General features: G+C 45.9%; 2 protein-coding genes across 2 annotated transcripts in view; both read right to left on the bottom strand.

Annotated features, from left to right (window-relative positions):
* Positions 1-5231: 5231 nt before the first annotated feature.
* DGAT2 (diacylglycerol O-acyltransferase 2) lies at positions 5232-62359 on the bottom strand. The gene is made up of 8 exons (XM_081860627.1): positions 62150-62359; positions 28846-28965; positions 20737-20844; positions 18387-18457; positions 13223-13427; positions 8989-9163; positions 5930-6132; positions 5232-5618 (listed from the first exon to the last, which is right to left on the bottom strand). The coding sequence occupies exons 1-8, from the start codon at positions 62187-62189 to the stop codon at positions 5464-5466; spliced, it is 1077 nt and encodes a 358-aa protein (XP_081716753.1). The 5' UTR covers positions 62190-62359; the 3' UTR covers positions 5232-5463.
* A 26944-nt stretch (positions 62360-89303) lies between these two features.
* Positions 89304-109283, bottom strand: part of MOGAT2 (monoacylglycerol O-acyltransferase 2) — a 34253-nt gene continuing 14273 nt past the window's right edge. The window contains exons 3-6 of the mRNA XM_081860664.1: positions 97848-98052; positions 95332-95506; positions 94478-94677; positions 89304-89540 (exon numbers count right to left, since the gene is read on the bottom strand). Coding sequence (XP_081716790.1) covers positions 89386-89540; positions 94478-94677; positions 95332-95506; positions 97848-98052 — 735 coding nt within the window. The 3' untranslated portion in view covers positions 89304-89385. The remainder of the gene's footprint in view (positions 89541-94477; positions 94678-95331; positions 95507-97847; positions 98053-109283) is intronic.

The following is a 109283-nucleotide window of genomic DNA, read 5'->3' as shown; positions in this document are numbered from 1 at the left end:
TATGAAATTGTTCTATGCCAGTTAATAATAATACAGTGGTACCTCGGGTTAAGTACTTAATTCGTTCCGGAGGTCTGTAGTTAACCTGAAACTGTTCTTAACCTGAAGCACCACTTTAGCTAATGGGGCCTCCTGCTGCCGCCACCGGAGCACGATTTCTGTTCTCACCCTGAAGCAAAGTTCTTAACCTGAAGCACTATTTCTGGGTTAGCAGAGTCTGTAACCTGAAGCTGTATTGTTTTTAATACTTGATTGGGAGCCGCCCAGAGTGGCTGGGGAAACTCAGCCAGATGGGCAGGGTATAAATAATAAATTATTATTATTATTATTATTATTATTATTATTATTATTATTATTTACAGTTGTCTGTTAAACATTAAAAGCTTCCCTAAACAGGGCTGCCTTCAGATGTCTTCTAAAAGTCTGGTAGTTGTTCTTCTCTTTGACACCTGGTGGAAGGGTGTTCCACAGGGCGGGTGCCACTACCGAGAAGGCCCTCTGTCTGGTTCCCTGTAACTTGGCTTCTCGCAGCGAGGGAACCACCAGAAGGCCCTCGGAGCTAGACCTCAGCGTCCAGGCAGAACGATGGGGGTGGAGATGCTCCTTCAAGTATACTGGGCCGAGACGTTTAGGGCTTTAAAGGTCATCACCAACACTTTGAATTGTGCTCGGAAACGCACTGGGAGACAATGTAGATCTTTCAAGACCAGAGTTATGTGGTTTCGGCGGCCACTCCCAGTCACCAGGTTTTCAATGTCGGTGGGTTTATTGTTCAATTGCTTTGAGGTGCTTCACAGGAAATGTTTTTTTATATATATATAAATAATGGCACAATTTTTACGTGTAGCACCAAACACATCTGGAACAAGGCACAGTGAACACGCAAAAAGCCAGCGTTTTTTTTTCTTGGTTACATTTATTTCTATAAATTTGTACAAAAATCTTTTGTTTTTTAATAATGTACAGTATTTCCACAAAATGCCCAAAGAATTGAGCATATTTGTCCTCTATACATGTTCAGGATCACAGGGGAACAAGAACTCAGGAACCGAAGCCCCCGTTTTCCACGTTACCCAAAGGCACATTTTAAGAGCTTCGATCGTTCTCAATGATTAAAACAATTGAAGGCGGCAGGTTACACATGCAATAGTGCAATACGCTTTAATATATATATATATGTGTGTGTGTGTGTGTGTGTGTATAATATGTATGCAGACATTGGGCTCTGAATATATTTCTCTACGAAGCATCAGTCAACATCCATGTAAACATTTAAAAACAGTCAATACTTTGTGCATAAGAGCTACTTTATATACATTCATCACTGAATTGAATAATAATCATCACGTTCTTCAAAAGCCAGAGAAATCCTCAGAGTTTACAGGTGCGACGTTTTGCCAAAAAGTGTTTCATCTTCGAGGGTTCCTGCTGGATTTAAACTCTTCCCTTTGCCGTTTCTGGGTCACCAACAGAATTCCTATGCTTTCAATGGGTGCGCGGCTAGGAAGAAACTGCTTAAGTTATATACACACAGGCCTAACAATGTGAAAGGACCTTTGCAAAGGAACACGAGCAAAAGGAACATGTTTTCTGCCCCAGAGAATTTTCCAAGTCCGCACATGGCTACCCTCAAAGAAACCTGGGAACTAGAGTTTGCTCAGCGTGCTGGAAATTGAGAAGGCTGTTGGGTTTGCTACTGTTTCCAGGATTCCTTTGGGGGGGGGGGTTAGAGCCGTAACTGTTAAAAGCGGCATAAATGTGCTTTAAATTGATATCTGGAAGAAGGTAAAAAACAAAAACCACAAGTAGTTAATTTGGGGGTTTGAGAACTTTCTGCTGTATATCTAGTTTTTGAATCTTACTCGTTTGATGACTGGCCCAACATTGGAAGTCATCTTTTGTAAATATGCATTTATCTCTATCAAAAATCACTTTTCTATCTTGGGGCAGTGGAGGAGACCCTAGGAAAAGAGGGAGGAGAAAGAGTGGGAAGCAAGGTGGGATGAGCAAATATATCTTTTTGTTTCAGCTGCGGAGGACTCTCCAAATCATGGGTAGGCAAACTAAGGCCCAGGGGCCGGATCTGGCCCAATCGCCTTCTAAATCTGGCCCATGGACGGTCCGGGAATCAGCATGTTTTTACACGAGTAGAATGTGTCCTTTTATTTAAAATGCATCTCTGGGTTATTTGTAGGGCCTAGTACATTTTTTTTCCTTTCCAAAATATAGTCCGGCCCCCCACAAGGTCTAAGGGACAGTGGACCGGCCCCCTGCTGAAAAAGTTTGCTGACCCCTGCTCCAAATGCTGCTGGACTGCAGTGGACTGGTTTTTGACAATGTTGGCTGGGGCCGATGAGAGATGAAGTCCAGCATTCAGGTCTCCCATCCCTGGTCTAAAGGATTCACAGAATAGGTGTGTTCTTGAGAGGGATTTTGAATGGGGTAGCCGGAGAGGAAGGATGGAATAATTTAAGAAAGCAGAGAATCTTTGGGGAGTTGAGTTCTTGGAGGGGAAAGGAAAGCCTTTGGGTGATGAAATAAGGGTAGAAAGGACAGGGCGAGCTTGAAATCAGGGACTGGGGAACCTGTTTCACGGCCTGTGGAACTGGAGGGAGCTGCTCCCGTATTATGCCAGCGGTGGCCAGGGCCAGAGGCAACTGCAGACACAGCAACAAATCTGAATTTTACCTTTGCAGAGTAGGCTTGTTTCTAGACACACACACACACACACACACTTCTCCATCCAGACAAGCAAGCGGTATTATCAGAGGTCAAGGATCCGCACTCCAGCCAGGCAACTGGAGGAGGATGAAAGTAAGAGGTTGCAGAGGAGCTACAGCCTGGGGGGAGTCTTAGGGGCCAAACAGAGGAGCCTTAAGGGCCGCATGCACTTGGCCCCTGGGATGGGGAACGGGCAAAGAGGTAGAAGGCGGATTTCCCCTTTTAGGCGCTCCAATAACAGGGAAAAGCTAAGCCTCGTTATTTTCTCCCACTCTTGTACCTGTTAAAACCACAGGAAGAAGAGGTGTTTGGATTTGATATCCCGCTTTATCACGACCCGAAGGAGTCTCAAAGCGGCTAACATCCTCCTTTCCCTTCCTCCCCCACAACAAACACTCTGTGAGGTGAGTGGGGCTGAGAGACTTCAGAGAAGCGTGACTAGCCCAAGGTCACCCAGCAGCTGCATGTGGAGGAGCGGAGACGCGAACTCGGTTCCCCAGATTACGAGTCCACCGCTCTTAACCACTACACCATGCTGGCTCCCTGTAGCTTCACTGTAGAAAAGAAGTGCACAACCCAGTTATTCTATCATACACACATGGGCGCGCGCGCACACACACAAAGCGCAGCGTAATTGTTGCTCGTTACAAGCACAAAGGGACGCGGGTGGTGCTGTGGTCTAAATCACTGAGCCTCTTGGGCTTGCCAATCAGAAAGTCGGTGGTTCGAATCCCCGCGATGGGGTGAGCTCCCGTTGCTCGGCCCCTACTCCTGCCAACCTAGCAGTTTGAAAGCACGTCAAAAAGTGCAAGTAGATAAATAGGTACCACTTCGGTGGGAAGGTAAACGGCGTTTCCGTGCGCTGCTCTGGTTTCGCCAGAAGCGGCTTAGTCATGCTGGCCACATGACCCGGAAAAACTGTTTGTGGACAAACGTCGGCTCCCTCGGCCAGTAAAGCGAAATGAGCGCTGCAACCCCCGAGTCGTTCGCGACTGGATTTAACTGTCAGGGGTCCCTTTACCTTTTTTACAAGCACAAAAGCTGCGCCTGCCAATTGCCGGTTCTTGATTTTGCTTGAAAATATCGCTGGTTTTTCCAGCATTCCTTTGGGAGGCACACAAAGGAGTGTGCCGTCTTTACAAAGGGCCAGATCTCCACAGAAAGACACCAGGAAAGTCAACACGAGAAGAGCCAAAGAGATGAGATTTGTGGGGACCAGCAAGGTCAGAGAAGGTTTTTGGTTCCCAGCCTCATTTACACAACAAGGTATAAATGGAGTTGGGGGTGAAATGGGACGAAAGACTCAGAATTTGCATTGTTTGTGCTTTCAGGAGATGCATTTCTCAACCAGAAACCCCCTTGTGCTACAAAACATATGTTGAAAAAAAAGCAGTAATGTAGCAATAGGAGTTGCTGCAACGCCCGTGGCAAAGGGTACAAAAACCCAGTGTGGACAAAGAAATGAGTGTGAATTGCAGAACAAACAAATGTGGGCTCTGGGGTTTGCAAAACCAGGAATCAGAGGGAGCTGCCTATGCAATGTCTGTCTTTTCTATGGAATAATGAGGACTAGGCAACCTGCTTTCTCCAGCTGAAATAGCAAACCTTGCAATGGGCGACTGGCCCGTACGGGCAGGGGTACCTTTACCTTTACCTTAGGTCCAATGTCAACAATTTCTACAGATTGTCGTTGGTTCTGATTCAGAGGCAAAGAAGGGTTTTCCAGGGGAAAGCCACGGGGCGAATGGAAAACGACTTGGGCCCACTTGCTTTCAACAGTGGAGCAGTTTGGACAAGCCCGTCATCGGCTTGAACAAAATCACACACAGGGTGGGGGTTAAACGGGGGGACAGAGTTCTCGGCCTAGAGGGCCAGTCTAGCTCCACAGACAACTCACATGGCCGCCGAAGGCAGCAATATTCTTTCAGCGTGCCAATGAGGCAGCGGTCAGTTCACACTTGCTACATTAGATGCGTAGCTCCGCTGGCAGCGCATGAGTCTCTTAATCTCAAGGTCACGGGTTTGAGACCCCCATTGGGCAAAATACTCTCGTGGTCCCAGCTCTACAGTTCTCTGATTCTTCTAATCCCCTGGGACCCTATTCCTGCATTGTGCGGTGCCACCAGTAGGAGGCAGCGTTAGAATTCAGGGCCGGGGAAAACATCCACCCCAAAAAAAGTGCTTTGCACCCGCCCTGTCTTTTGGTTTTGCAAGCAGCGAAACTTTGGAGGCAGCCAGGCTCTACAGCAGAGCACACACGCCTTGCTAACTCCTAACTTAAATCTCTGGTGATATCCAATTAATAAGGAATTCTCTGCCTTCAGAGACATGTCAGCAAAGAGCAGTCGGGGCTGAGCTACATGGGCCCATAGCTTGAGTGGACTTGGGGCAGCTTCCAATGTCCAAGTCTAACAAAAGGCAAAACAAGCGTCTTCCCTCGGGGGGAACTTAAAAACCGAGTCCCATTGCTGGAGCTGGGCGGATCTGTCCCAAAGAGAAAAATACAATGGTTTCTAGCAAGGTCTAAAGCTTCGATAGTTAGACAATTTTTTTTTTCCTTTTATCCTTTTTAAAGCTCACGCGTGCATTCGCACTCGCCTCCCCGATTCGCAGACCAGAACACACACAGAAAACAACTTGGGCTCCGGCAGAGAATTGTCTTTTGAGGCCGCGTTTGCCAAGCGACTCGCTGCCAGAAAAAGCGCGCAGGAGCGAAAGCACCCGGTTCCCTCCCCGTGGCGGTCAGTTGACTTCCAAGATCTCTGTCTCTGGCAGGCCGAATTTCGTCTTGTACTTGTCAAAGAGTCTGATCAGAGAGCTGACGTAGAGGCTGTGATAAAAGTCTACTTCCTTCTGGCTCGGGTTATCGACTTTGGGGACGGTGATGGGCTCCCCGACTGAAATGGAAAAAGGGGAAACAAGATAAAGGTTAAGAAGCATTGCAAGGGGTTGGAGTAGATTAGACTAATTTAGCCAGCGAGCACTGGTGATCATCTAATGTTTATTGGGTGGATTTCCCCCCTAAATTGATTTTTGAATTCTGAATTTATTGTTATTATACTGTATTTTATGCTGTTTTTTGTTGCATCAGTTAAGAGTTTTAAATTTGTTGTTAGTCACCCCGAGTCCGGTTTTCTGAACCAGGAAGGGCGGGGTATAAATAAAAATTGCGTTGTGTACGTTTCCTTCCGTCGACTGTGATCCTTACCGACAGTGGTGATGGGCTTGGGATATGGCAGCAGCCCCCAGCTGTTCGGGGAGAAAAGTCCTTGTCCATGGAAAACACAAGGAGCTACGCCAATGTACTTCTGGAATTTCTTCTGCACCCAGCGCCCCCACGACCCCTCCTCAAAGATCACCTGCTTGTAGACTTCGTTCTCGCCAAAGGAGTACACGGGAACCAAATCCGCTCTGGAAGAGAGGTGTGAAAGAAAATCAGGGTGGACTTGATTTAAATCAAACCGATTTAAATCACTAGTCAGTAAGACTTGATTTAATTTAATTTAATTTTTTACAGAAAGACTCATTCCTCGCTGGTATAACCTTAATATTTACAAACCAGATGAAGGTTTCGTTTTTGGAATAAAAAAATTTTCAGAGCAGTTTTCACAGTTATATCAAAAATTACTGATTTGGTTACACTGTTAGAAATACACAGAGACAGAGAATTATGAAATTATGGTGAGGTTTAGTAAGTTAACTGTTTATTTTTGGACAACTTTTCTGCTGTTCTTTATTGGAAGGAGAAAAACAATCATTTCCTCAGTAACAATTTAAACAATTTACTTAACTAAAACAATAACATTATAGCATATGTATCCACGTTTGTTAACTGATGTGGTTAAACGATTAAAAAAAAATTAGACTGACTTTCAGCACACATGAAAAACTTAAAACAAATCCTTATTTCCTGATGGATTGCCTTTGGAATATAATGTAACTTAAATAGAAAACTATCTTTAGAAAGATTTCCCCTCCAATAGCATTTTATTTTAAAAATCCAATTTAAATTTAAAAAATCCGATTTAAATTTTAAAACATCATTTTTTTAAAAAAATCATTGATTTTTATCCACCCTGGTGAAAATGGTATCCCTTTTTTGTTTTGTTTTTGCATGCTCTGTCAGCGGAATAAGCATTTTACGTCATTTCATCTCACTTTTAGCTTGCATACCTCCTTTCTATATTGCTATACTTGGGGTAAGCCGAAGAAACAGCAGAGATCGCACACCTTTTTAATAATCTGATCCAATACAAAAATGCCATCATAGGAACATAACTTTAAAACAAAGTACTGTTATAAGTTATCTAAGAGACCACTGTAAGCAGATGGAAACATTGGCAGGATTTTGATTTCACATGTTGTCGTTCAGTCGTTTAGTCATGTCCGACTCTTCGTGACCCCCTGGACCAGAGCACGCCAGGCATTTCTGTCTTCCACTGCCTCCCGCAGTCTGGTCAAACTCATGCTGGTAGCTTCGAAAACACTATCCAACCATCTCGTCCTCTGTCGCCCCCTTCTCCTTGTGCCCTCCATCTTTCCCAACATCAGGGTCTTTTCCAGGGAGTCTTCTCTTCTCATGAGGTGGCCAAAGTCTTGGAGCCTCAGCTTCAGGATCTGTCCTTCCAGTGAGCACTCAGGGCTGATTTCCTTCAGAATGGAGAGGTTTGATCTTCTTGCAGTCCATGGGACTCTCATGAGTCTCCTCCAGCACCAGAATTCAAAAGCATCAATTATTTGGTGATCAGCCTTCTTTAGGGTCCAGCTCTCACTTCCATACATCACTACTGGGAAAACCATGGCTTTAACTATACGGACCTTTGTTGGCAAGGTGATGTCTCTGCTTGATTTCACATGTAGCATAACAATTACCATGGATAATATGGACTGATATAAAAGTTAGAGTTTGGAAGAAGATGCAGTTTTAAATGCTTAAAATGGGACCCTATGGAGGGGGTGGGGGAAAGTCCTGATATTTGGAGAAATCTCTGTACGTATATGGATATATATTTGGATTTTTATAACTTTGTATTGGTAAGAGCAAATAAAAATGTTTTTTTAAAAATAAAGTAATATTCAATAATCCATTCGGATATAATAGTACGCTTAAAACTTTAAGCCCTTTATTTATTTTTATTTAAGTGTCTATACACTTATCGCATTTAAAAATTTTAAATTTATTGTCGTACATTGTTTTAAATGTTTTCCTTCTGGGATTGTACCCCCAAGTGTGTTTTATAAGCTGGTCTCCGACCGTAATAAATTATCTCTATCTATAAGAGTATGCAATCAAATTAAATATCGGCAAATAATAATTAAATCCACTCTTCTAACAATTACAGTAAATGATTTCTAATCGATAAAAATAACAGGGCATAAAATAACACAATACGAATCGAGAAGCAATTGCGTATCTACTGATCACAGTGAAAGATGAGGAAATGAAATCAGTAATGATACATTGGGCAAAAGACAGGCTGCAAAATTTATCCTTTCATTCCACAACCTTTCCCATTCTTTGAGCTGTATATTATATAGCCTGTAATGCTTTGAAAGAGAATATGATGAAAATGATGTATAGATGGTATATTACACCAGAGAAATTAGCTAAAACATATAAGACAAATAATAAATGTTGGAAGTGTAAAGAAAAAGAAGGAACTTTTTATCATATGTGGTGGGAATGTAAAAAAGTAAAGAACTTCTGGGAAATGATATATAATGAGATGAAAAAGATGTTGAAATATACATTTTTTAAAAAAAAACCAGAAGCATTTTTACTTGGTATTATAGGTCAGGACATTAATAGGCAAGATGTTAAATTGTTTTTATATGCAACAACTGCAGCAAGAGTTTTGTTATCCCAGAAATGGAAACAAGAAGAAAGAAAGAAGAATGGCAGACGAAATTAATGGACTATGCAGAATTGGACAAAATGACAGGAAGGATTCAAAACCTGCGGGACCAGAGATTTACAGAAGATTGGAAGAAGTATATGAATTATTTGAAGAGCAACTGGAATCAACAAATTACGCTAATTTTGTAAGGAGAAATATACGAAGTGTTAAAAAGTAGAAAAAGAGAGAGATATTGGTTATGAGTTTGAAATGTAATAGGGAAGATAAGAAATGCATACTGAGAGATTAGACTGGAAAATTTTCAGACAGGATTGATGGAAGTCAAAAATTTGAATAAGATGTAAAAGTATGTTTAATTACTGTTGAAAATTATATATGAAAGATTAAGGTCGTTCTCTCTCCTGCTTACCCGTGGCGCAACGCCAGCTTCACAAAGCCCTTCCGATGCCTCAAGGTCACAGAGTTTTTGCCGGGGGCACAGTTCAGGGACTCGGCAGCGCCCCCCACCACAATCACAATGGCGTTGCCGCTCCCATTCTTGGAAAGGATGTAGTCTATGGTGTCCCGATTCACAGGGCAAATACCTGGACGTTCGGAGAGAGAAAAAAAATTCAGACAAATGGGAAAATCATAGAATTGTAGAAGGGACCGTAGGGGTGGCACTGTGGGTTAAACCACAGCCTAGGACTTGCCGATCAGAAGGTCGGCAGTTCAAAACCCCGCGACAGGGTGAGCTCCCGTTGCTCAGTCCCTGCTCCTGCCAACCTGGCAGTTCGAAAGCACATCAAAGTGCAAGTAGATAAATAGGTACCGCTCCAGCGGGAAGGTAAACGGCGTTTTTATCTTACACTTCGCTCTGGAGGTCCGTTCTTAACCTGAAACTGTTCTTAACCTGAAGCACCACTTTAGCTAATGGGGCTTCCCGCAGCCACCACGCCGCCGGAACACGATTTCTGTTCTCATCCTGAAGCAAAGTTCTTAATCTGAAGTACTATTTCTGGGTTAGCAGAGTCTGTAACCTGAAGCGTCTGTAACCCGAGGTACCACTGTACCTTAACACTCCTCCTTCCACAAGGTTTATTTAACTTTCAACATTTTAATTGCCCCAAATGGTTCAGACCTACTCAAATAATTCAATATCTTCTCAAACCAATCCTCCTCTCTCTCACTGACCAGACGGAGAAGCTCCTAAGGAGGTCTGTTTCTTGCCTGCTGGCTTTGTGGGCTGCCTAGGGCAGTTGGCCGCTTGCTTAGGCCCTCAGCCTCTCCTCAAGCCACCAGATGGGGACCTTGGAGGACCCCTGGCCAGGATTAAGGAGCCTCTCGCCCACCCCCATTGCATGTTTCTTGCTTCCTCTCCCTCACCTTCGCTGGGGAGGCCAGTGGTGTGGAAAGATCTGGAGAATTGCCCCGTCTGTTTGCCCTTGGCTATTTGTATTAGCCAGGAAGGAAACTGACATTTTTTGGGGGGGTGTTAGCATTAGAAAGCGTAGCAGCCTGCAGGACCTTTTGTGTTTCAGATTCTGAAAGGAGAAACAGCCTAAATATGCTGTCCAGATTAGCCACCCTCTCCTAAAAACTGCTTCCTGTTCCCCCAAGCCGATGAAGTGACTTGGCTCGGTGAAAACCATTACAGTGGTACCTCTGGATGTGAACGGGATCCATTCCGGAGCCCTGTTCGCATCCTGAAACAAACGCAACCAACGTCTGCGCGTGCACGGGTCTCAATTTGCCGCTTCCGCGCATGCACATGACATCATTCTGAGCGTCTGCGCATGCGCGAGCTGCGAAACCCAGAAGTAATGCTCAACCCAAAGCTACTTTAACCAAGGTATGACTGTATTTACGGTTTTTAAGTTTACCTGCTGCCTTTCTTTGGTTATTTTCTGTGGCGTTTTTGAACTGTTTCTCTTGCATGTTGCACATCTCCTTTGGACACGTGTGTGTGTGTGTAAGACAGTGGATAAATAGCGACAACGACCAACAATCTTGTTCCTGTTTCCTGCAACATCTGGATAGCTCAGTTGGTTAGAGCGTGGTGCCGATCAGTGCCAGATTTACGTAGAAGCTAAACAAGCTATAGCTTAGGACCCCACTCTCTTGGGGGCCCCCAAAAAGCTATAGCTTAGGACCCCACTCTCTTGGGGGCCCCCAAAACATTTTAAGGGGGATAAAACATACAGCAACATAAAACATACAGCAATAGTGTTTTGTGTTGTGTAGGCTCCTACGATGTAAGTCATGGACCCCCATCTGCTAGCCTGCTCCCTCAAATATCACTGGTTTGCTCCTTCCTACATACAGGGTGCCCATATTCTGCATGGACGGGTTGCATGGCAACATGTGCAAATGGCTTTAGCTACCTATTAGGTCTATAAATTACCATGTAGCATATATTCAGTGCAAAAAACAGCGACAATTTGTTGTTGACAAAGGACAGCTGGACAAATAAAGGGCCCCATGACCTTCAGTAGCTTAGGGCAGGCATAGGCAAACTCGGTCCTCCAACAGTTTTTGGCCTACAACTCCCGTGATCCCTAGCTAACAGGACCAGTGGTCAGGGATGATGGGAATTGTAGTCCCAAAAATATCTGGAGAGCCGAGTTTGGCCATGCCTGGCTTAGGCCCTTATCAAACCTAAATCTAGCCTTGGCCAGACTGTACAGCCTATTGAATTTGTACAGCCAGTATTTATGTGTAGGAGAGCATGAAAAAGCCTCTATGCGCACCCTATGGAGGGGCTGGCATGTGGAAGCAGATCTGTCCCTTGCCCTCGGCTCTGTCATGTTCCTTTCTTCTGGGCTTCCAGTTTGGACACAGTGGTGTCCAAACTTTTTTCCAAGAGGGCCAGATTTGATGAAGTGAGGGCCGACCAAAGGGCCAGCCAGAGTTGTTTTTTGGGATTGAAGTAGTTGACCTTTCTTAGGATTTTACCCCAAAGTTGTTGAGCTTAATTTTTAGGGTTGAAATTCTTGTGCTTTTTTTAGGGTTGAAGTTGTTGAGGGTGGGTTTTTTCAGGATTTTACCCCAGGAAATGAACTTCCACAGGCCGGATTAGACCCCCCCAGAACAGACTTTGGACATGCCTGACCTATTAGGTCCATAAATGACCATATAGCATATATTCAACACAAAAAAACAGCGACCATTTGTTGTTGACAAAGGACAGCTGGACATATAAAGGGCCCCATTACCTTCAGTAGCTTATAAAGGTAAAGGGACCCCTGACCATTAGGTCCAGTCGTGGCTGACTCTGGGGTTGCGGCGCTCATCTCGCTTTATTGGCCGAGGGAGCCGGAGTACAGCTTCCGGGTCATGTGGCCAGCATGACTAAGCCGCTTCTGGCGAAACCAGAGCAGTGCACAGAAACGCCATTTACCTTCCCGCCGGAGTGGTACCTATTTATCTACTTGCATTTTGACGTGCTTTCGAACTGCTAGGTTGGCAGGAGCAGGGACCGAGCAACGGGAGCTCACCCCGTCACGGGGATTCGAACCGCCGACCTTCTGATTGGCAGGTCCTAGGCTCTGTGGTTTAACCCTCAGTGCCACCTGCATCCCATATAGAAGTGTACATATGCTTAATTTGAATATGTTATTATTGAATATTGTTGAATATATATATTATTGAATATTGTATACCCAATGTATCAGCCTCCTGGGGGGGGGGTTTCCACTGTTTGTGTTTTGGTGGTTGGTAAAAAATAAAATTTAAAAAAATGGGGGGGGGGGAGAGAAGCTTCCCTGTCTTACAGACACACACACACATCCAGCCCTCTTCTAAACCAGAAGGAGAAATACAAAACAACAACAACAGTGGCTTCAGTGCTCTTTTTCTGCCTTGGATTATTTTTCCTTCTTTGGCCACATAGAAACGTTCTTATAAATAAATGTGTACACGTGAGCAGACCAATGTTTTATATATTGCTTTACGCCACCCAGAGTGGCTGGAGAAACCCAGTCAGATAGACAGGGTATAAATGATAAAGTGGTTGTTGTTGCTGCTGCTTCTATTAACCCAGATAATGAGCATTTTCATTTAAATGTGTCAAGCAACAGGGATAAGAAGCTTGGGGTTCATCTACATCAATACTGTCTGCACTGACCGACAGCAGCTCTCCAGGGTTTCTGAGAGGGTATCCTCCCCAGCCCTATTGAACCCGGGACTCTTTGCATGCCAAGCAAATTACTCTCCCACTGAGTCACATTCCATTGGTAAAAGGTAAAGGACCCCTCAATGGTTAAGTCCAGTCAAAGGTGACTATGGGGTTGCGGCGCTCATCTCGCTTTCTGGCCAAGGGAGCCGGCGTTTGTCCGCAGACAGCTTTCTGGGTCATGTGGCCAGTAGGACTAAACCCCTTCCAGCGCAACAGAACACAGTGACGGAAACCAGAGCGCATGGAAACGCTGTTTACCTTCCCGCCACAGTGGTACCTATTTATCTACTTGCACTGGTGTGCTTTCGAACTGCTAGGTTGGCAGGAGCTGGGACAGAGCAACAGAAGCTCACTCCGTCATGGGGATTCGAACCGCCGACCTTCCGATAGGCAAGCCCAAGAGGCTCAGGGGTTTAGACCACAGTGCCACCTGTGACTTATTGCCATGTTGAAAATGCACCGTGTCGGCAGGTTTTCGAATCCTTACCCCCAGACATCAAGTAGTCCCTCAAAATGGGCATCCTGAAATTCCCGGCTAACGTCGCGAGGTACGGCCGAATCCCAGGAAACTTCTGGCTCACGCCCGTGGCTTCTGTGCTGAAGTTACAGAAGGCGCCCAGCCCCATGATGCCGTGCGGGTGGTAACCAAAGATGTAATTCCTGTGCGTTGCCAAGTTGTGGGTTTTTACGAGCTGAGGAGGGAGGAGGAGAGACAGAGAGATAAAATGAATGTAAGATACTTCACCGGAACAGAAGAAATGCAAGCTACTTCCACTAAAATGGAGAGAAAAGTTGCTCCCTTGAGATGGAGGAGAGAGAGAGAGATCTTGGCAGTTTGTCTAGCTCTGGAATGGCAACTTTATCTTGACCACAGCAGCTCAGTTTACGTGCCCTAAGAATTCATAAGCCCCACGTTGCTGTTCCGTCTCCAGATAGCTAGGTAAGAACAAAAACAGGAAAAAACCCGTCCGGTTGAACAGCCTTCTTTCCTTTGCTGTTGCATAAGAAAAACAAAAGGCTCTCCGTCACAAGAAAAATACAATAAAGGTCTTCTCTCACATTACAGGCTCAGAGACACACTCAAGATTGTTTCTTAAAAGGCGCAGCTGTTTGAAACCATGCACACTTGGGCAGAGTTAGGGTCAGCTGTAGTTACCCGACAAGCAAAAACTGGGCAGCAGATTCATGTAATGCATGGGTAGGCAAACTAAGGCCTGAGGGGCCGGATCCGGCCCAATCGCCTTCTAAATCTGGCCCATGGACGGTCCAGGAATCAGCGTGTTTTTACATGAATGTGCCCTTTTATAATTATAATTACCTTCCCGCCGCAGTGGTACCTATTTATCTACTTGCACTGGTGTGCTTTCGAACTGCTAGGTTGGCAGAAGCTGGGACAGAGCAACAGAAGCTCACTCCGTCATGGGGATTCGAACCGCTGACCTTCCGATCGGCAAGCCCAAGAGGCTCAGGGGTTTAGACCACTATTATAATTATTTATACCCCGCCCTCCCCAGCCAAGGCCGGGCTCAGGGCGGCTAACAAGCAATAATAAAAACAAGTTGAATGAATACAACTTAAAAACAAGATTAAAATACAACATTAAAAGATTGAAACATTAAAATGCAGCCTCATCACAGGAGGAAAAAGGGAAAAGAAAGAGGGGGAGGGAATCAAATTGGCTCCAAGCCAAAGGCCAGGTGGAACAACTCTGTCTTGCAGGCCCTGCAGAAAGAAATCAAATCCTGCAGGGCCCTGGTCTCATGAGACAGAGCATTCCACCAAGTCGGGGCCAGTACTGAAAAGGCCCTGGCCCTAGTTGAGACCAATCTAACCACCTTGCAACTTGGGACTTCCAAAGTGTTGTCATTTGTGGACCTTAAGGTCCTCCGCGGGGCATACCAGGAGAGGCGGTCCCGTAGGTACGAGGGTCCTAGGCCATGTAGGGCTTTAAAGGTCAAAACCAGCACCTTAAACCTGACCCTGTACTCCACCGGGAGCCAGTGCAGTTGGTAAAGCACTGGATGAATGTGATCCCACGGCAAGGAAATGTTATCAGAGCCGCATTTATTGTGCATTTACAGGCAGAGAATGGGGGTCAGGTGTTTTTACCGTGTCTGAAGAAAGCAAAAAAACCCCAGCCTGTCTTGTTCTGGGCCTTTTAACAGCCTTTTCTATCGAAATTGGCAAGTTAAGCGTAACACAACATAACTTGATGGATGCTCTGGTAACCTCGAGGTTAGATTATTGCAACACGTTAGGGCTGCCTCTAAAGGCTGTTTAGAAAATTCAGCTGGTGCAGAATTCTGAAGCCAAGCTGGGCAAGAAGGTTTGAGCATATTATAACCAATCCTGGCCCCACTGTACTGGCTGCCAATTAGTTTCCGGGTCCAATTCCAAATCAAATTACAGGAATTTGTGGAGACGACTCAATTGACTAGCAAACTCAGAGGAAACTCAAAGCAAAAATTTGCAGGAAAAATGGGATGGTTATAGAAGATATGTTCAAAAATACAATCATAATTTTGACTCTGTGCTAGCATTCTAGTGATAAAGGAATTAAAAGGAGGTGGACAACAATTAGGAATTTATTATGTTTTCAGAACGTATTGGAAAATATATATAGAAAGGTTTATTGTTTGGTGTACATTCGATTGTAAGATAAAATATACGCAAAGGGACTTGATAGGAAGTCAAAGCTGAAGAAAAGACTTTGTAAAATAAAGGGGGGGGGAATATTTACTTTCATTGTTATCATTTTGTGTGTGTGTGTGTCTGTACATATGTGTGTTTTTCTATGGAATGTTTGGGAGGAAATAAGACGGTAAATAACAAATAAACTAAATATTGATGTATGTAATTTTTATCTATCAATTATATTTAGTGGTAGTATGGTTGTAATGTTTTTGTGTAACATAAAATCATTCAATAAAAGTTATTTTTTGAAAAAAGAAAGAAAAAGTTTCCGGGTGCAATTCAATGTGCTGGTTCTGACCTATAAAATGGCTCAGGACCACAATACCTTAAGGATCACCTCTCTCTATATGAACCTACCCGGACCCTGAGATTGTCATCTAAGGCCCTTCTTGGTGCCTCCACCGCAAGAGGTTACACAAGAACAGGGGCTTCTCTGTGGTGGCTCCTCGTTTTTTTTAATGCTCTCCCCCAGGCACCTTAGTTTCATATCTTCAGGCGACAGACAAAAATTCTTCTCCTAGGCCTTTGGCTAGTTAAACAATCTATGGCCTTTTATTTATTTATTTTTCATGGTAAATCTTTATCGGTTTAAAATACAGACGTAAATGATAATTTACAATGAAGGTTAGTATAGAAATATTCAGTACAGAAGCAAAAATATCACGGCATAAGAATAAGAAAAAAGTTAAAAAGACAAAAAAGAAAAGAAAGAAAAGACAAAGGAAAAAGAAAAAAGAACCCAAAAATATATACAAAATCATGTCCATCAAATAAAAATTTCTGCTTAAAATTTCCAATCATTCTCATTATACTATTTCTATTACCATGGTTTTGTCGCACAGCTTTGCGTTATATCCTTTTTCATATATTCCACTAAGGTATTCCACAATCGATGGCCTTTTAAACCAGGAGGGAATAATGTTTTCATTTGTTATTATGCTATGTGTTTTGGGGGTTTTTTAAAAAAATTGTAAACTGCCTTGTGATCCTCGGATGAAGGGTGCTCTAGAAATATTGTTGTTGTTATTAATAAGATCTTTATTTCTTGCTTTTTGCAACATCAATGTCTAACTGGTTTTTAGTTGTCTTTATCGGAAGCTCTTTCGGATGCTTTGCCCCGAAAATATTTTGAAATAAATTACATCACTTGGTACTTAGTTACTCATTTATAAGACATCTTGCCCTGTTCTTCACCTAAGCTGGAAGGGCAACTTACGGCAATATAATCACACAAGTAAAACCATTCCAAACAAGACTCCAAGGTTGCTGACTCAAGTTTACGAGAATATGGGAAATGGACCCATTTTTCAGACACCAGAAACAGCCCAATTTCTAGGGTAAAGTTTCAGGTTAACATTAGCAGCTGTCTGTCTTCTCTGTCGTTCATTTCCACCCTCCAGGGTAAATTGATTCTACTTTTGTAAGCCATATCTCATTTTAGAAAGCAAAAGGCGTAGAGAACACAACCATTGGCTATTCCTCAGTGGCCCTTGTCAAAGCTACAGAACTCCAACTACGAAAGGCTGGCAACCAGGAGGAATCAAACTCTCTCATTGCCTAATCCTCTTTTGAGATATTTTATCTGCACAACTTTTCCCCTCTTTGCGAGAAGCAAAGCTACAGGGAACCAGGCAGAGGGCCTTCTTGGTGGTGGCACCCGCCCTGTGGAACGCCCTCCCATCAGATGTCAAAGAGATAAACAACTACCTGACATTCAGAAGACATCTTAAGGCAGCCCTGTTCAGGGAAGTTTTTAATGTATGACATATTAGTGTATTTTTGGTCTTTGTGGAAGCCGCCCAGAGTGGGCGGGGTACAAATAAAAAAATATTATTATTATTATTGTTATTTTTTGGCTTTCCATCCAGCTCTTGCTGCAACTATGATACAAGGAGTTGCTGAACCCACACCTTTTAATTTCCTCAAAGCCACCCTGGGTGCATTTCACAAGATTATAACGTTCTGCATTATTCAGCCCAGACCCTGAGGTCCAGCTCCGAGGGCCTTCTGGCAGTTCCCTCCCTGCGAGAAGTGAGGTTACAGGGAACCAGGCAGAGGGCCTTCTTGGTGGTGGTGCCTGCCCTGTGGAACGCCCTCCCAGCAGATGTCAAGGAAATAAACAACTATTCTACTTTTAAAAGACAACTGAAGGTGGCCCTGTTTAGGGAAGTTTTTAATGTCTGGTTCTGTATTGTTTTTAATATTCAGTTGGAAGCCGCCCAGAGTGGCTGGGGAAACCCAGCCAGATGGGCGGGGTATAAATAATAATAATAATAATTTATTATTATTATTATTATTATTATTATTATTACTCTCATTATATTTTATTTTATTTAAGTTATTTTTTTATTTGACTATTTTTTATTTTATTTAAGTTATTAAGTTATTATTATTTTTTTATTTAAGAAGTGAGGGCAGAGGGCCTTCTTGGTGGTGGCGCCCGCCCTGTGGAACGCCCTCCCATCAGATGTCAAGGAAATAAACAACTATCTGACTTTTAGAAGACATCTGAAGGCAGCCCTGTTCAGGGAAGTTTTTAAAGGTTGATGTTTTTCTGTGGCTTTATATGTGCTATAAGTCTTCCAGAGTGGCTGAGGAAACCCAGGGTATAAACTATTATTATTATTATTATTAAGCACAGAGACGGAGGACCTCTGAGGCCTGAGATGTTATGGAACATCAGCCCCCTTCAGCCCCAGGGGAGAGGGGTTGTAGTCCTCCACAGCTAGAAGGCGCCAGTTTTCTATCCCGGCCTTAAGAGATGAAGGCCAACAATGGCAAAACCACCACCCATCCACTAACGAACCCATAAAACAGGCTTTTCTGCAAGCCCAGCATGGCCAGAACGATAAGACAAGAAGCAACGCGGACTGGCCTTTTCAAGGAAGGCTTCTCCCAATTAATTTATTTTTTTTAAAAAAGGAAGCCAGAGAAAAACAGGTCGCAGCAGTACTTACTCGGATCGGGAAGTAGTCCCGGAAATATCTCCAGACAGCCCAGTTTCTGACCCACTGCGATCTTCTACCACCTTTTGGGATTAAAAATAATAATAATTAATGGAGCAGCTGTCAGTGGTTGATCAGAAAGAACAGATGAAAGAGACCAGGCATGGAATGTGCAGTTGTCAAAGTCTGGGTGGATAAAACGGAAAGCTGGTGGGAAGAAGGCGCAGACCCTGGGAAGTGGGTTCTTTTAAAAAGAGACAAAAACCCAAGGAAGGCCCTGGATCACCTCCAAGTGTGCCAACTTAAATATTGGGGGAGCAGGTTAAGCCCCACCCCACAAAATCAGTCACAAGACATGGCACACACAGACCATTGGAATGGCATTGCCCATCAACTGTGGGGGAGCCCAGATCCCTGAAATATTTTATGGGATCTTGGACCCTATGATCGCCTCCATTTAAAGCAGGCATAGGCAAACTCGGCCCTCCAGATGTTCTGGGACTACAATTCCCATCATCCCTGACCACTGGACCCATTAGCTAGGGATGATGGGAGTTGTAGTCCCAAGACATCTGGACTACATCTGGAGTTTGCCTATGCCTGGTTTAAAGATTTGCTGTAACCCTCCCTCCTTTTGAAGAAGCGTGGGTGATAAATAGAATATGTAACTAACAATAACAATTCCCGCTGGTATCAACAGAGTATCAGCACAGCAAAGGAATGGGGTGAACTGGGGTTCAAATGGGTCCGTGCTCACTGTACTAAGCTCCTACTTGGAAAATGGGTGTGAATTCACCCACAGGGTTTCAACTTTGTTGTTGTTTAGTCGTGTCCGACTCTTCGTGACCCCCTGGACCAGAGCACGCCAGGCACTTCTGTCTTCCACTGCCTCCCGCAGTTTGGTCAAACTCATGCTGGTAGCTTCGAGAACACTGTCCTACCATCTCGCCCTCTGTCATCCCCTTCTCCTTGTGTCCTCCATCTTTCCCAACATCAGGGTCTTTTCCAGGGAGTCTTCTCTTCTCATGAGGTGGCCAAAGTATTGGAGCCTCAGCTTCAGGATCTGTCCTTCCAGTGAGCACTCAGGGCTGATTTCCTTCAGAATGAATAGATTTGATTTTTTTGCAGTCCATGGGACTCTCAAGAGTCTCCTCCAGCACCAGAATTCAAAAGCATCCATTCTTCGGCGATCAGCCTTCTTTGTGGTCCAGCTCTCACTTCCATACATCACAACTGGGAAAACCATAGCTTTAACTATACAGACCTTTGTTGGCAAGGTGATGTCTCTGCTTTTTAAGATGCTTTAATGGCCCTCAAGCAGCTCATCACTGAACCCAGACCCTGGTCCATGCCCGATTCAGATGTTATGCAGAGCTAGAGCTGTGTGTCTTCAGCATACTGGAGACATTTTGCTTCAAATCCTCTAGTGCTGGCATGGCCAAACTTGGCCCTTCAGATGTTTTGGGACTGCGACTCACATCATCCCTGACCACTGGTCCTGTTAGTTAGAGATGATGGGAGTTGTAGTCCCAAAACATCTGGAGGGCAGAGTTTGCCTATGCCTGGTTCAAAGGCTTGGAAGGTATGAAGATTTTCCCCTCTTAAAAAACTCTGCATGGATTTGGGATGAAGCAGGGATACGGACCACATTGAGGCTGTTGCCTCCACCTCAATGCATAAAATCATAGAGTTGTACAGTGGTAACTCTGGTTAAGAACTTAATTCGTTCTGGAGGTCCGTTCTTAACCTGAAACTGTTCTTATCCTGAGGTACCACTTTAGCTAATGGGGCCTCCTGCTGCTGCAGCGCCACTGGAGCACGATTTCTGTTCTCATCCTGAAACAAAGTTCTTAACCCGAGGTAGTATTTATGGGTTAGCAGAGTCAGTAACCTGAAGCGTATGTAACCCAAGGTACCACTGTACATGGGTAGGCAAACTAAGGCCCAATTTCCTTCTCAATCCAGCCCATGGACAGTCCAGGAATCACTTTAGCTAATGGGGCCTCCTACTGCTGCTGCGCTGCTGCTACACAATTTCTGTTCTCATCCTGAAGCAAAGTTCTTAACCCGAGGTAGTATTTCTGGGTTAGCGGAGTCTGTAACCTGAAGCATCTGTAACCTGAAGCGTATGCAACCCGAGGTACCACTGTATTGTTGGAAGGGACCCTGAGGGCATAGCTGTCAACTTTCCCCTTTTCTTGCGAGGAATCCTATTCGGAATAAGGGGGTTTCCCTTAAAAAAAAGGGAAACGTTGACAGCTATGCCTGAGGGTCATCTAGTCCAACCCTCTGCAAGGCAGGAATCTTTTTGCCCAACGTGGGACTCGAACCCCCAGCCTTGCCGACTGAGCTATTCACCTACCTTTCTTCGGAGTATTCCAGTCAAACACAAGCCAGGCCAGGTACGCAGCTGCAATCAGCCAGCAGTCCGTACAGAGGATGTACATGAGGATAACAGTACAGGCCACACCTGGGGCAGAGATGAAGAGCAGGGAGAAGCAGAATTAACTCATTTTGCTAAGAAGGGATTAGTCCTGGCATACAAACACATACCCTCGCCTCTTGAACCCTTCTGCATCGCTCTTTGCAACCCTCCCCTGCCCGGCCAAGCTAAATCGGATTGTGTTGTTTAAGGCTTAAGTGACATCACAGCCGACCGGCTAAGCCCTCTGCACAGATTCATCCAAAAAAAGCTTTCTCCAAAGCCACCTCAGGTTACTCCGAAGAGATATTACCAGCCGGCTTCAGAGTCTACCTGGGTCACATGCTCCCAGATGTTTTCAACTTTAGGATGTGCCAATATCGAATTCTTATGTTTCAAGGCTTACATTTGTGCCAAGAATGTGCCAATGTCAGATTCTCATTTTTCAAAGCTTCAGTTTAATAATAATAATACAGTGGTACCTCAGGTTAAGTACTTAATTCGTTCCGGAGGTCCGTACTTAACCTGAAACTGTTCTTAACATGAAGCACCACTTTAGCTAATGGGGCCTCCTGCTGCCGTGCCGCCGGAGCACGATTTCTGTTCTCAACCTGAAGCAAAGTTCTTAATCCGAGGTAATATTTCTGGGTTAGCGGAGTCTGTAACCTGAAGCGTATGTAACCTGAAGCATACGTAACCTGAGGTACCACTGTAATAATAATAATAAATTATTATTATTATTATTATTATTATTATTATTATTATTATTTATATCCCGCCCATCTGGCTGAGTTTCCCCAGCCACTCTGGGTGGCTTCCAACTAAATATTAAAAACAATACAGTCATACCTCGGGTTGAATGTGCTTTGGGTTGAGCACGTACGAGTTGCGCTCCGCAGCAACCCAGAAGTAACAGAGCGCGTTACCTCCGGGTTTTGCCGCTTGCACATGCGCAGACGCTCAAAATGACGTCACATGCATGCGCAGAAGTGTCGAAAAGCGACACCCTCGTGCGCAGACGTGCCATCACTAGTTACGTTTGCTTCTAGATATGAACAGGGCTCCGGAACAGATCCCATTCGTATCCAGAGGTACCGCTGTACAGCATCAGACATTAAAAACTTCCCTAAACAGGGAACAAAGCTTCCGCAGCAGTTTGTTGGTGGGCGGGAAATTAAGCCCTCGTTGAAAAATTCACCCACATTCCAATGCTAATTTCTCCCCAAAGACGCATTTCCCCTTGCAATTCAATGCCTTTTAATATGTTATTTTCACCCACATGTGCATTTATGTACACACTTTGCCCACCTGGTACATGCAGTTTGTGACGTGTTACTTGGTGGGAGAACTGCCTGGCCAAATTCAGAGTAGTGCAAATTTCAAAAGGCTAGGTGTATTTTCGTTTGCTTCTTGTTTCGGAAAGTGGGACTTAGGTAGGCTTGCATTTGAATAAGAACCAATTCGAATTTCTCCGTCACCCCAAACTGCAACTCCCAATCAGCCACAGGAAGTGCAGCTCAGGCTAACAGGCTGGTGTGGAAACTATGTGCAGCCAACATACCAATTTCTCCAAGATCGCTGCTTCAAAAAATTCATTTGAGGTAGACGCAAAGTGAATCCATATTCACAGTGTTAGAAACTCAGATATATAAGCTAATCGCCAAATGGCACCTTAAACCCAGGTTATGGTCACCGCAATGGAATGACTAAGCGCCTTTTTTTCCTTTTCTTTTTTTTTTTTTAGCAATGAGGTTTTTTATTCAGGACAATACCTCAAGGACCGCCTCTTTCCATATGAACCTACTCGGTCCCTGAGATTATCTTCTGAGGCCCTTCTATGTGTGCCTCCTCCTCGAGAGGTCCGGAGGGTGGCAACATGAGAACGGGGCCTTCTCTGCAGTGGCTCCCCGTCTGTGGAATGCTCTGCCCAGGGAACTGATTTCCATCCTATGCCCTTTTAAAATGTGTGATTTTTTGGAGGAAGAGGGGGCTATTGGGGTGTTGTTTTTATTTCTATCATGTATTTTGTGGTTCTATATCTTGGTTTTGTACTGTGAACCGCCCTGAGACCCCTGGGTACAAGGCAGTATATAAATTAAATTAAAATAAATAAGTATTAATTTCACTTTGATGCTGCTTTTAAAGGGGGGGAAACCTCAAAGTGGTTTACAACGCATTGAAACATCGAATAAAACAATCCTGAATAAAACAAACTCAAGTTTCAAGGGAAATATTTCAGATCCTTCTCTAAGGGACATTTTGCTTTCCCCATATTTATTTACCAGCTTAATTTATAGAGCTGCTCCATAGCAGAAGGTCTCTAGGAAACCAGGGTGGTGTAGTGGTTAGAGTATCAGTCTCCAGCCTGGCAACCAGAGCTCTCCACGTGGTTGCAATCGGACCCATGCCAGTTGCAAAACGTGCCTGGCTAATTTCTAACACAGACCAAGTCTGAGGGCTCATCCAGATTTCCTGTTGCACCATCTTTAAAGCTCCGTGTCCCAGGAAAACCCGCTCTTTAACGCTGTATCGGAACAAACAGCGGTTCGGATTTCCCACAGATTGCTGTTTGTTCCGACTCAGCGCTAAAGAGCGGGGTTTTACGGGGATAGCGCCAGGGCAAAAAGAAAACATAATGTTCAGACATGAAGCTTTAAACTGTGCCTAGAAACACAGGACAAAAGGCAGTCTGGATGAGCCCTGTTCTCTTGCACTTTGCACACCAATAAGAAAACAACAACATGTTTATATGCGAGAGGAGCAAGAGGGAGGGACCGGTGCCTGAGAGGAACGTTCAGCTCCTGCTATGCTCAAAACGCAAGTAAACTGGGTACAGGTTGTTTTGCCCCACAGGGCAAAGTTCAGACGAACATAAGCACTCTGCTGGATCAAGCCAAAGCACCATTTACCGTATTTTTTACTCCACAGGGCGAACCGGACTATAGGGCGCACCTAGTTTTTAGGGGGGGGGATAAAGAAAAAAAAATAGTATTCCCCCCCCCTCAGCCTCAAAGAGCAAAGAAGCCAAGATAGCGAGCGGGGATCTGGGGCGGGGGAAGCCCGAGCTTCCCCCGACCCTAGCCCCCCAAACAGGTCCAGGAGCGGCAGTAAAATTGTGTGCAACCTCGCCGCCGCTCCCGGAGCTTGCAGGGCTGGGGGCGGGGTAAACCCAAGCTTCCCCTGACCCCAGCCCCCAGAACAGACTGCTATCTGCACTGCGCTCCCCGGGTTTCAGGCTGCAATCTGCAAGCCTTCGGAGCGCTCCGAAGGCTTGTGGATAGCTGCCTGAAGCCTGAAGAGCAAGAGGGGTCGGTGCGCACCGACCCCTCTCGCTCTCCAGGCTTCAGAGAAAGCCTGCATTCGCCCCATAGGACGCACACACATTTCCCCTTCATTTTTGGAGTGGAAAAGGTGCGTCCTATAGAGCGAAAAATACGGTAGTTCAATATCCTAAAAAAGCCAATGCAATTCTGGGCTGCATCAATAGGAGTATAGCATCTAGATCAAGGGAATTAATAGTGCCACTATATTCTGCTCTGGTCAGACCTCACCTGGAGTACTGTGTCCAGTTCTGGGCACCACAGTTCAAGAAGGACACTGACAAACTGGAACGTGTCCAGAGGAGGGCAACCAAAATGGTCAAAGGCCTGGAAACGATGCCTTATGAGGAACGGCTAAGGGAGCTGGGCATGTTTAGCCTGGAGAAGAGGAGGTTAAGGGGTGATATGATAGCCATGTTCAAATATATAAAAGGATGTCACATAGAGGAGGGAGAAAGGTTGTTTTCTGCTGCTCCAGAGAAGCGGACACGGAGCAATGGTTCCAAACTACAAGAAAGAAGATTCCACCTAAACATTAGGAAGAACTTCCTGACAGTGAGAGCTGTTTGACAGTGGAATTTGCTGCCAAGGAGTGTGGTGGAGTCTCCTTCTTTGGAGGTCTTTATGCAGAGGCTTGACAACCATATGTCAGGAGTGCTCTGATGGTGTTTCCTGCTTGGCAGGGGGTTGGACTCGATGGCCCTTGTGGTCTCTTCCAACTCTATGATTCTATGATTCTATGTTTCCAGCCTTTGTGTCACGTTTTCAGGCATCTTTTTAACACAGAGTTGGTCTAGCCCAGTGGTTTTCAACCCTGGGGTGCCTTGAATGGTGTTCAGGGGTGAACTCTTTCCTGCCCTCCCTGATGCCCTCTCATGTCTCTGCCTCCCAAACACAGCAGAGGTTATATTTTCTGAGACTCCTCCGGAAAAACAATCTCTCAAAGGACCTGTTGATGGCATTTTACCATTGCACTGTGGAGAGTGTACTAACTTATGGTCTGTGTGTGTGGTTTGGGAGCTGCACGGCTAGGGAAAAAACAATGCTATCCAGGGTTGTAAAGACTGCGGAGAGAATAATTGGGTGCACTCTTCCCACCTTAGAGCAAATCTATGCTGCCAGGTGCCATAAAAAGCGGCAGAGATAGCGCAGGATAGTGCGCACCCCGGAAATGATCTCTTTCAGCTCCTGCCTTCTGGAAGAAGGTTCAGGGTCATAAAGACTAGGACTAGCCGCCTGAGAAATAGTTTCTACGCAAATGCAATTCTGGTTCTAAATGCAGCATAAGGAGTCTCTATAGTATATTGTATTTTAAAATGGGGTTTCAGAGTTTTTAGGGGTTTTTGAATGTTTTATGTAGATTTTCAATTTCATTGTTCTGTATGGGACAATGCCAATGAAGATATTGTATCGTATATCATATATATTGTATATGCATTTTAAATAAAAGGACACATTCTACTCAGGTAAAAACACCAGGCAGGCCCCACAAATAACCTAGCGATGCATTTTAAATAAAAGGACACATTCTGCTCATATAAAAACATGCTCATTCCCAGACCATCCGGGGGCCGGATTGAGAAGGTGAATTGGGGCGCATCCGGCCCCTGGGCCTTAGTTTGCCTACCCCTGATCTAGGCAAATAAGAAGCACCATCAGAGTTGAGGGACACAGTCCAACCAAGAAAAAACATTTGGGGCACAATGAGGGTCTGGCTTGAGAAGGGGGTGCATGGCTTGGGGAGATATCAGAGGGTCAGGTGAAGCTTGTGGGGGCTGCATTGTCCCCCCATACCTGAAATACCCACACCCACATTGCGTGCCTTCTAGGTGTTAGTGCAAATCTGTTTAGCTTCCATGTGCGCCATGTTAGAGAGAGCCAGTTCTCCACAACGACAAACCCCTCCTGGCTCAGAAAAGATGTCCACCTTTCTGTTTTTCGATAGCAATGACCCAAAGTTGCAGGCCACCCCCTGTTCCCAATTTAACCATGGTGGACCCTCCCTCCATTCATTTATCTGCACTCGGGACCCTTTAAGGTACGCAGGTGGTGCTGTGGGTTAAACCACAGAGCCTAGGACTTGCTGATCGGAAGGTTGACTGTTCAAATCCCCGCGACGGGGTGAGCTCCCGTTGCTCGGTCCCTGCTCCTGCCAACCTAGCAGTTCGAAAGCATGTCAAAGTGCAAGTAGATAAATAGGTATCGCTCTGGCGGGAAGGTAAACGGTGTTTCCGTGCGCTGCTCTAGTTCGCCAGAAGTGGCTTAGTCCTGCTGGCCACATGACCCAGAAGCTGTATGCCGGCTCCCTCGGCCAATAAAGCGAGATGAGCGCTGCAACCCCAGAGTCGGCCATGACTGGACCTAATGGTTGGGGTCCCTTTACCTTTACCTTTAGGGACCCTTTGGGGGAAGCCATAATCTTCTGTGAATCCCGAGTCTACCACGAATCAGGTCTGCTGGGGCTGCCTCACATTCTAAGAATATATGAAACGCCCATATTTGTCCTCTGATGTTTGAGGAACATCCTGTTATTTACTCAGCACTATCCGTTTAAGGCATGTTAGAACGCTTCCGAAAAACAGAGGAACATGAGCTTCCCTGGGCACGCTCCGCCTCATGCCGCCCCGGCCCAAGAACACGGCACTCCAAAGCTTGCCAGCAGGGAGACGGAGAACGAAACGTAACAAGAGGACTGCCAACAAATGTGGGCCACTTTTGGACATCATCTTGGCACTGGGTGTGTTTTCTTCACATGCAATATTCAGCATTCCCAAGGTCCGGGGAATGAGGATGCCATCGTACCTCCATTTAACGCAGGGGTCGGCAAGGCTTACCAGGCACGGCACGGTGCGGGGACTCTCTTCTGCGGCTCCGGAAATGGCTTCTGTGCAGCGCAACGCAGGAAATCGCATCTGCGCATGTCTGTGGCTCCGGAAATCACTTCTGCGCATTCCCAGATGCTGAAAACCGCGCAGACGCAATTCCCGGCGTCTGGGCATGCACAGAAGCGATTTCCAGAGCCGTGGAGGAGAGTCCCCACGCCACTCTGTGCTGGTTTAGGGGCAGCTCATGGGCCGGTTAAGCAACCCTCACAGGCCGATTCCGGCCCATGGGCCTTAGGTTGCTGACCTCTGATTTATCGCTTGCCACTTGAAGGAGGCTATGTTTTGAAGTGAGGCCTGCAGCAATATGTCCCCGTCACCCACATTCAGTTAGATTTTTTTTTTATCCACCGAGCACTGGGCTGTTTTGGGGTTTGTGAAGGTCTCCCTAGCTTGTCAGCACTTCCAGAGTTCCAGCAAAACCTGCTCCCTCTCATGCAAAGATGGTGTTGTTTTGGCAGTCAGGGAGCTGAAGAAAACTGGAAATATGAAACGGGGATGGTACTTAGATCTTGTTGCTGTTGAGGGTGAAAATTTGGCGACGGAGGTGTCTGGGTTCCCAGGAGTCTACCAGGAATTGGCTGCTTGGTTCAAACCAATGCAGAACTCACCCCTAGCTCCAACAAAATAAAAAAATTCCTTCCAGTAGCACCTTAGAGACCAACTATGTTTGTTATTGGTATGAGCTTTCATGTGCATGCATAATGATAATGATAATTTATTATTTATACCCCGCCCCAGCCACTTCTATCTGGCTAGAATGTGTCCTTCAACTCTTCTAAGGCTTCTCGGTTGGTCAGATGGAGCAGTGAGAAGGGTGATTTGAATGTGTCTAGAAACTAGCCTTCTGCACACAGGTAGAATCATGGAATGGTAGAGTCAGAAGGAACCCCAAGGTTCATCTAGTCCAGCCCCCTCAGGGTCCCTTTCCAATTCTTCAGTCCTATGAGTCTACGATCCCCTTGGCTGGAGATGCACAGACTGTTAGAATTCCTGCTCCATGGTTGCAGTCATGGGATTTTTGTCTTTCACATGACGGTGTATGTTTTGACTCCACAGAGTGGGAAGTGACGGAGACAGGATGTTTATGTTACTGTGTTCCATGAAGTGGGACTATTGTCCTTTGTTTTTTCTCTCTTTGCTGTCTGATGCTAGAGAGAGAGGGAGCCATGTTGCAGTGCTCCCTGGGTAAAGGTAAAGGTAAAGGGACCCCTGACCATTAGGTCCAGTCGTGACCAACTCTGGGGATGCGGCGCTCATCTCGCTTTATTGGCTGAGGGAGCCGGCGTACAGCTTCCGGGTCATGTGGCCAGCATGACTAAGCCGCTTCTGGCGAACCAGAGCAGCACACGGAAACACCGTTTACCTTCCCGCCGGAGCGGTACCTATTTATCTGCTTGCACTTTGACGTGCTTTCGAACTGCTAGGTTGGCAGGAGCAGGGACCGAGCAACGGGAGCTCACCCCGCCGCGGGGATTCCAACCGCCGACCTTCTGATCGGCAAGTCCTAGGCTCTGTGGTTTAACTCACAGCTCCACCCATGTCCCGCTCCCTGTGTGTTTATATGTAAATAAAGTAGATTAGCCAAAATGCTGAGGTCTGTCACGCATGATGCACAAACTGCGGATCCCTAAGTGTGCCAGTGTCGGTTGGCATCAGTCGCTGGGGTGTTTGGGCAGAAGAAAGCTTTTGAAGCTCCTGAACGATCGACCAGGAGGAAGGAATCATGCCAGTCTGGCATGTGTCTCTGCCAGGGTCCTACTCGAGTGTAGGCCGAGCTCCTGACACAGACACGGTTTAAAAACAGACCTGCCAACCAATCGCCGACAAAAAGCAGAAAGGCTTACCCATGATGAGGAAACTCAGCACCCATTGTAGTACTGAGATGATCTGCAGTTGTTTCTCCACTTTAGACTTAGACAGCCAGGACAGATCCTGAAATGCGGACAGGATACCGGACCCCGTGCCTGGAGAAAGAGGGGGAGAAAAGCAGAAAGACTTAGTCAGCAGGTCCTTAGCAGAAACAAAAAAACAGAAAATTATGCAACAGAGTCTCAAAATTCCAGTCGCTTTCTGGTTGTAGGAATTAACACACGTAAACCATGGTCCTATTTACTCGTTGGTCCTCTGCGTGAAAGGGGAACTGGGCTACACATCCTGGCATTAATAATAATAATAATGTATTATTTATACCCCGCCCATCTGGCTGGGTCCCCCCAGGCACTCTGGGCGGCTTCCAACAAAACACTAAAATACAATAACCTATTAAACATTAAAAGCTTCCCTAAACAAGGCTGCCTTCAGATGTCTTCTAAAACTCTGGTAGTTGTTTTTCTCTTTGACATCTGGTGGGAGGGCATTCCACAGGGCAGGCGCCACCACCGAGAAGGCCCTCTGCCTGGTTCCCTGTAATGTGGCTTCTCGCAGGGAGGGAACCACCAGAAGGCCCTCAGAGCTGGACCTCAGTGTCCGGGCAGAACAGTGGGGATCCAAATGGTCCTCTTCTTCCAGGCGTGCTCATAAGCCCCACCCACCACCCCATAACCTCCAGAGAAGACTCGGCCAGGGGTAGCCAATGAGGTGCACGGCAGAAGTTGTTGGACTACAACTCCCATCAGCCTTAATCAGCATGGACATTGACCAGGAATGATAGGAATTGTAGTCCAACAACAACTGGAGGGTACCACTTTGACTACCTACCCCTAGTCAAAGGATTAGGTCTAGACCAGGGTTTCCCAAATTTGGGTTTCTGGCTGTTTTTTGGACTACAGCTCCCATCATCCCTAGCTAGCAGGACCAGTAGTCAGGGATAATAATAATAATAAATTTTATTTATGCTCCGCCCTCAGGGCGGCTAACAACTAATAATAAAAACAAGTTGATTGAAATACAACTTAAAAACAAGATTGAAATACAACATTAAAACATTAAAATGCAGCCTCATCACAGGAGGAGAAAGGGAAAAAGAAAGAGAGGGGGGAAATCAAACTGACTCCAAGCCAAAGGCCAGGCAGAACAACTCTGTCTTACAGGCCCTGCAGAAAGAAATCAGATCCTGCAGGGCCCTTGTCTCATGAGACAAGAGCGTTCCACCAGGCCGGAGCCACTGTAGAGAAGGCCCTGGCTCTGGTTGAGGCTAATCTGACTTCCTTAGGGCCCGGGACCTCTAGGGTGTTGCTATTTATGGACCTTAAGGCCCTCCATGGGGCATACCGGGAGAGGCGGTCCCGTAGGTACGAGGGTCCTAGGCCGTGAAGGGCTTTAAAGGTCAAAACCAGCACCTTAAAACTGACCCTGTACTCCACTGGGAGCCAATGCAGCTGGAAAAGCACTGGGTAAATATGCTCCCATGGCAGAGACCCCGTGAGGAGCCTCGCTGCAGCATTCTGCACCCGCTGGAGTTTCTGGGACAGCTTCAAGGGCAGCCCCGCGTAGAGTGAATTACAGTAGTCAAGCCTGGCAGTGACTGTCGCATGGATCACTGTGGCCAGGTCGGGGCGGGAAAGGTAAGGGACCAACTGCTTGATGCGGCAAAGGTGGAAAAGTGTCGCCTTGGCTGTTGCTGTAACCTGCGTCTCCATGGAAAGGGAGGCGTCAAGGATTACACCCAAACTCTTAACGGAAGGCAATTGCACTAACTGGGCCCCCGCAAGAGAAGGGAGTTGGTCCCTCATCCCCATGCCATCCCAACCCAGCCATAGAACCTCTGTCTTCAAAGGATTGAGTTTCAATCAGCTCCCACGAAACCATCGAAAAACAGCTGGAGACCCAAGTTTGGGCAACCCTGCTCTAGACCTTGCTGCCAGGCATTTAATGGTATGCAGTGTAACAATGAAACTCATAATCTGTTTTTTGTTAACATTTGGCGATTTCTTAATGGCGGCGATTTCGTTATTTTCATAAGGCGGTGTTGCTTTAATACTATGTAGGTAACAGTTTGTTTTTGTTTTTTTAAATAATTTTTATTAATTTTCACAAACAAAAACACACACACAAAAAAACATACACAAACAACACATGACTTCCCCATACCTCCCCTTCACTGCACCCTTGTTTCCAATTTTTTAGCAATCCTTCATTCCATTTTTATATTTAACTTCCCTCAGGTTTTCTTAACTTAAACATTTACAGCTGTAATTCTCTGTTTCTTATCCCTTGACATTTTATCAGTCTGAAATTTTACAACAGTTCTTAAGATATATTTTGAATTTTTCCCAGTCCTCTTCCACTGTCTCTTTCCTCTGATCACGGATTCTGCCAGTCATCTCTGCCAGTCCCATAAATTCAGTCACCTTCGTCTGCCATTCTTCCAGAGTAGGTAATTCTTGCATCTTCCAATACTTTGCCAAAAGGATTCTTGCTGCTGTAGTTGCATACATAAAAAATGTCCTATCTTTCTTTGGTACCAATTGGCCGACCATGCCCAAGAGAAAAGCCTCCGGTTTCTTTGCAAATGTCCACTTAAGGATTTTCTTAATTTCATTATAGATCATTTCCCAGTAGGCCTTAATCTTTGGGCAGGTCCACCAAAGGTGGTAGAAGGTTCCTTCACATTCGTTACATTTCCAGCATTTATTATTGGGCAAATGGTATATCTTTGCAAGCTTGACTGGGGTCATGTACCACCTATAGATCATTTTCATTATGTTTTCTTTCAAGGCACTACATGCCGTAAATTTAAGGCCTGTGGTCCATAACTGTTCCCAGTCAGCGAACATACTACTATGTTCGCTGACTGTAGGTAACAGTTTGTTGCTGTGTTAAAAAAAAAACTTTATGTATTTGTAGTCATGTTTATTCGGCGTCCTTTTTTTCTTTTCAAAAGGCATGCAAGAAATATTTATTTGTTTGTATGCTTGCTGCTCTTGGGAGCCATTGGCAGAAGGGGAGCATAAAAGCCACTTGAAAAATAAATATATGCAGAACTTGTGCCTAATTTTTGCAATAAAGCAGATCCAACAAGTCATAACCACCCCAGCTGGATCATGCCAAAGATCCAACATTCTGTCTCACAAAGGCAGATCAGATGCTTCTGAGATGTTCACAAAGAGAACAATAAGGCAAAGTCTTGCAACTGGTATTCAGCTGGTATAGACAGCAATAGACCACATTGTGTGCGATAATCTGGCCAGTCTCTTTATAAAGAAGCATAAACCAGTTCTGTTCACAGCTGAAATCTACTGACAACGCCTGTGAGCACGGTCTCAACACCCTCGTTTTCAGCATTCTCTTTAAAAAGGCTCACAGAAAATGTTACAAGCCCAATACAGTGGTACCTGGGGTCTACGAACAGCCCTGCTAATGAACTATTCGGTATACGAACTCCGCAAAACCGGAAGAAGGTGTTCCAGAGTTAGAGAACTTTACCTCGGTCTACGAATGTAATCCAAACAGTGGAAGGGCACCAGCGGCAGGAGGCCTCATTAGGGAAAGCGCACCTTGGTTTAAGAACGGCTTTGGTTTAAGAACGGACTTCCAGAACGGATTAAGTTCGTAAACCAAGATACCACTGTACACAGCCTTCCTTCAACCTCACCCCAAGTCCAAGCAGTGTTAGAAACTCAGGTGTATAAGCTACGTGAACCAGGGTTAAAGGTAAAGGTAAAGGGACCCCTGACCATTAGGTCCAGTCATGACCGACTCTGGGGTTGCGGCGCTCATCTCGCTTTATTGGCCAAGGGAGCAGCTTCCGGGTCATGTGGCCAGCACGACTAAGCCCCTTCTGGCGAACCAGAGCAGCACACGGAAACGCCGTTTACCTTCCTGCCGGAGTGGTACTTATTTATCTACTTGCACTTTGACATGCTTTCGAACTGCTAGGTTAGCAGGAGCAGGGACCAAGCAACGGGAGCTCACCCCATCGGGGGGATTCAAACCGCCGACCTTCTGGTCAGCAGGTCCTAGGCTCTATGGTTTAACCCGCAGCGCCACCCGTGTTACAGTTGCCTTAACGGAATGTCTTCTTGCAATTTTGGGAACAGACAGATCGAAAGTCGTCTTTTTCAATACAACTTTGGGGTTCTTGTAATTCATTCCGATTGTGCAGATAAAAGATCACTGGTAGAATTCTACTGGATGCGTTTTTAGCGTGTGAAAACAGCCCCGATCCAAGGATCCCCAGGCATGCACCTCCAGATGGGGGAGACGTCAGGCGCCATCCTGCCACCCAGGCATCTTCACTTGGTCACAAGTTGCCGATAGCCAGGTGCAAAATGTGTCTGGCGCCAGGCAAATTTCGAATGCCGCTTCCACGTTCCTTACATTACATGAGTTTGCTGTTGGGTATGCGCTTGTCAGGGAACCACAGCCGATCCTAACTCTGCCCAAGAGCGCATGTTTTCAAGCAGCTGGATGCCACGCGCCTGGCAAGTTGGATGCCAGCCCATCACCCTTCATAGTGGTCAATCTTGGGCTTCCCATGGGGCACATCCAAACTCAAAATGTGCGGGACGTGATACATAAATAGCAGTCAAATACAACATTCCTTGTTTTCCTAGAGTGGACATGCAAGGGGATGTTTCGTCCAGCCAGTCAGAACTTCCTGTTTCCTCCTGGGCTGGGACATACTTCCTTTTGCATGGGACTAGAGGTGGGCATGGGACATGGGTGGCGCTGTGGTCTAAACCACGGAGCCTCTTGGGCTTCCGATCAAAAGGTCGGCAGTTCGAATCCCCACGGCAGGGAGAGCTGCTGTTGCTCCCACTGCTTGCTTGCCAAAAAGTGCAAGTAGATAAATAGGTACCACTCTGGCGTTTCCGTATGCTGCTCTGGTTTCGCCCGAAGCGGCTTACTCCTGCTGGCCACATGACACGGAAAAGCTGTCTGCGGAGCAGACGAACGCCGGCTCCCTCAGCCAGCAAAGTGAGATGAGCGCCGCAACCCCAGAGTCGTCTGAGATCCCTCGTCAGAGATCCCTTTACCTTTTAGAAGTGGGCATGACCTTACCTGTGCAGGTAACAAAAGCACAAAGGCACACAGCCCTCCTCCCTCCTTTTTCCATCTTCCTTTCATTGTGTGAACTGCAGTGACTGCAAGTGTGCCGTCAATGGGATCAAACTCCCCATATGGGGTAGTTCCACATGTACATATTTGTAACTACCGTATTTTTCACTCTATAAGACGCACCAGACCACAAGACGCACCTAGTTTTTGGAGGAGGAAAACAATAAAAAAATATTCTGAATCTCAGAAGCCAGAACAGCAAGAGGGATCACTGCACAGTGAAAGCAGCAATCCCTCTTGCTGTTCTGGCTTCTGGGATAGCTGCGCAGCCTGCATTCGGTCCATAAGACACACACACATTTCCCCTTACTTTTTAGGAGGGGAAAAGTGAGTCTTATAGAGCAAAAAATACGGCAAGTCTGCCTTCTGGGATCCAACTGTGAACTGATGATGTGAGCAAACTTCTTTTATACACATGTCACAGTCTTGTTTAAAGAGGGATATAGGGGAACTTAAAAGGTAAAAGGACCCCTGACTGTTAGGTCCAGTCGCAGATGACTCTGGGGTTGCACGCTCATCTTGCTCTATAGGCCGAGGGAGCCGGCGTTTATTAGCATAAGCAGACATGTCAAGGCAAGACCCAGGTATTAGTACAGTGGTGCCCCGCAAGACGAATGCCTCGCAAGACGAAAAACCCGCTAGACGAAAGGGTTTTCCGTTTTTCGATGCGCTTCGCAAGACGATTTCCCCTATGGGCTTGCTTCGCAAGACAGAAACGTCTTGTGATTTTTTTCACTCCCCCCCCCTTTTTCTAAGCTGCTAAGCCGCTAATAGCCTCTTAGCCGCTAAGCCTTTAATAGCCGCTAAGCCGCTAATAGGGTTGCTTCGCAAGACAAAAAAACCGCTAGATGAAGAGACTCGCGGAACGGATTATTTTCGTCTTGCGAGGCACCACTGTATAGGCAAACACCTCTGAAGTCCCACCACCCAAAGTACAAGAGAACTTCCTTTGCATGTCTGGACCCTTTGGCAAGTCCGATGATGGGATTAGGCTTTCCTTGGCCAACAATCAGCTCAGCAATTGTCACCTCTGGGCACTTCCTGGGGTAGACGGTGTGCATACATGGAGGAAACTGGCAAAGGAGTTGATTTTATATGATGGTTCAAGCCAGGTAACTTCCCTGAGCTGCCAAGTCGAAAGGATACATTTATGCATAATACCTGTAACATTTAACAACTTTAAAGATGTGGCCCCTCCCGTAATTTCCGTAACAAGCTTTACACAAGAACAAGCGGCCATGTCTAAGCTTGGTCCCATGTGAGAAAGTCATACATATGGCAGACCGGGGGGGGGGGGGGATGCAGGAATCCCAGCAAGTACCGTATTTTTTGCTCTATAAGACTCACTTTTTCCCTCCTAAAAAGTAATGGGAAATGTATGTGCGTCTTATGGAGCGAATGCAGGCTGCGCAGCTATCCCAGAAGCCAGAACAGCAAGAGGGATTGCTGCTTTCGCTGCGCAGCAATCCCTCTTGCTGTTCTGGCTTCTGAGATTCAGAATATTTTTTTTTTCTTGTTTTCCTCCTCCAAAAACTAGGTGCATCTTATGGTCTGGTGCGTCTTATAGAGCGAAAAATACGGTAAGTAATTTGCAGAGGAGCCACAAGGACGCAATTCCATCGCTGTGGCATTCCTTGCCCATGTGGACAGGAGGCCTGCCAGTTATGGGGAGAAAACAGCAACGCCAAAAGTCAACAACCTTTCAAATAGCCTTGGTCCCAAAGATCAGCAAAACAGAAGGCCTGAGATTGAGCCACGAGACCCCTGCCAGCTTTTTGTTTCCTTACGTTGCAAAATCCCACAGGCGCTTGAACTTTTCGGCAGATGGACTATGGAAAGGGGAGGATTCGGCTAACACGCCCCCCTCCAAACCAAAGCAAAACAACCCACGCTCCTTGTTTGCAAGCAGCTTCCGCCCATCCGCAAATGGGCACAGAGAAAGTTACACATTGATGGATCCCCGAGAGACAGGAAATCCCAAGATGGCTCTTGGAGACCAGAATTTGCTTTTCGGTTTAACTTTTCACAAAGCCAGGAACAAGGCAATTGTGACTGTTTTCATCACCAGCTTTGGGGGGGGGGGGGAGAGAGACTTGATTTACACAAACGTAACACAGCCATGTAAATTTAAAAATGTGTTTCAATGTTTTATTTCACAATATGCATTTTTTAAAAACAAGTTAACCTCACGTTTTTCAAAACGTAAACAAAAGCAGGGGGGGGTTTAAATTGGAAATTTTATTTACAACATAAACACACACACCCAATAAAGTGGTACCTTGGGTTAAGTACTTAATTCGTTCTGGAGGCCCGTTCTTAACCTGAAACTGTTCTTACCCTGAAGCACCACTTTAGCTAATGGGGCCTCCTGCTGCCACCGTGCCGCCGGAGCACGATTTCTGTTCTCATCCTGAAGCAAAGTTCTTAACCTGAAGCACTATTTCTGTAGCGGAGTCTGTAACCTGAAGCGTATGTAACCTGAAGCACATGTAACCCGAGGTACCACTGTACAGAAATCCACCCTCATTAAACGTGAACATAACATATAATAAGCATAACATACAACAATACAAAACAACCAAATAAAAGACTTCCTTAATCCTGTATCTGGCCTCCTTATTTACTTCTTATAAGCCGTTTCTTTTATGAATAATTATTGAGATTTTTCTAATTACAACTTAAATATCCACAAAGTCTCCTGCAGACATTAATCAAAACAAGTCCAGGTATGTGTTTTGGGGTACTGTTTTGTGAAGTATTCTCTGCATTTCCCCCATGCAGTTTTTTTAAACATCTAACTTCATCGGTAATTTTAATGTGCATTTTACAGTGTTACTCAGAGGTTATAATTAAGTGATATAAAAACCCTGTTAAATAAATAAATGCACCAGGTTTCAAATGACAGGAGGTTCCCCTCTCTCTTGGCTTGCACCTGGAGATTTATTTTGGGGAGAATTTTGAGTCGGCAAGAACCCCTGGGCAAGAGGGACGATAATGTTCCCCATCTCCCTCTTCCCTCAATAGTAGTAAATTCTCCAAAGGCTGCTTTTACTGGGGTTTGTCTCCTTAAGTCAGCGTAACTGGACGCTTAAATGGCTTTTTCATTCATTTTTAATCGGTTTGTTTAGCGATATTGTGAGTCAAGCAGGAGGAGAGGGAACAAGGAAGCAGGCGCACAGACGGGCTTTTGATCTTCGGATGAAGGGTGGTATTATACAAAATTAATAATAATGTGCCACAAACATTATTATCCAAGAACGTAATTGCCCCCTCCATCTGTGCAAAAGACTTCAGCACCCTTCAATGGCTACATTCCAGAGCTGTGGTGTTTGTCTTGCTACTTAGATACCTTGATACCTAGAGCAGGTATCTAGATATCAATGTCCTGTCCTGGTTAAAGTGTCAGAATAAGGGCAGGGAGACTCAGGTTCGTAATACACTCATCCCTAAATCTTACTGGATTACCTTGAGTTAGTCACCATCTCTCAGCTTTACACGGGGTCACAGGAAAGCAGGGTGGATAAAAATCAATGGTGTTTTTTTAAAAAATAAATAAATCAGTTTTTTTATATTTAAATTGGATTTTTAAAATAAGATCCTTTTGGAGGAAAAAATATTTCTAAAGATTTTCTCTTTAACCACAGCTAATTCTCCCCTGGTCTCCTCGCTGGCCCAAATAGGACAAATTTAGCCAGCTAGCCCTGGTGATCATCTAAAGGCAATTGGATGGATTTCCCCCTTAAATTGATTTTTGAATTCTGAATTTATTGTTATCCACATTTTATACTGTATTTTATGCTGTTTTTTGTTGCATCAATTGTTTTAAATTTGTTGTTAGCCGCCCTGAGCCCAGTTTTCTGAACCGGAAAGGGCGGGTATAAATAAAATTTTATTATTATTATTATCATCATCATCATCCCATGGAAGGAACATTGGCAATACAGAAGCCAGGAGGTAGATCTTCCTCGAGTGCCATAAAAATAGCGTTGTGCGCCAGTGTGGTGTAGTGGTTCAGAACGGTGGACTCGTAATCTGGTGAACCGGGTCCGCGTCTCCGCTCCTCCACATGCAGCTGCTGGGTGACCTTGGGCTAGTCACACTTCTCTGAAGTCTCTCAGCCCCACTCACCTCACAGAGTGTTTGTTGTGGGGGAGGAAGGGAAAGGAGAATGTTTGAGACTCCTTAAAGGGAGTGAAAGGCGGGATATCAAATCTAAACTCTTCTTCTTCTTCTTAGCTGCATTGCATTGGTGACAGCAGCCATGAAATTAAAAGGCGCCTGCTTCTTGGGAGAAAAGCAATGACAAACCTAGACAGCATCTTAAAAAGCAGAGATATCACCTTGCCAACAAAGGTCCGTATAGTGAAAGCTATGGTTTTCCCAGTAGTGATGTATGGAAGTGAGAGCTGGACCATAAAGAAGGCTGATCGCCGAAGAATTTATGCTTTTGAATTGTGCTGCTGAAGGAGACTCGTGAGAGTCCCATGGACTGCAAGAAGATCAAACCTCTCCATTCTGAAATAGTCCAATCCAGAAGTCACCTTAAAGATGTTGGGAGCTCCTCTCACCCCAGGAACGAGAGCCAAAGCAGTCGTGCATCTTCCACGCTCGGGCTGCTCCTGCGAATTGCCGCACTTAAAATAGGCAGCTGAATCCAATGGAAGAGACTTGGTGTCTCCTCAAGGGCACAGCAGGGCAATTAGGCTCATCTCATGCAAAGGATGCAGGACTACTGTCAATGCCCATAGTTTTTGTGTGTCAAAGACGAAATCTCAGCAAAGATAGCTTCCTGGCCCTACACTTGCCAAAATCCTTGCCTTGACAACATTATTTAAAAGACGCAGAATACCTCTGTACCGAGTGCTACTGTGAGCTTAAGTAAGAATATCGGGACCTTACGGTATTTCTCAAACTTGGGTCTGCAGCCGTTTTCGGACTACAGTTCCCATCGTCCCTGGTCTTGCTAGCTAGGGAAGATCGGAGTTGTAGTCCCAAAACAGCTGAGGACCCAAGTTTGGGAAACACTGGCAAGGTGAGGGCGCACGTGAAAAGGTATGTCTGTTTATCCGCTTTTTTTTGGAAACATTTTTTCACCTCCTGTTCTATGAGACCTCCAGCAGAAGCAGCAGATTGGCGACCTCTGGCCAAGAGCGCAAGGCACGAAAATGTGATGCGTCCACCAGTTGGCAGGTGGCATGGAGTCTCGACCTCAGATGGAGACCAAAGCCCATAAAAAGGTCACACCACAGCCATCACAACTGCCCAATGGCCCACAAGATGGGTGGAAGTCATTTGGGCAGAGCTGGCATTGCATTGCAGAGGGCTGATGTTGCTAGAAGTTCCTTCCAATTCTATGATTGTATCTGTCAAAAGTAGGCCACCCATCAACCCACAAGCAATTGGGGCAAGGAAGGGCAGCCTTAAAAACGATGGCATTCATGGAAAACGAGCGAGGTCCCAACCAAAGAAGAACGGCAAATTAAAAGGTCCGTCTAGTTAAAGCTATGGTTTTCCTAGTTGTGATGTATGGAAGTGAGAGCTGGACCATAAAGAAGGCTGATCGCCGAAGAATGGATGCTTTTGAATTATGGTGCTGGAGGAGACTCTTGAGAGTCCCATGGACTGCAAGAAGATCAAACCTCTCCATTCTGAAGGAAATCAGCCCTGAGTGCTCACTGGAAGGACAGATCCTGAAGCTGAGGCTCCAAGACTTTGGCCACCTCATGAGAAGAGAAGACTCCCTGGAAAAGACCCTGATGCTGGGAAAGATGGAGGGCACAAGGAGAAGGGGACGAGATAGTTGGACAGTGTTCTCGAAGCTACCAGCATGAGTTTGACCAAACTGCGGGAGGCAGTGGAAAACAGGAGTGCCTGGCGTGCTCTGGTCCATGGGGTCACGGAGAGTCAGACACGACTAAACGACTAAACAACAACAAATATATGTTAAAAAAAAGATGGCATTCAATCAGCTGGCACGCACGTTAAAATACAACAGAGCAATCCAGAGTCGCACAAGTAGGTCACTAGCGCTTTAATAAACAGACCCGAGTGCGATGGCCAAAAGGCCATCAAGCACGTCACAGAACTTCTTCAAATCTCTTGGCAAGACTCGCCTTTCATTTTCACAGCTGCACGACCCACAGATTTGCCTTAACGTGAACATTCGCGTTGCGCAATTCCATCTCGTGGCTTTCAACGTCTTTCCCACCATCGCGACCCCATTCGTCCCTGCGTCAACCTTTCTGCACAGTCTGTTCCAAGGCAGAACAAAAGCCACTAGATAGATGTTGCAAGGCAGCCACAAGGAAACCCATTCTCCAATTTCTGGGGTTTCTCAAGACGGTGACAAATTCCTTGCCGCAGGAACGTCAAGGAGGAAGAGAAGGAAGGAAAACATACTGGTAACAATAGAAAAGAACTTCACCTACAACGCAGCCAGATTACTTAAGAGTATTAAAAGTTGAGTACTCTTATCGCTGTACCAGGACAAACTTCTTAATGGCTAACTATTGCTGTTTGGTTTTACTTTGAGTTACTTCAAGCAGGCAAATGTAAGGGAGATCACAGTGGGCTGCCAAAAACTGCATGTGCCATTACAGTGGTACCTCGGGTTACATACGCTTCAGGTTACACACTCCGCTAACCCAGAAATAGTGCTTCAGGTTAAGAACTTTGCTTCAGGATGAGAACAGAAATCGTGCTCCAGCGGTGCGGCGGCAGCAGGAGGCCCCATTAGCTAAAGTGGTGCTTCAGGTTAAGAACAGTTTCAGGTTAAGTACGGACCTCCAGAACAAATTAAGTACTTAACCCGAGGTACCACTGTATTTCTCCCGCAGCCACACACCATCTTCGTAGGCCATAAAATGATTTTTAAAATGATTTTTAATTTTATACATTTCAATAATTTTACAGTCATCTTAACACCTGGAAACTCAACTTCCTTCCCCCTCTTTCTGCAGTTCCTTAAATTCATTTCTTTATATTTTCTGCATATTCCAAATTAACTTACTCATTTATTCATCTACTTTAAATATATACTCTTATAAAACTGCAGGTTATTACAATAACCCTGCCAATGTTCTTATCTGTTTACAGTTTATTTGCAAATATTCAATAAACCACTTCTATTCTTTTATTAAAAGTTTGTTGTCTTGATTCCTTATTTTTCCAGTAAGTTTCGCCATTTCTGCATATTTTTGGATCCATTCTTCTTTCACTGGGACTTCTTTCCATTTTGGGGGCAAGTAACATTCTTGCCGCTGTAGCCGCATATGTGAATAAATTTCTATACAGCTCGGGTAGTTCTGCCCCTATAATTCCCAAAAGAAAACTGAATTTTGAGACAAGAGTCCCAGGATGAAAACTAAGTGGCCTACTCGACTCTTCTAATCCACCTTTGCTTTTAGAAAAAGACTTATCTGAGAAAATGTCAGCTCAAGACACCAACCCATGGTTATGGCACCATACCATAGTTTAAACCAACTGCCCGCCAACATGGTGCCCTTCAGATCTTTTGGCCCACAACCTCCCACCACGGCTGGAGCTTAAAGGAGTTGTAGACCCAAACATGTTGAGGGCACCACGTTGGGGAAGGCTTACCTTAAGCAATGCCCAAGTTGACCAAACCTAAATTCAGGAAATAGTGTTTGTTCTAATGCATGTCGGCACATTGTCTAGACCAGCCTTTCCCAACCTGTGGGTCCCCAGATGTTGTTAAACTACCACACCCATCACCCCTAGCTAGCAAGGCCAGAGCTTAGGGATGATGGGAGTTGTAGTCCAACAACATCTGGGGACCCACAGGTTGAGAACTGCTGGTCTAGACTGACCCACCTGGTCAGTTGGTATGATGAGGCTCATCATCTCAGGGTTGTGAGTTTGAGCACCACATTGGGAAAAAGGTTCCTACATTGGCTTCATGGTCTCTTCCAGCTCTACAATTCTATGATTCTATGACCCAAAGAGAGATACACACTAACCTTTCATATGTGGTGGACTTGTAAAAGGGTACTGGGGAATGATCCATAATGAATTGAAAAAAATGTTTTAAAGTACAGTCAAACCTCATTTTACGTTTACTTCAGGTTGAGTGTTTTCAGGTTGCGTCCCACGGCGACCCAAAAGTACCGGAAAGGGTTACTTCCGGGTTTCACCGCTCGCACATGCGCAGACGCTCAAAATGACGTCATGCTCATGTGCAGAAGTGGTGAATCGCGACCCACGCAGACACGGGTTGCGTTCTGCTCATGTTGCGAACGGGGCTCCCGAACGGATCCCGTTCACAACCAGAGGTACCACTGTACTTTCCCAAAAAACCCCAAAGTACTTTCTGTTGGGGATAACTCAGACTGAAATTCCCAGAGGTCCAAAAAGGTTATTTATGTATTCCACTACTGTGGCCCATGTTTCATTAGCCCAAAAATGGAAAACGAGCAAAGTCCCACAAAACGAAGAATAGCAACTGAAACTGATGGGATATGCGCAGCTTGCAGACCTAACATATAGAATAAGAGAACAGAAAGAACATATGTTTAGAGAAGATTGGAAAACGTTAATTGAATATATGGGGGGTGTACACTTGAAAACGTTGGCAGCATTAAGATAAATTCAACAGTGTAAATAAGTTTTGATGGGTGTAATAATGGAATACTGAATGCTTTAGCTCATGGGTAGGCAAAATAAGGCCCGGGGGCTGGATCCGGCCCAATCACCTTCTAAATCCGGCCCATGGACGGTCCGGGAATCAGTGTGTTTTTACATGAGTAGAATGTGTCCTTTTATTTAAAATGCACCTCTGGGTTATTTGTGGGGCCTGCCTGGTGTTTTTACATGAGTAGAATGTGTGCTTTTATTTAAAATGCATCTCTGAGTTACTTGTGGGGCATAGGAATTCATTCATTCCCCCCCCCCATATAGTCCAGGCCCCCCACAAGGTCTGAGGGACAGTGGACCGGCCTCCTGCTGAAAAAGTTTGCTGACCCCTGGTTTAGCTTATCTAAAATATGCAGGGATTTAATGTATGCAAATGAACCATGGAAAGTGAAGAAAGGAAGTCATTGATATTTTAAGGATGTTTAAATGAGTATTTAAAGGGTAAAAGAGAAAATTTAATAAAAATTATATACAGTGGTGCCTTGCAAGACGAAATTAATCCGTTCCGCGAGTCTCTTTGTCTAGCGGATTTTTCATCTTGCGAAGCAAGCCCATTGACGGCTTAGCGGATTAGCGCTATTAGCGCTATTAGCGGCTTTTAGCGGCTTATCGGATAAGCAGATAAGTGGCTTAGCGGCTTAGAAAAAGGGGGGGAAGGAAAAAAAACCCGCAGGAACTCGCAAGACATTTTCGTCTTGTGAAGCAAGCCCATAGGAAATTCGTTTTGCGAAGCACCTCCAAAACGGAAAGCCCTTTCGTCTAGCGGGTTTTCCGTCTTGCGAGGCATTCGTCTTGCAGGGCACCACTGTACGCACTAACCCTGCTGATAGGCAGCACTCCTGTTGGACACAAAGGCCAGTTATGTTACTCAGTCGTTGCCTATAAAATACCAGATATGCTGGCACCACAATGTGTTTTTTTCTGCCCTACAGATTAGGCCCGACCTATTAGGAGCACTCCATTAAGCAGGCAGCACGCTTTGTTTCCAAGCCAACACTTCCAGCCCTGCGTTATCAACTTCCGAAGTGCGAAACGGCAAACGAAGCACTGAATTTGTGCTGGGACGGAGAGGGCAGGCGGAAAGCCATGAGATCTGCGGCATTTAAAACAACTTTCCAGTTTATCCAAAAAGTTAAAGAACAAACCAAGGAAAGATTTCATTTCAAAATGGGAAGTATTTAAAATATATTTGAAAATTAGTAATACTGACCTAAAATTCGTAGCGGCATTTGACTAACTCCAGCAATATCGTTCACTTGTTATACAATTTAACATATTTTGAACGTGATGTGAGATGACAGTAACAACAGATATGGGCAGTAAAGAATGGTAATTTGATTTATGGAGTAGATGGGAAGTGGGGTTTATAAAGAAGAGACCATTACAGTTTATTGATTATGAAACTTATATTAACTCTCTATGTAAGGCGAGACTGATGGTACCTTCACTATGGTTCATTTTGTCCTTTTTTGTTGTGTGTTGAGCAAATAGAAACAAAACAAAACAACTTTCCAGTTCTATATACTGGGGAGAATACCCAGATACCCTGATGGGATGGGGTTCCTTGACAGCTTAATAAGAGTTACCTGCAAAAGGAGGTTCAGCCCAGACATGGAGGTCCAGCGCCGAGGGCCTTCAGGCGGTTCCCTCCCTGCGAGAAGTGAGGTTACAGGGAACCAGGCAGAGGGCCTTCTCGGTGGTGGCGCCTGCCCTGTGGAACGCCCTCCCAGCAGTTGTCAAGGCAGTGAACAACTATTCTACTTTTAAAAGACAACCGAAGGCGCCCCTGTTTAGGGAGGTTTTTAATGTCTGATGCTGTATTGTTTTTAATATTTTGTTGGAAGCCGCCCAAAGTGGCTGGGGAAACCCAGCCAGATGGGCGGGGTATAAATAATAAATTATTATTATTACTTGGCTTGCTCCCTTAATGAGTCTTCACATTCACACTCCTTCTAGACAGTTTGCTGAGTGAGGCTCTGGACTCCTGCCCTGCCCTGGGGCCAAGACCACTGACTCTCCAGCACTCCTAATGATCCCATTGCAACCCCATTATTTACACACACAAATCTCTTCACCTCGGGCCATTTACGTCCTGTAAACACTCTTGTTCTGGAGAGCCAATATTTACTTTCTGCGGGAAGTTTTATTACTTCCCCATCCTTCCATGCCTCGTTGCAGACAGGTCAGACGGCAGCATCTGGAAAGGATCGGCCATCGTGCCCTGGGATGGCCTCCAACCCTGACCCAAAGGCTTCCTCCCGCCTCAAACGATTGCAAGACACTTGCATCACGTTAAACTCCAAGGTAGCTCTAAGCCCTGTGTCTGGGCTGGTACCACTCCAGATCTCTTGTGGTTGGAGGGGGGGGGTGGAATCTCCCTTGCATGCACAAAGCTAATATGTCTGGGAGCCAGGTAATAATAATAATAATAATAATAATAATAATAATAATAATAATAATAATAATTTATTTATACCCCGCCCATGTGGTTGGGTTTCCCCAGCCACTCTGGGTGGCTCCCAACAGAGGACTAAAAACAGAATAAAACTTCAGTCATTAAAAACTCTCCTAAACAGTGAATTAAACAGGTTTGCTAAACTATAGGATGCTGAACAAAATGAATTCATTTGTTGTTGTTGTTGTTGTTGTTGTTGTTGTTGTTGTTGTTGTTGTTTATACCCCGCCCATCTGGCTGGGTTTTCCCAGCCACTCTGGGCAGCTCCCAACAGAATATTATCGATGATAATAATAATAAAGTGATAAAACATCAAACATTAAAAACTTCCCTGAACAGGGCTGCCTTCAGATGCCTTCTAAAAGTCAGATAGTTGTTTATTTCCTTGACATCTGATGGGAGGGCGTTCCACAGGGCGAGTGCCACCACCGAAAAGGCCCTTTGCCTGGTTCCCTGTAACCTCATTTCTCGCAGGGAGGGAACCGCCAGAAGGCCCTCAGTGCTAGACCTCAGTGTCCGGGCTGAACGATGGGGGTGGAGACACTCCTTCAGGCATCCTGGGCTGAGGCCATTTAGGGCTTTAAAGGTCAGCACCAACACTTTGAATTGTGCTCGGAAACATACTGGGAACCAATGTTGCTTCGCTTTGCAACCTCTTGTTTCTAATTTGCAGGGGAAATTTTGTAGGGCGGGACATTCCATCCTAAGTAGGGATGGGGGAGTGTCCCCGTTTCTCTCCATTTCTCATTTTTCCAATTGGCCACGTCCCCACTGTTACTGAACAGTGGTACCTCAGGTTACAGACGCTTCAGGTTACAGACTCCACTAACCCAGAAATAGTACCTCGGCTTAAGAACTTTGCTGCAGGATGAGAACAGAAATTGTGCTCTGGCGGCGGCAGCTGGAGGGCCCATTAGCTAGAGTGGTGCTTTAGGTTAAGAACAGTTTCAGGTTAAGAACGGACCTCCGGAACGAATTAAGTACGTAACCAGAGGTACCACTGTATTGGCCATCCAGGGGGGGCACTCTTGCCCTGTGGCAGAACAAAAACAACAACTCTGGAACATTTTCGCAATAAAAAGCTGAAGGATTTCAGCAGGAAACTATGTGACAAGCATGGATCAAAAACAAAGCGGTACATCTGCCCCAAAACCTTTGCAGGTGCGAAAGGCAAAGAACCGAAATTGGGATTGTCATGAGCGCAAATCACGAATGCACAATAAAAGGGGCACCTGGAGGTTCCCCAAGTCGTATAAGCACAATCTGTGTGATTGTAAAAATGTGCTTACAAGGCACAGGGGTTAAGCCCAGGTTCCTTAGCTTGCAATTTCCATGCTTTTCAGCGCACAAGCGAGTTTGTAAGTGGCTTAGCTCCCCCCTCATAAGCCAAAGGTTTAATATCAGGATAAAGAATTACCCAGCTGGAATAAAGAGCTAATTGCGCTTATGGTGCAATTCTACATTAGCATACCCGTCTTGCATGGCCTTATGTCTGTTACTACAGGGGAGGGCGGACTTTCAGGGTTGAGGGTTTGGTAAATTAAAAAATATATATATTGGAACTCCTAGATCAATAAACTGAAGTCAGGTGCAAAAGAGATGCACTTAAATTAAGCCCGATGTAACCCCTAAAACATTATTATTATTATTATTATTATTATTATTATTATTATTATTATTATTACTATTTTGTACCCCACCCATCTGACAGGGTTGCCCCAGCCACTCTACTCCAGAACAATCCCCATTCTATGCAGCAGGACTTACTTCTGAGTAACGCTGAGTAACTTGCACCGGTGCGCATTTGTGTAAAAGAGTCACTTGGTTCAGTAGCCAACATGACTTATTAATAATATTAATATGAACAATAATTAATCAGTATATGGCTCAATGCCAAACTAGACTTCTAAGGGCTCTCAAGCAATCTCCATCCACTGGAGAGACATCGTTTTTACACGCAGCCCAGAGGTGAAAGGAAGTCTTAGCCATTAAATCACCCTGCCCTGGATAAAGACCTATTTTTAAAACTTAATCTTTAAGATGTTCCTGTTTGGAGTGGGGAGGAGAGAGATAACGATATCAATCATTTTCTTGCCGATTCCTTCCCCTGGCGCTAGGTGCTGAAGGTCATGTTTAACAACGGCGAAGTCAAGCTCGCTCAGCTGGTTTCTCCCAGTCAGTCGTGCGCGGCGGCGCAAAGAGCAAGAACCAGCGAACAGAGGTCTGCTTGTTCCCGGCTCCTTGAGGAGCTGTGGCGCCAGGCCAAGAAAAGCTTTCAAGTTTTAGAGCCGATTCGGTACAACAGCTTAGGCAGCGTGCAGAGGTCTGAGCCGACCTTCTCTCGGAATCACTATTTTTACTTTATTTTTTAAATCATTTATAGTTTTCAGATATATACATTTCACTGGTTTTACATTCATTTTGATATTTCAAAACTTGATTTCCTTTCCCCTCTTTCTGCATTCCCTTTACAGTCATACCTCGGGTTACAGACGCTTCAAGTTGCGCGTTTTCGGGTTACGGATGCGCCGAATCCTGGAAGTACCAGAACGGGTTACTTCCGGGTTTTGGTGCTCGCGCATGTGCATAACTGCTAACTTGAGCTTTGCGCATGCGCAGAAGCACCAAATCGCAATCCAGCATGCGCAGACATGGCGCTGCGGGTTGCGGACGTGCCTCCCGCACGGATCACATTTGCAACCCGAGCGCCCACTGTATTTTTACTATCTTCTGCATATCCAAATTACCGTAATTTTCTATGTACAGTGGTACCTCTGGATGAGAACGGGATCCGTTCCAGAGCCCCGTTCGCATCCTGAAGCAAATGTAAGACCTGACTGCACATCTGCGCATGTCGCGTTTTGCTGCTTCTGCGCATGCGCATGACGTCATTTTGAGCATCTGCGCATGCGGCGAAACCCGGAAGTAACGCGCTCCATTACTTCCGGGTTGCCACGAAGCGTAACCCGAAAATATTTAAGCTGAAGCGTATTCACCCCGAGGTATGACTGTATAAGTGTATAAGTAGGTTTTTCTTATACACGGAAAAGTACGATAACTTAACTTATTTACGGTGTTTCTCTGAGATTGTTTCTCAGAATCACTATTATGTAGCACTTCCTTTCCCAGGAGAAAAAGTTGGGGGAACTCACCACAAAGTTTGTTTGTTGTGGGCCCAGTCACAGTGCCACAAACACACACACACACCAGGCAGCGGCTAAATGTGATTAAAAAACTGAAGCAGACAATGATCTGGATTAGAAAGGGCCACAACTTTATTGATTACCTGTGGAATGATCTCCCGTCAGATGTCAAGGAGATGAGTAACTATATACCCTTAAGAAGACGCCTGAAGGTAGCCCTGTATCGGGAAGTTTTTAATGTTTGTTGTTTTATGGTATCTAGGGACATGGGTGGCGCTGTGGGTTAAACCACAGAGCCTAGGGCTTGCCGATCAGAAGGTCGGTGGTTCGAATCCCCGCGACGGGGTAAGCTCCTGTTCCTCGGTCCGTGCTCCTGCCAACCTAGCGGTTCAAAAGCACGCCAGTGCAAGTAGATAAATAGATACCACTCCAACGGGAAGGTAAACGGCGTTTCCATGCGCTGCTCTGGTTTGCCAGAAGCAGCTTAGTCATGCTGGCCACATGACCCGGAAGCTGTACGCCGGCTCCCTCGGCCAGTAAAGCAAGATGAGGGCCGCAACCCCAGAGTCGGCCACGACTGGACCTAACGGACAGGGGTCCCTTTACCTTTACCTTTAACTGTTGGAGACGCAATAGAGACAATGCTTCTCTAAAACATATGTGTTTTTTTCTTTGTCCTATATTGAATGATTTTCGGCAGAAGGTAACTGAAACCATCAGCAGAACTGCACGGAATGACCTTACATTTACAGAGCAAAAGATCGTCTTGAATTATATAGGCAGCACATGGAACCTTACAAAACGACATTACGGGTGAACTCTCTTTTGACCGCGGCAAAAAGACTGATCCTGGTGAATTGGAAAAATAAAAATGCGGCTCCCTTCTATAATTGGATTGAAGACGTATACAAACATGCAACATATGAACTACTTGCATATAAACGAAGACTGTGCCATGGACAAATTCAATGATATTTGGAATCTGTTCTTACAAATACTGTAACAGGTTAAGATCTGGTGAAGGACAACAACCTCCTCGTATAATATACAGTTTTGGGTCATCGTCCCCTTTGTTTTCCCTTCTGCGCAGGTTCGGTTTCTCTTTCTCTTTCTCTCTTTCTTGTTTGTGTCTCACCATATCTAACTACACCACATAGTTATGCACTTTTTGAACTTTCAATAAAGATGTTAATTTAAACATACAAACAAAATGTTTGGCGCTTTATTATGTTTTTATGTGTGTTGGAAGCCGTCCAGAGTGGATGGGGCAGCCCAGCCAGATGGGTGGGGTATAAATAATAAAATTATTAATTATTATTATTATTATTATTAGGTGGAACCAGAGCTGATGACCAGCAGAGGCAGAGACAATGACAAGTAAAGCTCACAGATCCTCGCTTCAACCCCAGCCTCCTCTCTGCTGTGCTCTGCAAGCAGAAAAGCTGAGATAACTATTTTACTTTTAAAAGACAACTGAAGGGAAGTTTAGGGAAGTTTTTAACGTCTGAAGCTGTACTGTTTTTAATATTCGGTTGGAAGCGGCCCAGAATGGCTGGGGAAACCCAGCCAGATGGGCGGGGTAAAAATAATAAATTATTATTGTTATTATTGTTATTATTGTTACTACTACTACTGAGGAAGGAGCTGAATGCAAATAAGAAGGCAGAATGATGCTGGAGAGAAAGGGCATCATTTGCCCTAACAAACTGGCCTCCACTGGCTTGTAATGTCTCTGCCACCGACAGAGTATACCATAAGCAGAACACGGTTAACAAGGAGTAGCTAAAAAGGTAGTGGGACCTATTTATCTACTTGCACTTTGTGCTTTCGAACTGCTAGGTTGGCAGGAGCAGGGACCGAGCAACGGGAGCTCACCCTGTTGAAGGGATTCGAACTGCCGACCTTCGGATCGGCAAGTCCTAGGCTCTGTGGTTTAACCCACAGCGCCACCTGCTAAATGCCAGTGTGTGCATCTCTACGGATTGGGTTTCCCAGGAAAGGTAAAGGCTAAGAAAAGCGGAAAGGGACACAGAATCTCAGGGTTGGAAGGGACCCTGAGGATTATCAGGTCCAACTCCCTGAAACGCGGAAATATGCTGGGAAACGATATATAATGAAGTGAAAAGGATGTTCAAAATAACTTTTGTAAAAAAACAACAACAACAAACTACAATCCAGAAGCTTTTCTTTTGGGAATTTGATGGACAGAACTACCTAAATTGTATAGAAATTTATTTATTTATACTACTACAGCAGCAAGAATGTTATTCGCCCAAAAGCAGAAAGACGCAGAAGTCCCGGAAAAGGAAGAACAGATACAAAAACTCATGGGATATGCAGAAATGGGGAAACTCACCGGGAGAATATGAAATCAAGAAAAAAACTTTTTATAAAAGAACAGAAATGGTTTATTGAATACGTACAAATTGCAAACAGATAAAAACATTGGCAGGGTTGTTGTAATAACCTGCAGTTTCATAAGAGTATATGCTTAAAGTACATGAATAAATGAGCAAAGTAAGTTAATTTGGATATGCAGAAGATATTACAAAATAAATTTAAGGAACTGAAGAAAGAGGGGCAAGGAAGTCAGACTTTGAAATACTAAATTGATTGTAAAGCTAATGAAATGTATAAACCTGAAAAGTACAAATAAAAACTTTTTAAAAAGAAAGAAAGACACGCAGCAAGTTTATCTGCGTAGTTGCTTATCTGGTGGGAGGGCGTTCCATAGGACAGGTGCCACCACCGAGAAGGCCCTCTGCCTGGTTCCCTGTAATCTCACTTCTCGCAGGGAGGGAACTGCCAGAAGACCCTCGGAGCTGGACCTCAGTGTCTGGGCTGAACGATGGGGATGGAGACGCTACTTCAGGTCTACTGATCCGAGTCCATTTAGGGCTTTCAAGGTCAGCCAGCACCAACACTTTGAATAGTGCTCGGAAACGTACTGGGAGCCAATGTAGGTCTTTCAAGACCGGTGTTATATGGTCCCAAAGACGTGTTGTGTAGCTATTGGAGAACAGCCTTTCCCAAAGGTGCCATGCGCTTTGAAGATAATCGAACTCAGGATGCAAGGGAGAAACGTGCTGAGAGGAAGGCACGCTTCGCAAATCTACACCATGATCAACTCCTGCCCGGAAACCAATGTCCCCACTGTGGAAGGACGTATGGATCCAGAATTGGCCTCCACAGTCACTTACGGACTCACTGTTAAAACCGTGTTTTTAAGGAAGACGATCTTACTCGGCTACGAGGGATCGCCAAAGAAGAAGAAGCAGGGATAGGGAAACTGCAGCTCGCTCGCTCGCTCTACATGCTGCTAGACTCCAACTCCCATCAGCCCCAGCCAGGGTGTGCAATGGTCATGGATGATGGGGTGGAAAGGGGGGGTGTGGAATATACACACTCAGCCCTCATGCGGGATGACCTGGAACGCAACCCCTGTGCAAGTGAGGGGTTCATAGAATTGCAAAGTTGGAAAAGACCCCGTGAGTTATCTAGTGCAACCCCCTGCAATGCGGGAATATGTAGGTGACCCATATGAGAATGGAACCCATGACATTATCAGCACCAGGCTCTAACCAACTGAGCTACCAGGGAAAGCAGTTCAGGTTATTTCCCAAAAACGAATTTGAGGATGCAGACAGATGTCACTTATAAAATAGAATTGTAGAGTCAGAAGGTAAACTGTACCTAAGCAGTTTACAAATTATAAATACAGTAGGGCTTTATACCTGTGGCAGAAACATGTAAAAAATTAAGGGGGGCAGAAAGGGGGTGAATTTGCAGGGGGAAATGCCCAGGGCAATCCCACCCACCATTAAAGCAAACTATACGTGGTTTTGCCTTTTGGCACGACCCCTAGAACACAAGGCGTATGTTGCGGGCCTGTTGCGTGAAACTGAGAAACGACGACAACACAACAAAACAGTAAAGGAAACCTAACAAACGAAAAGGTAGTGGCACATTTTGAAACATCTCCCAAGGATTTTTGCCCTTCTAACGCAGCTTTGCCTATTTTGCACCAGCCTGCCAAGTGTGCATTTGGAACCCAATATAAATAATAAATATTATTATTATTATTATTATTTGTTGTTGTTGTTTAGTCGGTCACGAAGAGTCGGACATGACTAAACAACACCTAATAATTTAATAAAATAAATAAATAAATAAATAAATAAAAATAATAATAATTATACCCTGCCCATCAGGCTGCGTTTCCCCAGCCACTCTGGGCGGCTCCCAACATAATATCAAAAACATGATAAAACATCAAACAGGTGGAGAAACAGCAGCCCAGATGTTCCTGGAATACAACTCCCATCGTATCTCAGCAATGGCCAACAGGATAGATGGGTGTTGGAGTCCGGCGACCTCTGCAGGGCCCCGCAGGTCCCCCGTCTCCAAGATCCTGAGTCCCGCATGAATGACACGCCATCACAGAGGGAAGCCCAACATGACAGAGCCGAGGGCAAGGGACAGATCTGCTTCCACATGCCAGCCCCTCCATAGGGTGCGCATAGAGGCCTTTTCATGCCCTCCTACACATAAATACTGGCTGTACAAATTCAATAGGCTGTACAGTCTGGCCAAGGCTGGATTTAGGTTTGATGAGGCTCTAAGCCAGGCATGGCCAAACTCGGCTCTCCAGGTGTTTTTGGGACTACAATTCCCATCATCCCTGACCACTGGACCTGTTAGCTAGGGATCATGGGAGTTGTAGTCCCAAAACATCTGGCGGGCCGAGTTTGCCTATGCCTGCCCTAAGCTACTGAAGGTCATGGGGCCCTTTATATGTCCATCTGTCCTTTGTCAACAACATATTGTCGCTGTTTTTTGTGTTGAATAGATGCTACACGGTAATTTATGGACCTAATAGGTATCTGAAGCCATTTGCGCATAACAAAATAACCAGTCCATGCAGAATGTAGGCACCCTATATATTGAAATCAAACCAGCGATATTTTAGGGCGCAGGCCGGGCCCATGACTTACATCTCAGGAGCCTACACAACACAAAACACTGTTGCTGCATGTAGGTTTTATTTTATTTGCTTTTTATCTTATATTTCGGAAATGTACATAGTCTTTTTTTTCCCTTTAAATTTTTTTGGGGGGCCCCAAGAGAGTGGGGCCCTAAGCTATGGCTTGTTTAGCTTATACATAAATCTGGCACTGGGTCCGGCCATTCGCATGTGCCTCCCCACCTAGGCTAGCAAGAGGGATTGGGGGTTGGACTAAATGACCGCTGGAGTCCCTTTCCAACGCTACAATTCTATGATTTCCAGCGAGGGAAAAGGACTGGAGGAGGGCCAGGGAGGGGTGATGCCGGGGGGGGGGGCGTGGAATGGCCTGGGGAGTGAGCGGTTGCCTTTAAAAGAGGATTAGGCAAATTCGTGGCGGTAAATGCTATCCATGCCACGATGGATGTGCTCTACCTCCACGGTTGCCGGAAAGAATGGTCTTGCATTCAAATCCTGCTTATAGGGTGGTCTGATCCAGCAGGCTTGTCTTACGTTCAGATGAAGAGGTCTAGAGCAGGGGTCAGCAAACTTTTTCAGCAGGGGGCCGGTCCACTGTCCCTCAGACCTTGTGGGGGGCCGGACTATATTTTGAAGGGGAAAAAATGAACCAATTCCTATGCCCCACAAATAACCCAGAGATGCATTTTAAATACAGTGGTACCTCTGGTTACGTACTTAATTCGTTCCGGAGGTCCGTTCTTAACCTGAAACTATTCTTAACCTGAAGCACCACTTTAGCTAATGGGGCCTCCTGCTGCCACTGTGCCGCCAGAGCGTGATTTCTGTTCTCATCCTGAAGCAAAGCTCTTAACCTGAAGCACTATTTCTGGGTTAGCGGAGTCTGTAACCTGAAGCATATGTAACCCGAGGTACCACTGTAAAAGCACACATTCTACTCATGTAAAAACACCAGGCAGGCCCCACAAATAACCCAGAGATGCAGTTTACATAAAAGGGCAAATTCTACACATGTAAAAACACGCTGATTCCCGGACCGTCCACGGGCTGGATTTACAAGGCGTTTGGGCCGGATCTAGCCCCCAGGCCTTAGTTTGCCTACCCATGGCCTAGAGGGTCCTTTTTGGCCCTAAGCCTGAGGCTCTCCAATATACAGTGGTGCCTCGCAAGACGAAATTAATCCATTCCGTGAGGCTCTTCGTATAGCGTTTTTTTCGTCTTGCGAAGCAAGCCCATTGACAGCTTAGCGGATTAGCGCTATTAGCGGTTTAGCGGCTTTTAGCGGATCAGCTGATAAGTGGTTTAGCGGCTTAGGAAAAGGGGGGGAAAGGGGGGGAAAACCCGCAGGAACTCGCAAGACATTTCGTCTTGCGAAGCAAGCCCATAGGGAAATTCGTTTTGCGAAGCTCCTCCAAAACGGAAAACCCTTTCGTCTAGCGGGTTTTCCGTCTTGCGAGGCGTTCATCTTGCGGGACACCACTGTAAGGAGTTTACTTTGCACCAGTATAGTTACTTCGCTTGTACATGCGACATACATTTAAAATACATTTCACACAGATATACCCATCACCCAGGAATCCTGGGAGCTGTAACTTGTTGGGAAATGATATATAATGTAATGAAAAGGCTTTTTAAAAACCTTTGTAAAACAAAACAAAAAAACAGAAGCTTTCCTTTTGGGAATTTTAGGGACAGAACTACCTAAAATATCAAGAAACTTATTCATGTATACGACTGCAGCAGGAAGAATGTTACTTGCCCAAAAATGGAAAGATGCAGAAGTCCCAGTGAAAGAAGAATGGATACAAAGACTTACGGAGTATGCAGAAATGGTGAAACTTACAAGAAGAATACGAAATCAAGATAACAATTTTTTTAAATAAAAGAATAGAAATGGTTTATTGAATATTTACAGATAAATTGCAAACAGATAAGAACATTGGCAGGATTATTGTAATAACCTGCAGTTTTTATAAGAGTACATATTTAAAGATGATGAATAAATGAGCAAATTAAGTTAATTTGGATATGCAGAAGATATTAGAAATAAATGTAAGGAACTGCAGAAAGAGGGGGAGGGAAGTAAAGTTTTTAAATGTCAAAATAATTGTAAAATTAGTGATATGTATAAAATTAGCGAAATGTGTAAACTTGAAAAGTACTAAATTAAAATACATGAAAGCCCCCCCCCCCCAAATCCTGGGAGCTGTACTGTGTTAAGTGTTCTGGCAAGTATATCTCTGCGCAGGATAAACTACAGTTCCCCAAAATTCATTGGAGGCAGTTGTGAACTTTAAAATGCAGGGAGTTTATGCAGGTCAAGATGAGCTGCGAGATCTCAGCTCTGCCGTCAACACACCAGGTGGCATTCGGCTGGGAGGCTAAAGCCCCAAACTTTGAGGATTAAATATTTAATTCATTTTTTTTAAAAAAAAACACACACACCCTCAAATCGTGTTTTGCACTCTTTCTATAATTATGTGTAACCCATAATGACTTGGGGGGGGGGGTCTGGCCTTTTCATTCTGAATCGGGGCAAACCCCAAACCACTATTTACACCTCAAACGCACACCTTAATCCGCTGTCTGGAGGTAATATTAACTTTTTACAAAATCCCTGAAGGAACTACAGACATCTATTCAATGAATGCAAGCATCTTATAAATGTGAAGTTACAGATCCTCCACAATTAAGCTGACCATTTAAAAAAAAAAAAAACCCACAAGAATAAAAAGTGGACTGGAAATACATAAATTTCAGTACAGTGGTACCTTGGTTCTCAAACTTAATCCATTCTGGAAGTCCGTTCTAAAACCAAAGCATTCCAAAACCATGACGCGTTTTCCCATAGAAGTAACGCAAAACAGATTAATCCGTTCCAGACTTTTAAAAACAACCCCTAAAACAGCAATTTAACATGAGTTTTACCACCTAACAAGACCACTGATCCATAAAATGAAAGCAATAAACGATGTACTGCAGTCACACAATCAATCAATCAGTAGCTGAACTGGATTCCACACAGTCACAAAAACAAAACAAAAAGAGCAACAAAAATGCAAAATAAATAGCAAAAACAGACAGACCTCAGAGTAACACTCAAATCGGAAGTGTAACACTCAAAACGGAGCACGTTCGGCTTCCGAGAAAAGTTCGCAAACCAGAACACTTACTTCTGGCCAAAACAAAACAAATTCCTTCCAGTAGCACCTTAAAGACCAACTAAGTCAGTTCTTGGTATGAGCTTTCGTGTGCATGGACACTTCTTCAGATGGTATCTGAAGAAGTGTGCATGCACACGAAAGCTCATACCAAGAAGGTATCTGAAGAAGTGTGCATGCACACGAAAGCTCATACCAAGAACTGACTTAGTTGGTCTTTAAGGTGCTACTGGAAGGAATTTGTTTTGTTTTGACTATGGCAGACCAACATGGCTACCTATCTGTAACTTACTTCTGGGTTTGCAGTGTTTGGGTTCCAAGTTGTTTGAGTACCAAGACGTTTGAGAACCAAGATAAAGGGGGGAGGACCCCTGACCATTAGGTCCAGTCGTGGACAACTCTGGGGTTGCGGCGCTCATCTCACTTTATTGGTCGAGGAAGCCGGTGTACAGCTTCCAGGTCAAGCGGCCAGTATGACTAAGCCGCTTCTGGCGAAGCAGAGCAGCGCACGGAAACGCCGTTTACCTTCCTGCCGGAGTGGTACCTATTTATCTACTTGCACCTTGACGTGCTTTTGAACTGCTAGGTTTGCAGGAGCAGGGACCGAGCAATGGGAGCTCACCCCGTTGCGGGGATTCGAACCGCCGACCTTCTGATCGGCAAGCTCTAGGCTCTTTGGCATTTGAGAACCAAGGTACCACTGTACTATTGTTTTCACACAGGCTCATAGCCAATGCTTTTGATGTACAGTGTTACCTCAGGTTACATATGCTTCAGGTTACATATGCTTCAGGTTACAGACTCTGCTAACCCAGAAATAGTACCTCAGGTTAGGAACTTTGCTTTAGGATGAGAACAGAAATCGTTATCTGGCGGCGAGGCGACAGCAGGAGGCCCCATTAGCTAAAGTGGTGCTTCAGGTTAAGAACAGTTTCAGATTAAGAACGGACCTCCAGAATGAATTAAGATCTTAACCCGAGGTACCACTGTACATGCTTTCTGAGCTAATACTTTAACAGGCAAAAGAAGCATTTCAAGAAAGGTCAGTCTTTGGTTTCCCCAGGGCTGTGATTTCCGTACACTTTTCTGGGAAGGAATCCCTCCTGAATTCGGTTAAGAGGGAGAGATCAGGTTGCAACAGCACAAACAGGGCAAGTCTTATAAGAAGCCAGGTCTTTAACAAGACTTACTTCCAGGAAAGTGGGGGGAATGGGACAGCGCAGCTTTGGAGGAAGCCCCCCAGACAAAGAGCCACCATGAAGCAGAAGGGCCACAGCAGTCCAGGTTGCATCCCAGAGAATTTCGGATCGGCAGGCAGCACCTGCAACACAGCCTTTCCCGCAAAAGGGCCAAAGAACGCTGGAATTGTTTGCATAATTTTCCCTGTTTGCTTTCGGTCCTGCCTATTCAATGGCGAGGCCGCGAATGGCCTTGAGCCCCCTAGCAGAAAGCCAACAGCACACAAGCCAAGTAAATAAGTAAAGATTGCCAATGTGCAAAGCCCTTTGATGAGCGCTACAAAGAATTCAGGCTATTGCTCCGAAACATGGAAGGTGCTTCCAGCCACATGCAAAGTCCACATGGAGCCCTGGCTGCAAGCAGAAGCTGCTCTGCTGCCGCAACATAGCACAGAACCATAGAATCTTAAAGTTGGAAGGGAACCCAGAGGTCCTCTATTCCAACCCCCTGCAATATAGGATTCTCAACTAAAGCATCCAGGACCATCAAAACTCAGCTTAAACACAAAAACGTGTGCAGAAATGGCAAAACTCTCCGGAAGAATAAGAAATCAAGGTAACAAACTTTTTATAAAAGAATGGAAATGGTTTATTGAATATTTACAGATAAATTGCAAACAGATAAGAACGTTGGCAGGCTTAGTGCAATAACTTGCAGTTTCGTAAGAGTATATACTTAAAGGAGATGAATAAAAGAGCAACATAAGTTAATTTGGATACGCAGAAGATATCAGAAATAAATTTAAGGAACCGCAGAAAGAGGGGGAAGGAAGTCAAGATTCGAAGTGTTAAAATGACTGTAAAAATAGTGAAATGTATAAACATGAAAAACAATAATAATAATAATATCAGCTTAAACACCTCCAATGTAGGAGATTCCAGCATCTCCTTAGGGAGTCTGTTCCACCAACAAACAACTCTTAAGGTCAGAAATTTCTTCCTGATATCGGGCTGGTTAGCTCAGCTGGTTAAAGCATGGTACTGATAGCGCCAAGGTTGCTGGTTCGAGCCCTGTATGGGACAGCTGTGTTTTCCTGCCTTCCGGAGGGGGGGTGGACTAGATGATCCTAGGGGTATCTTCCAACTCTACAATTCTATGATTCTATGTTTAGTCGGAGTCTCCTTTTCTGTAACTTGAATCCATCGGTTCGGGTGCTGACCTCCAGAGCAAGAGAAAATAAGCTTGCAAGAATGCTTAATATACACCCAATACTTGCAGATCTCCAGATCTCTGTAAAAACCTTGTGGTTTTTATAGCAGCATTTTGATGGCTGCATCTGTGGTCGCCATTGCATTTACGGGTTTAGCGTTTCAAATGCTTACAGTCTCACTGGCCCATTCAGGCTTCACCTTACAGGATCAGGCCAAAAGTTCAAGTCTGCTTTTCTTCCATAGCGGCAAACCTGACTCCTCCGAGAAGCCTGACAGCCAAGAAGGGCACAAAGGAAACAGCTCTCCTCTGTTTGCCCACCAGCACCCAGTTTTCCAAGGTAGACTGCACCAGCAGACGGAAGCTCTATTCCACTCGTACAGACCCCTCCATGAATGGTTAACTTTCTGCTTTTTGTTTCGTCTTTAAGCAGCTGTAATAACAACAGAGGAAAACTCCACAGCAACCCCTTGTTGGACCTCACAGGTAAAATAGGTAAAGGTAAAAGGACCCGTGACCGTTAGGTCCAGTCGCGGACGACTCTGGGGTTGCGGCGCTCATCTCGCTTTATTGGCTGAGGGAGCCGTCGTACAGCTTCCGGGTCATGTGGCCAGCAGGACTAAGCCGCTTCTGGCGAACCAGAGCAGCACACGGAAACACCGTTTACCTTCCCACCGGAGCGGTACCTATTTATCTACTTGCACTTTGACGTGCTTTCGAACTGCTAGGTTGGCAGGAGCAGGGACCAAGCAACGAGAGCTCACCCCGTCGCGGGGATTCGAACCACCGACCTTCTGATCGGCAAGTCCTAGGCTCTGTGGTTTAACCCATAGTGCCACCCGCGTCCCCACAGGTAAAATACCTGGGGGTAAATAAACCTGAAGGGCCAACAGAGGCACGCAGTGTTAAAGAGCTATCAATGTGAGTTCTAGGGAACATAGGAAGAAAGGTGCATTGTACCATATGGCAACCGTAGAGCCAAAAAGTCCATCAAAAAGGGGTTCAGCTATTCCAGAATAAGAAGGTAGGAAAACAACTGAGAAGCAACTTGGAAAAGGATACAGTAGTGGGGTGTTGATAAAATGGATCAGGCGGCATTGCTTATAGCAGGCAACAGTGCCCTGAGCAGTTAAGGATGCCCTTTAAGACAGCTACGGATATTCCTGGATCGGGGTACCTTGACCACAGTTATCTGTGCATCAGTACCCGAACGGCTGGATTACTACAGTGTGCTCTTTCTGGGGCTGCCCTTGGGGGTTGGTCTGGAGGCTGCAGCTGGTGCAGAAGAAAATGGCTAGGCTGCTCATTTGGGGGCAAAACCACGGCCAACATGCAAACACCTTGCTTGCAGTGTTTGCAATGGCTATCCACCTTCTGATGGTGCAAGGCGTTTGCCGTCACAGATAACGTGGGAAGACAGGCGAACTAATGCCAGTGTACTGGAAGAAGCAAAGATCACCCGTGTCGAAGTGATGATTCTTCAACATCAACTTCGTAGGACTGGTCATGTTGTTTGGGATGCCTGATGATCGTCTTCCAAAGCAACTACTCTATTCATAACTTAAAAATGGAAAGCGTAATGCCGGTGGTCAACAAAAGAGGTTTAAAGATTCTCTCAAAAATACAGTATAAACGCCGACAACTGGGAAACACTGGCCTGCGAGCGCTCCAGTTGGAGAACAGCCTTTACCAAAGGTGTCATGGGCTTTGAAGACACTCGAACTCAGGACAAAAGGGAGAAACGTGCTAAAAGGAAGGCATGCTTGGCAAATCCACACCGTGATCAACTCCTGCCTGGAAACCTGTGTCCCCACTGTGGAAGGACGTGTGGATCCAGAATTGGCCTCCACAGGCACTTATGGACTCACTGCTAAAACCGTGTTTACGGAAGTCAATCTTACTCGGCTATGAGGGATCGCCAGAGAAGATCCTTGAAGGATCTTGAAGGCTGCCCCTGCTCTGTGGAACAGCATTCCTGTCCAGATACGAGAGGCACCCATTATCTGCACTTTCCACAAACAACCGAGGACACCTGCGGTCCGACTTGCCTTTTCCATGTCTCTTTGAAACAGTTTTAGCTTCTTTTGAAAGGCATGGCCGGCTTTTTCTTGCGGATCTTTCAATGTTTCAAACTTAGCTCCCCTTTTGCCACTGTTATGGCGCACCTCCTTGAGGCACTAATAAGGAAGCTGCCTAAAAGATTGCAGATAACCATTCTCCCTTCCCCTCTTGCACACGGGATCACACCTCAACCCAACAACATTCTTCCCGGCACCAAGGTGTGCACACACACACCTGGGGGCTTCCACCTTTGCAATCTGCCCCGCTGCATTTCATAGGAGCCAACTCCTAGGCACCGAGGCCCTTCAGACTCCCCACAATAAAATATTTCGCCCCCCCCCCAAGTTGATTGACATTGCCATTCATATGGCATATGTGTGTTGTCTCTTCTGATATCAATTTTGCGGGACAGGGCTTACCTCCCCCCCAATTTTATAAAAGTTGGCATCCTTGCTGGACGCTATCCCTTGGCAAATTGTTACTTACTTCAGCTGCTTCCCCCCCCCCCTAAAAACTGCAAGATGGGGAGGGGCAGAAAGGCGGGAAACTGGAAATGCCATTTATGATATGATAGCCATCTTCAAATATCTCAAGGGCTGTCACACAGAAGATGGATCAAGCTTGCTTTCTCCTGCTCTGGGTGGTAGGACTCGAACCCATGGCTTCAGGTTACAATAATGGAGATTCTATGAAGGAGATGTGGGTGAATGTGGGATAGAGATCCTGCCTGACATTCAGAGATTACATGCAGAGTATAGAATATAAAATTGAATATCTTTTCTTCCCATGGGCATTGCCAGGATTTGGGGGGCAGTTAAAATTTTTTTATTTTTAGGAGATCACTCCCTAAAGTGGTCGAATCAGAAGAATCTTTATGTGCATCAGCCACGGGCCATAGCAATAAAAGAAAATGTACTGAAGATAGAGGTAAAAACCTAACTATAGAAAATACATTGGGAGGAAGGGTTTGACATCAACATGCAAATAACAGATCTTACTCCAATTGCCCCGGCTACAAAAACCTTGCCGTTTTCAGTGGCACCTGATCATTTTGATCTGCCAAAAGGAAGGACGCAGTAAAAGTCGAGTTTATTGGGGGGGGGATCACGGGTAAAAATACCCCCCCCCAAAAAAGACATTATGGGGGGGGCAGCCTTGCAGGATTCTACTGGGGGGGGTTGAGCAAAACCTGCGTTCATTTCAATGCTTGTCAATAATTTTGGTGGATCTACGCCCATGCTTCTCCCCCCCCCCCAAAAAAAAATCCTCCTCCAACCCCAACCATCCTTCTCCCCCTTCCTTGGGTACCTCGCAAGACGCCGGAGTAGGCAGCGATGAGGGTCTTCATGGCTTCAGCGTTGCAACCTGAGCGGCCTCGGGCCCCGATCCATCCCTCGCCGGGAGGCAGCGGCGCTCCTCCTGCTCGCGAGCCGGGAACAGCGCAGCTTCGCTCGGGGGGACAGACGCGCAGCAAAGCCAGCGGCGGCGGCGGCTGCGTCTCCTCCTCCCGGCGGCGGCGGCAGCAGCAGACGGACGAGGGCGCGCGGCGCGTCCTTTTATAGCACCTGGCCGGGGGCGGGGCCACGGAGGATTGTGACGAGGCGGGCCGGGGCATTCACGGGGCTGGAAGGGGGGGGCGGGCGATGGAGGGGGGGGCAGAGCCAAAGGGACGTCGCTTGTTGGAAATGGCCAGGCGGGGGTGGGATTGGAGAGGCGTTGCGAAGCCTCTCTCCAGCCAGTGGCGTAGTGTGGGGGGTGCAGGGGGGGGCGCAACATCTGGGGGTTAGGTTAGGGTTAGGGGGCGCAAATCCACGGGTTAGGGGGCACAAATTACTTGCCTTGCCCCGGGTGCTGACAACCCACTATGCCACTGTCTCCAGCTCCCCCCCTTGCCATCAATTCTTCCCTTTCCACCTCCCCCCCCCCCGCATGGGGTGAAGGATGGAGCATTCCGGTGGGATGCTGATACAGTGGTACCTCAGGTTACAGACGCTTCAGGTTACAGACTCTCCTAACCAGTGGCGTAGCGTGGGGGGTGCAGGGGGGGCCGGCCGCACCAGGCGCAACATCTGGGGGTTAGGGTTAGGGATAGGGTTAGGGGGCGCAAATCCACGGGTTAGGGGGCTCAAATTACTTGCCTTGCCCCGGGTGCTGACAACCCACGCTACGCCACTGTCTGGGGGTTAGGGTTAGGGGGCGCAAATCCACGGGTTAGGGGGCACAAATTACTTGCCTTGCCCTGGGTGCTGACAACCCACGCTACGCCGCTGTCTGGGGGTTAGGGTTAGGGGGCGCAAATCCACGGGTTAGGGGGCTCAAATTACTTGCCTTGCCCGGGTGCTGACAACCCACGCTACGCCACTGTCTGGGGGTTAGGGTTAGGGGGCGCAAATCCACGGGTTAGGGGGCGCAAATTACTTGCCTTGCCCCGGGTGCTGACAACCCACCCTACGCCACTGTCTCCAGCTCCCCCCCTTGCTATCAATTCTTCCCTTTCCACCTCCCCCCCCCCCGCACGGGGTGAAGGATGGAGCATTCCGGTGGGATGCTGATACAGTGGTACCTCAGGTTACAGACGCTTCAGGTTACAGACTCCCCTAACCAGTGGTGTAGCGTGGGGGGTGCAGGGGGGGGGCGGCCGCACCGGGCGCAACATCTGGGGGTTAGGGTTGGGGGGGCGCAAATCCACGGGTTAGGGGGCACAAATTACTTGCCTTGCCCCGGGTGCTGACAACCCACGCTACGCCACTGCCCCTAACCCAGAAATAGTATCTCGGGTTAAGAACTTTGCTTCAGGATGAGAACAGAAATCGCGCAGCGGCAGCAGGAGGCCCCATTAGCTAAAGTGGTGCTTCATGCTAAGAACAGTTTCAGGTTAAGAACGGACCTCCAGAATGAATTCTTAACCCAAGGTACCACTGTAATTATAATTATAATTATATATATAATTATATATATATAATACTTTATTGATACCCCACCCATCTGGCTGGGCTTTCCCCAGCCACTCTGGGCGGCTTCCAACAAAATATTAAAATACAGTAATTCATCAAACATTAAAAAAATACAGTAATGCATCAAACATTAAAAGCTTCCCCAAACAGGGCTGCCTTCGGATGATGATGATTACAACAATAATTTATTTATACCCTGCCTATCTGGCTGGGTTTCCCCAGCCACGCTGGGCAGCTCCCAACAGGATGTTAAAAATACAATAAAACATCAAACATCAAAAACTTTCCTAAACAGGGCTGCCTTCAGATGTCTTCTAAAAGTCATGTAGTTGTCCTTGACATCTGCTGGGAGGGCATTCCACAAGGTGGGCGCCAGCACCAAGAAGGCCCTCTGCCTGGTTCCCTGTAACTTCGCTTGTCACAGTGAGGGAACCACCAGAAGGCCCTCAGAGCTGGACCTCAGTGTCTGGGCAGAACAATGGGGGTGGAGACGCTCCTTCAGGTCTACTGGGCCTTTGAGGCCATTTAGGGCTTTAAAGGTCAGCACCAACACTTTGAATTGTGCTCGGAAACGTACTGGAAGCCAATGTAGGTCTTTCAGGACCAGTGTTATGTGGTCTCGGCGGCCGCTCCGAGTCACCGGTCTAGCTGCCACATTCTGAATGAGTTTATTTTCCGGGTCACCTTCAAAGGTAGCCCCATGTAGAGCGCATGGCAGTAGTGTTATGTGGTCTTGGCTTGACTAGCTTTTAACACTTGCCGGATCCAGGGCTCAGAAGGGTCTGGCACACAGTTGAACACCCCAAACTCACAGCAATACTGCGCCACCATCTCTGCCATATGTCACATGTCATATGTCATCAACTGGTCTTGCTTTTCAATGGGTAAAAAAAGGATGTGTGCCTTCGCTATACATGGCAAATATGTGTGTCCCTTTGGAAAGGCGAGTCGTATCCTGCAATACTGCAGGTCATTGATGCAATAATAATGCAATACTGGTGAATTTATAACCATGTTCTTCTGCTTTATTAGCTGTTCTGCAATGCTTGCCCAAACATTGACGCTGTCTGGAGGGGGCACTTGCAGTCCATTACAACAATATTTTTTTTGGGGGGGTGCACTGATAATAATAATAATAATAATACCTTTATTGTCATTGTACAACCTTTGTTGTACAAAGGGACACAGGTGGCGCTGTGAGTTAAACCACAGAGTCTAGGATTTGCTGATCAGAAGGTTCGCAGTTCGAATCCCTGCAACGGGGTGAGCTCCCGTTGCTTGGTCCCTGCTCCTGCCAACCTAGCAGTTCGAAAGCACGTCAAAGTGCAAGTAGATAAATAGGTACCACTCCTGCGGGAAAGTAAATGGCGTTTCTATGCGCTGCTCTGGTTCGCCACATGACCCGGAAGCTGTACGCCAGCTCCCTCGGCCAATAAAGCGAGATGAGTGCCGCAACCCCAGAGTAGGTCACGACTGGACCTAATGGTCAGGGGTCCCTTTACCTTTACAACCTGTGTACAATGAAATTAAACAAGCCTCCCCTCCCAAAAAACCACTCAATCTCTTATTGAACAACACACCACCTCACAAGTCAGTTTTGCTATGTTACTAGGGTTATAACTTTTCTACAACCTCATGTTCCTGTAGCTTAGTTAGATGAACTTTTGCCTAATAACAAAGAAATGAACTGTCATTTCCAAATCTTTTGAAAAAAGGTCACCCCGAAATCAATATATCGATTTTTGTATATGTAACTGTATAATGTATTACGTAATATGCATAGCATAAACAGAGCTTGCAGTTTTTTCCTAACACTTGTACAATGTTTTGTACAATGTACATCACTTCTTATGGCTTTGAATAAATTGGGTTTGCAGATTGTCTTTGTTTCTGCTGCAATAAATTTCCCGCATGACTTCGATTGTGTGTTCTTTGTATATAGACCAATATTTGGATTCCTCTAGAATGCTCCACACAGATTAGGAAGTTCCAGACAGCTGCAAAAGTTCTAAACAGTTCCCTAAAGCTTTTTTAAAGTGCTAATACTTACGAGTAGTAGCGTTACGTACACGGTGCTTCTGATTTTTCATTTCGGGGTGACCTTTGTTCACAACTCAGAAGAATAGAACCCTTTTTCAGTGCATCTAAGCAAAAGAGCATGGCTTTATGATACTGGAAATCGGTTTTTTTGTGGGAGGGAAAGAAGTCAAAAAGTTATAGCGCTAGTGTGCGCACATGGGAACATTTGCAGTATGAAGTTGCAAGATTTGGGCAGGAAACTTGATACACACGCTGGTTGGAAATAAAACAGCAGGTCTACCTGAAACATTTGCAAGGAAAAGAGGATGCCAGTTAGCCCGGGAGAGGGCACCGCTGAATAGCCTCTCCAGTGCCAATCTGCAAACTGACCACTGCAGATAGTTGTAGCAGCCCAATCCTATCCACGTAGGGCAGGGGTCAGCAAACTCTTCCAGCAGGGGGCCGGTCGACTGTCCCTCAGACCTTGTGGGGGGCCGGACTAGCATGTTTAGCCTGGAGAAGAGGAGGTTAAGGGGTGATAGGATAGACATGTTCAAATATATAAAAGGATGTCACATAGAGGAGGGAGAAAGGTTGTTTTCTGCTGCTCCAGAGAAGCGGACACGGAGCAATGGTTCCAAACTACAAGAAAGAAGATTCCACCTAAACATTAGGAAGAACTTCCTGACAGTAAGAGCTGTTCGACAGTGGAATTTGCTGCCAAGGAGTGTGGTGGAGTCTCCTTCTTTGGAGGTCTTTAAGCAGCGGCTTGACAACCATATGTCAGGAGTGCTCTGATGGGGTTTCCTGCTTGGCAGGGGCTTGGACTCGATGCCCCTTTTGGTCTCTTCCAACTCTATGATTCTATGATTCTAGGATGAACAAATTCCTATGCCCCACAAATAACCCAGAGATGCATTTTAAATAAAAGCACACATTCTACTCATGTAAAAACGTGCTGATTCCTGGACTGTCTGCAGGCCAGATTTAGAAGACGATTGGGCCGGATCTGGCCCCTGGGCCTTAAATTGCCTACCCATGATGTAGGGTTTGGCTTCAAGAGAAAGCTGCTTCAGATAGGACTGCAATGCTGGATATCTGTATTGCAGCCACCGCAATCTTTACATCCGTCAATGGCCTTAGGGCAGGCACCCCCAAACTCGGCCCTTCAGCTGTTTTGGGACTACAACTCTCAGCATCCTTGACCACTGGTCCTGTTAGCTAGGGGTGATGGGGGTTGTAGTCCCAAAACAGCTGGAGGGCCGAGTTTGGGGGTGCCTGCCTTAGGGAAATGCATTTGGGACCTTTGCGGGGTGATCAAGGTCTGATCCAAGTTTGGAAACTCCCCCCCCCTTTTGTTTTTTTAACTTTAGAAAGTATTTGTTGTACCTTTTTCGAAACAAGTTTCCTGGCATCGACCCAACTGCAAGCAGACTGGCTCCAGGTCAAAGTACCATTCCCAGCTGCCTTGTTGTCTATGAAATATTACATATATATATATATATATATATATATATATATTTCCAGACAGCCTCTGTGCCGATGGGGGAATGGCTGAAGCCACAGTTTTAGAAGTCCATATGCACACAAATGCTTTTTTAAAATAATAATAATAATAATAATTTGATTTTACAAGCGTAGAGTTAAAACAATACCAAGCAAATATCCACATTTAGAGATTTCTCTGATTCTCTAGACTTCCCTCCATGGGACTTATTGTCAACATTTTCAACTGCATATTATTTCATGATCCATATTTCATATCTGTCTGTATTGTCCATAATAATAATTGTTACATTACAAGTGTTTTTAAAATCCTGCTAATGTTTTCATCTGCTTACTGTGGTCTCCGAAATAAATTATAAATTTCTCCCATCCTTTCTTAAAAGTTTTTGTCTTCTTGGTTCCTGAGCTTCCCGGTCAGTTTTGCCATTTCGGCATAGTCCATCAGCTTGGTTTGCCATTCCTCTCTTTCCATCTCTGGGCTAGCAGCATCCGTGCGGCTGTTGTCACATAGACACATGCACACAAATGAGACTGTCAGGTGGTGTATTGCAGGATAAAAAGCAATTCATAGATAAACTGAAACAGAGTCTTCTCCCTGTCACCCATTTTGCTCACCCCAACCCTGGTGACCTTCACACCATGCGAGAACACTTGACACAGGAACTACTTCACCAACAGTTTTCCAACACGCTGCTCCTCTCATTCATGGATCGAAGCCTGTTGACCATACTGTGATGACTGCATGGAAACCAAATTCTGTGAGGAATGGCTGAAGGAGAGTCCGTAAGGTAAAGGCCCCCTGGACAGTTAAGTCCAGTCAAAGGCAACTACAGTGGTGCCTCGCAAGACAAAATTAATTCGTTCCGTGAGTTTTTTCGTCTTGCGATTTTTTCGTCTTGCGAAGCACGGACTTTGGAAAAGCTTCAAAAATCACCAAAGTCTTCAAAAACCTCAAAAAAGGCTACCACACCGCGTGCTATGAGTTGCTCCTCGAAGTGAATGCAGTTTTAAGAAAAAGGAAACAAACTTGCAAGACGTTTTCGTCTTGCGAAGCAAGCCCATAGGGAAATCCGTCTTGCGAAGCAACTCAAAAACAAAAAACTCTTTCGTTTTGCGAGTTTTTCGTCTTATGAGGCATTCGTCTTGCGAGGTACCACTGTATGGGGTTGCAGTGCTCAACTCGCTTTCAGGCTGAGGGAGCCAATGTTTGTCCACAGATAGTTTTCCGGGTCATGTGGCCAGCAGGACTAAACCACTTCTGGCACAACGGGACACCGTGACGGAAACCAGAGTGCACAAAAACGCTGTTTACCTTCCCGCCACAGCGATACCTATTGGTCTACTTGCACTGGCGTGCTTTGGAACTGCTGGGTTGGCAGGAGCTGGGACAGAGCAATTGGAGCTCGCCCCATTGCGAGGATTCGAACCGCCAACCTTCTGATCAGCAAGCCCAAGAGGCTCAGTGGTTTAGACCACAGCGCCACCCGCAAGACAAAGAGAAGATGGTCAGAAGGTACTGACTGTCCATGCTGTAGAGGGGCAGATGTGGGGCAGATGGAGCTCTCAAGCTGAGAATGTAGCCCACCGAGAAGTGAAAAAACTGATGCTAAACCTCTGCTGCCTTGCAGGATATCTTCAGGAGAAGAAAAGGCTCAGGAGCCAACCCTACACAAATCCGGAATGGAGTCCCTAAGACAGTGGGATGGTGCCTTGTACACCTCCTTCCAGCAACTCTTGCAGTGAAGCTGGTGCCAAGCGTCTTGTTGTGCTTTCCTTTTGTGCTTTCCGTCAGTGAGGCCGAGAAGGAGGTCTGTAGCCCAGGACCTCCAGACACACTGCCCAGGCTTGCACTCCAGAGAGGTCACTTTGGTGCTGCTTCGACTTCACCCCTAGAGGTGCACTCCATTGTCTTTTGTGACAGAGGCATGCCAACAACCTGACCGTTTCAGAAGGTAGAATTAAAATTCTTTGGTTTTCCGAAAGCAGATTTTGTGCTTCTTCATTAAATGTAGGTTGACTGAGCTAAACGTTGCCCTGTCGCAAAAATAATAGCAGATTTGAATTCTTCACACCCCCAAAAAACCTATTTTTAATACATCCTCGCTGAAGAAATGTGCAAAAAATTAAGTTTCGCTCCCTAAAATGGCACACCCTATTACTGTAGCATTGCTTAAATGCCTCTAATATCTTTACAATGGAGGAGAAGGAGAAGAAAGTGGTCCCACTGAACCTTGGCCGCCCCACCAGCTTTGGCAGTTACCAGCCATAACTGAGGATGACTCCTGGCGTGGTTTTCACAATGGTGTGTACGTGTCACGGAAGCGCATCATGCACGGGTGCCCGCTGCCCCAATTTTCGGCATCTTGCATCACGTCATTGCGTGACTCCTGCCGCAGAATTGGCCCCAGGAGACACGGTTGCAATCTGTTGCTTCAGCAAAGAGCCCTGGAGAGCCCTGCCCCACTTTTGGAATGTGGTTAAATCCAGCCCTGGAAAGGGAGAGCAAAGGCAGGCTGCTTTTTTCATCCTAAGTCCCTGCCAGCGCTCAGAATCTGTGGTTTTTCCCCAAAGGGTCAGCAAAGGGACCCCTGACCATTAGCTCCAGTCGTGGCCGACTCTGGGGTTGCGGCGCTCATCTTGCTTTATTGGCCGAGGGAGCCAGCGTACAGCTTCTGGGTCATGTGGCCAGCATGACTAAACCGCTTCTGGCGAACCAGAGCAGCGCATGGAAACGCCGTTTACCTTCCCGCCAGAGTGGTACCTATTTATCTACTTGCATTTTGACGTGCTTTCGAACTGCTAGGTTGGCAGGAGCAGGGACCGAGCAACGGGAGCTCACCCTGTCACGGGGATTCGAACCGCTGACCTTCTGATTGGCAGGTCCTAGGTTCTGTGGTTTAACCCTCAGTGCCACCTGCATCCAATATAGAAGTGTACATATGCTTAATTTGAATATGTTATTATTGAATATTGTTGAAGCAGAGCAGTGCACGGAAACGCCGTTTACCTTCCCGCCAGAGTGGTACCTATTTATCTACTTGCACTTTGACGTGCTTTCGAACTGCTAGGTTGGGGACAACTTCAGTGTTCCCACCAGGTCCTAGACTTTCGCCCCTGACTCTAGAGATGAGGTCTTCTGTATTCTTTTCTTTCTTTTTTTGCAGTGGCTCATTTCTCTACTGTACAAACTTAACCAGGCCCCAAAAACGGGGTTTGCACCAAAATCCGGAGTGCGGTTCTGTTGCAATGCATACAAAAGGCCAAAGTTACAAAAGGATGTTGAAGAGAGTTTGATGTGTTGCCAGTTCAGTTTTAAATGCTGGGGGAGTTCAACGAGGGACAGTGTCCCCCAGACTTCAGGGAGCTAATGAATGTGAAACTTACATCACTCTTCCCACCTGAAAAAAAGTTTAATTTGCAGAGTGCAGGAGTGCAATCACTTGTTTGGGAATGCAATCTTCATGGGAGGGAGGAAGACAAGTCCATAGCAATTTGGGCCATCTCCCATGAAATCGGTTAAGGTTGCTGCATGGCTGCGCTGGAAGCAAGTTATCCAAACACAGTTGGAACAGCATTGCGGCATGAGGGACACTTCAGAGCTGTCCCAGAATTGTCTACAATTCTTTTGTTGTTGTTGTTTAGTCGTTTAGTCGTGTCCGACTCTTCGTGACCCCATGGACCAGAGAACGCCAGGCACTCCTGTCCTCCACTGCCTCCCGCAGTTTGGTCAGACTCATGCTGGTAACCTCGAAAACACTATCCAACCATCTCGTCCTCTGTCGCCCCCTTCTCCTTGTGCCCTCCATCTTTCCCAACATCAGGGTCTTTTCCAGGGAGTCTTCTCTTCTCATGAAGTGGCCAAAGTACTGGAGCCTCAGCTTCAGGATCTGTCCTTCCAGTGAGCACTCAGGGCTGATTTCCTTTGGAATGGAGAGGTTTGATCTTCTTGCAGTCCATGGGACTCTCAAGAGTCTCCTCCAGCACCAGAATTCAAAAGCATCCATTCTTCGGCAATCAGCCTTCTTTATGGTTTAGCTCTCACTTCCATACATCACTACTGGGAAAACCAGAGCTTTCACTATACGAACCTTTGTTGGCAAGGTGATGTCTCTACTTCTCAAGATGCTGTCTAGGCCGTCTACAATTCTGTAAAAAGGATATGGGGATAACAACAACTCAGATCCCTTTTACCTCTGAGCTGTTTACATGTCAGAGGTAAGAGGAAGGGAGAGGAGACTCGTGGTAGTATCCTATATCCCAGTGCCGGTTTTCCATATAAGTCAAACAAGCTGTAGCTTAGGATTCCACTCTCTTGGGGCACCCCCAAAACAATTAAAGGGGGAAAAACTGGATGTACATTTTCAAAATATAAGATAAAAAACAAATAAAATAAAACTTACACACAGCAACAGTGGTTTGTGTTGTATCAGCTCCTACAACATAAGAAATGGGCCCCCAATCATTTTAAGTTAGAGCTTAATAATTATTTCACTATTAATATGTTGTTATTGTTTGTTGTTGTTTAGTCATTTAGTCGTGTCTGACTCTTCGTGACCCCATGGAACAGAGCATGCCAAGCACTCCTGTTTATTAATTTATTATTATTATTATTATTATTATTATTATTATTATTATTATTATTATTAGCTTTTTAAAAAGTCTCATAGGGAAAATTGAAGGTGGACAGTGGACATTTTTTGTCTCCAGGCCTTTATTTCACTGCTGGAAAACCAGTCTACAATCAAGTACAGTTCCATTAGTGACGAGAAAATAAAACATTAGGTTGACAACTGCTGGTTTCAAAAGTGCCATTCCACAGGTTCCCATATGCCTTGGGTAGTTTATGCGCATGTTCTCTGCAAATGAAATAAAAGTGGACCGTGTTTTGACAAAGTTTTGCAGATTTGAATCATAGAATTGTAGAATCATGGAAGGGACCCCAGGGGTCATCTAGTCCAGCCCCCTGCAAAGCAGGAATCTCAACTAAAGCATCCATGACAGATGGCCATCTAACCTCTGCCGAAAAACCTCCAAGGAAGGTTATGTTTTCCACTTTCTCGTACCTTTTCTGTCCTGATGAATTTCCTTGAGAATTCTCTTTTGAGCAACAACGATCACAACACAATGTGGAACTTAAGTCTGGAAAAACGAGAAACAGAAAGAAATCCAAAATGACAGGCTTACCCATCCCTCCCTCCAGCTGTTTTGGGCTACAACTCCCATCAGACCCAGCAACATTTGGCGATGCTGGCTGAGGCTGATGGGAACTGTAGTCCAAAAGGTTGGTGTAAGGCTTTCAAAGGCCTTGAAAATCAGGACAGGATCTGCTTTCCATGGCAGGTGGTCACATGGCAAGTGAGGCGGGAGCCCATAATTCACATAGCACAACTTAGGCGGCCTTCAGATCCAGCTCAGTTTTGTGAATTATTATTTTTTAATGCCAATTATCCGCTGCCTTGCTGAGCCTTTGAATTGCCAGCAATTCATCCTCGCCAGCAGTTACATAACATGACACAGATAAGATGAAGGAGACAGAAGTGGGGAATGGGAATGAAGGCCGGGGCCTGTGAAGCCTTTCCTGTTGCCATGGAGACAGAGAAGAGAAAGGGTCCTTAGGTGGCTCTTAGAAGATGCTCTTTTTTCCTCCTGTCCAGCCGACATCTGTGTGTTGATTTTGTAGGAAATGGAGGGAGGGAACAGAGATCTGGCTTACTAGAGAAGCAGGGCCCTCGCCACTCATTTTGGGGGGATGGTGGGGACCTCAGGATGTGGGCGATAACGCGAAGAGCAACTGCAAGTTTGTGCAGCCACCAAGGCATCGGTCATGGATGCTTTAGCTGAGATTCCTGCATTGCAGGGGATTGGACTAGCTGACCCTGGGGTAACTTCCAGATCTACAATTCTATGATTCCAACATCCATAGCCTTTAACTATCTGTGGCCTTCTAGAAGTGGGTGGTATGTTTTTAAGGTATTCCCCCTTGGTTTTTCCTCAAACTATTCCATCAACGGTGTCTCTGAAAAATTTTACACATCCCTTAGGAAGACAGGCGAACTAATGCCAGTGTACTGGAAGAAGCAAAGATCACTAGTGTCAAAGCAATGATTTGTCAACTTCGTTGGACTGGTTTAGGTCCTTTCTGGCCCATAGAGACTATATAACAACTAATGCATCTAAAGCAGCCATTCAGATTAGATCTCTATATGCTAAGAATCAGGCCCAATCAGTGAAGTTAGCTCTGAGACTCTTTCAAATGAAAATCCTCCCCCTTCTTTTGGTGGGCATCTCTTTAGGTTCCCATAGGGATTTTTTGAAACTGGATTCTATTCAAATGCGATTCCTTAGAGCCATCCTTAGGATTCCCCCCTCGGTAGCGGGTTTGGTCATGAGATTAGAGGTCGGCTGGCAAGCTCTACGGTACGTGGCCTTGAAGACGAAGCTCTGGCTATGGCTCAAGCTCTGTTTTAAATCAGTGGGTTTTGCCCCCTTGATATTGAGGGATGATTTTCAATCATCATGGGAAAGGGAGGTCATTAACGAGGTTCAATCCTGTGGATTGTCTCACCTTTACTTTGAGTCTATGACGTACAAGCAAGCTAGAGATGTGATCTCCTGGAGACTGAGTGACATTGCCAGACAAGAGGACATAGCCCAGGTAAAACCAGGGATGTTCCTAGGGGACCAGATTTATCGGACCATACCAGCCCCTTACCTTGCAGAAATCCACTATGTGGAATACCGCAGACTTCTTACAGCGGCTAGATTAAATGTCCTTGACTCTGCGATATTGTGGGGAAGGTACAGGGGAGTACCATACGCCCAGAGAACCTGTCATTGTGCTATCGGTGTGGTTGAGTCCACCGAACACATTCTCTTGACTTGCCCTTCTTATGCAGAGCTTAGACAAAACTTTATAGACCCACTCCTATGTCAACTCAGCTTCCTACCCGGAGAAAACCAGGTTTTACACTTGCTGAATAATGTCACTAGAGCTATACCTTTCTTGGTGGCCAAATTTCTTTTTTTAGCCTTTAAGCGTCGCAAGATCATAATTGACTGTATTGACATGGGGCTATCTGTTTAGCCCTTTTAGTGTTGGCTAAGCTCTAAAATAAGGGATGCGGGTGGCACTGTGGGTAAAAGCCTCAGCGCCTAGGGCTTGCCGATCGAAAGGTCGGCAGTTCGAATTGCTGCGGCGGGGTGCACTCCCGCTGCTCGGTCCCAGTGCCTGCCAACCTAGCAGTTCGAAAGCACCCCTGGGTGCAAGTATATAAATAGGGACCGCTTACTGGCAGGAAGGTAAACGGCGTTTCCGTGTGCTGCACTGGCTCGCCAGATGCAGCTTTGTCACGCTGGCCACATGACCCGGAAGTGTCTCCGGACAGCACTGGCCCCCGGCCTCTTGAGTGAGATGGGCGCACCAACCCCAGAGTCTGTCAAGACTGGCCCGCACGGGCAGGGGTACCTTTACCTTTACCTTTAAGCTCTAAAATCTTCCTGGATGTTTTAACTGTGTATTGACAAATGTATTTGTATTTTTTTTCCTGACTGACGGTCAAATAAAAAGGTTGTAGTTGTTGTAGTTGTTGTTGGACTGGTCTTGTTGTTCGGATGCCTGATGATCATCTTCCAAAGCAACTACTCTATTCCGAACTTGGAAAGTGTAATGCTGGTGGTCAACAACAGAGGTTCAAAGGCAAATCTCAAGGCAAATCTCAAGGCAAATCTAAAAAAAATGTAGTATAAACACCGTTAACTGGGAGACACTGGATTGTGAGTGCTCCAGTTGGAGAACAGCCTATATCAAAGGTGTCATGGGCTTTGAAGACACTCGAACTTGGGACACAAGGGAGAAATGTGCTAGAAGGAAGGCACGCTTGGCAAATCCTCACCGTGATCAACTTCCGCCCGGAAATCAAGCTAAATCCAAATTATGTTGAGGAAAGCTGAGTTCTGCTATGTACAAAGCATAATGGAATGTTTGTAACTAGGAATTGGCCCCAGAGTTTACTCTCCCCAATTCCTCCTTCCCCCAAATTCCACGGTGGCAATGAAACCGCCTTGCCCCCTGTGCCTGCTGATATAGCGCAAACATTGCTAAGGAGGCATTGAGCATATCATGTAGTTTGGCTCACAAACAGGAGGTGCCAAAGTGCAAAGTTTTGGGCCAGGTTGGTATGGGGCAAGACAAACCCGCCATGTCTAGACACACTGGCTTTCATGGTCAGTAGTTGGTCTCTTGCAGCGTTTTTGCTGCAAGACTTTGACTGAAAGGCTGGTGTAGAAATAGTTCGCGTTCTGCCGCTGCTTCTATTTTTATCCGAAAAGGAAAACGGTGGAATGTTTCCAGGGGAGGGAGGGAGATGCTTCTGTGTCGCAAAGCACAATGAACATTTTTCAGCTGCTCCCCAGAGGTGCTCTTTGTTAATGGAATCAAAGGTCCTACTGGCAACCCCCTTAAGAAATGAACCGAGGGCAAGATTTGTGCAAGCTCCAGGCTTGGCTTTGATATCTCCCAGAAGAAACTGCAGGATCAGGCCAAAGGCTGTTCTCACAGTGGCCAACCAGATACCGTACCTCCAGATACCTGGAAGGTGTGCAGAAGAGGGCAACCAACATGATCACGGATTTGGAAACAAAGCCTTATGAGGAATGGTTGAAGGAGCAGAACATGTTTAGCCTGGGGCAGAGGAGACTGAGAGGAGATAGGATGTTTTGTTTGGTTGGTTGTTTAGTCATGTCCGACTCTTCGTGACCTCACGGACCAGAGCACGCCAGGCACTCCTGTCTTCCACTGCCTCCCACAGTTTGGTCAAACTCATGCTGGTAGCTTCGAGAACACTGCCCAACCATCTCATCCTCTGTCGTCCCCTTCTCCTTGTGCCCTCCATATTTCCCAACACCAGGGTTTTTTAAAGGAAGTCTTCTGATGAGGTAGCCAGAGTACTGGAGCCTCAGCTTCAGGATCTGTCCTTCCAGTGAGCACTCAGGGCTGATTTCCTTAAGAATGGATAGTTTGACCTTCTTGCAGCCCATGGGACTCTCAAGAGTTTCCTCCAGCACCATAATCCGAAAGTATCAATTCTTCAATGATCAGCCTTCTTTATGGTCCAGGTCTCACTTCCATACATCACTACTGGGAAAACCATAGCTTTAACGATATGGACCTTTGTCGGCAAGGTGATGTCTGCTTTTTAAGATGCTGTCTAGGGTAAAGGTAAAGGTAAAGGGACCCCTGGCCATTAGGTCCAGTCACGGACGACTCTGCGGTTGCGGCGCTCATCTCGCTTTGGTGGCTGAGGGAGCCAATATACAGCTTCCGGGTCATGTGGCCAGCATGACTAACCAGAGCAGTGCATGGAAACGCTGTTTACCTTCCCGCCAGAGCAGTACCTATTTATCTACTTGCACTTTGACGTACTTTCGAACTGCTAGGTTGGCAGGAGCAGGGACCGAGCAACGGGAGCTCACCCCATCGCGGGGATTCGAACCGCCGACCTTCTGATCAGCAAGCCCTAGACTCTGTGGTATAACCCACAGCGCCACCTGCGTCTAGGATAGCCATCTTCAACTATCTCAGGGGCTGTCCCATGGAAGAGGGAACAAACTTGTTTTCTCCTGCTCTAGTGAGGGTAGGACTCGAACCCATGGCTTCCAGTTAGAAGAAAGGAGATTCCGACAAAACATCAGGAAGAACCTTCTGACAGTCAGAGCTTTTCCACAGTAGAACAGATTCCATTGGGAGGTGGTGGACTTTCCTTCCTTGGGGGTTTTTAAGCAGAGGTTGGATGGCCATCTGTCATGGATGCTTTAGCTGAGATCTCTGAATTGCAAAGGGTCGGACTAGATGATCCTTGGGTAGGGTTGGCATATTTCGAGCAGTGAAAATCCAGACAGAAAAGTGGTTGTCATGAATGATCCAGCTCCCAGGGAAGGTTTACAGCCAGCTCCCAGGGAAGGGTTGCTGCCAACTGAAGAAAGCCTTGGACCCTTGGAGTCCCTCCCACCTGTATGCTTCTGTGAGTCTTCTGGGAACCCCACAAGCAGCACAAGCACAAGAACACTCTTCCCTCCTGTGGTTTTTAGAGCCCCGCATTCGGGAGCATTGCTGTCCCCAATGGTGGAGGCAAAGCATAGCCATTGTGGCTAGTAGAAACTGATAGCTCGCTGCTCCGTGAATTTGTCCAATCCTCTTTTAAAGCCACCCATGTTTAGGGAAGCTTTTAATATTTGATGCATTACTGTATTTTAATATTTTGTTGGAAGCCGCACAGAGTGGCTGGGGAAGCCCAGCCAGATGGGCGGGGTATAAATAATATATTATTATTATTATTATTATTATTATTATTATTATTATTCAGTACTTTGGCCACCTCATGAGAAGAGAAGACTCCCTGGAAAAGACCTTGATGTTGGGAAAGATGGAGGGCACAAGAAGAAGGGGACGACAGAGGACGAGATGGTTGGACAGTGTTCTCGAAGCTACAAACATGAGTTTGACCCAACTGCGGGAGGCAGTGGAAGACAGGAGTGCCTGGTGTGCTCTAGTCCAGGGGGTCACAGAGAGTCGGACACGACTAAACGACTAAACAACAACAACATTCTTCTTCTTCTTCTTCTTCTTCTTCTTCTTCTTCTTCTTCTTCTTCTTCTTCTTCTCCTTGTCCTTCTCCTTCTCCTTCTTCTTCTTACAGTGGTACCTCTGGTTGCGAACGGGATCTGTTCCAGAGCCCCATTCGCAACCTGAGCAGAACGCAACCCGCATCTGCGCGCGCGGGGGTCGCAATTCGCTGCTTCTGCGCATGCGCAAGCAGCAAAACCCAGAAATAACCCTTTCCGATACTTCCAGGTCACTGTGGGATACAACCTGAAAACACTCAACCTAAAGCAAAAGCAACACGAGGTATGACTTCTTCTTCTTCTTCTTCTTCTTCTTCTTCTTCTTCTTCTTCTTCTTCTTCTTCTTCTTCTTCTTATCATCATTATTATTATCCAAGTTAGCGGCCCTCACCACCTCCTGTGGCAGTGTGTTCCATAGTATAACTCTGCGCTGCGTGGTAGTTTTATTTCCTTTTCCCTGTCCTGAATCTTCCCTTATCATCATATGCAAGATAACAAGTTGTTACCCTCTCTGCAAGAAATGGTCTAACAGCAGCACGTCAGAGAAGACCGTTCTGTATTCCAAGCCCAGAGCCCAGGCCATGCATGCAGATGTCCCCAGTGAAACACAAGAGATCCAAAATGTACCTGTTACCTGTTTTGCTCTATAGGGCAAAGAGCAACTTTGGCGGACGAGGATTCCAATCAGGAAAAGGGTATTAGGCAAAGGGTCACAACCCAGCTTTTTCATACACAAGACACTGCTTTGATCTTTTGAAACATACACACGATCCCGCGCCCCCTGTCTAGACATCTGCCTGACATCCCAAAGAGCCTCTGTGATCGATTGAAGCCGACAGCTAGACAACCAGCTTGATCAGTGGTCTGATTCTGCGTAATGCGATTCCACCTGAAGGATTTCCATAGACCAACGTCCATTTGCTGTTTCATTTTTTTTTAAATGATATTTATTAGAAGTTTCAAAAATTACAGAGAAAGAAAAAAGAAGAAAGCAACAACAACAAAAGAAAATTTTCAAAGCATATATAACAATACTTAAAAGAGGGAAAAAAGAAAAAAAAACATGAAAATCAATACAACAATAACAATAAAAACACAATATTCCATATCTTTATCTTTCATTAACTTGTTTCATCGACCTCCTCACACCTCCCTTTTTGTATTCTAGTTTAGTTATTTATTTCAGCAAATTCTTTCCATCCTTCTCAATTTTTTTAAAATAGTTTGTCTTAACAGTCTAACCTATTAATTAACTCAACAAATCCTTTCCATCTTTCACTATATTCTGTCATTCAGTTTACCTTAGTTTATTTTAACCTTATCTTCCGTTTGCTGTTTCACTGCGGCTCAGAGATCTATCAACAGTTTCAAGAAAAACTGTAACCATCACTGACATCGCTGTTACTTTAAGAAATGTAACCATAAGGACTTGGACTTGCTTTCTCCTCTACCCTCCCATTCCTGTTTTCCTCGTGTGTCATGTCTTTGAAGGTGCTGAGCCCGAGGGCAAGGAGCTGTCTTAATGCAGTGGTACCTCAGGTTACAGATGCTTCAGGTTACAGACTCTGCTAACCCAGAAATAGTACCTCAGGTTAAGAACTTTGCTTCAGGATGAGAAGAGAAATCACGAGGCGGCGGCAGCGGGAGGCCCCATTAGCTAAAAGGGTACCTCAGCTTAAGAACAGTTTCAGGTTAAGAACAGACCTCCAGAACGAATTAAGTTCTTAACCTGAGGTACCACTGTACTGATATTTGTAAACTGCTCCGAGGTCCTTTTTTCGGCTAGAACTTATGTGAATAAATTTTACCCTCCGGCTGCTACCTTCCTACATTCCAAGTAGATAACAATACAGGTGCTTTTCACAAAGCATTCGATTGCTTTGACTACTGGAGGAAAGGGTAGGAAATAGAAAACATCTATCCATCCCAGAGCTGCCATATGGAAGTCTTGCCCAAAAGAGGGAAGAGCCAAAGGAAAGCTCTCTGCTTAAACAAATGTCGGATGGCTATCAGTCAGAGATTTTTTTAGCTGTGATTCCTGTACCTCAGGGGTTTGGACCAAATGATGTTCGAAGTCCCTTCCAGCTCAACAAATCTCTTCCCTCTACAGTGGTACCTCGGGTTAAGTACTTAATTCGTTCCGGAGGTCCGTTCTTAACCTGAAACTGTTCTTAACCTGAAGCACCACTTTAGCTAATGGGGCCTCCTGCTGCCACCGAGCCGCCAGAGCACAATTTCTGTTCTCATCCTGAAGCAAATTTCTTAACCCGAGGTACTATTTCTGGGTTAGTGGAGTCTGTAACCTGAAGCGTATGTAACCCGAGGTACCACTGTATTGTGAGGAGGATGTTTCTTAGTGTATTTTAATGAACCGGATGTGTTTCTATATGAATGTGTTCCTGCGTAATCGTGCTTACGTTACAAGGTAACTTTTAAATTACTTACGTTTTAAACGTCTTGTAAGTTGCTCGGAAAACCTTTTGTGCAATGAGCAACTGGCTTGTAATTTGTTAATTTCTTTTGTCTGTATCATTGCCATCTTCATCATCATTGAGAGAGGGAGCAACCATCAGTCCTTGCTTTGCAGACATGGCCAGTCACCCTCTGCCTCCTATAACACTTCTCTCGCCATCTGCCATCTGGCCCCTGCTTATCTCTTGGGAGAATGGAAGCTTCTTATGCAAAGTTTCGGCTGCCAACTGTGTTGAAATTGAGAGTTGTAACATATTGCTCCGATGGGCTGGCAGTGGTTTAATGCTAGTTTAACTCTGTGTGCAGAGTGACCCCTTTCCCCCATGTGAACCTTATAGGAAAGAAGGGGAGACTTTCCATCAAGGCCCGTGACTGGACCTAATGGTCAGCGGTCCCATTACCTTTTATTTATCTCTCTAATATAATATTCAATAATAATAAATCCTATAACCCAAGAATGGAGAATCTACGGCCCTCCACTTGTTTCCGGACTACAATTATTTCATTTCAAGACTTCTCGTCTTTTTGTGCCTTTTTCTTTCTCTTTCTTTCTTTCTTTCTTTCTTTCTCTCTCTCTCTCTCTCTCTCTCTCTCTCTCTCTCTCTCTCTCTCACACACACACACACACACACACCCCCCACCTGGAGTTGCCACCCCTTCACCTAGAAAAAAGAACTGGGCAACCCCTAAGACAAACAGCCACACTATGTGCTTCAATAGGCTTTGAGGCCGTCTAATTAACCCCAAAACACTTCCTCTTCCGAGCAAATGTTGCCTTCTTCAAAGAGATATAATTTAGCCATGGATTACATCCATCCTAGCCAGAATACTAGATACTGACATAGGTGCCAATTCTATGGGATGGTAAGTAAGTTGGGACAGGGCTGAGCTGCCCAGTCTTGAGGGGCCAGGCCTCCCCGCAATGGCAGCTGGCCTCGCCAGACCTCAGGAAGGCGGGCGTTGTTGGGTCTCGTGGCCTCCTCCTGATCTGCATGATGTGAGGTGCATATCGTACGCATGATTTTACACACATGTGATGTGCTCCCCATCCCCAGTGTTGGGCAGAACATGGCATGCCTGGATACTGACAAGAGCGAATTGGATATCTGTATCCAAAATCAGTAGTGTCTTCTTCTTCTTCTTCTTCTTCGGACAAGATACTGGAGCCTGTGGTGGCATCAATACCAGCATCCATTGTGTCCTTACTGGGATAGTCCCTTCCAACTCTACAATTCAATATTCTAATGCTTCATTGTTTTTCAATGATTGGTTTCTTTCTACATTAATGGTTCTTGTGTTTACTGGTAAGCTGCCTTGAGTCCCATCAGGAGAATAGGTGGGGTATAATATATAATAATAATATATTATAATCTATCATCTATCTATCATCTATCTATCTATCTATCTATCTATCTATCTATCTATCTATCTCTATCTATCTATCTATCTATCTCTATCTATCTATCTATCTATCTATCTATCTATCTATCTATCTATCTATCATCTATCTATCTATCATCTATCTATCTATCTATCTATCATCTATCTATCTATCTATCATCTATGTATATATCTAGATCTATCTATCTATCTAGGGATGCAGGTGGCGCTGTGGGTTAAACCACAGAGCCTAGGACTTGCCGATCAGAAGGTCGGCGGTTCGAATCCCCATGATGGAATGAGCTCCCGTTGCTCGGTCCCTGCTCCTGCCAACCTAGCAGTTTGAAAGCACGTCAAAGTGCAAGTAGATAAATAGGTAAGCAGCTTCCTCCGGCAGGAAGGTAAGCAGCGTTTCTGTGCGCTGCTCTGGTTCACCAGAAGCGGCTTAGTCATGCTGGCCACATGACCCGGAAGCTGTACGCCGGCTCCTTCGGCCAGTAAAGCGAGATGAGCGCTGCAACCCCAGAGTCCTCCGCGACTGGACCTAATGGTCAGCGGTCCCATTACCTTTTATTTATCTATCTAATATACTATTCAATAATAATAAATCCTATAACCCAAGAATAGAGAATCTACGGCCCTCCAGTTGTTTCCGGACTACAACTCCCATCAGCCATTGCAGGTCAGGGCTGAAGGAAATCCATCATCATCTGCAGGGGGTCACAGATTCCCCTTCCCTGCTCTGACAGATGTCTTAGCCCTGTGGTGCACAGCACTGGTCTGCAATGAATGCACAAGGGCTATCTAAAATTACATGAGTTTCTTTTTCCCCCGATGCTAGATTTCATGCTCTGTTTTTAAAATAACCACCGCCCTGAACAGCTGCTGCTTGTGAAACAAGAGCTTTCTTTGTGCAGCCATCAGCTGGACTCCCCCAGTCATGTTCTGACCACTTTGATGGACATTCTGGGTGTCCATATTGGTTTCAAGAATGTTGCCTGGACATGCCGAACCTCTTGCTCGAAGGTTCTTTTCTCCGCGGCTGCGGCTGTGTGAAATCCTTCAAAGGAGCCCCAGACATTTTCTCAAGAGCTGTACAAAGCTGGGTCTTCTTCCTCTAACCCAAACAGAGTCAAATGAATTGAACCAGCGTTGTGGAGTGCCCAGAACACAGAATGTGGCCTTTTGCTAAGGCTTTTTCTGCACTGTACAGTGGTACCTCAGGTTACATACGCTTCAGGTTACATACTCTTCAGGTTACAGACTCCACTAACCCAGAAATAGTGCTTCAGGTTAAGAACTTTGCTTCAGGATGGGAAGAGAAATCGTGCTCCAGCAGCACAGCGGCAGCGGGAGGCCCCATTAGCTAAAGTGGTGCTTCAGGTTAAGAACAGTTTCAGGTTAAAGGAGGCTGGAATGAAGTTATGTGGCTTTAGCGGAAACATTATAAAGGATTAAGTAAAAATAGATTGTTAATGGATGAAAGGAGGAAAGGTAAAGTTACATTATATTAAGATAAATTATAGGATAAAAATTGGGAAAAATGGAAAGGATTTGCTGAAATAGCTAACCAAACTAGAATACAAAAAAGGGAGGTGCGAGGAGGTCAAGGAAACAAGTAAATGAAGGATAAGTTATGGGAAGGTTCGCTGTGTTTTTTAATTGTTTCTATTTTTCTGTTTTTCTGTTTTTTATAATTTTTTTTCTTTCTTTTTTTTCTTTTTTTCTATTCTCTTCTTTCTTTATTGTGATGTGTTGTTAAGTTTTTGTTTAACTTGGAATTATCTATTTCTCTTTTTGTAACATTTAAAACTTTAATAAATATTATTAAAAAAAAGAGAGAACAGTTTCAGGTTAAGAACGGACCTCCGGAACGAATTACCGGTAAGCACTTAACCCGAGGTACCACTGTACATATAAAACACCCTCACACCACTTTCAACCGTCGTGGCTTCCCAGCAAAAGATCCTGGAAACTGTAGTTCGTAAAGGGTGTTGAAAGTTGTTAGAAGGACCTCCTTCCCCCTGTCCCACTATTCCCCTCACAGAGCTGCAATACCCAGAGTTATTGCGTATGGTGTCTCCGAAAAAATTTCACATCACTTGGGAATACAGGCGAACTAAAGCCAGTGTACTGGAAGAAGCAAAGATCCCCAGTGTCAAAGCAAAGATTCTTCAACACCAACTTCGTTGGACTGGTCATGTTGTGCGGATGCCTGATGATCGTCTTCCAAAGCAACCCTCTCTTCCGAACTTAGAAATGGAAAGCGTAATGCTGGTGGTCAACAAAAGAGTTAAACCTGTCTCAAGGCAAATTTTAAAAAATTGATATAAACAACAACAACTGGAAAACACTGGCCTGTGAGCGCTCCAGTTGGAGAACAGCCTTTACCAAAGGTGTCATGGGCTTTGAAGACATTCAAACTCAAGACGAAAGGGAGAAATGTGCTAAGAGGAAGGCACGCTTGGCAAATCCACACCGTAATCAACTCCTGCCCAGAAACCTATGTCCCCACTGTGGAAGGACGTGTGGATCCAGAATTGGCCTCCACAGGCACTTACGGACTCATTGTTAATACTGTGTTTATGGAAGACAATCTTACTCGGCTACGAGGGATCACCACACTGAGAGCCAGTGTGGTGTAGTGGTTAAGAGTGGTAGTCTCGTAATCTGGGGAACCGGGTTCGCTTCCCCGCTCCTCCACATGCAGCTGCTGGGTGACCTTGGGCCAGTCACACTTCTCTGAAGTCTCTCAGCCCCACTCACCTCACAGAGTGTTTGTTGTGGGGGAGGAAGGGAAAGAAGAATGTTAGCCGCTTTGAGACTCCTTCGGGTAGTAATAAAGCGGGATATCAAATCCAAACTCTTCTTCTTCTTCTTCAAAGAAGAATCAATATTGTGTTGCATGAAGCAACTGGACGCATAAAAGCTGGCTCCTTTGGGAATAAAAATTGTCCAACCCCATCATGATGATTCAAAGCTTTACTAACCACAACCTCTTCAGAAAAGGTGCAAAAAAACATCCTGATGCATCAAGATAATTCCACAAAGCATGTGCTTATACAAGCATAGGTTCTTCTTCTTAAATATATGACATCATTATGGGCAGCTGAATCTTATTTCAATGCTGCTGATGGGATGGTATCCTGCCCCACACCTGAGACTGCAGGCCAAGTTTGGGGTCCCAGAAGAGGCCACGTGGCACCATAGGAGGGTGGCTGGGGGTTAGGAAGACCAGCCAGTGGTGCTGTTCTTGCATATCTGCCATCTGAGGCCATTACGTCACTCTACCTAATAACAGGACTGCTCCTGGCCAAAGGTAAAGGTAAAGGGACCCCTGACCATTAGGTCCAGTTGTGACCGACTCTGGGGTTGTGGCGCTCATCTCGCTTTATTGGCCGAGGGAGCCGGCATACAGCTTCCGGGTCATGTGGCCAGCATGACTAAGCCGCTTCTGGAAAACCAGAGCAGCGCATGGAAATGCCGTTTACCTTCCTGCTGGATAGGTACCTATTTATCTACTTGCACTTTGATGTGCTTTCGAACTGCTAGGGGAGCTCACCCCGTTGCAGGGATTCGAACCACCGACCTTCTGATCGGCAAGCCCTAGGCTCTGTGGTTTAACCCAATGCCAAAAGATTTAAGTGAGTGGAACAGAAGCCACTTGTACCGCACTGTTTCAGCAACCAGAGAACATCCAAAACGCCCCGCAAAGGCAGCCCAAATGTGGACCGTCTTCTGTTGTTCTCAAGAGCTCTGGAGCCAGCCCCTGAAGATGGTGGATTTCTTCCTTTTTCTCCTCCCCCTACTCCCGCAATAAATCTGCTTGCTTGCTTTAAGCACCTCCCAGTCTTATTTAATTTAAAGCTCAAGCCACACAGCTAATAATAGCCGCCCGGCAAAGAGTGATGCTCTGCCATGCTGCGTTCGACGGGATTATGCCTAAGACGACTCAAGGAATGTTTCGAAGTGTTTGTGACATTCCATGGGATCCTCTTTGCCATTCTGAAAAGGGGGAATTGCTTCTGTTGGGAAATGGATCCTAGGCAAGCTCAATCACTAGATCTCTTTCGACCCCTGCTGAAAACCTTTCCGTTTCAGTAGCTCTCTCGAGTCCAGGCTCGTAGTTTAGTTTCTTACATTTCTTTTGCAAAGCTTTGGTTGGTTTTATTTCTGCTTTTTAATTACAATGATGTTATGCATATTAGTTTTTAATTGGTTTGTTTCTTTTAGCTGGGTTTTTATCTATGTTTTTATTCGCACCCTCTTTGGAGAACCGTGTGATCGAGCAGCTTACGGATTTTCTAAATAAAATAAGAGGGAAATCCAGATCTGAATTTTATTTTATTTTTCGTCCTTTGTTAGCCCTTGTGTGTATCGTCTGAATCTCCACATATTGCTTTGAAACTCCAATTTAAGCAAACACCAAGAGCACCTTGGAAACGGACATGTTTTATTTTGCAATAAGAATAACTACAGCACACTTCATCAGATGCACATATAATCCTCAGTTGCAGATATATATGCAGTTTTGTGTACTGCACAAAGCATCAAGAATCATAGAATCATAGAATCATAGAGTTGGAAGAGACCACAAGGGCCATCGAGTCCAACCCCCTGCCAAGCAGGAAACAAGAGACGTTATGGGTTCCAACAGTTACCCAGGGTTTTATTTCCTTGGAATGAAGGTCAACGGAGACTCTGGTATCTTTAGGATATATGGTTTTATTTCCAGAGATATACAACCCAATCTGAAATCCAGGTGGTTTTTATAAATATCGTCATGGTTTGGGGCCTGTAGATCATGAACCCGTGTTCATTTTGGGCGATCTGGTCCTGTCAAATTTCCTTCTCTCAAGACATTTAAAGATTTGGAGAGAATGTGGGAAATGATGGTTGTTAAAAAAAAATGAAGTTATGGTACTGAGATGTATAGGACTTGACGGACTTATAGAGTGAAAGGCTTTGTCCCTGCATCTGAGTGTCGACGCCGGGCCAAGATCAGTCCATCCCTATAGAAAGAAGAAGCCAGGCCAAAAAGATAAAGAAGATTGGGGGGGGGGGGATTAATTAATGAACCATGAACTATTAGTCGATTTGAAACCCAAGAAAGAAAGAGGACATTGTCGTCGTCTTCTTCTTCTTCTTCTTCTTCTTCTTCTTCTTCTTCTTCTTCTTCTTCTTCTTCGAAAGCTTTTGAAGCTCCCGAACGATCGACCAGGAGGGAGAGAACATGCCAGTCGGGCATGTGTCTCTGCCAGCGTCCTACACAAGAGTAGGACGGTCCTAACAATCCAGAGATATCTGTTTGCTTGCGCTCCAAGTTGCACACATGGAAAACATGAGGGTTGGGCAAGAGGGTACTTATCCTAGCATGTCGCAAATCCTCAGGGCAACGGGTTTGCAAAACAGTGTCAGTGGCTGCTTCCTACTTCTTTGGAGGCCACCCAAAATGTTGGCAAGGGAATGGGTGTGGGATGTGATACATAGATAGCAGTCAAGTACAACATTCCTTGTTTTCCTAGAGTGGACTTGCAAGGGGATGTTTGCTCCAGCCAGTCGGAACTTCCTGTTTCCTCCTGGGCTGGGACATACTTCCTCTTGCATGTGACTAGAGGTGGGCGTGAACTTACCTGTCCAGGTAACAAAAAGGACAAGGCACGCAGCCATCTCTCTCTCTTTTCGACTTCCTCCTTCGTAGGACCAGCAGTTTTATCATAATAACTTTTATTTATACCCTGCCCTTCCCAGTTTAAAAACCAGGCTCAGGGCGGCTAAGAGCAAATATAAAACTTTGGTTAAAATGCGACTTAAAAACAGCATAAAATACAACATAAATATGCAGCATCAGTGTTAATATAATTCAAAAATTCAGAGGTCATTTTTTTTGGGGGGGGGGGACGACGACTCCAGGGCTAACTGGCCAAGTTGGTCCTACTAGGGCCAGCAAGGAGACCAGGGAAGAGTTTAAGTGTGAGGTCCCAGAAGGGTTTATTCATAGAAAAGGAAAGGGAAAAGGGGATAGAGGATCAGGCTAATTCAAATTGAAGGCCAGGTGGAATAGCTCTGTCTTACAGGCCCTGCGGAAAGAGATCAAGTCCTGCAGGGCCCTCGTCTCGTGGGACAGAGCATTCCACCAGGAAGGAGCCGTCACTGAAAAGGCCCTGGCCCTGGTGGAGGATAGTCTAACTTCTTTAGGGCCTGGGACTTTTAAGCTGTTATTACTCATGGGCCTTAGGGTCCCTGCAGGACATACCAGGAGAGGCGGTCCCGTAAGTACGAGGGTCCTTTGTTTAGCTAGAGATGCTCTGTTGGCTTCCAGCCAACAGAAGACAAAGGGACTATCTCCATATGGGATGGATTCCACATGTCTATACTTTTGTAACTAAGTCTGCCTTCAGGGATCCATCTGTGAAATGAATGTGAGTAAACTTCTTTTATTTACTTTAAATAAGATTGCCGTGCACTTATTCTTTCAAGAGGGATATAAGGGAACTTACCAGGAACCTAATTGGGATGTGGGTGGCGCTGTGGGTTAAACCACAGAGCCTAGGACTTGCCAATCAGAAGGTCGGCAGTTCGAATCCCCGCAATGGGGTGAGCTCCCGTTGCTCAGTCCCTGCTCCTGCCAACCTAGCAGTTCGAAAGCACGTCAAAGTGCAAGTAGATCAATAGGTACCACTCTGGCAGGAAGGTAAACAGTGTTTCCGTGCACTGCTGGTTTCGTAGTCCTGCTGGCCACATGACCCAGAAGCTGTACGCCGGCTCCCTCGGCCAATAAAGTGAGATGAGCGCCGCAACCCCAGAGTCGGCCATGACTGGACCTAATGGTCAGGGGTCCCTTTACCTTTTTACCAGGAACCTAATATTAAGAGGCTGAAACAAGCTCGCAACCAGCTACCTGCCGTGCGTTTAAAGGGGAATGTTAAAACTCTGCTAAGTTATAGAACTTGCTAGCGCAAGTTAGGAAGGATATTATTAAACAGTATATCCTCTCCTGCCTCCCTGAACATTCCCACAATGCTTAGAAAAGAATGGAAATGGTTTATTGAATATTGACTGATAAATTGTAAACAGATAAGAACTTTGGCATGTTTACTGTAATAACCTGCAGTTTTATAAGAGTACAGTGGTACCTTGGTTTATGAACTTAATCCATTCCGGAAGTCTGTTCTTAAACCAAAACTGTTCTTAAACCAAGGCGCGGTTTCCCTAATGAGGCCTCCCACCACCAGTACCCTTCCACCATTCAAATTCCATTCTTAGACCGAGGTAAAGTTCTCAAACCAAGACACTATTCCTGGTTTTGCGGAGTTTGCAAACCAAACCGTTCTTAAACCGGACTGTTCTTAAACCAAGGTACCCCTGTATATATTTAAAGTAGATAAATACATGAGCAAATGAAGTTAATTTGGATATGCAGAAGATATTAAAAATAAGGAATCGCAGAAAGAGGGGGAAGGAAGTCAAGTTTTGAAACCTTAAAACGACTGTGAAATTAATGAAATGTATAAACCTGAAAAGCATAAATATTTTATTTTTATTTATTTTTTTAAACGTGGGCAAGGGAATGCGAAGGGCGGGTTCCTTGTTTCAAATGAAAGAAAGGTGCTTATCCTCTGGGACGCCGTACTTCAACTTGTGCTCTTCAAAGAGCTTGCAGAGTTCCTCCATGTAGACTTCGTGCAACTTGTCCACCTCCTCTTGGCTAGGGTTGGGGCGCTTCTCAACTGGGATGGGTTTTCCAACTGCGGGCGAGTGGGGAGGGAAAGACAGCAAAGCGTGGTTAAGAAAACTCAGGCGATAAGGTAAAAAAGGAATGGGATTGCTTTAAAAACTACCTGATAAAATATGGTTCCAAAAATAATACTGGGTTGTGCTTAGATTAATTTCACTGATATAATGGGGCGAAACGGATACTATTAAATGAATGCAGAATATTTGTCACTTAAGAGAAGTGTTGAAGCCGCAAAGAGATAGAGGGAAATCAACTAATATAATAATAATAATAATAATAATAATAATAATAATAATAATAATAATAATTTATTTACACCTCGCCCTTCCCGGTTCAAAAACTGGGCTCAGGGCGGCTAACAACAAATTTAAAACACTTTAAAACACTTAATTATAAAAGCAGCATAAAATACAGTATAAAAACATGAATAACAATAAAAATTCAAAAATCAAAAATCAATTAGATAATCCCCAGGGCTAGCTGGCTAAATTGGTCCTACTTGGGTCAGCGAGGAGGCCAGGGGAGAATTAGCTGTGGGGTCTCAGAGCGGGTGATCTTCATAAAAGGGGAAGGGGAGGGAAGAGAAGGGAAGGGAAATAAAAGATCAGGCTGAATTCAAATAATATAGCAGGGATTCAGACTACTTTTCCGGATCAGAAAGAAAGTGACTGGAAAGAAAGAAAGAAAGAAAGAAAGAAAGAAAGAAGGAAGGAAGGAAGGAAGGAAGGAAGGAAGGAAGGAAGGAAAGAAAAGGAGGATTACAAATGTATTTCTTTCATAGAACCTGGCGTATAGAATATTCAAAGTACTGTTTGTATCCTGTGAACGATTTTGTGCACTTGATTAATTATTTTTCGTGTTTTATTATTCATCTTTTTTCTTTTTTTCTTTTCCTTTCTTTCTTCTCCTCTCTTTTCTTTTTATTTTCTTTTTATATATTTTCCTTTTATGTATTTCTTCTTTCTATTTTTGAATATTTGGATGTAATGTTTAATTTATACTTTTTGGTATTTTTATTTAAATGCAATAAAGATAATCAGCCAGAGCTGTTGAGCTTTTTTGGGGGGGAGGATGAGCCAAAGTTGTCTGGGTTTGGGGCTTGGCCCCAGGAAGTGGCAGGGCTGGGAATCCAGCAATGACCTGCCTGCCTTCCCTCTGAAAGGCTCTGCTAATTGTGTTTGTCAGACAACAATGGGCTAACGCGGTTTCCGACCAACATCCCATTAAGTGTCTCCTCCACTTCAGAGGTTGGCGAAAGTCCGTCTAAGCACGGAGAAGGTCCAAACAAGCTGTCAAACAATTATGGGCAACCGCTGCCTATCAAATCCCATCAGAGAGGATGGTGTCTTTTTGAATTAACCTGATGTTATTGTGGCCGGCTCCGGCGATAATTACCGCGCCACGTTGCATTCAGTCCTAGAAAAGTTCTCTCGGTGTTTGGCATCAGGCAGGAGAATCATTACTAGTATTAAACAACCTTGTGCTTGGTTGCAGAAGTAGGATCCCCAATTGTTGGAGAACATAGCTGTCAACCGTCCCTTATTTGGAGGGACAGTCCCTTATTCCAGCACCATGTCCCACTGCTGTCCCTTATGGATGGATGTCCCTTAAATGTCCCTTAAATGATGTCCCTTAAATTTCAAAGGAAGCAGCTCCTCTCCCTCCCTCCCTCCCTGCCGGCCAGGGAGGAGGGAGGCTCCAACTGTGTTGCTTGGCTGTGTTGCTCACCCAATAAGAAGTCTAAGAACGACTGGGGGGTGGAGCTTGCATGCCTTGTGCCGATCAAATCGGCCGCGTTGCCTGGGGACTCGCCTTTGCTCAGCGCTTCCCAGCGGAGAGGTGACGGTGGTTTTCCTTGAGGCTTCGTTTGGCTGCTGGCTGGGCTTTCTGCCTTTGGCTCAGAGGGGCTCAGAAGTTGAACATACCTGTGCTGAGTGCTTGGATCAGAATCGGATGGATACGTCATTGATGGCCCACTCACCCTTGCCGGGGAAAAGGTCTGTCTGGAGCGGTGGCACATGGTGGGGGGAAAGGAAAGGTGATCTCGTGGGAGGGAGGGAGGCTGTGTGTGTGTGGCTAGTTAATGCAAGCTGAGGGGGGTTTTGAATGCTGGACACCATTTTGTTCCATGTGTTGCTGCAAACTTTGCAGTGCAAAGCCAGGCCGGGGAGCCATCTTAAGTTGAGGCTGCATAGGCCTTGTGGTGCATGTGATTCAGATTCTATTCAGTTGAACCTCTGGTTACAAAGTTGGCTGGACAGTGTTCTCGAAGCTACCCAGCATGAGTTTGACCAGACTGCAGGAGGACAGGAAGACTGGAGTGCCTGGAACGAGTGAGGCTGCAGGTCCCTTATTTTGGCTGCTGGTCCCTTATTTTCAAGGCTGTTGGTCCCCTGTTTTCAAATCTGTAAGTTGACAGCTATGGTTGGAAAAGGGGGTCTTTAAGCTAATGAATGTTTCGTCTCTCACTTTTCCAATCTTAAGTTTCGCACATTCCGCTATTTTCATTTAATGTCCTCGTGAAAATTCAGCATTTTGGTGCAAATTACTCCAAATATACTATACACACTTTTCTTTAGGTAATTTTGCCCAATGCACATGTTTTTGCAAAGCCAATCCCTTTATATCAGGCATAGGCAAACTCGGCCCTCCTGATGTTTTGGGACTATAATTCCCATCATCCCTGACCACTGGTCCTGTTAGCTAGGGATGATGGGAGTTGTAGTCCCAAAACATCTGGAGGGCTGAGTTTGCCTATGCCTGCTTTATATAGTGCATTTTGTCTGCTATTTTCATAAATATCTACATTTCTACTTGCATTTATTGTGCACATTACTTGGCTGAAGAACTGCACAGAAAAAAATGGAGGTATGTGGATTTTGAAGAATGGCCGTTTTGGTTTGCCCATTGTTTTGGAAAGTGTGACTTGGGTAAACGCCTTTTGCACACTTCCTCTCGTCTTGAGGCTCTTGCCCACGGAAAACCGCTTTCTAGTGCTCAATCGGAGCCAATGGCGATTGGGGTTTTCTCCGGATTGACATTTGCTCCAATGTAACACTAAAAAAAGCAGAGACATCACTTGGCCAACAAAGGTCCGTCTAGTTAAAGCCATGGTTTTCCCAGTAGTGATGTATGGAAGTGAGAGCTGGACCATCAAGAAGGCTGATCGCCAAAGAATTGATGCTTTTGAATTCTGGTGCTGGAGGAGACTCTAGAGAGTCCCATGGACTGCAAGAAGAACAAACCTATCCATTCTGAAGGAAATCAGCCCTGAGTGCTCACTGGAAGGACAGATCCTGAAGCTGAGACTCCAATACTTTGGCCACCTCATGAGAAGAGAAGACTCCCTAGAAAAGACCCTGATGCTGGGAAAGATGGAGGGCACAAGGAGAAGGGTGCGGCAGATGATGAGATGGTTGGACAGTGTTCTCAAAGCTACCAGCATGAGTTTGACCAAACTGCGGGAGGCAGTGGAAGTGCCTGGCATGCTCTGGTCCAGGGGGTCATGAAGAGTCGGACACGACTAAATGGCTAAACAACAAAAACAACAACACTAAAGAGCGAGTTTTCCCTAGGGAACGAACGAGGCAAGGGGAAAACAGTTAGAAAGTGTGGGTGAAGTGGAAAACTGCTGAGACCCAGGCATGAACAGACTTTGCTTAAGTGGTTTTAATTTGCTGAAATTGAGAATGCTTAAATCCCTTGTTGTGTGTTTCATTCTGGAATGTTCCGCAGTAACTCTCATGAGATTGGTTAACTCTGGTCACATGAGAGGTGTCTTACTACATTCACCATTTGGCTTTGTGTGAGTGACTTCATGGCTGCATCTCCATGAACACTGAAGAAGAGGCCGTGTTACATTGTTCTCTCTCTCTCTCTAAACGCAATAAAGGAGAGGTCTGACAATGTTTCTGTGTGAATGTATGTGACGGAAAGAAGGGCAGAAGTTTATGTTCTCCCAAAGAAGCAGTAAGGAGAGGTTTGCTGGAAGGAGAAAGTGGAAACATCACAGAAGGAACTGCATGGCTAAGCGGGATATTCCTCAGAAGGCTGAGTGGAAAGAGAGAAAGACACAGTTTGGCTGAATGTTTACAGAAGAATCAGTAATCTAGGGCTTCCATATGTCCTGAATTTCCCGGACATATCTGGGATTCGTCCATCGGAAATAGCATTTTGGGCAGAAATTCCGAACATCGTCTAAAATGTCTGTGGAAACCTGGGCAGCCCATGTTGCACGTGTTGATTTTTTGGCGAATTTTCCCCAAAACAGCTCAAAAGCTTTTTCTTCTTTTTTTGAAAAATTGCATAAAAAACCCTCATCAACTGGCCCCTCCCTATCCAAAAAAGCTCAACAGTATTTGTGTCTGGATTTTCACTTTTTGAAATATGGGAACCCTATGTAATCTTCAACTAAGAAAAACTAGCCCCATGCTTGAATAACTATGTGAATGTAAATACTTTGCATACGTTGTTCTTTCGCTATATGTTCTGCAAGCGAAAGCTTTTTTGAATATTTTAACAAGTGTTTGAATCAGGGGTTAGTTAACTTTTTCAGCAGGGGGCCGGTCCACTGTCTCTCAGACCCTGTGGGGGGCCGGACTATATTTTGAAGAAAAAAAATGAACAAATTCCTATGCCCCACAAATAACCCAGAATGCATTCTAAATAAAAGGACACATTCTACTCATGTAAAAACACCAGGCAGGCTCCACAAATAACCCAGAGATGCATTGTAAATAAAAGGACACATTCTACTCATGTGAAAACATGCTGATTCCCAGACAGTCTGTGGGCCGGATTTAGAAGAGGATTGGGATGGATCCGGCCCCCAGGCCTTAGTTTGCCTACCCATGGTTTGGACACTGCTTTAATTTCCAGAAAATAGTAATCCTCGCACAGGATTTGGTTTCCCAGCTGCAGTTTAGCTACTCTCCCAACCAGACTTACCCACAGTGTGGATCGGTCGCCGATACGGAATGAGCCCAAAACTGTACTGAAAGATCCCGCGGGCATGGAAGAGGGGGAGTGAGATCCCCATGATCTTTTGCAAACGCTCTTGGATCCACCGTAGCCAGCCGCCCTTGGGGTTTTCAACTTGATCGAACAGTTCGTTCTCACCGAAGGAAAACACGGGGACAAGAGGGGTGCTGGGGGAGGGGGCAGAGGAATGGAAAAGAAAGTGTTGCGTCATCATCATAATGCCGGAAGCACACCCAGTGTTTATACAAGGGGTAAGGAGCCCCACCCCGACTTGAACCACAGTCTAGGAGTGGATCTTGGATTTGATGCAGCCCCACTGTGGGTTAAACCACAGAGCCTAGGACTCGCCGATAAGAAGGTCAGCGGTTCGAATCCCTGCGACGGGGTGAGCTCCTGTTGCTCGGTCCCTGCTCCTGCCAACCTAGCAGTGCAAGTAGATAAATGGGTACCACTCCGGCGGGAAGGTAAACAGCGTTTCCATGCGCTGCTCTGGTTTGCCAGAAGCAGCTTAGTCATGCTGGCCACATGACCCGGAAGCTGTACGCCGGCTCCCTCGGCCAGTAAAGCGAGATGAGCGCCGCAACCCCAGAGTCGGCCACGACTGGACCTAACAGTCAGGGGTTCCTTTAGCTTTACCTATAAGCCCCAAAAAGCAAGGCCAGGGTGCCTCTGAGGCTCCACCCCTTGCCCTCTTTCAAAGCCCTCCAAGTTGGGGGCCATCACTGCCCCCTGCACTTGCAGGTAGCCGTGCCACCAGAGTTAATATTTTGTACGGGATTTGCACAACGCGGTCCTTCGCCCGAGAGCGCGCCATGACTCACCCATGATGTATAGCTAGCCGAACGAACCCCTTCCGGTTTGCCAACAACAGAGTACAAGCCCCTGGACGGGCGTCCAGAGCTTCTTGGGCTCCTCCCACAGCGATGGTGAGGACATTCCCTCCTCCTGACCTCCGTAGGACGTTGGCAGCCGTTTCCTTGTCAGATGGGACTAAACCTGGGTATGCAATGCAGGAGACGTGAGAGTAAGCTCCCTGAAAACCATCAGCAGTGTTATTAATAATACTATTATTTTGCCACTGCCCGCTGCCTTGTGGGACATCAGGAGAGGAAGAGGCTAAAGACTACACAAACCTAGAGTTGGGGCCTGTCAGGAATGAGCCAGCTCCAAGCAAAGGTTTGCAGCCAACTGCAGAAAGCAGCCAGGAACAAAGAGGCTTTGATGTTAGTCACGCAGGGGTGAGCCGGCAGCTGCAGACTGTGGCTCTTCCTGGCCTTGACGGGCAGGCTGATAAGGCAGTAGCTGAGAGCAGGCGGAACACAGCCAAAGCTCACAGGAAGCACAAAAAGGCAGAAACAAACTTAGAGACAGCCTCTCAGAATAGGAAGAGGTTGGAGCGGATCCACTAAGTCTGAAGAGTTGGCGAATGGGAGGGCTGCTAGAAGCAAAACAAGAGACGTAAGGCTTGGAAGTTCATACCTTCTGTTGACGCCAGAAGGAGCCTTCAGAAGGGTCATCTTGAGTAATGAGGCTGGAGGCTTTGTCAGAGCCGTCTGGAGCTATCTGTTTGTTTTTGCAATAAATCCTCCTTTTTAATTATCTATGCTTACTGTTATCAAGCTGGGAACCTGGACTCCTGACAGGGCCATTAGATGGTTGGATGGCATCTTGTATGCCTCCTTCCGGCAACTCCTGCAGCCAAGCTGCTGCCAAACATCTTGCTCTGCTTTCCTTTGGGCAATATCAGCGAGACCACGAGGGGGCTCTTGTCATCTGAGCAGCCCAGGACCTCCAGACACACTGCCCAGGCTTGCACCCCAGGGTAGGCACTTCAGTGCTGCATACACAGCACTTCGTCGCTGGAAACACACTCCATTGTGTCTCAAGGCAGATGGATGCCAACACTCTTTTGCAAAACGCTTTGTGCGTAAAACGTGTAAGGCCTTGTGGTGCCTTAGTTTACCAAATGGAAAGCCTCCAGATACTGGTGGACTACAGTTCCCATCTTTGCTGGTTGGAGCTTGGGGATGATGGGAGTTGGAGTCCAATGACATCTCATAACAACAACAACAACAACAACAACAACAACAACAACAACAACAACAACAATAATATTTATACCCAGCCCATCTGGCTGAGTTTCCCCAGCCACTCTGGGCTGCTCCCAATCAAGTTTTAAAAACAATACAGCATTAAATATTAAAAACTCCCCTAAACAGGGCTGCCTTCAGATGTCTTTTAAATATAAGATAGCTGCTTATTTCCTTCAGATCTGAAGGGAGGGCGTTCCAGAGGGCGGGTGCCACTACCGAGAAGGCCCTCTGCCTGGTTCCCTGTAACTTCGCTTCTCGCAGAGAGGGAACCGGCCAGAAGGCCCTTGGCGCTGGACCTCAGTGTCCGGGTAGAACGATGGAGGTGGAGACGCTCCTTCAGGTATACAGGACCGAGGCCCTTTAGGGCTTTCAAGGTCAGCACCAATACTTCAAATTGTGCTTGGAAACATACTGGGAGCCAATGTAGGTCTTTCAGGACCGGTGTTATGTGGTCTTGGTGGCCACTCCCAGTCACCAGTCTAGCTGCCTCATTCTGGATTAGTTGTAGTTTCCGAGTCACCTTCAAAGGTAGCCCCACATAGAGCGCATTGCAGTAGTCCAAGCGGGAGATAACTAGAGCATGCACCACTCTGGTGAGACAGTCTGTGGGCAGGTAGGGTCTCAGCCTGCATACCAGGTGGAGCTGGTAGACAGTTGTCCCGCACACAGAATTAACCTGCGCCTCCATAGACAGCTGTTATCAAACCTTTTACAGTGGTGCCTCGCAAGACGAAAAGAATCCATTCCGCGATTCTCTTCGTCTAGCGGTTTTTTCGTCTTGCGAAGCAAGCCCATTGACGGCTTAGCGGCTTAGCGCTATTAGCGGTTTAGCAGCTTTTAGCGGCTTGTAGCGGCTTAGCGGCTTAGTGGATCAGCTGATAAGCGGCTTAGCAGCTTAGAAAAAGGGGGGGGGAGGAAAAAACCCCCGCAGGAACTCGCAAGACATTTTCGTCTTGCGAAGCAAGCCCATAGGAAATTCGTTTTGTGAAGCACCTCCCAAATGGAAAACTCTTTCGTCTAGCGAGTTTTCCGTCTTGCGAGGCATTCGTCTTGCGGGGCACCACTGTATTGGCATCACATACAAACACCAATGACATCTGAAAGGCATCTGTGTTTTACTGGGTACAAGGAGCTTACAAAAGCACAGACTCTTATTATTATTATTATTATTATTATTATTATTATTATTATTATTATTTGCACCAGCCAGTATCAGCCACCCTATGCACCACAGCTCTTCTTACCTCCACTCATCAGATAGTCGCGGAAAAAGGGGAATCTGAACCAGAGGTTCAGCATCATCAAATGAGGGGTCAGTCCTGGGAAGATCTTGGAAAACCCAGTTGCCTCCGTGCAGAAATTGAGGAAGGCCCCAGCCACCAGAACTCCATGGGGATGGAAGCCGAAGATGTAGTTCTTTGTGGGGTCCAGTTCCGCTGTCTTCACCAGCTGTAAGAAGACCAAAGTCATTTAGGGCTCCTGCAGGACTCACCTTCTGAACTGGGAGAATGAGAGAATGGAGCAAGAATATTTACCGTATTTTCTTTTTCTTTTTTCTCAGTAAAAGCACATTACTTCCCCAAACGCATCATGGGAACTGTAGTTTCCCTCACACAGAGCTATAATTCTCAGCAACAAACTGCAGTTCCTAGGATTCTTTGTGGTGTGTCATGTGAGAGATACATACATACATACATACATATATGTATATATATATATATGTTCTAATCCACATTTCAAAATATTCATTTAAACAACTTTAAATCAATGACATCCCTTCTTCTCTTTCCATGGTTCATTTTGCACGCCATACAACTCTGCATATTTTACATGAACTAAACCATTCAGTATTCCATTGTTCCACTCATCAGAACTTATTTACACTGTTGAATTCATCTTAATGCTATTAGCATTTTTAAATGAACACAATTTTCACTCATATATTCAGTAAACATTTCCCAGCCTTCTTTAAACGTACATTCTTCTTGTTCTCTTATTCTATACGTTAAATCTGCAAGCTGCGCATATTCCGTCAGCTTAAGTTGCCATTCTTCTTCTTTTTTTCGCCGTGCGCTGCTCTGGTTCGCCAGAAGCGGCTTAGTCCTGCTGGCCACATGACCCGGAAGCTGTACGCCAGCTCCCTCAACCAATAAAGCGAGATGAGCGCCACAACCCCAGAGCCGGCCACGACTGGACCTAATGGTCAGGGGTCCCTTTACCTTTACCTTTTAAATATGCTCACACAACTTCTCCTGCTACTTCTGTTGTGTAGCATTTACTCTGCTGAGTAGTGTGCCCCAGCTTCTGAAGCTCGGGTCGCAGATGTTGCACCGAGGACTGGAGATCGCCCGGCACACCGGCCGGTGGGCTGGAGCCAGCTGGGGGCCTGCCAATTGCCCCCGTTTCCTTGGTTGCATGCCCACACAACCATTTGGTTAATAGCCAATGCACTGCCCCATTGTGCCACAACCACCATTCAGAGAGCTCACCCCGGAGATTGTTTAATGGTGTTTCCCTGTTTTCTGGCCGTAGGGGGACAGCTCCTCTCTGCCCCGAATTAAAATCAGAAGCACACTTTGCTCTAACTGCAGAAAAGGTTGGTGTTTAGATAGTGTGGGAGTTTGAGCTGCCCTCTTGCTGTAAGAAAACTTCCTTTTCCTGGTGAGAAAGGGGACCATTGGCTACCTGGGATGGTGAGCCAGAAACGAAAAGGATGCTTAAAATAACCTTTGTAGACATCAGAAAGGACTTGTTGACTTGCCATTTATAAACTCTATTTTTGGAACGAAGCCCAGTGCCTTTAATGAGAACTTGACGAACAAAGGAGAGATAAGAGGACTGAATTATATCCAATTATATCCAATATAATTGGATAGAATATATAAAAAATAGAAAATTGTCCAGTAGCGCCTTAAAGGTAAAGGTAAAGGGACCCCTGACCGTTAGGTCCAGTCGTGGCCGACTCTGGGGTTGCGGCGCTCATCTCGCTTTATTGGTTGAGGGAGCTGGCGTACAGCTTCCAGGTCATGTGGCCAGCATGACTAAGCCGCTTCTGGCGAACCAGAGCAGCGCACGGAAACACCGTTTTTCTTCCCACTGGAGTGGTACCTATTAATCTACTTGCATTTTGACATGCTTTCGAACTGCTAGGTTGGCAGGAGCAGGGACTGAGCAACGGGAGCTCACCCCGTCGCAGGGATTCGAACCGCCAACCTTCTGATCGGCAAGCCCTAGGCTCTGTGGTTCAACCCACAGCACCACCCACGTAGCACCTTAGAGACCAACTAGGTTTGTTCTTGGTATAAGCTCTCATGTGCATGCACACTTCTTCAGATTTTTTAAATATATTTTGACTGTGTCAGACCAACACGGCTACCTACCAGACAGATAATATGGTGGGATGGGACGCCTCCTCTGTGTTAACAATATAAAAACTTTGCTACAGAAGATGTGAGCCACAGAAACAACGACTGATCAGTCTGAGAATAAGGATGGATAGTATTAGTTTTGAACTGGAAAAATAGCCAAAAATGCAGAGACATGAATGAGGATGATCATCTCTAGACATCCGGAACATGGGAAGTCCCTCCCAAAAATATTTATTATTGGAATATACAATTGGTGGTATTGTTATTATTGTAATTTGGACTGATTTAATTTGTCATTAATTGGAAGATTGTTGTTGAAAATGAATAAAATTTTAACAAAAAATAACCTTTGTAAAAGAACAACACCATCTATCATAAGGACACTGTAGTCTCCCTTGTGCCTCATTCCTGAAAGTAAACATGGACCCTGGGCAAGCGTCAGGAACCCCAGAAATCTCGCACCGCTCAGAAATTGGGGTGGCAATAGGAGACGGCCTTTTACCCAGTCAAACTATTGGATCTTTTGTGATCAGTCAAGACTTATTGGCAATGGCTCTCCAGGGCTTCAGAGCAGGATCAGAATCTTGCTGATCCGCTGCAAACCACCCTGAGATCTGCTCAGGGATCGCATTCCCCCATCTATGCTCGCTCAATCTCCTCCATCTATAGAACTGGCATTGTGACAGATGCCACCGTTCCACAACTGTGTTGTTGTTGTTGTTTAGTCGTGTCCGCCTCTTCGTGACACCCTAGACCAGAGCACGCCAGGCACCCCTGTCTTCCACTGCCTCCCGCAGTTTGCTCAGACTCATGTTCGTAACTTCGAGAACACTGTCCAACCATCTCGTCCTCTGTCGTCCCCTTCTCCTTGTTCCCTCCATCTTTCCCAACATCAGGGTCTTTTCCAGGGAATCTTCTCTTCTCATGAGGTGGCCAAAGTCTTGGAGCCTCAGCTTCAGGATCTGTCCTTCCAGTGAGCACTCAGGGCTGATTTCCTTCAGAATGGATTGGTTTGATCTTTTTGCAGTCCATGGGACTCTCCAGAGTCTCCTCCAGCACCATAATTCAAAAGCATCAATTCTTCGGCGATCAGCCTTCTTTATGGTCCAGCTCTCACTTCCAATACATCACTAATGGGAAAACCATGGCTTTAACTATACGGACCTTTGTTGGGAAGGTGATGTCTCTGCTTTTTAAGATGCTGTCCAGGTTTGCCATCGCCTTTCTCCCAAGGAGCAGGCGTCTTTTAATTTCGTGACTGCTGTCACCATCTGCAGTGATCCACAACGGTAGGAAACAAATCTTTTAGCATTGCAGCGGCTAAACTTTGGAACTCCCTGCCTATTGAAATCAAGCAGGTATAATCTTCCTGTTGCGAGCTAAAAACATTTTGGCTTAAGCAAGCCTGACCACACATGTAGCAGTTGCAGGTGTTGCTAATTCATTTTTAGTTTATTGTAATTGTAACGTTTTCAACTGTGTTTTATTGACAATTCCCAAGTTTTGCTTTGCAAAACCGCTCCGGGGTTTTATGACAACTGAGCAGTGGATAAATGTTGTTGAATCAATTAACTTTAAAACCAATAAATGTCATCGTGTCCTGACTTACATTTTCATAGAATCATAGAATCATAGAGTTGGAAGAGACCACAAGGGCCATCGAGTCCAACCCCCTGCCAAGCAGGAAACACCATCAGAGCACTCCTGACATATGGTTGTCAAGCCAACTCCAGGGTTAGATGGAGAGACTCTCCTTTATTTCCCATTAAGACATTTCCCTTTAGGGCACTGATTTCTTGGAACAAGCTAGTGGGGAGGGTGGCCAATTTAGATAACCTAACAGCCTCCCCTTGTCTCATTTCTAAGAATCTCCCTCTGCCTGGAGCTCATTTATCCGCAACAACATCAGGCGCTCGCTCTCAGATCTCAGTGGCCGATGACTGGCTTCCCTTGCCCATCTTCCTGATTAATGGGACTTTTACAGATCAATGAGACTTTTACAGAGCCCAGGCTGTGAGCTTTCGTGCCTCGGCCATCACCACGGCTGTTTGCTTTTCCTTACAGAGTCATTTCAGTGAGACAGGATATGGAGGGAATTTTCTCTGGTTTTGCAATGTCCCCAGCCTGGAACATCTGGTTTCACGGCTTGGATTCCCTTCCTGTCCGCCAGTGTCTCCAGTGGAGTCTGGTCCAGTGGGGCAAATGGGACTCAGCCTTCCCTCCACCAACTGAATTGTATAATTGTTGAGTCGGATGGGAACCCCAAGCGTCATCCAGCCCAACCCCACACACAATGCAGGAGTCCCAGCTAAGGAATCCCCTGAGCATCTAACCTCTGTTCAGAAAGCTGCAAGGAAGGAGAAGCATAGCTGTCAACCGTCCCTTATTTGGCGGGACAGTCCCTTATCCCAGCGCCGTGTCCCGCTGCTGTCCCTTATTATGATGTCCCTTAAATTTCCCAGGTTTCAAAGGAAGCAGCTCCTCTCCCTCCCTCCCTCCCTGCCGGCCAGGGAGAAGGGAGGTTCCAACTGTCTTGCTTGGCTGCGTTGCTCACCCAATAAGGAGTCTAAGAACGACTGGGGGGTGGAGCTTGCATGACTTGTGCCAATCAAATCGGCCGCATTGCCTGGGGACTCGCCTTTGCTCAGCGCTTCCCAGCGGAGAGGTGACGGTAGTTTCCCTTGCTGCATCCCCTCTGCCAGGTTGCTGCGCTGTGGGAACCACCGCTTGAAGCTTCGTCTGGCTGCTGGCTGGGCTTTCTGCCTTTGGCTCAGAGGGGCTCAGAAGTTGAACACACCTGTGCCCAGAAAATCCCTTATTTTGGCTGCTGATCCCTTATATTCGAGGCTGCTGGTCCCTTATTTTCAAATCTGTAAGTTGACAGCTATGAGGAGAACCCATCACTTAGGCTAAAGGGCTGGAAAAATCAACAACTAAATCACCTGAAAAGAATACTCCCAGTACAGAGGCAGATGGGGAACAAGCTCTACTTAAGAGACCGGTTGGAAGAGGAAGGCTTTCATCAGGCCCCAAAAAGACAACACACAGATGGCACATGCCTAATATTCATGGGGAGGGGAGTTCCAAAGGGTAGATGCCACTGTCAGGAGCTCAGCCTATACTCGAGTAGGACCCTGGCAGAGACACATGCCCGACTGGGATGTTCCCTCCCTCCTGGTCGATCGTTCGGGAGCTTCAAAAGCTTTCTTCAGCCCGAACATCACAGCGACCGATGCCAACAGACACCGGCACACTTAGGGATCTGCAGAGTCTGTGCAGTTCGCGTGACAGAACTCAGCATTTTGGCTAATCTACTTTATTCACATATAAACAAACATGGAGCACTGCAACATGGCTCCCTCTCTCTTTAGCATCAGACAGCAAAGTGAAAGGACAAAGGACAATAGTCCCACTTCACAGAACACAGTAACACAAACATCCTGTCTCCATCACTTCCCACTCTGTGGAGTCAAAACATATACTGTCATGTGATAGACAACAATCTCATTACTGCAATCATGGAGCATGAATTCTAACAGCCATTACACCAAAGGCCTGGTTCCTATATTGTGTGGAACTAGGGCTGGGTTAAGCATTAACCATTCAGCAAAATAAGGACGTGCTTAGGGCATCAAGGGAAGGGGGGCATCACAAAAAAATTCCATTTCCAGATTTACCATGGACCACAAAAGCAAGCATTATTACAGCCCTTATAGAAGAAAGAAGCCTCGTTCAAAGAAGTAAACAAGATTGGTGAAATATATTATTGAACTATGCAGCATAATTCAGTTATTTGAAACCCAAGAAAGAAAGAGCACTTTTGTTTTAATGAACCAGGGGAAAATGTTAAAAATGTTAAAAAACAAGAAGCTTTTCTATTAGGAATTATAGGTAACGACATTCCAAAGGAACAGAAGAGACTTGTTATGTATGCGACAACAGCTGCACGGATGCTACTAGCCCAGAGATGCTAAGAAGAAAGAGTCCATACCAGGAAGGAATGGCAAGTGAAGCTGATGGACTAGGCTGAAATGGCAAAGCTGACTGGAAACCTCAGGAATCAAGAGGACAATTTAAAAAAAAAAAGAATGGGAAAATTTATAACTTACTTAGGAGACCACTGCACGCCGATAAAAACATTAGCAGGATTTTAATCACACTTGTAACAAATACCGTGGATGATATAGATGGGTACACAATATAGATTATGGAATAATGTTGTTGTTGTTTAATCGTTTAGTCGTGTCCGACTCTTCGTGACCCCCTGGACCAGAGCACACCAGGCACTCCTGTCTTCCACTGCCTCCTGCAGTTTGGGCAAACTCAGGCTGGTAGCTTCAAGAACACTGTCCCACCATCTCGTCCTCTGTCGTCCCCTTCTCCTTGTGCCCTCCATCTTTCCCAACATCAGGGTCTTTTCCAGGGACTCTTCTCTTCTCATGAGGTGGCCAAAGTATTGGAGCCTCAGCTTCAGGTTCTGTCCTTCCAGTGAGCACTCAGGGCTGATTTCCTTCACAATGGAGAGGTTTGATCTTCTTGCAGCCCATGGGACTCTCAAGAGTCTCCTCCAGCACCAGAATTCAAAAGCATCCATTCTTCGGCAATCAGCCTTCTTTATGGTCCAGCTCTGACTTCCATACATCACTACTGGGAAAACCATAGCTTTAACTATATGGACCTTTGTTGGGAAGGTGATGTCTCTGCTTTTTAAGATGCTGTCTGGGTTTGTCATTGCTTTTCTCCCAAGAAGCAGGCGTCTTTTAATTTTGTGTCTCCTGTCACCATCTGCAGTGATCATGGAGCCCAAGAAAGTAAATTCTCTCACTGCCTCCATTTCTTCCCCTTCTATTTGCCAGGAGGTGATGGGACCAGTGGCCATTATCTTTGTTTTTTTGATGTTGAGCTTCAGACCATATTTTGCGCTCTCCTCCTTCACCCTCATTAAAAGGTTCTTTAATTCCTCCTTACTTTCTGCCATCAATGGAATAATACACAGTTGTAAATGTTGACCATAGGACCCACGGAGCGGATGGTGGGAAGTCTTGAGATTCGGAGAAATCTGAATTTGGATTGTTATAAATTGATATTTGTAAAATCAAATAAAAACGATTTCTTTAAAAAAGAACGTCAGTTGTTGGAAACCACAGAAGGGGAGGGTGCACTTGTGTTCGAATCCTGCTTGGGGTCTTCCCAAAGGCATCTGGTCGTTAACGTGATCCAACAGGGATCTTCATGTTCTACTTCATGTTCTACTTGGGAGTAGGCCTTCCCAACACAAACAACAACTATGGACAACTTATTGGACAAACAGGCCAAACCTTACGCCAAAGGATAAACGGACATAAATCTGACATCACAAGACAGAGAAACGAGTAGGAGAACACTTCAATCTCCCAGGACATTCTATACAAGATCTCAAAGTAGCTGTTCTATTACAAAGGAATTTCAGAAATAGACTGGAAAGAAAAGCTGCTGAATTGCAACTTATTACCAAACTTAAAACCATGGAGAGACCTGGTCTGAACAAAGACATTGGATTCTTATCTCATTATACACGACAAAGCCATTTTTCACCTTCTCACCCCTTGCTTTTTCCTGTAAGACCTATTGCAGTCGTTAAGAGTCGTCAACAGGCTCATCACAGCTATCTGCCAATCACCCATTCGCACCACCCTTCTGAGTAATACCCCTCCCCACCTTCTCACTATATAGAAGGGTCTGGTGACTTCTGTTTCAGTGTATCTGAAGAAGTGTGCATGCACACGAAAGCTCATACCTAGAACTAACTTAGTTGGTCTTTAAGGTGCTACTGGAAGGATTTTTTTTATTTTGTTTTGACTATGGCAGACCAACACGGCTACCCATCTGTAACAACAACTATAGAGTAAGCATCATCGCCGGAGCATATCCATTAAACAGTGGACATTTCTCTTTAATGATTAGCCTGCCCTGTTTACCCTCCTTTGCCAGAGAGGAGGTCTCCCATCCCTCTCCCAACTCCTGGTTGCCATGGTACCGGCCCTCGCATCCTAAGAAGAGCCTGGAGGCCTTACATAATGCTCTCCAGGTTGTTATACAAGGTAATCTTGCTTAATGGCTATTCGGAGTGTGTTGTTTGACTAAGGCAACAGGGCATTGGAGGTGAGAAGGCAGCAGGATCCCGGGCATTGGACAGCAAGTTTGTTTGTACGCCGCCCCCCTCTGCTGTTGGCCAGAGGTTACTCTTGAGTCACTGAAATTGGGAAAGTGCACCGACACCTGAGTCCCTCTAACTGTCTCTATTTTCCAGGGACAGTCCTGGATTTACAGAAACCGTGCCGGTTTCTGATTTGATCCCCAAATGTCCTGCTTTTCCTGAGGACAGTGGTGTTGAACCAGTGTGTCATGGGACCCTGAGGAGTCTTGAAGGATGATCAGGGGTGCCGTGGGCAAGTCTGGCCCATAGCTGTCAACTTACAGATTTGAAAATAAGGGACCAGCAGCCTCAAAAACAAGGGATCAGCAGCCAAAATAAGGGATTTTCCAAGCACAGGTATGTTCAACTTCTGAGCCCCTCCGAGCCAAAGGCAGAAAGCCCAGCCAACAGCCAAATGAAGCCTCAAGCGGTGGTTCCCACAGCGCAGCAGCCCGGCAAAGGGGATGCAGCAAGGAAAATCACCGTCACCTCTCCGCTGGGAAGCGCTGAGCAAAGGCGAGTCCCCAGGCAACACGGCCGATTTGATCAGCACAAGGCATGCAAGCTCCACCCCCCAGTCGTTCTCAGACTCCTTATTGGGTGAGCAACGCAGCCAAGCAACACAGTTGGAGCCTCCCTCCTCCCTGGCCGGCAGAGAGGGAGGGAGGGAGAGGAGCTGCTTCCTTGAAACCCGGGAAATTTAAGGGACATCATCAATAAGGGACAGCAGCGGGACACAGCGCTGGGATAAGGGAGTTTCCCGCCAAATAAGGGACAGTTGACAGCTATGGTCTGGCCTCCATCCCTCTTTCCTTCCCTGCCTCCTCTGATGCCCTCTCGCCTTCTCTGTCTCCCAAAGGCTTGTGCAGTTGTTTCTTGCTGGTTGCCAGGAGCTGAAGTGGCTTCAGGGTAAGCAAGCAAGTGGGTGAAGGAGCCCAGCTCTTGCTGTTGGGAATGGATGGGCAAGGGGGATGCCAGGCAGGCAGGCAGGCAGGTGTCACACTGGGCTTTCTTGTGCTTGCTGTGTGCAATGCCTGCCTGGCAGCTGAGTGTCTGGCACCAAAGGGGAGCCCTTCCATCATGCAAGGCCGCCACTGCTGCCTCCCAAGGTGAGTAAGGTGCTAGCTTCATATTCACCTTTGGCCAGTCCCCGCCGGGTCACTGAGGCTGGGGGCATCTTCTCAGGCCCCTGTGGGGTGGCATGAGGAGGCACCTCTTTGGGGCATGGGGCGGGGCTCAGAGACCAGGGCAGCAGCTGCCCAGAGGACTCCCAAGGAAAGGGGAGAGGAGAGGCTGAGGGAACACTCCACAGGGGAGGTTGCTTGAAAAGGGGTGAGGGGCTCTGCAGGCAAGGGGTGACATAGCTGGGTTTCTGAGGCTCGGAGGGCATTTCTCCACAGAAAGAATATAGTTGGTCAAGGGAGCCTTGGACTCAAGAAGGTTGAAAATCTCTGAGTACACGATATCAGAGCCCTGCCTTTCTTAGTGCATTTCCTAAATCCGACTTAATCCCCCAGAATGTCTGCTTTATATACATTATTTACACAATGGGCCCCATATGATTGGCTAATTCTGGGATTCTCCTGTAGGCCAATCAGGTTGCGGATTCACTTCCACCTGGAGCTGGATTGGGTGGCTCCTGTGAACCAATCAGACTGCTGCATTCTGGACCCTATTGCTGGACCAGGCAGTCGGAACTTCCTGTTTCCTCCTGGGCTGGGTCAGACTTCCTCTGCATGTGACCAGAGGTGGGCGTGGCCTCACCTGTGCAGGTAACTAAATAGCACAGAGGAAGCATCCATCTCTCTCTTTGACTCCATTCCTCAAAGAAGCAACATCTGCTTAGCCTATATATACAATGGTACCTCAGGTTACAGACGCTTCAGGTTACAGACTCCGCTAACCCAGAAATAGTACCTCGGGTTAAGAACTTTGCTTCAGGATGAGAACAGAAATTGTGCTCCGGCGGCGTGACAGCAGCGGGAGGCCCCATTAGCTAAAGTGGTGCTTCAGGTTAAGAACAGTTTCAGGTTAAGAACGGACCTCCGGAACGAATTAAGTACTTAACCCGAGGTACCACTGTAGTAAAATAATTTATCTCGCCACTCTCTTTTTGACAGTATTGTTTCTCCGCCCCCCCCCCCCCCATTTTTTGGCAGTTAGTGTTCTCACAGCCCCTGTAGCATAAAGGAATATATTCTTATTTTCTCTGGCTATAAACAGTCGTCGTATCTCAATCCATTGGTGCTTCCCTCCAGAGCTGCAGAAAACCATCTGGCTCCATCTTCTGTGTGACAGTCCTTCAGATATCCCATCTCCTTTGTGTGCCTCTTCTTTCTCTCTGCCCCTGGGTCTTGGAGCGCCACTTTCTGGATTAATGCTGGCAAAGGGTGGGTGGGCAGGGTGCCCACATCCCATCATCACTTCACCTCTTTATCCCCCAGACACACTCCCTCGTTTGTGTCGCAGAGATATTATGGGAAGATTAGAGGGCTCTGGTTAATGTCTCAGGAGTGACTAATCCTCAGGTAAGAAACCTTCAACACACAGCTCCACACCAGGAGGGTGGCAAGGAAATCCAGCTCTCGCCTCTGGAACTGGCAGGCACCTGATTGGCGCGTTGAGAGCCGATGGAAGACCCGCACGTCCAAAAGACCAGTCTGGGAAAATGACAGCTCCGGGTTCAAAGATACTCGGAGTCGAGAGCGGATTTCATGCTCTTTATTCAGCTCATAGTGGTGAGGAGGAATGGAAGTTCCCCCAGAATGTCTGCTTTATATACATTATTTACACAACGGGCCCCACGTGATTGGCTAATTCCAGGTTTGGCTGTAGCCCAATCCGGCTGCTGATTCACTTCGACCTGGAGCTGGATTGGGTGGCTCCTGTGGACCAATCAGACTGCTGCATTCTGGATCCTATTGTTTTAGGACCAATCAGACTGCTGCATTCTGGATTCTGTTGTTCTACAAATGCTAGAACATTAGCAGTGGCAAAGTTTTTATCGGTGGTTGTAAGAACAAATGATCCCTAAGTCTGACCAGCCTTTGGTTTGGACTCAGTCTGACCCTTATGTTTCCCTCCCCTTATGGTCTTGATTTATCAGCTACTTTAAAATGAAGCAGCATTTTAAATTG

The sequence above is a fragment of the Podarcis erhardii genome, assembly GCF_964252035.2.
Source record: "Podarcis erhardii genome assembly, chromosome: 4".
NCBI lineage: Eukaryota > Metazoa > Chordata > Lepidosauria > Squamata > Lacertidae > Podarcis > Podarcis erhardii.
The sequence above is the reverse complement of the archived record's forward strand: the minus strand, read 5'-3'. Positions and strand labels throughout refer to the sequence as shown.

Bases quoted from the DNA above. Each gene is read 5' to 3' on its own strand.
- DGAT2 (XM_081860627.1), bottom strand. From the start codon at position 62,189: ATGAAGACCCTCATCGCTGCCTACTCCGGCGTCTTGCGAG. The intron at 6,133-8,988 runs GTAAGCAGGAGA...CCTCTCTTCCAG, and splicing joins AAGCTGGCGTTGCGCCACGG to AGCGGATTTGGTTCCCGTGT. The intron at 5,619-5,929 runs GTAAGGATCACA...TTTCCATTTCAG, and splicing joins CAAGCCCATCACCACTGTCG to TCGGGGAGCCCATCACCGTC.